The sequence below is a fragment of the Nelusetta ayraudi genome, unplaced genomic scaffold (genome assembly GCF_046127955.1).
Source record: "Nelusetta ayraudi isolate G7.1 ecotype Tasmania unplaced genomic scaffold, CSIRO-AGI_Nayr_v1 ptg000089l, whole genome shotgun sequence".
Lineage (NCBI taxonomy): Eukaryota > Metazoa > Chordata > Actinopteri > Tetraodontiformes > Monacanthidae > Nelusetta > Nelusetta ayraudi.
The window spans coordinates 17,501-132,898 of record NW_027466139.1 but is presented as its reverse complement, the minus strand read 5'-3'; the positions used below and the strand labels follow the sequence as shown (position 1 = coordinate 132,898).

Here is a 115,398-nt window from a genome sequence, read left to right as displayed (position 1 = left end):
TACACAAACAAGAGGAAGTCAAGAGCAGCACAACGTTTGGACCATCAGCGCTCAGTCCAAACTGCAGACGCTGCACACAACTCGTCTTCACTCCGGCTGCTGCTGCTGCTGCTGCTTTGAAAGGGTTGCTTTTATTATTCCAAGTGGGCAGATGAGACAGTTTGCATACAGGACAAGCATTCAAAGTTGGTAATGTTTGAGTTTTCTGATAGACGAACGCTCGGGTCAACCGACAGCAGGACACTTTGACTCCTGATCCACTTCTGGCTGCTGCTGCTGCTGCTGCTGCTGCTGCTGGCCTTCACACTCTTCACACTGTTCACACTGACACTGAGGACAACTGCTGTGCTTCTCCACCAACGTGCAGCTCGAAAATAAGACAAAACATTTTTGGCGGGGAAACGTGAGAAAAATGGGCCGTCACACACGCAGTGGAGTGTGAGCTGCCTCACTGAAAGCAGATTAAAAAAAACAAAAAAAAAACATGATTGTGTGTATGAATATGTGTAGCAGGTATTGACAATAACAACAACATGATTCCATTGAAAACAAAGCCACGGCAGTCAGAGTGATAAAGTGTTCTTGAAGTCAGTGTTTGTAACAGGAACAGAGAGAGAATTCACTGCCTTGTTTCAACAGGACCGGTGTGTATTGGACTTCTGCCTCGGTGGCAGATCCAAACTGGGGTGTGAGTCACATGACGGCGGTGGGTTAACTGGTCCATATCATCCTGATTCTTCCGAGGACGGTCGGAGACATGGAAACAACCTTTTAATTTCCATCCGTGCAGTTCCTCTCGGGGCCTTTGGAGGCTGAGCGCTGAGGCTCCTCCCCCAACCCCCCCCCAGTGGAGATCAGAGCGACTGCTGCCGCAGGCCCGCGCCCAGCTCCTGGAGCTCGGCGATCACACGCTCCACGGAGGCAACTTCACCCTGCAGGTCGGCGTGGATCTGACCCGTGGCCACGTCGGTGTGCAGTTGCTGCGCAGACAAAGGAGATCAAAGATCAAACATTCAAACAGAGCAGAGGTTCCAAGCTGGTGGGTGACAGCCGACTGTGAGGGAGAAGCCTCGTTCTGCAAGGCTTCCTCCAGGCGTATCATCACACTCCACCAAAGTACTCAGCAGTGACGGGCCGGTGCTACCTTGGCTTTGGTCACCAGGCTCCTGAGGCTGAGCCTGGTGGCCGACGCCGTCTGCAGAGCTTCTGCCGGGTTGCTCTTCTTCTGACTGCAGCTGACGGTCACTGAAAAAAAAAAAAAAACAGGAGGAGGTTCAGGAGTCCTGCATGGCCAGAGAGCCAGCCAGCCAGTCACCACACACACACACACACACACACACACACACACACACACACACACACACACACACACACACACACACACACACACACACACACACACACACACACACACACACACACACACACACACACACACACACACACACACACACACAGTGAGTCACACCAGCAAAGCCTCCCAGAGCCTCGTCTCCTTTTTCCGAGAGGAGGAAGCGGGAAGATAAACCCCCCCCCCCCACGGACGCCTCAGCCACAGTTTATTATTTCACCGCTCCAGCGAAGGAAGCATGGAGATAAAGGAGCGCCGTCATCACCATCACCATCATCATCATCATCAGTTGGCTGGGACACCGGGTGCTTGTCGTACCTTCACCCATGTCCAGGGCCTTCTTGAGCACCTCCTTGAAGAGAGCAGGGTCCTTCTCCCAGCCTCCAGCCTGCACCAGGCAGCGGTGGGCCTTGGACAGGAACTGCAGCGCCTGGACAACACAGTTGAAAGGGAAGCAGCTGCTGGGTTCAACCAAGCAGGCAGCAGGGTTCAAACGCACTCGGCCCAACAATCAGCGGTTAACGTTGGACTTTTGTGGCTGTTTCAGTCTAATTGTTTGTCTCAGTGTCCAGACTGGAGCAGGCAGCGCTGGCTTCAGTCTAAACAGTCTTATCAGCTGCACACAGATCAGAAGGAATCGGGCTTTAATTGAGCGTCTCAGGCAGAACTCACCGACGGCAGACGGAGGTTTGGCTGAGAAAGCTCCACTGATAACCAATAACTAATAACAGTGTTCCCACTGACAACTTGTTTGAATGAAGGTCAATCTCAACCTCAAGACTTGGTGATCGTCTTAAACACTGCTCCAATTTGAAGGGAAAACGCTCACAGTGCCCCTCTAGTGGACTCTCCAAGTACTGCTCTAACTCCAACGTCATCTTTCAGTCATCGGACGACGACCTCTCTCAGACACAACACGACCTCAGCATTAAGGCAACAGCTTCAACAACGGCCCTGCAGGCCTGCAGGAGGTGACTGGCTGCTCGTCCGCTGACCTTGTCGTTGTCCTCGGGGTTGTCGCTGCGTCCGTCTCCGTAGAGCTTTGCGTACTGCTGCCATATCTCTGCATCGCTGCTGTGGCGGGAAGTGACCCTCCCAAACAGCTCCCTCAGCTTGGACTGCAGGCGCCGAGCTGCGTCGCCGTGGCTGTCGCTCAGGTCCTCCACCACGGCGTGGACCAGAATCTGCAGGATCTACACACACACAGTGAGAACACGGAGCAAGGCGGATTAGAAACAGGAAGAGTGACGGCTCTGTGTGTGTGTGTGTGTGTGTGTGTGTGTAGGATGCACATAAAAGCAAGGAGAAAAGAGAAGAACTGCTTCTTAGCTTGAGGGTGATGAATGTAATGAAATGAAAATCTTTATTTTGAACTTCAAAATAAAACAAAACGCCACAATTCATGAAAGCCACAGTAAATAACACAAAAAAAAACACAACAATGACAAAAGAATGCAATCGTTGATCCTCTCAATAGTGTTGAAAAAGGAGCAGGAAGCAGAAAATACTTAAAATATTAAACACTAAGAACTCATGTCAGAACCGGGCCCGTTTGTTTGTTCCCTGCTACACTTTGCATCCACTTGAACTCCACACACTAACAAGTTGAGTCACATGACGCTCAGCCCCTCTGAAGTCCACCCGGCTGCCCTGAGCTCATTAGTCCCAGTAGTCCCAGTGGGTCCAGTAGTCCCAGTGGGTCCAGTCCCTGCAGACTCCCATGAGACTGGAATTCACCGTGACCCTTCTGACTGACACACCAGGCTGCTGTGTTGACGGCAACCACTGACAAAGTGGAACCATTGATGCTAAATGCTACCTCGCTATTCTGAGGACTGTGGGAAGATTTCAATGGGATCTGCTGGCTCCTGCTTTCACAGAGAATTCCCATTAAAGGCTCTGAAAGTAAAGTTGTGGGATTTCTGAACTGAGCTTGCTGAGGTATTCAACAGTGTCAACAGCAACTACAATAATACCAATACCAACAATAATATAATGGTAACTATATCACTCTCAGGCTGTGTTCAGGTAAGCGGATGTCATTCACAAAAGGTAAAAAAACAAATGAATGAATAAATTCTGTGCGTTTGTTTTCCTCCCAAACACCTGAACATAGACAAACACTGTTTACCTGGACGTCTTTGTAGTTTTCCCTGAGGTCGAGGAGACGATGGTAGGCTCTCATGGCCTCGGAAAACTCTCCAATGTCAACGCACACCACGATGAAGTTCTCCCAGATCTGCCACTGCTCAAAGTTACACCTGAGGGCTTCCTGCAGGGTCCGGAAGCCCTTCTCCCTGCCGACACAAGACACCAGGTTGGTACACGACTGACTCTGTCTGTCAATGCAACCTCTGTGAAGGGTCAGGGTCAGACACACCGCTGCCAGACACACAGCTCTCACACTTACTTCTGCTTCAGACGAATGTGGGCTGTGGCCAGGTTGCTCCAGGCCTCTGCATTCTGAGAGGAGGGCAGCAGAGGCAGCAGAGTCAGTGGAGGAGGGACATGCTTATGTACATGTCTGTCTGTCTGTCTGTCTGTCTGTCTGTCTGTCTGAGGGCAGGTGAATGTAGCTATAGAGGTTATATTCATTTTGCCTACTTATATTTCCTTTCTATATCATTTTATGTGAAGCAATCGTTTAAATGTTAAAGCAATTTTTAAAAAAAAAAACGTGTCAAATTTGCATGTTTGAAAGAAAAGAAAAAAAAAATCATCTCCATCCAACGGCATTTTTTTTTTTTTTTTTTTAAGGTTGATGTTTCAGTGGTGGACACTCCTGGCACTCACATCTGGCTCCAGGGTGACGCAGCGCCGGAAAGCCTTGGCGGCCCCCTCGTAGCCCTCCAGAGCAAAGTAGGCACAACCCAGGGAGAACCACACACCGATCTAAACACACACACACACACACACACACACACACACACACACACACACACACACACACACACACACACACACACACACACACACACACACACGATTCCAAGTTAAACTGAGACCATAACATCTGTCCCACTTCCTGTCTCCTCAGCCTACTGTAAAGAACCTGCTACAAGCCTTCTGATTGGCCCTGCTACAAGCCTTCTGATTGGCCCTGCTACGAGCCTTCTGATGTTAAGACATATTGGCCCATTATTCCAGTGTGCCTACTACCTGCATGGCGTTGATGTGCAGGGACTTCTCAAAGCAGTCGACGCCCTCCTGGAACTCCTTCTTGTGGAGGTGCAGCAGGGCCTTGGAGCGCATGGCCCTGGCACTGCGCTGGCCCGACAGCGCCCACGCCTGGTCGTAGTACCGCTGCTCCCTCAGGATGTCTCCCAGCAGGCAGTACAGAGTGGGCGTCTCCTTCTTCTGCAGCTCCCTGCGCACGATCTCCTCCGCCTGGGGTTGAAGGAGGGAGGGGAGAAAGGACGGAAGGAGGGAGGGAAGGAGTCAAGGAGCCACACTGAGGGACAGCGACCAGCTGCTGTGAGGCAGACGCAGCTGCTTCTGGTGGCTGGAATCACAAATTCATATTCGTCTTTCAAGTCTGATGACAGCTGATGCCGATGGAGGTGTGGAGAAAGCCTGGCAAGCAACCAGGGAGCCATGAGGCCGACTGTGGAATTACACTTTGAACAAAGTGATTCACATTGAACGCATCGGTTATGAAATAAGGCTTCAAAGCTAAAGAAATAGAAGGGCTAAAGTTTCAGAGGTTAAAGGTTAAAGTTCACTATTGTGTTTGTTACAACAAAGCAGCAGTCACTGCGTCTGAACTGGAGTCACTGAAATGTCAGAAAATGTGAAAGTGTGAAAGCAATTTGTTTTGTACCTGCATTGATTTTGGCAAAAAAAAAAAAAAATTCTTTGCATTGCACTATTTTACACAAGGGTGCCAGAAGAAATTGTGTTATGACAACAAGTGCATGGGCTGCTGGGAGGCGGAGCCACAGCTCCGTGTGCAGACTGACCTTGCCGTGCTGGCCCAGCCGCTCCAGGCAGACGACTGCGTCCTCCCACAGCTCCAGCTGCTCATAGATGAGCAGAGCTGAACTCACACAGCCCAGGCTGATCATGATGGCGGCCAGCTGTTTCTGTTAGGGGGCAGGGGGGGGTGTCAGCATGGCATCTGGTTCATTCAATAAAGAGGATTTGAAGGCGGCGTCTCGTTGACTCAGTGTTTGTCGTCACCTGCACAATCCACCTGGTGGGGGCGCCGCTGCAGTAGAAGAGCTTGAGGCGCTCTGACACCGAACACTTCTGAGAGTCAAAGTGGTCGACGATGGTCTGGAGGAGGAAGAGGAGGAAGAGAAGGGAGATGAAGAGCCTGGAAGCACCACCACCATGAAGATGGAGTCCCTCCACCTCCAGGCCTCCTCCACCTGCAGGTGGAGGGACTCCAGGTCTCCTCCACCTCAGAAGGTGAGAGTGAGCCTCACAATCATCTCACCTGCATTTGCATCATGGCTCTTTCCACCCGGCGGAAGCTGCCCTTCTCCAGCTTGGTTCTCAGGCACAGCGCTGCCACGTGCACACCCCAGAACTTGGGCTGCGACAGCAGACACTGCAAGACAACGTGGTGATGGTTACTCAAGGTCATCTGAGGTATTTTCAATATGAATGAGATTGATTTCCCCCACTTTGATCCCACTGACATCACACCACTGGTTGAAAAACCCCAGCAACTCACACAGGTGAAGGCCAGAAGCTCCTCCTCTGTCAGCTTGTGAACAGGGTTGTTCTTTCGGAAGTCGGTGCTGCAAGACATCAGTCAGTCAGTCAGAGTTGCACCGCACGAGATCAAAGGAGACACCTGACACCTCAACACTGACTGCTGACACCAACAAGACTGAAATATTTGACAGAGTTCTGGTTTGGTTGCTCCTCACTCAGCTTACCTTCAAAAACCCTGCGTCAACCTCACGATCTCAATTTTAGTTTCAAAGGTCCGAGTGCTCGGTCTCCTTCATGCACTTTCCCTTGTTAGCCACTAGATGGCATGATTTATTTCCAGTGGGTGGAAACTTTACTATTTACTGTAACCACCTGGATTATATTTTCATACCAATCCAAACATTTAGTTCTTAAGCATCACTATCATCATTCATTGTTTTTGCCATCAATGGAGCAACTGTATATGATTGTTTTTTTTAAAAAAAAAAGATATTTCTATCAACTAACTAACAACTAACCCTAACCCTACCAGATGCCGAGGATGAGGGCCTGCTCCTCTGCCCTGAGGTCTGGCAGCTGGTACTCCTCTGGATCGGCCAGGTTGATCCGATCCAGCACGGTGTCGTCGCTCAGGTTGTGGTCCTGCGTCGGAGACCAGGAGTCAGCAATCACACTGCGGCAGTGAACCAATGAAAACAGAGAACCAACCAGCAGCAGAGTGCACCTTGGGTAGGCTGGCAGCAGGTGTTGCTGTGGGACTGTCCTCCTCACTGCTGCTCTCCTCCTTCTTCTCCTTCTCCTCCTCCTCCGTCCTGGGCTCCCTCTTCACCTCCAGGAGGAGCTGAGGCAGGTAGTTCTGCTGGAAGCGGGTCCGCTTCCCCAGAGCACCTGGAGTACAAGCAGAGTTCAGCCCACACGCACAGACACTGGCAGCCAACTACCAGTTCTCATCCATCCTTTCACTGACAAACACAGCAATGTAACACATTTGTTTGAGGGGGAAGAGAGAGAGAGAGAGAGAGACAGAGAGAGAGACAGAGACAGAGACAGAGACGGAGAGAGACAGAGAGACTGAGACAGAGAGAAAGAGAGAGAGGGAGAGAGAGAGAGAGAGAGAGAGACAGAAAGAGAGACTGAGACAGAGAGAAAGAGAGAAACTTTTTATTTCTCATCCCTCCTCACTCCTCCCTCCCTCCATCCTCCCTCTCTCTCTCTCCTCCCCCTCCCTCCACCCACCAGTCATGTTGATGTTGAGGCCACACAGCTTCTGGGCCCTCTGGATGTGCTCCTTGGCAGGCTGGTAGTCATAGTACTCCAGGCTGATGTAGGTGCACTCCAGGTGGAAGTGAACACCGAGGCTCCTCTGCGCTGACAGGACGGGGTGGCTTTGCACTGGGTTGGGGGGGGGGAGAGAGAAAGATTGATTCATGAATGAATAAACACCCACAATGCAGTTCCCAAGGCAAACGAGAGACATTTCAACCGTGCAAACGTCATTCATCGTCTGCATCTATCCTGGGCTGTTCAGAAATCAAAGGCAAATATCAATGGAGAACACAACAGAACAATACGATGAGAACAAACACGTGCTCCACATAGTGGTGCCGACGGACCTTTGTCTATGCTGCTGCGCGCTAAAGCGAGGAGCTGGGAAGAGCAGGCCTCCAGGATCTGCTGGTGGAGGCTGATGTAGCGGAGGGTCCACCAGGGCAGCAACTGCAGCAGTGGCAAAGACAGGTACAATAAGAAAACTGTTTGATATTCAACAAGATCCAGAATTCTCACACCACACTGTCACGTCTCAAGATACATATTAGCATGAGGCAAGACAGCCATACATGGGGGAGGAGGGGCATCATTCTTTATACAGACAGTAGTTGGAAAAAAAAAAAATGCATGCAAAATATTCCGTGTGCGTACACACACAGCATCTATTTGGCAACGCTGCCACCAACAGGTGGGAACTGACGAGGTCCTGCCAGCTGCACCACACCAGTGCTCTGGTTGAAAAGGACCTTTCTTCCAGTATGGACGGCCCAGGTGTGAAGACGCTGCCTCACCTGCAGGTCGCTCATGTGGTCGCAGCACTGGGCTAGAATGACCCTGGCCAGCAGCAGCAGCAGAGGGTTGGACACCAGGCTGTACACCGACTCCCCATCCAGCAGCAGGCTGCCGTGCACCGCCTCCAGCTCCCCCTTCAAAATAAAACACACACTCACCTTCTACAGGCAGCAATGCAAACATCTCTCAGGGTTTTTAAACATCTTTTAATGTGAAGGTTTTTTTTGACAGCCTTTTTGCTTAGTCCCAATTATTGTCAGAGAGTTTTTCTTCTCCTTTTTCCCCCAACACTGTATCTATATGCACATACATGTACATACATCCATACATACATACATACATACACATATAGCACCTCATGTCTTTTTGAGTTTACTTGCTTTAAAAAAAAAATCCCTGAGTGTTTGTTTTCAAACCATGCTATGGAATAATGGCGTGACATGAATAAGTTCAAATAAATAAAATAACATTTATTTATGACAATACCGTATTTATGATAATATCACATAAAAAAAAGCTCTGTGGAGTTCCTGCGATGCACGACGAGCGGAGATCAAAGCAGGTGCCAGTGAGGTGCATGACTGCACTGCAACACTGCGCGGTCATGTTTTTAACGCATGCGCAGACACTGCACGTGCACACAATGAATAAATGGAGGGGACAACATAAAGTGGTGGAACCTGTGAGGAGAGCAGAGCCGCAGGAAGGAGGTCAGAGTGGAGGATCTGCAGCGAAGGACCGGTCCAGTTACTCTGAGCAAAGAGGTGGAGGCAAGCAGCAGCCAGCGCCATCACAACCAGCTGCCTGTGGGGTGGGATGGTGAGGGGGGGGTAGGGAGAGGGAGAGACAGATTTGTGATTTTCATTTTCCATAAAATCTTGATATACTGCCATAAATGCATTAATAAAAGTGTATATTTGCAGTACAATAGAAGTTATTTGGTTTTCCTACCCTTAAAATACAACATATGCAATATATATGAGAATATATGTAGACCAATAAGGGTCTTGTGCTAAAATACAGGGCTTCCTTCAAAAATCTTTACAAACTGGACCTTTCAATAATTCCATGCATGTCTCCATCCATTAAAAATAACCAGCAGGTGGCGACGACATGCTTTGCTGCCTCTCTGTTATTCTGAGGAAGAAAGTGATGGGAGGACTGGGATTGAAAAAGAGCCAATCATAACGAAGAGACTGGAGGAGGAGGAGGAGGAGGAGCAATAACGGCTGTCTTCATCGTTGACTCCTGGAAGTTCTCCCCCGGGAGCAGAAGTGTGATGTTAAGCTGTCCTTATTAAAATTAATAATTCATGTCATAGTGAGGTGGTAAATGGAGGAAGCTGTTGAGGAATCTCTGCTGAAGCCACCACATCTGTAATAATAATAATAATAATAATAATGCTGCATACAATTTCAAATAAAAAAATATTGAAATGGGCCAAATTTAAGGACACTGTGGCCCAGATTTGGCCTGCGGGCCAGAGTTTGATACCTACGACCTACGAGTATCCGACTCGTGATGTCTCACCTGTTAGTTTGGTCAGCAGCAGTTCCCTCCGTCAGGTAGAGGCGGAGCCTCCTCTCCAGGTAAGCCTCGATGTGCTCCCCTTGCTGGCAGCTGCCATCACCTCTCAGCAGCTCCAACACGGTGGGGTTGTGCAGGACTGCAGTATAGTCTCCCTCCAGCAGGGACACCAGCAAGGAGCAGGCCTCTGGAGACACACACACACACATCAGAAACAGCTGATCAACACATTGACAGGAGATGTGGGCCCCGGGCTGTAGTTTGCCCATGCGTGCTCTAGGCCTAGGGACTCCGTACCCTCCCTCTCCTGAGCTTGCCAGTGAACTACAGTGCCCTGCAGAACCTAAACCTGGATACCTCGTTCACTTTCTTCTTTGTTGGTTTATTTGAAGATACAAGCGTCAGGCAGCTGGATTGCCCACACCAGGTTTCCTTAGAAATATGCTGGTGCAAGATGTCAGCTAACTGGGAGCACTGGGACCATTATTGATCTATGGATTCTCATACCAATCTATGTGTAGGAAAACCAAACTACTTTTATTGTACTGCGAGTATCCACTTTTGTTTATTTATGGGCTATATATGGAGCTTTTACCAATATAAAAATAATAAATTCAACCAAATTTACACAGTGGACCTTTAAATGTACACATTTCAGTATGTTACTATTTCACACACGCTGCTTTCTGTGTACCTTGTAACTGCAATAGTAAAAAATATATATACATATACATATACATATATATATGTATATATATATATATATATATATATATATATATATATATATATATATACATATACATATATATGTATATATATATATATATATATATATATATATATATATATATATATATATATATATATATATATATATATTATTTTTAATAATATCACATCACAAGTTCATTCTCATCAAATCACACAAACATCACCTCAACATGAACAGAGAGCCTCTGGTTCAACCAGGTTATAGTGACTCAACTGCCAGGTTAGTCACATGTTGCCTTAACAGCACCAATCAGAATGTTGTTGCGTTACTGGAGAGCTAAATAGAGCGGAGTTGAACTTTAGCTTGTCCATGTGAAGTATATACATCCTTTAAGAAACTCTCCCTCCCTCCCTCTCTCTCTCTCTCTCTCTCTCTTCCTCTCTCTCTCTCTCTCTTTCTCTTCCAGGCGCCAGGTGGCTGTATGACTCCCCGCTGCTCACCTGCGGTGCTATCGATGCTCTGCCTCCAGGTGTTCTCCTCGCTGGCAGTGAGGAACCCTCGCAGGACGGCGACCTCCACCTCCAGCGTCATGACGGAGAACCTCTGGCTTCTGTCAACCAACCGACTTTAACCCAAGAAGATGAAGAGTCGCGACACGACGAGCTGCCTCTAGTTCTTCAATCCACACATGCGTGCAAGTTAGCATCAGCGCGCTGCCATGACACACGAGCGTTGCATTATGGGAAACCGACCAGCCGCTACTGCGCAAACACGGAAGCAACTTTTTTACCCACTCGTCAGCGTCAGTGAAAAGTTGAGCCTTTCGTGATTAATTTGACTTTAAAGATTTTTTTAAAATTATTTTATTTTTATTTTTGCAACTTTGTTCTTAAAACGTTATTTTACGTATACGTATTTTGTCTATGATTTCATATGATTCGTGTAAATAAATTAAAAGGAAAACTTTATTGACACAACTGGTTTACAAGTGGTTTACTACCTTTCAGTTCCCTGAGATGAATTTGATATGATCTGGCTTACTGTATACATACATTTGATCGGATGTATTTTTTTAATGTGGAGTTGACAGTTTCCATTTCTCATATAAATGTAATTTCCATTGCATACAAGAATAATATAATAAATTAATCTTTCCACCTTCCGCAACTCTATAGAGACAATGTTCACAGTTAAAAACAAAACAAACATAAACCATATTATACATTAGTTGGTCAGTAGCCTCACCCAAACGCATTGTTGAATACTCTCTGACTGCCCATTGCTCCTCAGAAGGCCAGATACACAGTAGTCATACTCGTAGTTTGAATTGGGTACATATGAGCATTAAAACATGAACAAAGTCTTCATTCATTTCTAGATCAGCTTCTTCACAACATCAGACTCTGCAACGCAACCGAAGATCCAAAGGCAAAGTGCTTGACCAGGCCTGTGCCTCGTGGCTACTGTTGTGACCCATGCACTTTATATATTTCTAAAACACTTCATGGTTGCACAAAGAGCTGCACAGTTTGAGTGTGTGTTTTGTGTTCGGCTCCTCCTATTCTGACAAACTGCTCCTGGTGCTTCCTCTCTCCTCGTGAATCAAGCGGAGTAGTTACTAAAAGCCTCGAGTAATTACCCACTCGATCGTCAGCCCCAACCAATTAACTGGATTTAGTTGATAAATGTGGCCAATTTCTTGCCTCTAAAGCCCGATTTTTCAAAGCACCTCAAAGTCGGCTCAGCCTCTTTGGAAGTTTCCTGGGCTTTTTTCCCCGCTCAAACCATGTTGTGTTTAGTTTCCACAAGGTTCTCACTTTGAGTTTTGTTTGTTCGCCTGGCCTGGAAAACCTCACCTTACCCCTCAACACTGCACATTTGCAATGTAAACACAAATCATCTTTACTGTTGGAATAATCTTAAAACACAAAAATCGTTCAAATAAATATAGATTTGCAGTATTCTGTGCAACCAGAAGTACAGATTCAGACATTGGCGTCTTATTTGTGCAACATTTGTTGTGTGTTTGTGCTTAACCCACCTTGCATTGGTGCATCACATTTTAAAACCCCATCCATTTTCTGTCCAGTTACTCCTGCACCGAGGAGCAGGGCTGCTGCAGCCGATCCCAGCTGCTGTCTAGAAGTGATGGCAGGTTACATCCTGGACATGTGGCCAGTTCAAGCAGGGCCACATATGGACAAACAACCAGCACTCACACCAAGGGCCAATGCACGTCCTGCCCATTAGCCTCATGTGAATGTCTTGTCTTCATACAAGATTCCAATGGTCCAGTAACTGCCAATAATTTGGCCAAGACAGGAATTCAGGAAAGGTAGAAAACCAGGAAATCCAAGACCGACCTGACAGCAAAGTGTGTTTAGCACACCAGAGTCCCACAACCAAGACCTGCACAGTGTGTCCCGCGTTTCACAACTGCCAAAAGGTCCATTCATGCAAACAGAAAAGGTTAAAAAATGCTGCGTCTCTTTTCTTGAATTGAATTAGAAATATCTGTAAAATGTAAATATGAAGGAACTACTTTTACAGAAAGGACGTCCTAATTAACTCAATGTTTTATTCCCTCTATTGCATTCCCAGCTGGAAACATCAGTCTTTGTTATTGCACCAGTCATTCCAAAGAAAAATCTCCTTTCATTTGCTCCGGCCACAAAGCAGAAATAAAACATTCGCACAATCACACCATATTTTCAAGCTCCATTTAATGTCCTAGCAAAAAAAAAAAAAAAAAAAAAAAAGGAAAAAAAAAAGAAGAAATTTGTGACTGTTCTAAGGAGTGAGTAAAATAGAAAGTGCATTTATTCTTCACTTAAGTTCAACATATTAAAAAAAAAAGAGATCAAAGCAGTTTTTCTTTTTAAATGTCAGGAGCAGAATTCTGAATTTTTATAGAAACACCAAAGAAACCAGTAAAGGTACTCGATCTCGAGTATTTGGTGGTGTGGTGTCGGTCGAAGGCACATCACAGCTTTGTATGTCATCACTGGGGAATGTTGCACGCACACATAAAACACACATACACATGCACAAGCCTTCCAAAGTTCATCTCCCACGGGGGACTGACGCACAGTCTTACAATCTACAGTCGTGTCTGTGGAGAACAGTCGTGGAGAAGTTGTGGGAGGCAACACATGTTTAGCCAGAGCATGGTGACGTTTAATTTGAAGCCTGTAAAAGGGGGGATAGAACATAGCAGTAGAGAACGCCCGTGTCATTGCTTTATTCATCCAATAGAACCCCAGAGAAATGAGAAGACGCAAACAGATGAGCAGAGGCGCGTTAAACTCGGCTTCCATTATGTAGGATTTTAAAACAGTAATCCGTGCAGGCTGACCGACGCGTCCTCGCTGACGACGGTCCTCTCACTAGCGGTCAGGAGACGAGGAATGAAAAAAAAAAGAAAACTTAAAAAAAAAAGGGGAAAAACATTCAGTAAACATTCTTGTCTAAAGGTAGTTTCCCTTATATAATCTGTCATTTCCTCTTCCATTATGTATACATAAACAAGTTTAATAACATACCAATCAGTGGTTATTTCACAATTGGAAAAAAAAAAAAGAAAAAAAAAGAAGAAGCACAAAATGTTTACACTCTTCCAGTAAATAAAAGGTTTTATGACTGTTTTTCGATTAGAGCGTAGCATAGTTCAGAGTTCGTCTCGTCGCCGGCGCCACCTTCTGGTTCCTCGTGTCCCCCTCCTTCTCTCATATTCCATCTTTACATACAAATATTGACAAAGTGGAGGCTTGTGCTCAAAAGCCGTCGAGTCTTTTTTTTTTTTTTTTTTCTTTGAAGGAAAGATTGATTAGGGGCGATGGAAGTCGGACGTGTGGGGGGACGGGAGGGGAGGGAGGGGGAGGGTTGGCGGGGGAGGGAGGGGGGGATCGTAATAATTATAGCTGTCCCTCGCTGCAGTGGTTGTCCTGGCTGCCGCCCGCCTTCTCCGCCTCCTGGCCGGGCTCCTTGAGGAGCAGCAGCGACTGGCTGCGCTCAGAGAACTCCTCGCAGTCGGGCTCCAGGCCGTCGGGACACGGCAGCTTCAGCAGCTCTTCCCTCAGCTGAGCCGTGTGTCTCTGCAGGAGCAACAGCAGCAGATGGAGGCTGTTACTATTGACACCAGACTCGACTACAAGGCCTTTATCCATCCCACAGAGGGGAAACAGCGCCCACAAATATTTTTATTGTCTCATTTCTATTAATTGATCTAATTTTCCATCTTTCTAAACTATGCAGTTGCTGTAATCATGTAAATCCCCCCCCCTCCACAAGAGGCTTTCCATTCTATTCTAAGAGGAAGGAGAAGAAAAATCATGCAAATTCCCCCCCACTAGAGGCTTTCCATTCCATTCCATTCTATTGTATGGTTGCATCATCTCTGAAGCCACTGTACCTTTAATGCAGCGGCGTGGTGGGACATGGTGCGGCCCACCCTCTTGTCGCTGCTGTACTGCTGGATGTCTGCGATCCACTCCTCGCACTGACACATGATCTCCGTCCGCTTCAGGTAGAAGTGTTTGTGGATCACCTGGCAGGACGGGAAGGGTTGGAAAATCATCAGAGGTGGACGTTGACCAGAGCGGGGGAGAAGAATTCATACAGCTAAAACCATGGGCCACAACCCCCCCCCCCACCCCCCCGTCAACTCCATCAGTCCTTTAAAACGCTGACGGCAGAACACTACAGTGGAACCACAATGGAACACGCAGATAAAACCATCAGGCCTTTGTTTTCATCATCACCATCATGTGCTGCAGAAACAGACTCTTGCTGTGTGGCTGACACCCCCCCCCCCCCCCCCAGTCCACTTCCTAGCAACAGTTGCCAAGGCTGAGGCATCAGTATGCAGCCAACACTGTGGTGTCAGTGTGTGTGTGTGTGTGTGTGTGTGTAAGAAGTAGATTAGTTATTATAGAGGCTGCTGATCTGCTGTTTACTAGGAGGAGAGCAGGCTGCTGATAGTGTGTGTGTGTGTGTGTGTGTGTGTGTGTGTGTGTGTGTGTGTGTGTGTTGGGTTTAATCAGTCTTCCCTCAACATCTCCCTCCGCTCTCTTTATCTTCATTTCATCTTCGCTGCTACTTTATTTCTCTCCCTCTTCACCTATTGTTCCTCGGACCCCCCCTCCTCCTCTCCCCCCAACCTCCACCTGCCTCGGTTACAACCGCTGAGGTGGGATAGGGGGAGGGAATAGAGGGAAGGGGGGGAAGGTGGGGGGGCTCTTCAAGGTCACGGATGTGCGATAAACACGGCAGCATCAGCGGCTGCTGCTGCTGGAATCAATACGCAAAAACTCACAATGCTGCACGCAACCTTTACAGCGCTGTGTGTGTGTGTGTGTGTGTGTGTGTGTGTGTGTGTGTGTGTGTGTGTGTGTGTGTGTGTGTGGACACACACACACACACTGACATGTGGATGGACGTGGCTGATCATAGAGCAGCAGCGACGGACCTTCAACTTTTTGGCATTTGTAGCAAAGCCTGCTTAATATTAATAATATTAATAATAATAATAATGATAATAATAATAATAACAATAATAACAACAACAATAATATTAATAATAATATTTCGCTTATAAAGTGTCTTTGAGGACTTTAAAAAGCAGTTAAAAGGTTAATAATAAAGGTTAAATATAAATGTGCAATGACTTCAAACACTTGAAAATACAGCAACAGCTCGACGGGAGCAGAGGAGAGGAAACAGGGAGGTGAGCTGAAGGAAATGAAGCGGCGAGCGGCACGCTGATCACGGTGGAAACGCCGGCTGTCTTGACAAATGACCTTTCAGGAAACACACGTGGACACACACACACACACACACACACACACACACACACACACACACACACACACACACACACACACACACACACACACACACACACACGTGGACACACACACAGAGTGTGTAAAGTGGGGGCCGGTGTGTGCAGCCAGAGAGGCGGCTGCCTGATGGAGAGCACCTTGTGCCAAGATAAACTCAGTGACCTTTGAGGTAATGTTGTCCACTCATTATTCTAGAGGGCATCTGGAGGGAGATGGAGAAGAGCAGGAGGAGCGGACGCGAGCAGTCAACACACAGCAACACACAGATGGGCCGGGATGAATCACCGCCCTGGCGCTCAAGTGACTTTTTCTCCATTTATGAAATAAATGAAAAAGAAATCTGTCAGAGTGGTCAGCTGAGGCCTGACGTGGCTCGTGATGATCAACTAATCAAACCACGATAGTCATGATTAACCCCCTCCCCCCTCCCTCCCCAAACCCACTGCATTCTGAAAGTCATCTGATCGTCGTCTCATAACCATCTCTCTCTACACTTTGTTGTTGTTTGTTGTTGTCTTTAACGTCACAAAAATCAAAGCCATATTTCTAAAATTTCCACAAAGTAAAATTGTGATTTGTGTTTCCAATGAATGGTGTTGCTTTTGTTTGCCGTCCACAATGGTTGCTGAAAAATATTCCGTCCCCTTCGTCCGTCCAACCGTAACGCTCCAGTTTCACTGCTCAGTGAACTGGTCACGTGACTCCGTACGTCGTCCGCTGACGCGTCAATGCCAAAGAAGTGTTTCCATGACACTTTAGCGACTTTCCTCTCTATGGAGCCGTGTGGAAAACCACCTGATGAGAGCCTCAAAACCTTTGAGCCACATTGAGAGGTTTTTCCAAGCTGGCCTTTAGTTTCCATCACCAGGTTTTATTACGGCCATATTGAGGTTCTGCTCAGTTCTAGGGGTCATAGGAACGTGTCCTCCCCTCAGCGAGATGCCTCCTCAGATGGATGGATGGATGGACAGGTGAGGGCTTGGGGCTGCTGAATGATTGACGGTGGAGGGAGTCCCTACCTCTTTGAAGCACGGTGAGGGGTTGCGGATCTGCTCCAGCATGGCCCACTTGACCGAGGCCTGGCGGATGTTGCCGTCGTATTCCCGGGAGCTCTGGGTGCCGCTGGGCGTCCCCCGGGAACGCTCGTACCCGGGCTCGTTGAAGTAGGGCTCGGCCACCAGAATGAGGGACTGCACAGATACTAGCACCTGCAGGGAGGTGGAGGGGGAGGAGTCAGGAGGGAGGGCACAGGGAAGTCAGGAAGAAGAAGGAGGAGAAGGAGAAGGAGAAGAAGAAGGAGAAGGAGAAGGAGAAGGACGAGAAGGAGAAGAAGAAGAAGGAAAAGAAGGAGAAGGAGAAGGACGAGAAGGAGAAGAAGGAGAAGGAAAAGGAGAAGGAGAAGGAGAAGGAGAAGAAGAAGAAGAAGGAGAAGGACGAGAAGGAGAAGAAGAAGAAGAAGAAGGAAAAGAAGGAGAAGGAGAAGGAGAAGGAGAAGGAGAAGGACGAGAAGGAGAAGGAAAAGAAGGAGAAGGACGAGAAGGAGAAGAAGAAAGCAAGAAGAAAGGATTAACCAAGGGAGGAATCTCTTCCAAACAGGCCGTCGGCTCCTCTGCTGCTGGATCAATATGCATCTTAACAAACAACGTGATCAAATCAGCATCATGTGTCCTCCATTCTCCAGAGGTTCACAAGGCTCTGATACATGGAACTATTTTTTTTTTTAATTATTTATCCAAGTTTTGAATAATTAAACTATTACGAGTACATGTGACGGATTGAGTGTAAATGTTGTTACATGGACAGGAGAGCAACCAGCTCAACTCTGTCACCACAGTCAGTCCACTGGTCTCCTGGTCTCACCTGTAAAAAGCTTGAGGTCTGTGGGTTCCATTTCTCCTCAGGTCTCCCGTGCCACGTGTTGAGGATGCTTAAACACACCTGGTGGACACAGAGGGAGAAGTGAACAGAGCTCCTTCACAGCAGAGAGAGAGAGGTACCACTTGAGCTGCAGGTCTGGCCAATGTTCTATTTCCTTCCTCCAGTCTGTCCATCTATTGGTCAGTCACACACATCCCTGAAGCGACTCCTGGAGACACACTCAGCCAATTGGAAAGCAATGCATTTGGATTCCACCAGCCGGCTCCTCGTCTACAGCCTGGAGAGTCTGAAGCCATCGTTTGAGTTCACTGATGACAGCGGGCTAAAAATCCAACTGCAACGCTTTCCTCTGGCTGGGCCGTCACATGCAAGCAGTGAACTGCAGGACGTGGAGAAGATTCTTCCATCACCCGTGCTCTCTTATCAAAGGTCAAGGTCAGCTTTATTCTGGGGGGCAAACCGCAGCATAGCATGCAGCCAGGACACAACAACACACACAGCCGCTGCACTCAGACTCTATTCAGTCCATTCCCCTTGGACTGCTTGTGATGGCGAACGCACAGAACTGCATGAATACATTTTTATTATTCATCATTTATCATTTTTGTCATCAATTATTGTCAGTAAATATTTACCAGGATTTTCTTTGTTTCCCCAAAGATTTGGCCTCATCAGAGGCACCAAAACAAATGGAAAATACTTTGTTGTTTACCGTCAATAAAATACATTGATAATAAAACCTCTTGCACTGCGAATGGGATCTGAGTGAAACCTCCACTTCTGAGCTCCACAGCACAGTGCAGCGCATACAGCACGTGGGTGAATGTTGGTGGAGACTAAAGACGGAGTCTCACTTCAGCTCATGACCCCACAAATGCAAGAGGCGTCCAAAAACTTTCTTCCACCACAGCGTCGACGACCCCGACACTTTCAAACTTACTTTGCCGTCGTTGTAGAGGTTGGGATTGAAGCGCACGCTGTGTCCGCCTGTGGTCTCCAGGTTGACCAGAGGGGGCGAGTTGGGGTAGTCCTGGGGAAAGTACACGTCGAACTCAAAGCAGCCGTTGGCGTACGGGGTGTCCGCCGGGCCCGTGATCAGGACCTGGTGGAGAGAACACAGGGAGAGGCTTCACTATACTTGAAAAAAAAAAAACCCAGACTGAAAAAAAAAAAAAAAACAGCACGCGGTTCAATCAGAGCAGATCGAGAAAGAAAGTAGACCAGCGGAGGGTAAACTGTCTGACTGGTGGGGCCCGATGGCTGCCACAGGTATTCAACCACAGAGTGAAGTCACGATCAGCAGGTCCCAGCAGGTTTACCTTCATGATGTCCAGTCGTTCCTCATCGCAGCGGACGAAGACGCTGGATGAGGAGGACAGCGGCAGGGAGGTGGACAGGGTGACCGCCTCCTGCGCCAGGCGGCGGGACCGAGCCGCGCTGTTGGTGTCGTTGGCGTTCTTCACCTGAGACATGTAGTGGTAGTTCACCTTGAACATCACCTTCCCATCCTCGTCCTCTGAGACCATCTCAAAGGTGTCTGCAGGGGGGGCGGGGGGACAACAGGATTTCTTCAACTCATCGACCCGTTTTAAGAAAAAAAGAGATTTGAACATCTAAAAGGAAAAGAATGTACTGACCAAACTGTAGCTTCTTCATGGCTGCAACATATTTCTCCTCCAGCGAGCGTAGAATGGATAATGGCTTGGGACGGCTGGAGACCTTCCTGGAAGACTCCACCAGTTTCCTCTCTGGAGGGAGGAGGAGGAGGGGGGGGGGGAAGAAAAAACACAAAGACAGACTTTAAAATTCAGAAAAACTTGGAGAAAAAAAGGGGCAAGAAGTGGGAAAAGACAACTTCATTCTGTCTCCTCCTCCTCCGCTCAACTTGAACGAAATGAGTCCAAACAGCTGCATTGTCCCCACCAGGCTTCCTTAGAAATATGGTGGCGCAAGAAGGAAGCTAACTGGGAGCACAGGGACTCTTACTGGTCTATGGAGATTCTCATCTATAAATAAGAACCGTTCCAAAGGAAAGGAAAAATAAACTACTTTTATTGTACCGAGTATACAATGTTATTCATATAGCCAAGGGCAGTCAGTATATTACGCTTTTACCAATATAGAAATCACAAATCGGGGCCAAATTACACACTGGACCTTGAAACGGAGAGCTGGTCGAGTGCCTGTGTGGAGGCAGAACTTCTAATTATCAGGCAAATCTTGCAATTTTGATCCAAGTCATTCAAAGACAGAGCAGCAACATCACCACCATCACCACCATCATCATCATGTATGAAGATGCTACAACCACACAAGTTCATCCTCTTTATGTTTGCTTTGAACCCAACAAAATGTCAAGTGTAAAATCAATATCCATACGGTCCGACAGCTGATTGTGGACATAAGGCAACGAGGCCGCCCCCCCGCCCCCCTCCCACCGCCGTCCAGGCACATATCAGTTTTTATGACGCAGCCTGACACGACATTGATCTTTATCTCCAGCATCTACCCTAACATTAGTGTCCCAGTGCAGCAGCTGCCAATGTTACCCCGAGCACTCGTTCAAGCACCGGCTCATCCAGCAGCGCCTGGGGAACCCGCAGAGGAAATGCGTATGTATATGGCGCACGCATTAAATAATGGGCGAGCTGGTAGTATTCTGGAAGAGGACTATAGGTGGGGAACGGAGGGGGGAAAAAGAAAAAAGGAAAAGAAAAAAAGAGCCGATGGAAATTGCATCTGAATCATCGATGTCTGAATGACTTTTTTTCTGCTCCCTTGGCAGCCTTTAACTCTAATGGATGAGTTAATGACAACACATACCGCAGGTTTAACATTACATTAACATTGAACATCATGTTTAGTCCTGGTCTGGAGGAACTGGAGGAATTCCAGTTGAAATTCTCTATTTTCCTAAAGCAGGGCAGTCAAAGCTGAAAGGCCGCTTGGTTGTGGTGATGTTTCCGTCTTTGATGAACAAACAGTCCGACATCAAGCTCCGGCCAATCGTGCTGCAGTGTGAGCGCCTACCCTGGTTGGCCTGCCGCAGGCTGGTGGTGGCAGCGTAGACGATCTCAGCCGTCTTCTGGATGTCTGGCACCAGCAGAGTCAAACCCTCTGGTTCTGGATCAGAACTGTCTGGCTTCATCACCCCTTTACTCTTGTCCTTCTTTGACCTGGAAAACACACATAAAATATTAATATTAGCCACGCGAGCTCAAAGTTAAATGTATGCAAACTACTGGTGGCGCCCGTAAACACATGATGAAAAAGATGCATGGAATAAATATGAAATAATATAAAAACACACCGGCAGTCAACAGTTGGACACACCGGTTTCCTCTTCATCTTGACTACACTCTAGATACACACTGAAGGATTATGTGATCTGATATATCAATAAGTGTCAATATAAGGGAGTTGTATTTCTGTTGTGGTGTGACAGTGTGTGTGTGTGTTGTTCTACACACAGCAGAGATGGACGTGCATGCAGACAAAGGCAAACTTGAAATATGAAAAGGAGAAAATAAAGACAACAATCTGAAAAAGCAGAGTTTTGTATTTTTGGTTCCAATAGAGGCGACTTTTAGTTACAACACGTCTAATGTTTGTTGGTGGCAGCTATTCAATGGCGTTGGCTTTGCCTTTCACCTCCACAGAGGTCTCTAAACACCAAAGCACTGCAGCATAACAGAGGCACTGAGACTGCACAATGAACATCCGATGATAAATATATGAAAACAAAGTCTCACCTGAGGCGACTGGTGTACGTGTCCACGCAAGTCTTCATCTTTGCCAGCAGCATGCCGACAGACGTGTGTCCCTCCGCCTGCTCGTCCTCCTCCTCCTGCTCGCAGCCCGGGTCCCCGGACAGAGGCAGCAGCAGAGGGACCAGCGAGGTGCAGGTGGAGATGGCTCTCAGGAGCTCCAGCAGGGCCCGGTACAGGGGGACGTGTCGCGCCATGTCCAGAACTGCAGTGAAGCAGAGGCACAAAGAGGTGAGAACAAAGGCTGCTTCATTTTGTTCCTTTGGAGGAGGAGGAGGAGGAGGAGGAGATCAAAGACAACCACTGCATGCATGTCTATGATGAATAATTGAACTGAAAATATAAACCAGCTGGGAGTTATAATTGGAAAAACAGTTACACATTGAAAAGAGCCGTGCACAGTCTCCAGTGCCACTGCTGCACACGGCGCTCGATTGAAATGAGCGCCGCCTTCTCAGAGATGACAGAAAAACAGGGAGCCACAAACTGATTGCCTCCAGATGAAAGCGAGTGCAGGGAGGGCAGGCGCCATTAAAACATGACGAATGGAGCGCTGAGGGAGTCGTCTGAAGGGAAGGCGACGCCCAAGATGATCAGATTTCCAGCCATGAATAAAAAGACATGCGGCGTGTCAAGGGCAACCAACAGGAAATGGTCAAAGCCGCTCCAGGCCACGCAGTCAATTTCGTTTTTTCAAAAACCAGGGGGAGGCAAGACAATTTTTTTTTCTCCTAAAGACAGAAGGAGCAATGTACAGTGTACTGGAAGACCTGCAGTGACCGTGTCATGTGTTGACTGGCAGTGAGCTTTGCATCAACCTGTGTGTGTTTGCCTTGGGAGTGTGGACTGGAGATGAATGAAGAGCTCTGCGCTCTGCTCCTCCTGCTGCTGCTGCCAGGCTGCTTTACATTTAAATTGAAAGTCCCTGCTTGGCTCCACGGCATCCTCGCAGCATCTGCTCAACGCTAACCTCTAATCTCACATCATTTGACCAGCGGCTCCTCCTGACTGGAACCCCGGTCCACACGCAACACCAGTAATACATTATTCTTCAGGTTATTTGTGTGTGTGTTGGGGGTTGGGGGGGCGGGGCATCACCATTTAATTTGTTAGAAAACCAAGTCAACTGTTAACACTGCGTTGCTGAACTACGGCCACCTGCTGCGAAACCAGGAAGACTTTTTCCACTGCGTGTGGCTGCGTCCGTCCAGCTTTGAGCTTTTTTCTTCGGCCGCCGAGAACAAAAACGTCTGCAGCTCTTTGTTGGCCATGGTTCAGTTTCATAAGCATTTCAGTTTTTAAATACGAGAAAATGTAAAAATCCACACGTGAGGCATTTGTAAAAATGGTGGTATTGGTTTTTCGTGAAAGACTGCCGCTCGGCTTTGGCCCAAACTCTGAGCCAATCAGTGCCCTGCTCTCTGCTGGGTCACCATTATGGTCCCTGGTCCAGTCCACACGCTGGGAACCCCAAGGAAGCAGGAAGCACTCAGTGTCTTGTAAGTGATCCATCAAAAGTTCAGCACCTACTGAATCAATACAGGTGCAGCACCTTCAAAGACACTCGACAATAGCAGTGTAAATAGATTTCTTAACTTTGTGACGACTCATCACCTTCAGTGGCTGGTGAGCAGAGTCTGATCTCCAGCGGCAGCGCCCAGGCTGGACATCCATCACCACTATGACTGTGTGTTAAGTGCTGACCAGCAGTCGTTAGAGCGCTGTGGGCAGAAAGCCTCCATTCTCTGTGATTGAGGGTCTTCTGGGGGCCCTACAGAGACGTGTTCTTTGTCAAGGCAGCTTGGATGCTTGAGCTGATTCATCGTGAACAAGGGGCTCCGCAGCGCCGACGCACGTATTGACTTGCATGGCACTGAAAAGAGCTTTTTTGGACCAGGAAGAAGATGGCGCTGTCCACACACCCTGTGGCGGCCTCGCAGGTGCATTATTTGGCAGAAAGACAGAAGTCTGCTTGAGAATTTCTGGCAAAACGATGTGTTTAAATCTCACGACCATCTAGTTTGGTTTAGGTTCTGTCTTGTGACTTGAAAAAAACCCAAACTCATCCATCAGTAGAATCCATGGCTTCCATACTGTATTCATTAACTGTGTACAATTCAAGAAAACAACGGCACATTTTCACTTTGAACAATCTGCAAAAAGCAGAAATAATAAAAACATAATAATAAAAACAGTTGAAGTCAACTTAAAGTTAAAGTAAATTTAGGTCCTCATGAAAAATCGCCTCTTATCAATCAATCATTAATGGATTGGTAATGTCAATCAACTAACGATGAATGAATGAACTGATCATTTGCCTCCCGAGTCCAAATGCAAATGCCCAAGTGAATAAATACGTTCCTCTCCCATCAACCCCTGAAAGGTCAGTTCTTTGCAGCATACGCACACTGTCACACATTGTCCACACTAAGGAAAAAATAAATGCATGTATTCAAGCAAAAAGCAGCGTCTCACTGTGCCAGGTTAACCCAGCGTCACCCTGTGAATATCGGAGGGTGGGCGTACGAGTCTGGCCGCCCGCTGATGGGTGTCTGTTGAATTCAAGGGAAAAGGGCATTGAGCATGCGGGTCACACTGTGTGGGTGGCCAATCCTGTGAGTCAGGCTCAAAGCTGGACAGTGTCAGGTCTGCCTGACCCCTGGGGGGCAACACAACAGAGGGAAGGAGTCGCTGAAATAGTCGAGCTGTGACACACACACACACACACACACACACAATAGCCAAGATGATGTGCATCAAAGCCAGGCTATGTGCAAACAACCAAAGAGAGTGCGCCTGCAGCTCTGCACCATTTGAGGAAAGGCAGCGCTGCCTGTGTGCACACAGTGAACCCTTTCATGAACCACTGGGTTTGGTCAGAGCTGCTCCATGTGAACACTAACGAGGTCAGAATCATTTGGGAACACTTTGGGCTCCTCCTCCTCAAAAAAAAAAAAACCTGCCTCTTGAAATTGGACTCAAGTAACTTCTTCCAAAGCTGGGAAAGTATAGATATTATGAACACGTGAAACCAGCGACTTCAGTGTAGCCGTCATCTTCACCTTCACAACTCAAACTCTACAATCAACCATCTAGCGCTGAGTGTTCTGCTGATCTTCAGCCTGAGCTGAAAGCCGGAACCATCTCTTGGTTTCTGTGTCGTCCTTACAATAAACGATGATGATGCTTCCATAAAGAGCGCTGTCTCAGTGCTGAAGTCCAGCTGAAACTATGACTGTTGGTGCAGGAAAGAGCAGCAGCGGCAGGCAACAGGCAGGTGTGCAGCTGTGGTGTCGCTCATCCAGAGGACTCACCGTGGAGAGCAACTCACTGACTGGCTGTGAGTGTGTGAACGGGTCCACACATCTTTCCAAGAGCGCCCCCTAATTGTCATAACCACCACCACCACCACCACCCCTCCACCCATTGTTAAGAGTGCTTTATTTCCCAAACGCAACCGAATGTTTCCTCCTGCCTTCACTCTTCCTCCTCATCGCTTTTATTTTGGTAACATGTGCCATGGACTTGCAGCTGGAGAGACGTCAAGGTTGGAATCACCGGACGCACGCCTGCGTTGTAGGTGTGGCACTGGAGCGGTCCACGCGGTGGTGGTTGAGGAGGAGAGGACAATAGAACGCGAGCGGTGTTGTTTTTCCCTCCCTTCTCCCATCCCTCCCTCCCTCCCAGCTCTCATTCTCATGCTCCTCCTTCCTCGCCGTGGTCATCACGATGGCTCCTCTCTTTCTCTCTCTCACTGCCGCCACTCTGCTCTGCTTGCTTATGCGATGCACAGCGCTGCTGCTGCTGCTGCTGCTGCCGCCACAGAGTGGAGCTGCTGTTGGAGACTAATGTAACAGACCTCCACCGCCGGGTTCCAGCCACCTCCGCCACCCACTCTCTGGAATGACGGCGCTCTCTGCTCCTCTCCTGGAATTCTCAACCAAAGCCACGCTCCACTAATTTGGGGAACCTGTGTCTTCTGGGACTTCTGCGACAGGGGGAGGCATTTTTCATTGGCGCTGTTCAGTAGCAGAGACACATGGGGAGGAGGAGGTGGTGGTGCGTGTGGACGTAGTGAAGGGAAACAAACTGTGGAGGAAGTGCGAGGAGGAGTTTGGCCATGACGGAGATCTGAGAGCCCAAGAAGACGGGAATGACGGTAGAAGTGGCAGGAACGAAGGATGAAGGGAGGGAGAAGGATGGACGGATGGACGGATGAGCTTCTCCTCGCTTCGCCAGCAGGCGCCTGCAGCTGCTCCAGCAGCTTTGAGCTGACAAAACTCTGACTGGTGTCATCCAAACAGGAGCTCGGGGCGGACGAGGGGATTTGAAATTGACGGATTGAGCTGGAAAGTCACAGTGGGGTCTGGACTTGATGAGTCTGTGAGGGGAGGAGGACGAAGAGGAGGAGGAGGAGGAGGAGGGGGAGGGGTTGGCGAGATGTGACACTGACGCCTCCACACCTTTCTACACCCATCTCATTGTTGCTCGGGGGCACCTGGACTGTGGATTAAAAGAAAAGGAAAAAAAAAAAAATCCATTCCCGCCCTCTGTCAAAAGGTGGCGATCTCCAGCAACACCTTCTGAAAATCCCACCTTCTCATAGAGGAGCCGTCAAGCACTGCAGATGTTCTTGTTCTACCGATCAGGGTAAGCAAATGCATCCTTTCCCCCTCATTTTCATCTCCACGTGCTTCTCAGAATAGCGCACGCTGTCCTGCAGTCAAGGCTGAGGTGCTGCTGCTCCTCACCAGTGAAGAGCCAGAGCCAGGTTACCTTCATGAACACACACTGCTGCCAGACATCTCAGCGCCTTCGGTCTCATGCTCTCAACCTTGAGATCTCCACAGCGGGCTGGACGCTAGTCGTCTTCACAGCCTTACCAAAAGAGTGGAGGGGGAGGGGAGTTTAAATAGTTACAGCGTAGATACAGTTCCGGGTGTGTGCTGTGAAACGCCAACCGTGGCATAATTTCAAGTCATTAAAAAAAAACAATGAGGCAATCAAGTATTCATCAAGACTGATGTCTACCCTCCTTCCTGTGACTGCCGTTTCCATGTAGTTCCTGTCAGAGGACAAGAGGATTGGAAGGAGTGTGTGGGGAGGTGAGGGGGGGGGAGTGTTGTAGTCAAGACAGCACCAACCCAGACCAAGACATTATCAAGACAAGAGAGTATGGAGATCCAGACCAAGACTGTAGATATCAAAAACAGAAAAAAAAAAAAAAAAAAAAAAAAAAAAAAAATGACCAGCATTGCTCCTAAATCAAACAGCGACATCTCTTCTCAGCAAAGTGTCTTTTAATCATTTTCTTTGACATTTTGTTGCTTTGCCAACTACTTTGGACCACTTTCAAATAAACTAAAAAACAACAACTTTGCTTCATCAAATTATAAGGGGGCAGGGTGTCACTCTGGTTGTCACCACCAGAGAGTAAAATGGCAGCGGCTGGATTACTTTCTGTTATTATCGTGTTATTACAGTGTTGGCTGAGTCTCCACTGGTCTGGATAAAAAAAAAATTGTTAAAACGCACTTTAATTTCTTCTTGCTCAGGTAACTTTCCTGTGGTGAGGAGAACGTCAGGACCATGGCCCCCACAATCATCACCTTTGAAGATGTGCGGGCGCTGGAGGCCAAGGAAGAGCAAGAGGAGTCCATTCTGGCCATGTTGGGAATCATCGGTACGTTCCTCAACCTGTTTGTCATTGTGTTTGTCTACATCTACACCACTGTGTGAAGTGGCCAGACAACATCAGTTGTCCAAAAAAAACGACTTCCGCAAGATAAAGAGCGAGGGACAAGTGGATAGAATCCAGGGGACAAGATGACGAACTGAGGCACTCATGTTTGGGAGAAGCATTTTCCACCAGTGGAGGTGGAAGACGCTCCAACTGCTTCCTGGTGTGAACAGATCCCACAGTCACAGCCACCAGCCGGGAAGATAGCGAAGGGCTTCAAGATGAGCTGGAGACGGTCACGTTCAAGCCCCGACGCCACCGAGCCTAAACCTTCTGTGGCCTGAGAGCAGCGCTCAAGCCAAGCTGGTCTTCTCTGACGGACTCTGACTCATGAACCCAGCACGACGGACCAGGAGACCAATGAGACGTTTCTGTTTGGTGGGCCTGTTTGTTCTTTTATACACTAAATGTGATGTTTGTGGAACTGAACGCGCTCGTTGAAAGTGAGCTCCAGTGACAGCTAAAAGGCAGAGGAGATGGTTTTATGTGACCCATAAAAACACAGCTGACTCCCAGCAGCATTCAGGGCAAAGAAACGACCACTTTCAGGACAACGCTGCTCCAGACAACTCAGTTGCATTCTTTTTTTTTTTGTCTTCCAAGTTATAGACCCTCTGAAAGGTGTCCTCAGTAGAACAATGATCCTCAGCAACCAGGATATACTCTCTGATGTGCTACTTGCAGGTCCTGCAGATTACCAGAGATTATCTCAGTAATTACTGAGCTGATTCTCTGCAAACACACCTGCTGAGAAAAACACATTTGCTTGTGTTTCACAATGTAACTACAAAAGCAAAAGCTTCTCATTTCTTTATTATTATTTCTAATTATTTTCATTGATGTGGCTTTGGTCTCTTACTCCTCAAACCTCCTGTGTTTAAGACATTAAGCGACAGGGGAAAATCATAAGAAGAATCCTGCGTCTCCAACACATCAAGAGTGTATATTTACTATACAGCAAGCCATTGGTTACAACTTTAGGAGGAAATTCCAATATATTGAGCTTTTCACTTTTCACAAAATCTTGTGTCGTTTAATTCCAAAAAAAAAAAAAAATGCAGACCTTGAAATTCAATCTGAGGGTTAAAGAAGCAGGATTTGATTAATGTTGCTCGGTGGACTTCATAATGATGTGAATGACACATGTCCAGCATTAAATAGGCATTAAATACGCTTTTTAAATTGTTTGAAAACAGCCTCCTCTATTGTCTGCATTCACACACACACGCACGCACGCACACACGCAGCGTCTCTGTGTGCTGCGTGGCTGAAGTTGGGAGTTTACGGCTTGACGGCGGCCAGACCACAGAGGGTCAGCAGAGCGCTAATAACCAGCACAGTCCCCGAGGAGCAGTGGCAGGACAGGAACAATGAACTGCCCTGACCTGGAAAGTGCTGAAGCCCACTGTGTGCTGAGACGGAGGCTCATTGCTCAAAGCCAAGGTCTAAAGCGAGCGCGGCCGAGACTGATGGAGCGAGACGCTAGCGGCTCAATGAAGCCGGCCGCAGCTCCGACCACAGTCAGGGAAAACACACCCCCGTGCATGTAACCTGAGTCTGAGTCACACCTTAGAATCAACATCACCATCACCTCACCAGGTAGGCAAGAAGCAGTGATGGACTCAGGTGGAGTGAACTCCCTTCTTTGAGTTTTATTCTGGCTGACTATGAGCTATTCAAGCATCCATAGCTAGGGGTTGGTCCATGTGAGTGAATTCACAAATATACAAGTGTGTGCGTTCGATCATCCAGCCTAGTCAGCAACTTTAAGGAAGGCAGTTGCACAGTTGAAGGAAACTAAAAAGTCTTTCCATCAAAACCCATGAAATGAAATCAAGAGGTGCGACCAGGGCCTGGTTAGCACAGGGCCAGCCAGCCAGTACACACACCAGTACAACCAACACTTCACTCATTGACAACATGAATGTGAGTGCGTGAGGGCACTGAGTGCGACGGTCATTTCCTATATCGAAATGCACCGTGATATTTAGCACTGGAATATCAGTGTCTTTTCTAATAACCCCACCATGGCACCAAAGAGTCGCCCGGAGCTCTGGCAGCTGATTCTCTTGTCATGCGTGTCACTCGTAAAGAGCGGGAGGCTCACCTGAGTCATTGCGTAGGTAGGAGGACATGGCCGGGATGAGACAGGACTGGCTAAGCAGCTCCTGCAGCACTGCTGGCAAGGCCGAGCTATTCTGGGTCCGGTTGTCTGCTGAAGAAGCATCGGCGCCGTGGCAACTGCTGGAGCCCGCTGGGTTGATGTAGCTGGCCAAGACCTTCCAGAGTCACAGGAGAGCAGGGATTTAATCAGCAATATAGATAGACAGGTCCCACCCAGAACATTAGAATATCCTGAACAGGTTTGCAGTATTTCTGCAATTCAACTTCAAAGGTGAATGTGACATATTATATAAAGGAATAATATGCAAATCAATATATTTCAGGTTTTTATTTCTTTGGATTTTGCTGATCAGGTCTTGCAGCTTAAAAAAACCCTCAAATTTTATAATAATTTTCTGAGTTTGTGGTTTTAATAAGCTGAAAATCTTAAACAGCAAAGTTAGAATTTTGTTTTACAGGAGATGTAGACAGATTAACATCGTGTCATCATGGAGATTGAACATTTCCTCTGGAAACTGGGATTCTGATTCCAGCTTCCAGATTCCCTTCTCCTCCAGATGCAAATCACAAGAGTTTCAGTTTGCAGTGTGTCCTGCCATGGGGTACAAGGTGCAAGGGAAGGGATGTGTAGACTGACACATCAGCATTCAAGCCAAACTCTGCTAGGTGACACATCTAAAAAGGTACGTCTACAGTGTAGTAACACAGTATTAAGCCTTGTGTACAGCTGCAGCATCGTGTAAATCCAGTGTTTACCACCCACAACTCCTGTTTAGGATTCTTGGGATAAGAGCCGATTTGGTCACTTAAAATAAGCAACTCACTGCAGTAACACAGAGCTTCAAGTGGCTTCAAAGGTTCATGTGAAATCCACATAGCATTAACACATCTCTACATCTTACTAATCCATGTTGTGCTCGACCCACTTCACTGCTTCACCTCAAGATCTCTGCCTCTCTGTTCTCTCTACAATAATGCAGTTCAAGGCTGTTAGAGAATTGAGTTGCTTCTCTTGAGGGATGGATGCTGCACACACACACACACACGCAGTCATCCCACACTAGAGACCCACCTGCAGTAAACAGGTGACATGCTCCTCCTCAAGGCGCTGCTTGGTGAGGGCCTGCTCCACATCCCAGCCTGAAGCCGTGGAGCCGGTTCCAAAACCAGTTCCTTTGGCCCAGTAGAGCTGCTGCTCCTCACTGGTGCCACCACCGTGGCAGTTGGACATCTGTGGCTGTGGACACACACACACACACACACACACACAGAGAAAACACACAAACACAAGCTTATAGAGATCAATCCAGTTGAGGTATTAATTTCTCAAATCAAACAGGGTAAATAAACATGTAGTTCTGATAACTGCATCTACACTGGCACATATTGAAGCTATGTTTTCTTATTGTTAAATTCCACTTTGAAAAAAAAAAAAGTGTTTCTCTGTGCTGGTAAGTATTTTTTTTTCCCGTAAACTTTATTTCGGACAATTTCGGATACAAACGAGCAAGTTATTAAAATAAATAAAACAATAATATATATATATATATATATTTTTTTTTTAAAATAGGAAATGGGAGAGGAGGAAGCAGAGCTTATCTAGTCCTAGCCTAAACAATAATAAATGAATGAACAAAAATGTAAAGCCTGCACCCAGTTTTTAATCTCAACCTAACTTTAAGTTCACAAATAAACTGGATTTCTTCTGGTCTATATTTCACTAAACATTGTTGATTGGCTACAAAAATTTAGAGTTGGACCTCCAAGATAAAATAAATAGACGCAGCGATTTACTTTGACATGCATCAGCATCTGCTACAAACAGTCAAAGTCACTTCTTTAGCATTGAGAACTTGGAATTCTTGGGCTGGTCTTAGACAGAGTGGCCATAGGAAGTCTGAAGCTCATCCACCCAGCCTACAGCTGGCTGGAGTCTGCCTCAGCATTCCCAAACAATACTGGGAGTAGAGGTCCAATAATGCAAGGTTACACTGTGTGTTCATAGAGGTGCTCACTGGGAACAGCAGATTGTTTGATACGGTGTTCAGTTCACCACGCAGCTGAAAGCATTTCTCCAGGGGTGGAGGTGTCTCCACCTTTTATCTGCCACTTCAAGCAGCATTAGTCTCTGTGTCTTATCACATGGAAACACTGATACTCCCACTGCAGCCACACACACACACACACACACACACACAGTGATAATCTTTGGTGCACATTCTAGTAATGGGCTGCTCCATGATCTATTCCCAGCTTTGACAACTCCATAAATCTCCATTCAGCCAGGAGGGGGCAGCGGTGGAGGAGGAGGAGGAGCCGTGCTATTGCACTGTACAGCGCAGGGCACCAAACTGAAGACATTCACCAATACATTGAAGATTGGAGAATTTTTACCTATACATCTACAAGTATTTTAAGATCAAATACTGGGCCTGATGATGGGAAATGCAGCTGTGTGTCCCCTTCTTTGAAATGAGATTACCGTAATGAAACTATTACGATGGAACACATTGACAAAATAAAACGTCTTTTAACTTCCGAGTCTGCTTTGACTGGCGGACAAAAATTAAATAGTTTCAAATGAAGCAATATTTGCTAAAGATGTGCAAAAAAAACCAAAGCAAACGTCAATTAGAAAATGTTGCGTGCGTGCGCTACCTCCGACACACTGCTGCTGGCGTTGGGGTTGCGGGGTGCGTGGTGGCTGAGGGCCGACAGGCAGGCCAGGATGAGGTGGATGGCGCCGATCTCCAGAGCCATGCGGCGCAGCAGCACGCCGTCGTCGGTGGTCAGCGGCGTGCTGCTGAACAGAGCTCGCAGCACGTGGAAGGGCAGCGTGGGCAAGACGTTGGCCGACGGAGACTGCAGGATGTGACCTGCAAGGGGGGGGGGGGGGGGGTGGACGCAGCAGAGGCCAGAAAGAATCAGAACTCACGAGGTCCATTACTGTTGCAACTGGTCGAAGATACAGTGGTGGAAAAAAAAGTTTTTGGACACCACCTGCATGCATTTGTCATGAATTGTAAAAGAAAATCAGTCTCCAGTTTATTTCAGTGCAATCCATCAATCAATCAATCAAACTTTATTTGTATAGCTGAGGTGCAACCATAATAATAAACTATATGAAAGTCAATCTCAGGAAACGGCCTCACAAAGAAATGAAACGTGCCATCTATGACAGGCGTGGGCAAACTATGGCCCGGGGGCCATATGCGGCCCGTTAAGCTTTTTAATCTGGCCCTACGGTGAACTTGAAGAAATGATGTCAATAGCCAGTCAGTCATCAAACAGCTGCATCTCCTCCATGTTTGCAGTGTTTCCAGAGTCATTTCAATAAAGACGGGGGGGCGGGGCTTCAAACACACTGATTTGGTTGCAACCTTGCTTCATTTTTTCATTGACATCAAAGCAACATGTTTATCCCACGTCCTCCCTGTACTACGAGCCACAGTTTCAGGGATGGCCGGTGACAAAAGCAGACAGACGTCCACCGGAGTCAAACAATGCAACACTGGCGCCCCCCCCCCGTCGACCCGCAGCGAACGCCCTCGGCAGCAGAAATGCAAAGTGTGAACTTACTGCCCTCGCCGTCGTCCGTGACGCCCAGCACCAGGCGCAGCAGGCACTGGGCGTGCTTCCTCTCCTTCAGCAGCACCTCGGCGTAGCCCGGCAGGCGCAGGAAGAGGCCGAAGGCGGCCAGGGAGTGGGCGGGGATGGGCGACATGGTCTGCACCGAGGACGTGGGCGACGACGACGACTGCGACTGCTGCTTGTTGATGGGCGGCGGCTCGGCCGCGATGGACTCGGGCGCCTCGTACACCAGCTCGCCCGACTGCTCGATGGTCACCCACTCAAACTGGTCGCTGTCCTTGGGCTTCTCCTGCGCGGTGGAAGGGACCACGGGGGCGCTGACCTGCTGGCGAGGTGCAGGAGCGGCGGGGTTGAGAAATGATTTGTCAAAGCAGCGGGTTCTTCTCAGTGAAGATGCAAAGCTGGTACCAGACTGAGATATTTTGCACAACGCCATGAGCTGCGCCATCATTTGGTAAGAGAGACAAATGTCTCCCAGCGTTAACCAGCTCAGCTTTTATTCACGCTTGTGCGCAGAGCGCTGAGCTTTGACCGATATAGAAATCAGAAATCAGGCCAAATTTTCCACACCGGACCTTGAAGGCATGTGAGACAAGAGAGCAGGCTGATTGGCTCGTGCGCTGCCTCCACTGGACTAACGCGCGTCATTGCGCTTCTGATCAACGAGCGGCCAGTCACCTGCTGCATGACGTCGGGGTACAGCATGGGCAGCCTCTCGGCGATGAGGGCCAGGCCTCCCATGCCGGCAAAGACCTGCAGCGGCGACTGGATGGGGTTGGTCTCCAGCAGGCTCTCGTCGGTGGCGGCGTCCACGCACTCTTCGCCGGGCGTCATGGGCTCGTCCTCGGGGCAGCTGTTCATCAGGTCGCAGTGGTCCACTGCGAGGACGACAAACACGGCACCTATTTCATGTTCATCGCTGTCGGCGGCTGCTGGCGGGCGTCTCTCACAGGCCACAGTGAGAGAGTGGGAGGGGCTCCCCGTCCACAGTGGTGATGTTTGGTTCAATGAAAGAGGGACTGAACTGATATATTTCAATGCTAATTCATTACCTGGACATTCTTTATTATCATGTGTGCACTCCCGCCTTGCCGAGCTCTGCTCTGCTCTGCAGTGTTTCTATGACCTCACAAAGGGCACGCCCACCGCCCCCCCCCAACCAAAGCACACGCTTGCTACGGTGGCTGCACTACGTCTGGAAGATCCCCAGTGCTGCTGGAGGCGGGCGAGGGTCGGTACCTCTCTCGGTGCGCAGCCTCTTGAAGGAGTCGGTCTTGGACAGGCCCGGGTCGGAGATGACCTTGGAGCCCAGTTTGACCGTAAGGTTAATGGACTGGTAGCCCTGTGGAAGCTTGCGGTCGTACAGCAGCGTCAGCAGTTGGGCCAGAGTCATCTCAGGGGGGAGGGGTTGACCTGGCACACACACACACACACACACACACACACACACACACACGAGTGAATGCTTGTTCCATTGTTCCAGACGCTGACAGCAGATGCACTGAAACTCTACAGCACTTCTCCAGTCACCCCAGTGGGAAGTACCTGGAAGCAGCTTGTGGTAGAGGTGGAAAACGGGCACGCTGATGGTTTTGGCGGAGGGGTCGACGCCGGACGACGCGGTGAACTTGTCGCTCATCACGCGACCTCTGCGTGAGGGTGGCCTGGGCGGCGTGGACAGAGCTCGCTTGGACTGGGACTTCAAGCCTGGAGGGAGACATGGGAGAGTGCAGACACATCACAGCAAGTCTTCAACAATACATCAGTCTCAATTAGAAAATAAAGAAGCCCAAGTAAAAGAGCACGTGGATTGATCGCAGATCATCAGTGAAGCGTTTTTTTTTTTACATTTCTAACTGTAACTGGCGTAACGTGATGCGGAAGGCAAAAATGAAGTCACTAGCTAACAGCTCTAATGATCAAATCAAGTCATCCACATTGTTGGAAACAATTTAGAGCGCAACACATCGAAAACATTGTTGTTGTTCATAGGCGAGAGAGGGGAGGCACCATGGCAGTACAACAGCTGACTGCAAGGAAACAATCCATCACATTTAACTGAAGTCACTTCTCCAACAGAGACATGATGATGGTCATCTTTTAAAGGGTGTTGCACACAAACAAACCAAAACATTTTTCAATCAACGCGTGCACGCTCAAGGCCTGCCAACCTTGGCACAATATGTGGAGTTGCACTCGTGTAAAAAAAACAAATAGAGAGGGGTGGGGGTGTGGGGGTAGGAGGAGGAGGAGGAGGGTGCAGGGATGCTGTGTTGTGGGTTTGCAGGACGCTTTGTTCTCTGCTACACTACAATAACTGGTTGGCAGTGCTTCACCACGCTGCTGGTGTCAGGGTGGCGAGTCGCACCAGCACAGTCAAGTGTCCAATTGAGAAGCCGCTGCGCAAAATGCTACACGCGGGTTGCCAGGTTGGCAGGTTGGCAGGTCTGCGTGCAGCTAGCCCACATCTGACAAACATGCTTGCCCTGAGCGTGCACTCAACCAGTTCAGAGCTGCATTTAAGTAAGTTACACAAAGATGATAGAAAAAGTCAACGACAAAAATAAAAACAAAAAACAAAATAGTCAAAACAAAATATAAATCTCTGCTTTTGCCCTGAAACTCTGGTTTGAAAAGAGTCATTTAGCGTTTTTGAAAGGCGCTTCTCAATAAAAAAATGCATGATCATTATTACGAGCAAACTCTGACATAAGGTAAATCAGGTGTGGTAAAAGCAAGGTGTGTGTGAGCGCGCTGGCTTGTGGAAGCTGCTAGCCTGTCACTGGACATCAGAGTGGGGGAAGAGTGGGGAGCGGATGAAGTACCTGAAGCTACAACAACACTATAGTTGTCCTGAAAGCCGCTGTCTGCCTTCATCTTCTCCTTTTCCTCATGATTTTTCTTCTCTTTGTCCTCCTTCTGCTCATTAATCAGCTTTGCTGTAATGCTGGGAGTGTCTGTTTGAACGGACAGAATACAGAAATCAATCAGGATATATATGCAAAAGCTCTGGGGGGGGGGGAAGTTCTGCAGCAGCAGAGGAAGGAGAGACTCTGTCTCTGCTGGATCAGATTTCTATCAGCTGCTGCCGCTGGGTGGCTCAAGAGGAGAGCAATTGAGCCATTCATCACGGACAAACGCAAGGAAAAGCAAAAAAAAACAAAAAAAAAACGGGCGGGACGGCGGCAGCAGCAGCAGCAGCACCGCGCTTTTGACCTTCGTCGTCACTACAGCACCATCGTGCCGCGTGGCTACACCTAAATCACTGGGCTTGGGAGAAGATTTTAGATAGTGGGGCTACAGTTAACAATCACATATTATGTCAAATATAGTTTGCCTAGTTTTTTTTTTTTTTGTTTTTTTTTTAATGTGGAGAGTTTCAAAGAAATTTCTATTTTTGTTTTTTGCTTCTTTCGCTCGCTCTAAAAAGAAAACAAAAAAAACACACTAGTTTGCAAAGAAAGACACGACAGGATTAACAGAGAGACAACCCCCCCCTATGCCTCGTTCATCTCCTCTGGAGGTGACATACCGGACACCCGGTCCAGGACCTCAGCCAAGGTGGTGGAGATGGGGAGGTGCAGCGTGCGGTACTTGTGGCCGGCGCCGTACATGGGATGCTGGATGAGGTGACTGGTAGCGTTGATGCGTCCTTTGTACAACTGCAAAGTAAAGGGCAAAGGTCGCCTCAGAAAATGACGATGACAGCACGTACGGTATAAATGCACTGATTGTTGTGGGAGTTCTACGCTGTAGAAGGACAGTCGCATTATAGTAAGACAAAAAAAGCTCTTCAGTCACTGAAGAGTGAAAAGTCGGTCTGAGCAACTTTAGAAATGCGACACTGGAAATCAAATCCCAGGACAAAACCAAGTTGGATCAGGAGGCCTGTGCTGCGTGAGGCTAAGTTGCCCTCTTGTGGTCACAGTTAACATGACACCACATTGCTATTGCTTATTTTCTTTTTAGATAACGTTTGGTTGTGCTGATTGGGCCGGAACTCGATTTCCCAACAGTCGCATCACAGCCACGACACTCACTGGACAGGGAGACTGCAGGAAGACCGAGACCTTCTCATCCTCCAACATCAGCTGCAGGAAAAGCCTTCGAATGAAGCCTGAGATGTTACCAGAGATTGGCACATTGCCTCGCTGGGGGGCCGACTGGAAGAGCTCACAGAGGACCTGCAGTCACAAACACAGAGTTGAAATCACAACGAGGACAAAGCATCTCTGTTTCCAAAGAGTCTGCAAAAAGCTATGGAACTTTTTCGTGGTTGGCATACAGATAAAAATTCATGAGCAAATCATTTCTTTGATTGAAGGTAAATCTAATTAGGTTTTTTTTATTGCCAGGTTTAGGTTTTGCACAATTCTAGGGATCATGGAAACGTAGCTCGTGACGAGGTGAATAACGCAGATACAAAGACATCGATCCTCACTGTGAGGCGAGCGAAAGAGTCGAGACCAACAGCCAGCACTGACCTGCGCCATGAGCCGCTGGTTGTTGGGGTGACAGGAGATACACTGAAGGAAGAAGGCCACGGTGGCGTTCTCCAGCGCCGTCCTCTGCTGAGTGGTCAGTCCTCCCGCGGGCCCTGAACTCACCAGGGAGAAGCGCGAGCCCAGAGGCTGCGGCTGGGCCGGAGGAGGAGGGGGGGGGCTGTGCGTCGCTGCGGAGCCTGACGCTTGACTGCCACTACCGCTGCCACTAGCACTAGCATTAGCACTAGCACTAGCACTAGCACTAGCGCTGGAATGACACAGCAAGAAGAGCAGTGCTGTCCACAGCGGGTTGACCTCGGCTCCTCCCAGCCAGTCCTTCATGGTGTGGCTGTTGCCCACCTCCGTCAGGAAGCGCAGCACCGGTGCCGCCAGCTCCGCCGCCAGCGGGGGCGGGCCGTGCGCCGCCGAGTGCGGCGGGTGGTAGTGGTGCGGGTTGTGCCTCCTGTCGGCCTGCGCCGCCGGCAGCGGCAGGTCGGCGCTGGCCAGCAGGCCCACGCAGAAGTGCGTGAGGCCGCGGACGAGCAGTGAGGGCAGGCCCGAGTCCAGCAGCTGCTGGATGGCGCGGGGAGACTGCGAGGCGGCCGCCAGCGTGCTCAGCTGACACTCCGACAGCTGGACGGGCAGCCGCGCGTGCTTGGAGTCGTCGGTGAGCCCGGCCGTGGCGGCGGCAGCGGCGGCGCTGGTGTTGGCGTCGTGCTGCTTCTTGCCGTCGTCGGTGATGGCCAGGTGGTGGTGCTGGTGGGCCTGCGGGTGGCTGGCGCTGGGCACGGAGACGATGCCCATCCAGGACATGAGCAGGGAGAAGTAGCTGGGGTGCACGTGGCACATTGAGCACAGCAGGCTGTCCACGGCCTTCTTCAGCACGATGTTGGACGGCAGCGACATGGACCACTTGTACAGCAACCTGGAGGACGAGGAAGACGATTCGGCACAAAATCAACCACGCTGCCCATCGCAGACCAGCCAACATGCACCAAAACATTCCCAGCTGAACTGAATTTGAAAGTTCAGAGTCTCAGCACTAACTGCAAAACAGGCAGCTGCCCACCAACAATTTGGAACACTGTAAAAGCCATCGTGTCTGAACTATAATGACCTCTTAATGTTCTGGCTTACTGACAATTTGAATTGAAATGTCTTCAACTTTTCTGGTCATTTACAACCAAGACACTGACACACCCACTGCTGCTGATTGGTTTTTTTTTTTCAAGCAATCGATTTGAGTGAAAGAAATACATGCTTCTGCATCAGTGTTTCTCAACTGGTGGGTCCTGACCCAAAAGTGGGTCACAGAGCTGATTTGATTGGGTCACGGCTCTGTAGGCAGTTTCCCATGTTTTGTTATTTTTTAAGGGATTTTAAAATATATATATTAATAGAGAAAATGCTGGGTATTTATTTTGCAGGACAATTCAGTTTAATAATTTAAATAATTGTTTTTACTCAGCATGATAGAAACTGGTGTTTATTTTTGTTGAATCATTCTGACTCGTGACTTTAGTCCATGGGAACAGAATGTGGCTGCTGAGACTCCAGCAGCTGGAGAACCACTGTCCTGTCCTGTCCTGTCCTGTACCTGACAGTGTCACTAACACCCCCGACTCATCGCTGGACTGCGTCAGCAGTGCTTCAGCCTGACAAAGGAGAGTAAAGAAGCGTTGCTCACTCAAAGAGGTCTCGGCTGAGAAGCGCGTGCAGGTCGTAGTCCACCGGCAGCTCGTAGCTGTGCCACAGGATGGCGGCCACGCAGTGCAGGTGGGACGGCGAGGGCATGAGGAGGCCGTACTCCCGCGACGAGGCCGACAGCGAGTAGCAGCCGGCGTAGCCCACCGGCCCGGGGCTCATCTTGTGCGCTGCCACCTGCGACGAATCGTGAACCCACTGGAGGAGAGCCTGGATCCTGGAGGGACGACGTGGCAAAGAAAAGAAAGAAAGAAAAAAACGCTAAATAAGTGCCGAAGCCGTTGCCGTTCATCACTCCGCTCCTCAATAGGATCCGCAAGATGTACATGAGTCCGATATTTTATTTACAGAGGAAAACATTGGACAGTAAAAATGACAAGGAGAGTGCAAGGACACTGTTGAGTATCAGCGCGTGTGGGAAATAAGTGTGATAGGACAGCATTTGTATATCGTATACCTGTCTTTGGTCCCACTGTCCTGTGTGGTTCCCATCTGGTAGAGAATGTCGATGGTGGAGTCTGAGGAGAGGCCATTCAGCCGCCCAAACAGCAGCGGACTGTTCAAATCTACAAACACAACGAGAGAGAGAGTCACCAAAGTGAAGGTCAAGAAAGGACACACACACACACACACAAATTGTTTGGAGGTCAAAAGGTCACAGCTGTACTAACTTTGTCAACACCCACCAACAATTATTTCATCTTTTGCTTTTTAATTTTGCTTCGGTCTGTTGCCGAAAGGCTTCAGTCTATTTTGATGTTGACGTGGGTAAAATGTCATTGAAAACTGCGCAGTTCACAGATGGGATTTGACAATGAGACAAAAAAAATCCTTTAGCACTCCTGTTCAGATCTTGAGACAAACTGTTGCAGTGACCTTATTGTTAAATAGCATGTTTCCTAAACAGTTGTTTGGTTACCAGAATGTCTTGAAGAGGACGCTTGAAGTTAAAAGAGGAACATTAGTGAAGATTTCCTGTGTGATTCTGAAGCTCCTCCACCTTCACTGCCAGGTTGCGGTGTGCGACACTCACTTGCTGGGTCGGTGCCTGAGGCGGCGCAGTTCCTCAGCAGAATGTCGATGAGTTTGAGTCCGATGCGAGTGGACTGCAGGCCGATTTTCACCAGCACGGCCTCGATGTTGGGCGAGTGCATGCCGCAGTAGGGCGACATGAGCAGGGCGGCGCAGGTCTGCAGCAGGTTGGCGGTGGGCGCGGCGGCGCTGGCCATCATGGCCTCCAGGTCGCTGACGTGCGTCAGGCAGTGGTGGAGGAGGCGCAGCCAGCCGATGCTGTGAGAGGAGACGGCCAGAGTTAGAAGAGCGACAGCACCGACAGACTCTGCGCCGCCAGCGAGAGACGGAGATCCCCTACCTGGTTTTGGACACCTGGTCCTCAGACGGCAGGAAGGGATTGTTGACGGTTGCCGAGGACGTGTTTCCGAAGGCCGTGAGTCCCAGAAGCTTGATCTGAGACAGGCCCAGCGTGCTGGCGTCGCGGGGCCGGTGGAGCCTCAGGCACACGGCCGAGGCCACCTCGGCCTTCACCAGCTGGATCTTGATGTACGTCAGGCCGCTGGTGATGACCGGCGTGGAGAGCGGCAGCATGTTGACGCCGTCGGCGCTGATCTCCACCGAGACCGAAGACGGGCAGGCTGGGTGAGGACAAGATCAGCGTCAGCGCTGGTTGCACGTGAAGATTTCATGCGTGTTCTCAAAAAAAAAAAAAAAAAAAAAAAAAGTGTTCGAGGGGCCCAGATGGCAGCCCACAGTTCTTGTCATACATGCGTGGGTGTGACCACGACGGAGGACAGGAACCGTGGTATTTAAAGACGCCCGCCTGACAGTGGCCTAAATATAAAGCACGCTGTCAGGCGGCTTCCTTAAATACCGGGCATCCGTAAAAGTTTTACACAATGGACCTTTGAAAGATATTTGGTGTGAAAATGAATGCAACAGCTCTTGTTAGGCTTGTGAGCTCCTTACTGGCGAGGGAGGCGAGGTGCGGCTGGATGTGGAGCTCTTTGAGCAGCACGGCAGCAGGGAGGTGGATGGTCAGATCGCACCAGGCCTCCTCCGGCAGGAAGATGTAGGACCAGGCGGCTGAGCGAGCTCGGCGGTGCGGGGGCGTGGCCTGGAGAAGCACCTCGGCCGGCTGCGCCGTCGGGCTGCTGGAGGTGATGGTACCTGTGAAGATGGACAGGGAAAAGACAGAGTCACGATCAACTCATCCTGAGGTCTGTTGAATCATCACTCCTCAGTGATGGACTATTATTATCGTATCCACCCAGAGGAGCAAAGTTGTGAAGTCCCTCTGCGTTGTCCGGCTCTGATGTCATCACTCGGGCCTTCAGGCTGCCTTCAGTGGCCTTTCCCGGCCCGGAATCCAGGAACTTCATGATGGTGGACACCATGCTGCGAGCCGTGTTCACGATGGCCCGCGTGCTGGTCACCATGTTGTTGCAAATCAACTGGACGCCACCTGATGAAACACACACACACAGTGTTAGTTTAACATCATAACATCTTGCTGTACAAATTAAATACGATTCTATCCTTTTCTATCGAAGGGTCTTCCCTTTCATTTTCACCAAGTTCACTGCGGCTGCTGCGGTCCACAAAGTTAAAACAGGCCAAGCATTTGAAACTAATGGGAGCATCTTAGAATGACATAAAGGTTGCTTTCCCCTTTTAAGAATAAAAATAAAAAGTTAACAACTGTAACATAGAAGATTTCGCTCTACCAAGTCTTGTGTTGGAAGGAGTACAAGCGAGGCGTAATTTCAGCAGGAAAATAAAATAAGTCTGCTTATCAGTCAAATTCCAACGTCTACCCACCCATGTCGTGGAAGGCTTTCAGAGCCTCGCTGGTGTCTAAAACTCGCAGGATGAACCACAGCAGCGGCTCGGACAGCTGGCAGGTTGAGAGGGAACCCTGAGAAATGAGAAGACGTCGACCGTCAGACCGTTTCAGACAAAACAAACCACTATATTGTTAATATCTCGCCATGCACCACAGTGCATGTGCCCTTTCTCCCAATAGGAACGCTAGCCCACCTGTCTGCCCATGTAGCCACAGGCCATGTACGTGAGGATGGGCTGCAGCATGACCTGGACGGAGGTGGCCCTCTTGCTCAGTGTGGTCAGGATGGTGAAGAGGCCGTCGCCCACTGAGATGGCATCCAGACCCCCGTGGAAGTTCTCATGCTTGGTCAGGTGAAGACCGCTGGCGCCTGGAACATTCACACTTCTTATTATAGAGGCATAATATTATACGTATTACTATAGAAGAGGTTTTCACCATTTATAGCCTCATCTACAACGGTGTGATATCTTCTGGAAGATGATATGCAGTTGCACCACCCTGCAGTTATCCAAAATTCCCCAATGTAGGATTAATAAAGGAATTTTATTCCATTCTATACTTTTGCTAGATGCGTAAGATGGTTCTACACAACAAATATGAAGGTGTTACACAAATCATGCATTGAAAAAAAAAAAAAAATTTAAAAAAGGAAAAAAGCTGCTTATATTCTGAGCTGTTTTCTTGCCGGTGCTCTCACCTATGATCATCGCCATGGCGCTGCTGTTGCACTGGCCCAGCGCCGACAAGATCTGGCTCATGATTTGCTGGTTGGCCAGCACCAGGTCGGCGACGCCGGCGGGCGGACCCTGGCTGGACCCGGCGGCGCCGGCGCCGCTCTCCTTGCTGCCGCAGACCTTCTCCTCGTCCGAAGCGCTGCTGTCGGCGGCGCTGGTGCCAGGCAGCGGCATCCTGCCGCTGAACTCTCGGTCCCCGGAGAGGGGCAGCTGCACCAGCACGTTGACCACCTTGATGAGGTCGAACATCAGCTGGTCGCGCGTGGTCTCGCCGCACACGGCCTTGGCGTCGCCGGGCCGGATGATGTTGGCGAAGAGGCCGCCGAAACAAGCCCGCGCCCCCACCGAGCTGTCGGAGCCGCTGCGGGAGACCAGCTTGTCGGAGCAAGTGATGTAGTGGTGGACCAGGAAGGTGATGGACTCTATGACGGAGGAGATGGTGGCCACGGAGACCATGCCAAAGCTCTGCTCCAGGGTGATGTCTAGCAACTTGACCTGAGCGTCCAGCGGGCCCTGGCCTGACTGGAATGGACCCCTTCAGAGTTACAATCAAAGCAACAGGTTAAACACTGGCGCTGGAGCAGCATGGCACATCAGGAGATTTCCTGAATTGAAATGGACAAAATGGATTGAGGGAATACTTTGTCCCGCCGTACCTCTCAGAGGAGAGAATGTGAATAAGTTTGAGCAGAAACTCGCTGAACATCTGCGGACAGGTGGAGGACAGATGGACCTGCAGCCGGCCCAGAAACTCATGCATGGCCTGCGTGGCGGTCGGCCCCACCTGAGAGCTGTGTTGACTCGTCCCATTGGTGCTGCTCCCAGACAGGAAGCGCACCAGGACGTGCACCAGGGTCGGGTCAGACACCATCTGCTGCGCTGTGCTCTCATGGCTACTCAGGCCGTTGTTGGAGGCTGCAAGTTCAAACGCAGTTTGTTTCCATTTGATACAAAAGAAGAAGGCATCTGGCAACCATCACGTGAAGCACGAGTAAACCGAGTACAGATGTTAGCCGATGAAAGTACAGTTTTCCATTTTAGATTTTGAAAATGAGCAGCTAGCCTTCCTGGGGTCAATGTGATTTCCAGACTTGACAACTCAACAATTCAGCAACCACATACAACAGGTGAATGAAAACGTCTATGAAAAACAATAATGAAAAATTGTGATCAATACAAAAACTCTTTGAATGCTTACAGCAGAGCCTTGCAGCTGTCTCGGTTCACAATACAATCTATAGTATCCTGTTGCTTTGGCTCTACTTTCTAGCATGTAACTTGAGTTCTAATACTTTGAATCCAAAAGCAGGTAGAGTGGACTGACCAGAGGGCGGCATGTTGGTCATCAAGGCAAGAGAGTGCAGCACCAGACACCAGGTTCTCAGGGAGGTATTGGGGTACCACGCCAACACCGTCAGGAAGCTGCTGATGGATGCTGAAAATTGAAGTATACGACAAATGAATAAATGCACATTAATATATTGGCCAGAAATATGACTGATCCTGCAGTTTGACTGGAGCTGCAGAGAAACACAATGAAACGGACCTTGGTTGAGAGGGATGGTGGGCACACGGCTGGCATTAAACAGAAAGATGTCTGAGCCACTCTCTTCACTGGCGCCAGTGCACGTGTTGAGACTGAGTGTTAACCAGAGCTGAAGCAGCGACTCCAGCTGTGAGAGAGAGAGAGAGAGGGAGAGAAACATCTTGATTCAATTTATGCTTTCAGATCTGACTAAAATAAACCAGTGGCTGTGACTGGTGGTCCTCTGTGTTCTGACCAGGGCTTTATTCCAGTGTGTTTGCTGCATGGCGCTCACCTGCACATGGTGGACCTGCAGCATTGAGAAGAGCTTGTTGAAGCAAGCACTCAGCATGGGGATGGATGATGGCTGCAGCAGCAGGCTGCTGCCTGGCGGGGAGCCTCCTCCATGAAGTGCCCTCAGCAGCGAGTCATCCGTCCCGTTTGAGGCCTGGCTCACTGAAACCCGGAGGAGAAGCAGCATTCACCGGGACTGTACATCACTGTCAGTTCATCAACAGCAGTGAGTTCAAAGCCAACGAGGCGGCTGCTTGGGCCAAACGCTGTTACCTGTGGATGAGTTTGAGGTGAGGGCCTGCAGAATAGAGTCGGCCTGCAGAGTTGCCATCATCTTCAGCATCAACTCAGCCTGCTGCTCCAGGCCAACCTCCAGCCGCGCATCCAAAGCTGTTTAATCATCATTAAAAAAACAAAACAACGTCAGGCCATGTTGTTGTAACATTATGAAAATAAAATCATGATTTTACAGTTGAAAATCAGACTATGTAGACGGTATAGTAGGGTTGGCAGTAGGTTGTATTATTAAATGTATTACAAGACAGAATGAGCAGTCTGCTGCCTGCGTCAACATGACGATTGTTGAGCAGTAGAAATCTAGTTTACTGTCGTCTTCTTATGACGAGTCTTAAGATCGTGTTTGTAATTTGTTTTACACAACAGCCGCCAGACTTTTTTCCTCACCTTTGAAAATTTTCTTATCATTTTTTTTTTTTTTTTTTACAACTTTAACGAAAGAAAAGAAACAGGAAGTGACCGTGCCATCCTATTTTATGGCAGTGACGGAGTGACACGTGACAGAATGCGTTGCATGCAGTCTGCTGAGGGCTCCTGAAGCTGCCGGGGCCTCGACTCACCCTGTGACACAGACACTGAGAGACCCTGCGAGCCAGGCTTCTCTGCAGCCACTGGAGGCTTGGCCACTGGGATTCCAACCCCTCCAATGTACGGGTTGTACCCGTAGGTGCCATAGTCGGCACCCCAGTAGTCATACCAGGTGCTGCTAATAGGCTGAGAACACACACAAATGGGACTTTCAGTTAGCAATACATTTGGACAAAGTAGTAGAAGCACCCCAGTATAAAACATATTCCACAACTACACACATTCAATGTTATAAGTAAAAAAAAATATGTGTCCCTTGGGATCCTGCCCACCCCCCCCTCCCACAACACCGATCCGGATCAACGAAAGATGGCGAATCGGGAAGCAATTACGTGGAATCAATATGAATACACATTTCAAAGAGAGAATAATAATTTAAAGAAATCGCCGTACCTTAAAGACTTTGGCTGCGAGCGGATCTTTTTCCAAATCAATATCTAAAGGATCAATATCAACATCCATCAGGTCTTGTAGCAAGTCAAAGTCAATGTCTTTATCTTTTTCCAAAGAGGAAAGAGGTGGAGCACCTTTGGATAATAAAAACACTGTGAATACTGCTATGCAAGAAAACTAAAAAACAACAACAACAACAACAACACACAAACACAATAAAAGGAATTGTTTTGCATCACAGGCCAGTAGTTTGACAACAATCAATGACATCAGGTAGTTTTTGCATTGGATGCCTTTCAGTGCAACTCAGATATTGATCTTCCACAGACAGCTGGTCATAAAGGTCATTGTCCATCATGCTGACTGTTGATGTGATGCAATGAAATGCGAGTTGCATCAGTTTTTAATGCAGAAAAACACGCTACGATCAAATGTCACTCGCGGTGAATATATTATACATTTTACAATTTATCCTTCAGCAACTACCGGATTGGGACGTGAGTTCAACTACCCAGCTGGGGTGAGACTTTACATTATACTAATACCTTCACTTTTGTCATTAAAAAAACCTCCTAGACAGGCAGAGATATTGATTCATATTCAATTACTTGTAGCATGACTACTTTTTTTGGATCCAGAGCCAAAACAGCTGGAAACTTTAAACCCTTGCAACACGACTGTGTACACTATCCAGTCATTGCATACCAGCTGAAAGTGGGGAGGAAAAATGCAACGTGGGTAAAACAAAACCATGACATTTGTAAAACCGTCAGAGACAATCGTGAGAAACATAATACTGGTCATCAATAAGCAAAACGTGTCAAGGTTGAATGAATGAAGAGGTCTACCCACGCACTTTGGAAAACAGAGGAAGTCCCGGCAGTACCTGCGATGATATCGGGCACCAGGCCCTCATCGATGCTCTCTACCAGCGGGATGGTGGGCGGCTGGGGCAGCGAGTCGTCCGAATCCGCTCCCACAGCGGAGGACGACGCGCCCGCCTCTTCAGCAGCCACCACCTCATCCAATCCATCCAGGGAGACCGGAGACAGCAGCTCGCCTGCAAACATCTCACTTCATTATACGCACTTGGAATGGTTGGAGCCGCGAGCGCCCCGCCACTGACTCTCCGAGACGACAGCACAGACTTTTAGCAGGAAATGGACTCGACTGTCATGTGTTTTTGCACTTTAAAAAAAAAAAAATGTCAAAACCAAGAAACCAAAAGAATGTCGACATGGATAATTTGTCACTTGCCGTTTGATCTTTGAATAATTATTAAGAACATTCAAATAAGATTTTCAGGCGAATCCCAAAATGTAACGTGGAAACTTGGTTCAACAAAATGTGAAGTTTGTGAGTTCATCAAGACTTTCTTTTTGCTTAAAACTGCAGGTTTGTCACTTTATTTGTCACTACAAAACCCAATAAAAGCAACAAATGTGAATTTTTCTGAGCTCGCAGTGCCACTGGCCAGAAATAAAGCTGGGCAGCTTCTTTAAGGACCCACAATACTGCTGGCGCGATCGCTTTATTAAATGTCAAAGATTGAGGGGTTTTGAAAGGAATGGGTTGCCGCTGCCTGACTAAACAACCAGGACTCACCTGCCAGGATGTCTTGCAGCATGCAGGTGAGGGAATACTGCGCCCACGCGCCTCCCCAGGAAATGTCGCCGCGGTTGAAATCTGTGCCCACCAGCAAGAGCAAGAGACGCTCGAGCTGGTGTTCTGAAACCACCTCGCACAGGTGGATTGTGGGTCTGGTGGCGTTGGCTATCCTAGCCAGGACCTGAAGGGGGAAAAAAAACACAGTTAGTGTTAAAGTTGAAGGAAAATTAGCAAAATGAAAGAGTGGGAATAAGATGATGAGATACCTTGCAGACGAAAAGCAGCAGGTCGGCGTGGCAGGTGAAGTCCATGGAGAGGAGGAACAGGGCCAGCTTTTGCACCACAGAGATGCAACATTCATGCGACAGGGTGAAAGGCAGAGGCTCGATTTCTGGCGCTTCTTTGGTGGCGCTGGACTCGGCGTCCATGGTGGAGCGCGGCCACTCGGCCGTGCGCCGCAGACGGATCAGGTCTTTGATGTGCTGGAAGGAGGAGCGTCGGGGATCAAAAGAGCGGAAGATTCAGACGTCGGTTGTGAAAGTGGTTGGGTGCTCACCTTGGACGTGGCCTGCTTGAGTTTGGCGTGCTCCACCAGCAGCTTGTAAGAGGAGCCCTTGTTGCTCTGGATCTTCTCCTTCTCAATCTGCTCCACCAAAGCTTTCTGTTTGGCTTTCAGCAGATTTAACTGCTAAAATTAAACAAAACATTAGCAATAAAATAGAAGCGCCGACGAAACATTTGCATCAAGACTTGAGACCGCGTTACGTAAGGAAAGAAAAGCATGACTGAGAGATGAGGGAAACTATGGAGGAGGTCTTGGCTGCGAGAGGGTCGGAGGCCACGTACCTGCTTGTGGTGCACCAGCTGTTTGCGGATCTTGCGGGAGTAGAGCCGATCCAGGCTACTGTTGCCTTTAGCCGTCCTGCTGTAGTTCTGCGACTGAAGGCTGTTGTTGATGAAGCTCCACTGGATACCTGCGCGACACCACCCGTCATCCATGAATTCACCATTAACCGACAATAAAATAAACAACATGAACCCTTTAAGGACTTGAGACTGAAGTGAAACTGCCAAGGTGAATGAAAGTCTGCACCTGACTCACCTGACAACGGCCTTTCCCGCTCTTTCCCTCCCAGGTGTTTCTTTGCACCTGAAGCCTCGTCTTCCACGCTGGCTACATAGTCCAACAACCTGGAGACCAGCATCACTACCCAGCTGATCATGGGGATGTCCAAAACACCTGGAACACACAGACAAGACAATTGAAAGGCATCTGACACAGAACACAACAGGGATGCGACGTCAGATAAAGCGAGGTTCATCTTGTGTCAACCGCCGCTGATACCTTCAGTCCTGCAGTGGGCGGAAGCTTGCGGTTGCTGCAGTGGTGACAGCAGGTTGTCCAGGAGGTTCAGCAGGCCCTCCAACACTCCACTGTTGCTCAGAGATCTTTGGCCAATGCAAGATAGGAGAATAAACACCCTGGGGAAGAGAGACGAGGAAAGAAAAAATGTGATTATTACAGATTATTACACCGTGGCACAAAAGACAACTGTTTACAGGAGGTCCACTGGCATCGAATTGTTTGTAATAACACATCTATAAACAGTGGTGGAAAACCGTTTTTGGCCAGTTTCAACATTTTAACCAAACTTTAATTGTTATTATTGAATATTTGTCAGAACATTTTCTTTGTGTTTCAAAAGGTTCCGGTGCATCAGAGACACAAAAACAAATGGAAATTATTATGTTGTTTATTGTTAATAAGACAAAATAAGAGAATCTTACATTTTGGAATAATAATTTCCTTCAATGAACGTCCTGTACTGATCAATGTCCCAAACTATCAGCAGAGCATTGTGGGTTTTGTAGCATTAGCACACATATAATAGCGGCGTGGCCAGCACCTCTACTAGTGATTTAATATTGGCCTCATGGGCCAAATATAATTACACTGCAGGCCAGAGTTTGACACCTCTGTAATCTAGAGCAATACAGTCCAGCACAAACGCAAACGGTGTCCCAAAACTTCTGTCTAGAGCCAGTGTAGCTGTGATTAACCTACCTGTCCTGAGGGAAAATGAGCAGCTGCTCAGAATTGTAGAGCTCCTGCAGCACGTTGGAGAGGAACTGTCCCCACCAGCGCTCGCCTCCACACAGCTGCACCAACAGCAGACCAGCATGCAGACGGATCTTTGGCGTCCCACTGATGCACAGGTGTTTGAACAGCTCCTCGCAGGCCTGAGCGTGGAATGTACTCTGCAGCACGGAGGGCACGGTGTGGCCTTCGGGGTGCACACAGGAAAATTAGGTCTTTATCACAGCTGTGCCGTTGCGGGAAATTTAATTCTTGCATTTTAAAGCCTCCTGTGTCCTGTGACTTCCCCCCAGCTGAATTCTTACCATTATTGGAGTGCAGCAGGCTCAGCAGTGTGTCCAGCAGGTATCGAATGATGGTCCTCAGCTGCTCCGTAGAAGAGTTGTGCACCAGCTCCTGGCACTCGGGAGCGCTGCCTGTGGGCAGCGACTTGCGGTTGGCGCCCAGCGACACGCGCAGCCGCTGCACGGCGTGGTGAGCCAGGTTGAGCTGCAGCTGCAGCTGGATGCAGTCCTGGTAGGCCGAGAAGACTCGCTGGTCCTCCTCCACCACCTTGTCGGGTTTTCTTAGAAAGTACTGGGCGTTGTTGGCGCTGTTGAGGGGCGGCAGGTCGATGTTCTGCAGAAGCGTCTCCAGCCGGTGGCAGGCCAGATTGTACCTGGTAGGGAGAGAAGGACAACAGAGGAAAAACATGTCAAACATGCAGCTTTCAGTCAAGTTTTCATCATTGTGGTCTTTTATCCTCAAATTTAAGAGTTTGCTCGCTAATAAAAGTGAATCTTTTTGTCTGCATCTAATGAGTAGGATTTTTTTTGTCTGTATATGTGAATTGTGAAAATAGTCTTACTGTCAGATGTATGTATTTTTAAAAACATATAATATATATTCATTATTATTTTTTTTTAAATATATCAAAGCCTTTATTAATCCCACATTGGATGCATTTGCATAATTACAGCAATAATATGGTGCAAAAGAAGGAAAAATTATATTCATTAAAAAGGAACAAAGAAATAAAATAAAGTCTCTATAGTGTAAGAAAGGAAAAAAATCTAATGTATTCAATATATTATGCACATTTACATGAAAGTTATGTTTTTAGAAAAGAAAACAGCCAACAGGAATAAAAAATAAAAACCTCAACCTTTGGCAGCAGCCTGGCTTATTCACGTTTCAATGTTTTCAGCAATATCTGATTAACTTGCATGGTCCCCATAGTAAAGCAATCGCACATCACAGTCAGCAAGCACAGTAACAAACAGGTGTAAATCCAGCTGACGAGCTGTGGCGCTACCTGCACTGGATGTCCTCCTGCAGCGCCACCATCATGGCCAGATGCTGCTCCACGTCTGGCTGCCGGGCGGGTTCGCTCTCTCCCCTCAGAGGGTTGTGCATCAGCTTGAGGTCACTCTCCCACGGGAGAATGTAGGTGTGGCCGTAGTAGAAGCCCAGAGGGATCTTGGCCCGAGCGTTGGTGCTGCCGTAGCGGCCGATCACAGTGATCTGAAAGACACCGACAGAACCGAGCCATGAAGATAAAATGACAAACTAGCTCTGCGAGCAGCACGAGTCCGAGCAGAACAGACCTTCATGAACCTGCACACAGGCGGTGGCAGCAGGTCGTGCAGAATGAGGGAGTGGGTGCTGATGTCAGTCGCGACCACCAGCCTGCGGCCGTCCACTTCCTCCCCCAGAGTCCAGATGTCTATGGACAGGGAGGCCAGGTCGCTGCAGGTCGGGATGAGCGCGTCAGTCAGCAGGACGGGTCGGCCAAAGTCCAGCGTGACAAATCGACGGGCTCCTGTGCAGAGACGCAGATGAGAATAAATCATTTTTATTTTGTTTGAAATGATGTAGACAAAAACAAGATGATGATACATTTTTGCAGAAGCGCATTGCTGCAACACTATAAATAAAACATCACGTTATAGTATCACGTAAGAATGTGACAGTTTTCACGTTATGACGCGATACTGAGCCCTGTTTTTTTCCTCGTGTGGCATCAACGTGCTTCCGCAAAAATGGATCATCATCCTGGCCAGAAAGCGTCTGTTACGACCACAAATAGCGGCACCAGGACATACCAGAATGCATCCGCTCGATAATGATGGACTGGTGTGGAGGAGGCTGGAGGAAGTGAGATGCTTGGGAAATGGCCAAGGCCAAACCACTGCCCATCGGGCTCTGCAGCGGAGACACCGGAATCAGTTTCACACTCACAATTTCAATGCAAAGTGGTTGAAAATGCAACATTTGCGCTGGCTGGGAAGTCAGCACGCCTGCGTGATACTAACTGGCTTGGCTTTCTGCATGTTCTTGTGCGCGGCGAGGTTGACGGGCCCCGGGTCCATCATGGAGCCCGGGAACAAGTGGGCCAGCTCGGCGCTGAAGGCGGCCGACACGGCCTCGTTGGGCGGCGTGAGGGGAGGGGTCATGAAGAGGGGCGTGGTCTTGGGTGTGGGCGGGATCACGTCGGACGGGTGGATGAAGAAGCCGGGCGCCGAGGAGGAGTTGGAAGGCACTGAGTTGTGGATGGGCCCCACACCAGAGGCAGCTGCAGACGTGGTCTGGTGCAGTTTGGCTTCAAGCTTGGCCTTCTGTCAATGACGCAGGTGGTGGAAGAAGACAGAGCACACAGCTGAGTGCAAATACAACAGCACCAAAAGTCTTGCAGCAACACTGCAGGTTCACTTTATTCCTGCATTATTCCGATACTTGAGAACCACTGCTCTGTTTCAAACCATAAAACACAAATCTCTGCTTTGGCTTTGCTTGGTTGTGCTTAACAATTGTGTCGCTGGCCTGTTATTGTGTGTTTACTGCCTCGACCCAAGTTGCACCAGTTCTTTCCATAAACAACAATCCTGTCTTCCCAGCTGGTTTATTACCTGCTGCTGCAGCTTCAGCAACTGTTGCTGTTTCTCCTGCAGCACCTGCAGCTGCTGCTCTGCAGACACCATGGCATGAGACAGTGACTGCAGCGCCACCTGGGCGGCAGAGCTCAGGGCCGTCGAGGCTTCACCCACGGTTCCTGCGGGCAGGCCGCCCACCGCCGGCGTCACGCCGAAGGTGCTCACTGCAGTGGAAAGGTTGAGGTTTAGACAAGGCTCAGCTTGGAAGGGCAGGGAGTTAAAACCAAAGAAGAAGAAGGAGGAGAAGAAGAAGAAGAAGTGGTAACGACTTACCAGTGAACATGCTGGCATCATCGCGCTCCACCCGTGTTCCATCACTGGTGGAGATACAAGTGAAGTGCAGCGGCTCCACCTCCAGGAGGCCCGTCAGTGCGGTGAAGCTGCCTTCCGCTGCTGCACAGTTATTCACTTTGCCGTGACCTAAACACCACACACATTTTATGATTTTATTTCTTGAAGTAACTTGTTTGTTTGAATCTGGAATTGTCAGAAATTAAGTTTACAAAAAAAAAACTTCATTTTTGTAATTTTATTCTGCTGCTATTCTTTCAATTAAGTCTGGAGGGGTTTTGGTGTTTAATTCAAAAGTGCGTTCATGAAATGTAACGTTATCTGTGTTCAAAATGCAAACGAGAAATCAATAATATGTGTCTTTGATGAGTATCATTAATAATTATATCGGCTGTAACTAAAGGCAAACTGACAAAATTAGCTATTTTTGAAGATTGTAACAAACTGGTCGCCAACTGGTCAAAAAGTCTAGCGCCACCTCTGGTCAGAGCGTGCAGGTACCTGAGAGAATGTCGGAGAGGTCGATCTCGTCGGACTGGACCCCGATGCTGCTGTTGAAGGCGTTCTTACAGGAGGAGCCGCTGACCTCCAGGTCGAAGAGCACCGGGTCGAAGGGGGAGCTGTAGAGGCCGTACCTGAGGCAAAGCAGGACACAGACAATCAGCCTCTCTCAATCTCAGCACCAGCTGCGCTTCCAAAAAGCAATACTGAAACGCAGCCACAGTCAGTAAGGTCCCTTCACGAGGTCAGATCATTTTTGCACACTTGCGTTCTTGTGATATATTGACACCTCCTGACAGGAGCGTCTGAGAAGTCGTACCTGGTCTGCAGCAGTGCCTCCAGTGGAGTCAGGCGGTCCTGCAGCTGACGAGAGATGGCAGTCAGCAGGGACGCGCACGCTGTGCTGCAGCCTGCGAGGTCCTCCTCCTTCACATAGTTGAGCAGCACAAAGTACCAGAAGACCGATCCTGAGTGGAGGCAGGAGAAGAGAGAAAAAATTGAGGTTGGAGTTCTTTTTATTGGAAACAAAATGAGTCAAGCCGAGCGCCAGTCAGGAACATATACGTCTGTGAAGGTTCTCAGTTCGGTTACGTACCACCTGTCGCTGCTGCAGGTAAGTAAGGCATGTTGTCAAGCAGAGCCTTGAGGAGACTCACTCCGAAACCCTGTTGATTTGGATCCCCTTTCCCGTTGCTGCTCCAGGGAATTAAAACCATGTCAAGAAACAGAAAAAGATTAGCACTATTTTACTAGTTTCCTAACCTAACAACGTATTCAAATCAAACTTTATTCATATACCACGTTTCCTGCATAAGAATGTAACTCAAAGTGCTTTACAAAAAACATTCAAAGATGACAAGAATGAGGCATTTTTCAAAAGGCATCTAAAGTCACCCGCAGGTCCGTCTTACCTGATACAAAGTGCAAGAAAGCGAGCACACTTGTGCGCTATACTGCGGCCAGCTTCGAAGAAGCACATCTGTACAATTTCCGTTAGTCGCGTCCTGGTTTTTGCCAGCAGGCCTGCCCGTCCTTCTCTTAAACTACAGACAATTCATACATGCTGTGTTACAAAAACATCACAAAGGAGGACACACGCATTCCGATCTGCCGCTTTTTACCTCCAGGTGCCATTGGAGAAAACCCCAGCCAACCAGCACAGAATATCTAAGATGAGGCTCTGAGCGTGCTCAGAAGTGGGGTAGCCCTCAGTCTGCCGGCACAGAGCGTCCAGCAGCTTCTCGTGAAAGTCTAAGAACTGGAGCATCGCAAATCTTTGAACCCTGAAACAACAGAAAAGCCAACGTGAGGTCCGGTTCAACAGTTTACAGTGCATTTTCAGTTGGATTGGGAAAATATTGTGATACTGTTTTCATCGAGTTGCTTCTTCACAAAAAATTCAACAAACGTGGCCTGGTCTGAGCCGTCTTGTCTCAAATGACAAACATAAGTGACAACGTAAAAAGGTTGGTGGTGACTTTCTCTCATCACACCAATGAACTGATCTGACCTTTCTTTGGGGACTGACGTCTTCTTGAATCGTCTGATTGTGACTGAAACCTCCTGCAGCAGGTCGCAGCCTCGCAGGTTTTCTAGTTTCTTTGAAGGTGCTGTGTTCTCTGATTTGACTGCAGAGGCCTTCTCCTACACACAGAAATACACACGCGATACACGTTAAATATGCACATATGTGGAGACCATGACAACACTTTGTCTGCTAAAAAAACGACTTCAAAGCCATGGCACATGGTTAACGCGACGATTTTCGCAGTGGCAACACAATAGCAAGCAATACAGTGCCTGTTATGGCAACGCCTGAAGCACCTTGAGTAAAAACATAAAGCCTTTTAAAGAAGATGATCACACTTTTCATCTTAGGCAGAAAAAAACCCAGAGAGCAACAGGGTGTAGTGTGGAGTGGGTAGGAAGGCATTTATAGCAGAAACCATTGACCCTGCACTAGCCTAGCACCACTCTGCTAGAGAAGAAGAAGTCTACATGTCTGAAGCGCCTCGTTCACTTTTGTATCAATATTGTCCTCGTCACCAGTGTGAAGGCAAGAAGACACTTCAGTGTTATCAAGGGAAACAATGACATTGTCATCAATGTATTGGAGTGGTTGACATTGTACCTTTGAGGCCTGAGCCCTTTGGAGGAGGGTGGACAGTGAGTGAGCTTTGGTGCCTTGAGGCTTGGCGCTGGGCATCCTCAGCACGGGCCGGGGGCTCTCCTCCACACCCCGGTCACTGATGGCTTTGATGTGGACCAGGAAGGAGCGATACTTCCCTCCTGCCATGCCTGTTGTGGAGCAGAGCAGGGACAACAAGTCAGAGACGGTTCCTCCAGCACCACTTTGAAGATCGTTCCCGGAAAATAAAGAGTATTCCTCAAATCATCCAATAGCCTAATCCTGACAGTGAAGGTAAATATGGCCGTTACCTTTGACCAGCTTGGGGCTGGTTAGGCTGAGCATGCCGGCATGGCCAGAGAGGTCCAGCCCACTGGCCAGCCACACAGGACCACACAGAATATCCTCTTTATGGTCCTCCAGGAAAGGACACAGCACAGAGCCTGCAGGAAACACAGGACATTGCTCAGCTGGAGGGAAAACTGAGGTTTAAGAAGCTGAAGAGCAACATTCTGCACCAAAGATCAGGAAAACACACGAGAGCATTCAAAAGATCGTTGGTGGCAGACGAGAGTCTATCAGTAACATTCAAGTCCAAACATTTTAAAGTGAAATTAAACTTGTTAAAGGTGCCAACCTGACGAGTCCTCGATATCCATGAACTGAATGTCCTCGGTGAAGTCGTGCAGCAGGGGCTGGCCGTTCTTTTCCCCATTGACATGCAGGGCACTGGAAAGAGGGAATGGGATTTGTCTGTCCACCGCCGTCTCTGTTGAAGACAAGGAGCATTTAGACACAGAGCTTCTCTGTCAAAATAAGCCCGGTACAATACTGCACTTTCAAACTGAATCTTTCCAGCTTTGTGCACAGAATCCTGTGGCAGGCAATAATCATTCTGTTGTGTATTTTTGTGCAATGACAATAAAACACCATCTATCCATCCATCTTACAAGCATCTTGAAAGAAACAAAAGCTCACCAGTGACTTTGCCAAGCCCAGGTGCTTTGTTCTTGAGCAGAGTGACCTGGAGCTGAGGAATGTTGACGATGTTGGCATTCAGGACAAACTTGAAATCCACATGGCCCACCATGCAGGCCTTGGGCAGCACCAGCTCAAACACATGCTCGTCCCAGCTGGAACTGCACAAAGGACACGGTGTCATTCACACACATTGCGACAAAAACATGATATCGTCTTTATAATACAACTTATTTGCACTATGATTACATTTAGAATGTCTGTATCATCAAGGACTTAAAGACCTGTGTATTTTGTATAAGGAAATACTGATGCAAAATACTGATGAACGACAAGGGCCGTCTCCCCTAACTCTATGATAGCCACAGTGCTTGACGAGTTTGATTGCGCACCTGTCACTCTGAAGCTTCCAGGTGCGAGTGTGCTGGGCGGCGTCCCCGTGGTGCTGCTGGTGAAGGTGCTGCGGGTGGCGCCGCTGCTGCTGCTCCTGCTGCACCTCCACCCAGCAGGGGGGCACCGTCGCCGAGAAGCGAGGGGTCAACGTCTCAAAGCAGGTCAGCTCCACCAGGGACATCAGGCTTTCTGTGGTGAGCGGCTGGTCTACGAGGAGGTCCACTCCTGGACAAAGCCAAGGCAGGAGCACCAGTCAACACTGGGAATGGAATCCACTGTCATTTCAAAACAGAAACGGAACCTTTGTGGGTTCTACCTGAGATCCCGGGGCTGGAGGGGTTGGAGGAGGGCTTGGCCCCCTCCTGGAGCAGCTCCACCCCCTTAGAAAGGGGGGCGTCGATAAACATGTCGCCATCATCAAGGTCTTCACAAACACCTCCAATTTGAAGGAAATGAAGTTCTCCACCTTTGGAATTGGAAAGAAAGCATTGCATTTCATTTGATTGCTGGTCACAGTTCATTTATGATCCAGGGATGGAAGAACGGCTGCCAGCACCGTCAACGCAACACGTGCTTCAGAAATAAAACTGCCACCAGACAAACCGAAAGACTTTCAAAGCAAGAAGAAAGAAATGAATACAGTCGTCTGAAATAATAACTGATAAAGATCTTTGTCCTTTGCAATAATCTGTCGTCATCACTTCTTCCTTGTTTCAAACAGGCTTTTAAATATTCTTATGTGATTTTTTTTTCTTGTTGTATCCTGTATGCATACATGTTCATTCAAATCAAGGTTAAGAATTCTTTGCCAACTCTTTAATGTGATATCAAGATGACTTTAAAGTCACTAAGTTTGTAAACATTTTACTCTTTTTTTTGGTAAAATTAAAAAGCAATTGTTCAATTCCGTAGCATGAATGTGTACATTAAATTACACGTTAATAACCGAGGATATTACACTGGTTGAAGTCCCATCATTACTGTCACACACACCAGCACCTTCACCTTCCTTTGTGAACTTCCCCCAGGAGATGAATTATCTACACACCCATCAATCAATCAATCTGCTGGTAGAGCACAGCTCCTCAAAAGAAGAATCATCACTAGTAATCTAAGTTTTGAGAAAATCCCAACTCGAGCGTCAGTCACCAGACCTGACCAGAAACAATGCAGACTGCAGACTCACACATTCACACTGTCGACCGTGACCTTTCGATTCAGCTTCACGGTGATCATGGTGAACAAGTCACTGAAGGGTCAAACCAACTACAGTGTCCATCCAGACCAACGCTGCATCACTCACCTTCTGTACAGGCACAAAGGCGGTCGGTCCCAGAGCAAAAAGTCACTGAGACGAAGGGGTCCGTCTCCTCCACCGAGCCCTCCTTTCTCGGCGGCTCCACCTTGGCCAGGACTTCGAATGTGGATAAATCCATGATCATGATGTAGCCCGCCCGCGTGGTCACCACCAGGTGGCCCAGACCCGACACGTCCAGCGGCTTGACCTCCTTGTGGCCGGCGGTAGACGGGCTGGTTGTGTTGCCGCTGCTGCTGCTGGTTGCGGCTGCTCCACCTGCAGTCCCTGCGGCAGCAGCAGCAGAGCAGCTCGCCAGGCCAAACCTGGACGAGCTGCTTTTGGAGGCGGCGGGCAGGGCCTCCTCCGGAGCCTCTTCGCTGTCGTCCTCCCGGGTGTCGAGCACGTCGGGGGGCAGCAGGATGAGCGAGGTGATGGCGTCGCAGGGGTCCCTGATCTGCTGAACCTTGACGGGTTCCTCGTCCAGGGTGACGATCCGGGTGGAGTAGTTGAGCTTGTACAGCGCCAGGTAGCCTCCGCTGCCGCCGCTGGAGGCCTTCGGCTGCTGCTGCTGCTGCTGCTGCTGGTGGTCGGCCGGAGGTAGGATGAGGGGCGTCTGCGGCGCCGGCCCACTCTGGTGGTGGCCCTCCACCCCGTTGGCCACCTGCGGCGGCGGGGCGTCCCCTTTGCGCTGGCTGCAGAGCGCCGAGTGCAGTCGGTTGAGGTTGTTGAGCGCCTCCACCTGGTTGGTGGCGCTGGGGGGTTCGGCGCCGCACGGCTGCAGGCACACCAGCAGGTGCACGCCGTCCCAGCACGGCGTGATGGAGTCCACGTAGAGGTTCTCCTCCTCCAGCTGCTTGGGGAGCCTCAGGCACTGGACCAGCGCGCCGGGCCGAGGCGGGGCCGAGATGGTGGCAGCGGCCAGCGTGCTCCACTTGTCCACGTGGCCGTCCAAGCCGGCCAAGTTTGTCGCCGCGTCGGCAAACTGCTGAATGTAAGTGATCGGTGGATCCTGCAGCAGGAGCTGCTCGTGAGTGTCGAACTCCATTTCGATGATCTGCGGCACGGTGAAACCCTCCTCGTGAAGCCCCTTGCTCATCAAATTGTTCATCTGAGCAAAGACCTGCCCCGACGACTTGTCGTCCACCTCCTTCACACTGTACAGCAGGAGGACCGGTATAGTCCTGCGAGAAGCTACGAGAGCCGAGGGGCTTTGCGGTTGGGATCCTGCCAAGGTTGGAAAGCCCTGCTGCTCTTGGCCCACGTTCTGGCTACAGCTCTCTATCTCCATGGGGCCTTGGTCCAGCTGAGACCCTGGGTAGTAAGGCTCAGGGCCCTGAGTCCTCGGGGGAGCGTCTGTAGTCCTGCACGCTGTGGCCGCGGCGGCCAACGGTCCCGCCGCGGGGGCGCCGGAGGCCGAGCAGTAGCTGAGCAGGCCTCCTGCCAGCAGGCAGGGGAAGGGAATGGTGTGGTGGTCGCCAACCTTGTCCTTGGCCTTGACCTGGCTGTTGGCCTTGGCCTGGTTCAGCGAGGGGTTGGCACCCAGCTCCTCCAGGTCCTTGACCGTGTCCTCCAGCACGCTGGCCACCACTTCCCACTGGAGCTTCTCTGGCTGCTGGAGCAGACTGAGGGCCGTGACCCCCAGGTTCAGATCCATGCTCTCCCACTGGGACTGCTGGCCTGGAAGACACAAACAGCAAACAAACCAATGTCTCAGCTCAGTGGTAATCAATTCTATTTAATCCAACGGAACCTGAGGAGATGGTGCGTGTTTGGATTGGGCTGAGCCAGAGGAAAAGCCTCACACCTCAGAAGGGGACAGCTCATACCTGTGACCGACTCGGATCGGGAATGCTCATCGCTGTCGGAATCCTCCAACTGGTCGTCACTGGAGGACAAAAACCATTTGAAACACAGAGTAATAGTAGAGGATTGAACTCAAAGTCAAACTAATTTCAGGTGAAACGGTGCCTCGGCCAATCTCCCTTTCTTTCAGAGTGTTTTTTTCCTGAACACGATGGAGCTCTCGTTTCCAAAGTGACAGTAAGAAGGAATTGATGCAGAAGAGTCACAGGATTTTTTTTTTTGGTATTTAAACGTTTTTTATTCGGCACCTGTCCATTAAATGCACACGTTCAGCTTTCTGCATGTAAGTTTGAATCATACCTGTCTCCCTCAAGCTTTGGCAGGTCAGAGCAAGATGATGACTCCTCCAGCCAAGCAAGAGTTGGTCTCCTGGACTCAGTCAGCGTCGGCTGGTTCTGCTCACCCCCAGAGAGGATTAGCTGCCTCAGGATGGCCGGGTCGTACGGATTGATGTCAAACCTCAGGTGAACCTGTCCGCCAAACAGGTGAATTGAAGCTCGTTAATCTGGAGTTTGAGAGCAACGTCCGCCGGGCCACTCGAGAAGCACAGTCAGATCTTCTGACCTTCATCATTTTGGAGACGTCCCAGATGCAGATCTTCCCCCTCTTGGTGGCCGCTGCCAGAAACTGTGGACAGCTGCCAAAACCGTAGCAGGCGATCTTGTCGGAGCCGTCGGCGCTGCTGGGGAACTGGGCGGGGCTGGTGGCCAGCGTCACCGACAGCGGCACGTTCTGCGTGTGCTCGCCCTTCACGAAGGGACAGTTGGGAGAATGTCGCTCGTGCTCAGACCTGAGGAACCGCGGAGAAAGAGCAGCCGTGAGACAGAGCTTCAGGCCGGCAGCTCAGCCGTCGAGGGCTAGGGTTAGAGTCAGGGTAATCAAAGACAGTGTTGAGGGAAATATCTTGACTGACCAAGGCTCATCTGTAGGTTCCCAGCAGACCAGGCAGACACTGCAGGTGAAGCACATGGCTCTGTCGTCCCCTGTTGACGCAGGCTGTGGAAGCACCAGCAGGGGTTTAATGGGGAATTTGAAAGAAATACATTCAAAACGCTCCATCCATCTGCTGCTGCTGCTGCTGCTGCTGCTGCTGCTGCTGCTCCGGCCCCTCAGCCACATTTTACAACCCACTGTGGCCCCACCAGTCAAACAGTTTGCCCTCCTCTGACCAACTTTTAGACTTTCATGGAGCTAAATATTTTTCTAAAGCCACTAGGCCTTTTTTTCTGTCCTTTAAATTCACTGACAGAAAGGAACAACATCCTCTCCGCACTGATATTAAATGTGCAGTAAAATTGTTAAAAAAAAAATAAAACTGTACCGTACAATTTACAATGTTCATGTTTGGAGCAATCTAACACTGGAACGCGTGCAATTATTTTGACACCCCTGTGCGTTGCTTTGCCAAGCGACTCACCTGGTGGTAGAACCCTGCTTGAGCCATTGGGTCCGGCTGAGCCCATCTGTAACCTGCATGAGGCCACGATGTAAATGTTTCCCTCCGGTTGGCTTCACTGTACATCAAAGACCTGAGGGCACCAAACATTACATCGTTATTCTGCAAACTGACAAAGCGCACTGCAGGGGACAGCCAGAAAGATGTGACGTGCAATCGCAGACCAGTCAAAGTAAGAAAGAAAGAAAGAAAGAAAGAAAGAAAGAAAATGCCTGATATCAGGACTTTATTAGAAATTTTATTTCAAACAAAAATAACGGCATAAAGTCGAGACGAGACTCGATGGATGCAGGACCTGAGCTTGCACACTTGACTGTTCAGTTTTTCTACCTATGCTCGTTATTAAAGCATTTGTATTTGATGCATATACTATATTTACAAATCAGATATGACTCCCATCATGCCTGGGCCCGCTGATTCTACCAAACCAAGTCTCTGCTTGGCACTCACCTGTCGACCGAACGCCCAGGACCCACCCCCAGCTCTGGCCTGGCGCTTGACAAGAGGTAGGAGAGCCTGTCCATGATGGAGGAGGCCACCGACAGGGCAGCTACGTTCTGGTTGACCTTCTTCAGCTCACTCACTATAGCGCTGGCCACCAACTTCAGCACGTGATGGGGAAGATGGAAGGTGACTGTTGCCCACTGAAAGAGGGAGCGAGGTGATCGATGAGAGAGAGGCGACGGAAGGATACATTAAAAAAAAAAAAAAAGTAAAGAAAATAAAAGTCAATCAATAATTTCAAGGGCAGAATTCAAAGAACCTTTGCCACTTTGTGATTGGCCGCCGTCTCGTGCGAGGTATTCTTCAGGCCTTCCTTCAGCTGGCTGAGAAAGAGTTCAAAGCCCTCTGTGTTGGACACGTCAATCTTTTCCTGACAGGCTGACAGCAACTGCTGGGCCTGCAATAAGAAAGCGAGAACCGGCTGAACGGCAGCTCCAGACCAAGTATCGCGACTAGCATCGTGATCCAGCATCGTGATCCAGCATCGTCCCGTACGATCAGACGGCAGCTTAGTGGAGCAGAACAGTCACAAGCAACCTGGCCTCAACTGATAGCTTCACAAGATTTGTATTAGTGCAATGTTAAAGTAGCCAATGAGTATGATTTCTTTCATACGTTCACCATTGTGTGTGCCTTTTTTTTTTCTTTAAACTGACGGAAATCCGCCGTCACAACCGATAACAAAGTGTGCGTACAGCAGCAATGGAATCACCAAGGCAGAGAATATCCACAAGTTATTGTCATCATGTGCAACGCACACACAGAATACAAAGTGTCGATTCTGATTTACCATTTCAGCAGTTTATACTCCGTGTGCTAATGTCTTCAGCCAATCAGCCACTGTTGCTGATGCTTGGTTAAAAGTGGGTTTATAGTCAGTGTGGCGGCTCCAGCAGGAGGCTTTCTCAATAAAACCACTTGACTGGGAAGGAAATAAGGATTCCTTTCAGTCAGTGCCTACATGCTGGACTTCACATCGAGCAACAAACCAAAGCAAACAGCCACTGACACTTTGTCGTGCTGAAATCACATAAGGAGGAGCTTTTTCTCGTGGACGCTGGCTTTTAAGGTTAGAACCAGTGCAGCTTTGTGCCTCTGGTGCCTGCAGCATAATGGACATATGATGCTTCTATCAGCACAACTACCATCATTTTTCCCCTTTTCTCAGCTTTCCTTGTATACATTAGGACACAGCAAAGGGAGAACACCCCTCACATTATCAGACAATAAAGAACATTCTCCATGTTCTCCTTCTTCTCTTACCTCTGTGACTGGCAGCTCCAGCTGGACCACATCCTCAGGCTTGGCCACGGGAGGCTGGAGCGCCGTGTCCAGGAGCAGGATGCCGTTCAGGTCCTTCCTGCATCCCACTGCGTAGTCGTCCACAAACAGCACCTTGTCCACTGCAGGGAAGTACTGGCATCTGATGCGACCGCCGGGTTTGGCTGCGGCACAGACAGAGCGACCACAAAGTGCAGGGACGTTATAGAACAAGCAACAAGTACAGTGTCAACCGGAGACCGGGTGAAGCGGCTGTTTAGTTGCTTCAGTGTGGAAGAGCCTCAGAGCGAACAGTCCTGCCGTGTGTAGCAGTCATTCAGAGCCATTGTTGGAGTTCTCATTGATGTCTGACGCATAGAGAACACACTGTCATTTATACACCTGCTCACTGCAGTTTGGCTCTCATAGGCACAAACTGATGGCACATTATATATTATTATTATATATATATAATATATTATCATACTACAGAGACGAGTTGTTGTCTGATTGGGGGCTCATTTGTGCAACAGGCATTCAAACAGTCCTAACCCGTTGGCACCAGTTATAACTGATACAGATAAATAAATAACTTATGAGGGCAACACTTTGCAGTGGACTGCAGCTCTTGCACTTTACTCCACTTTGCAAGAAGTGTCGTGAAGTGAAGTGTAACACCATCCTCTGAGGTCTCATCCTGCCCGTTCCACCTGTCGTCCAGCTACAAGGAATTACTTGTCCATTAGATTTTTAGTTTGTGACGGCAGACTGTTGGATTCCTCTCGCACACGGTGCATATTGTTGTCTCTCACCTCCCCATTTCTGTATTTATTCAATAGCCTACAAACACCTTGGCAAGACAGCTTTGAAATTAAACTTATATTATTTCACATTCATCAAAAAACAGAAACATGTACGCAGTTTGGGATTGCAGTGAAACTTCTGAATATAAATTCAAATACATTTTCTGAGTTACCGACAAAACTCACGATAATACTGCGGATTTCTGGATGCAGATGACTTGCATTCATGCATGTTACTTTGGTCATGCACTTCCGATTTAGTTTATTTGTCTTGAGAGGACAGTCTGCAGTACTGAGATGACCAACCAGCACTAACGTAACAACAACTAAGTAATGCTGTGCAATGATAATTAGCACTTCTTGCTGTAAAAGCCACGGTGAAGATCAGAGTTAAACACAGACGCATCAGCTGATGACCCGTTTCACGTTCACTGATCACAAATCAATGTTGCATCTCCCGCTTCTTTTGCTGTCCCTCCATCTTGCTGGTCATGGTTGCTTTCCCTCTTTTCATTTTGCATCTTTTCTTCCACTGCAGCGTCAAAACAAAACACACTTGCACTTCCTCTTATGGCTGTCATGCGAGTGACGCCAGCGTGCTGTCACACTGAAAACAACCCTGGGGCATAAACGAGGAATCAAGGCAGGAAAATTTGCCTTGCGGAATTGTTTCAGCCCCGGCGGCAGAGGCGGCAGCGGCAGCAGCAGCGGCAGCAGCAGCAGCAGCAGCAGCAGCAGCAGCAGACACAAACCAGGATGTGTTTCCTCGCAGCGAGAACAGACCCTCTAACTCAAGATGCGCAGTCAGCTGTTGCTTTGTGAATGGTGAAAAACCCATTTCTCAACCACAACTCAGTTTTCCCTCAATTGGCCACATGCATGTGATGGAGTGCACCAACTAACATTTAGTCACACAGGAAAAATTCCAGTCCTCTTCATCCTCGCACCTGTCTTTCCTCTGAAAGCATTTTCAGTTATTAGTCCCAATTGTGCGACGATTTGCCCCAAACACATCACTTCTCTCTTATGTAACATTCTGAATGTGCCCAAGTCTTTATTTTTCCTTGATATAAAACCAAACACCATGGACAAACCCACTCACTCTGTTGTATGTCCTCCTTTTAATTTCTCACATTGCTTTGTGTTTTCATTGTGCCTTTGTATTGCTTTAAACAGGGTTTGCGCGTCATTCTTCTAACCTCTTGTCTACTTGTCCATCTTGAGTATGAGCTGTCTGTTTGTCAAACACTTTGGCCAATAATCTGTGTCTTAAATGAGTCCAAAAAAAAATCAAACTTGGCAATGTCAAAGTCTGGTTTATTTGTGGACTAGCATTAATCTCAACTGCTTGAGTTGAAGCTGCACATCACCGCCAGGTGTGACTGTATGTTACATTAAATCTTGACTTGAGCGACGCAGCTGCACCTGACTCGATGCTTCTGAAGGTTGCCGTGTATGTGCTACCTCAGAGAGAGACATTAGCTGCGTTCCCATGACAGTTTTTCGCAAAATAAAAGCAACATTTCTAAAAAGAAAATCGTACAACTGCGATTTGCATTGAATGGTGTGAAGCGCATAAGCCGTAATTCTAGTAAAATCTCTTGTCACGTGACCCCGACGTCACGTGAATGTGAAGAAAGCGTTTCCATGACACTCTTTACGATATACCTCTGTGTGGTTACTTTGGAAAAAGCACCTCACGACAGCGTCAAAACCGTTCAGCCACATTGGAGAGCTTTTTCCAAGTTGAGCTGTTTCCACCACCAGTTTTTTTTTTTTATTGCCATATTTAGGTTCTGTCCAATTCTAGGGGTGATGGAAACGCAGCTATTGACTCTGCTGAAGAGCGCTACAAAACACAGTCATCATCAAAAAATATTGTAAGGTTTCTACAGTAATGGTGTACACAGCACCTGGCAAGAACGCTACAGCGGGTAGCACGGCTAAACACAGTGTTGACGTCACTCTAGCAAGACAAATCCGGCTCCCAGTTATTCTGGAGAACTGGTGAGAAAGGAACCGTTTGGACAAATGTTGTGTATTTATTATTCTGTGAATCTTTTTGTTGTTGTTGTTGTTGTTTTAATTTGAAGGATGTGGCCATCCGTTAGGTAGCATTCTAGCTATTTGGTAATCTCCATGACAGTTCTGTCGAGTTGAAAATGTCAGATAAGAGATACGCTGGCAAAGTATAAATTGCAAATTGGTACCAATTTCGATTTTGTGCGTGTAAGAATGTCCATTTTTCACTGCTTGACACACACTCGATATCATGTTCAACCCACCGAGCTCGACTACAGCAAGTATTCGACGTACGAACGTAATGTGGCACCAATATGGTATGATTACGGTACAAATCGTCATAATAAAAGCTGTTTGGCTTGCTGTGCAGTACCCACTCGTCGCGACCTGGCTGCTAGACTACGATTGATTAAACAAAGTTGTCCAACAATCGCCCGCTTTGACACGATGTCAATGTAGCAGACGCCGAAATTTACACACACCACCAATAAACGTCGTGGGATTTCGCGATTGTCCCATGACTATGCGGCGTTAGTGCAGCGTTTAAATATGACACATTACACCGACACTGCAGTGTCGTGTCAGTTTACTCGGGCCACCACACCGCGTACGCAACGCATGCTATGTTGTGGGGGCTTTAACAGCTCCACACCTGCTAGCGGCTTCAGCGTCCATCGCCTTTGATTAAACCTCAAATCAACAATAATTCCACGCAAATTCTGATATACTCGGAAACATGACAGCCGTTTCTCCAACTGGCTCGCTGTAAAGTGACCACAAGGAAGTGTGACACTGACAGCCAGGGCTCACCGCTAACGTTGCACTAGCGCCGTGCTAACTGAACCGGTGTTGTGTCCCTACTGGTTTCCGATATAACTGGTTTCCTTGCCGAACAGCAGCAGATGTGCTGCGCCGCCGTCAGCAGATTCGGCAGGAATTCACAAACGGGCACAACATATTAGCGGCGATTTAAAAGTCGCAGCCCACATCTACCACAGCGAATATGCTTCTGTAAATGAGCGCTACGTACCAGTGACGTGAACATGAAAATGGGAAAATATAAATTACACAAGTTAATACGTTGTGCATGTTTCTGAATGTGTGTCGAATCTGTTGACGGCGGCGAGGAAACTGTTAAATCGGAAACCAGTAGGGACACAACACCGGCTAGCATGTTAGCATGCTGTCATTTGTCATGTCACAAATGTGGACGCAAAACAAACGTTTAGCGGTTGACGTTGACGGCTGACAAACCAACCCGGGTGTGTTGTGTGGTCTGTGTGAATCGAGAGGGCTTAACGGGCGAGATGAAAACCATGTTTAAACCGGTGCCAAGTTGCCGCAAGGCCCAAACACGGCTGCTGATGCGGTTAGCTCCCGGACGCTTAAGCTCAGCCCCACCAAGTGCAAGTTCACAAGCAGCATTCGGTAAAATCACAACCGACACCGGGTGTCATGACCGGGGGAGAGTGTAGGCCACCGGCTCGCCCTACCGTGCAGCGCCGAAGCCTGGAGAATGGCCCCCGAAGTGCCGTCGATGACTTTGATGCTGCCTCGGCTGGTGACGGCCAGGATGGCGTTGAGGGCCGGGTGGTAGGAGAGGCTCCGCAGGCCCTGCTCGTCGCAGCGCAGGCAGCCGTCTCTCAGCACAATCCAGTCTGAGGAGGTGGTGGACGAGCCGGAGCCGGGCGAGGCCGCGGCCGCCATCTTTCTACCTTTTCCTTCCCCTTCAGATGTTTGGGAGGATCTGCTTATACACGGAGTACTGAGAAATATTGAAAATAAAAAAAACAAAAACAAAAAAAAAAAACTCCCAAGTGTGGCTCCGGGGCCACTGCGGTCCTTTCTGCGGCTTGCTCTCCTCCTCCTCCGCTCCTCCGCTCCCGCAGCAGCAGTGGCTATTCACTATCAGCAGGCAGCGCAGAGCAGCGACTCAGTCCGGGCCGGGGAGGGAGGGAGGGACTCGGGGAGGATTTCTGTCACATTCACCAAAAGGTAAGCGCAGCTAGCGTATGCGTGTGGCTCCTCCCGCGATAACGCGAGTTGCGAACGAGCGTTGACGCCAATGTCCAATAAGAAAACAAAGTTAAATCTCGCAGCTCCTTTGCAAATATTTGCTAATGTTTATTTAGTTATTACGTTCGATTTCCTAAAAACAGCTCTGCTCGTGACAAACCGTAGCAATACATTCCGGCATCGTGATACAGCATTATTATTATTATTATTATTATTATTATTATTATTATTATTATTATTATTATTATTATTTATGACCTAAATTCTACACAAGAGCTTTTAAGCTGGATCTCTGTACTGGCGAAGTGGATTTAATATTAGAACCTTGTTCATTACAGCTTTATAAGCCTTTCGGTTCTGCCCGGTTTGACATTTACGCTCCACTCACCCACACGCCTACCAACTTGGCTCGAACGACCCTCTTTTCCCAGGGACCTGTGCGCAATCGTGGATTTCACAACCTCGCAGTATGAACGGACCTCGGTCTTAAGTATGTCGTTCCTTTTGAACATTTTCACCTCTTAATTTTTTTTCAAACGAATGCTTCCTCATATGCTAACTAGGTTATCCTTTATTTGTGTCCGCTGGTTGCACTCCCCCCCCCCCCATCCGATCCTTTATATATCCTTTGATGTCCACGCTGATTGGTGACTGACAGAATTGTGTTCTCTCCCATATTCTATGAAGTCTTCCAATAGGCTGCGACCAATTCCTGGTACTCGTCTGGGGAACTGGACGTAAAAGTGTTGCAAGGGTGCACAACCTGTGACCGTTATGAAACTTATTTCATGTGATGTACTAGAGCGCGACTAGAATGGTGCATGACTGTTTTGAAAATGCAGACAGGTTCGGTCCATCTGCTTTTTTTCATTGTCCACGAGTTTACTTTTCTTTAACAAGCACACTTGCCCCTGATTCCAGCTTAAATCATGTGGAGTGACTCCCATCAAATTTGATACTATGAGAAAACTCGAACTATATCATTTTAATGGATAGTCCCTTTAAAAAAAGAAAAGAAAATCATCATCTTCAGTTTAAAATAAATCTGTCTTTCACATTTTCTTTTTTTATTTTTATGCTTGTCTCTTTGTGAAGATATTTTCCATATTTGTATTCATGTTGTGTTATCGGTCTACCATTAACAACTTTTACTGAGTGTGCAGAATTCCTTTTCTAACATCTCATTTTTTATTTTTTATTTAAAAAACAAACAAACCAAGAAGTCTTAACTAATTTCTGTTTTTGATGGTTCACAAAAACAACATCAGTTCCAGTGCATCCACAATGTGGACCAAAGCCCAAAAAATGTCTCAGAACTTCAGCCAGCTGTTTTCTCTGGAACCAGTTGGGAGTACATGGTACAATACAAAAACTCTTTCTTAGGGTATAAATGTATTGGGATGTCAGGTCACGCTGCTTCTTCTGGTTTCATCTCGTTTGGGAACGTCATAACGTTTGCTTTAAGCACACACACACACACACACACACACACACACACACACACACACACACACCCCAAAATACCAAAAATAGATTCTATAGACATTGACAGGACACATTTCATGAATGAACTCGATTCACCATACTCAAGGCAGAAAGTCCTGAAGAGATGGCTTTATACTTACTTTATTGGTGCAATGTGCATTTGAACAAAAAATATGTTCACACCTTCATCATGTAAACATAGAACTGTATTAGTTTTTAAGAGGTGAGTCCCGCTGTGGTCCCGTGTGGCTTGATCTTTGCTCAGACAGCCAAATTAGACAGAATGATACAAAATAATTTAGGTATTTACAAGTTATTATTTGGAGATCCCTCACCTTGAATTTCCAGAATTGTCTAACGATGCCACCAGATAAGGATTGAACCAAAATGTGGCCAAGTTGTTCTACAAGACGGCACACATTCACAGTTGGTGTCAAAAACGTTGATTTTTTTTTTTTTTTTTTTACAATAACGTTATTGGGGTTCATGTATTTCAGAATGCAACGCAACTTCATTTGACCTACTTGAAATTTTTTGAATGCACATGGGCAACTGCTGAACATTTCAGTACTAATTGCATACCATGCTGGTTTCTATCAAGATGATTAACAGCAAAACCCTTCAACACAAGTGACTAATCCACCAATCAACCACCACCAGATGTTCTGGTTCAATGCCAATTTGTATCCAAACTCTCCTCAACATCATGCTGCTCACATGTTGACGCCAGACACTGCAGTCGATATTATATTTACAGAAGCCCTAAGTGGTCATGTATTCACATTTTCTTTTCCTCAGTTTTCCCGAGAATTCTTCGTAGTTTTCTCAAAATCTCAAATTGCTGATCTTGTCATCACAGAAAAAAGAGGAAAGAAATGATGAATACTGTACATGACCACTTATGGCTTCCACAATGACCAAACAAAAAGGTGACAAGTTATTGTAACAGTGACAATGTCTGTTTCGGTTTCAATAAATGGTTTCAGATGAAAAAGATATCGTATGATTCTTCTTAAATGTCCTACTCTGGTGATGTTCCATACATTTCACCTAAAAGTCAAAAACCACCCACTTTCTGTGACTAGTGTGTCTGAAAAAGTGAAAACTGTTGCTGCAAAAGCAAGAAAATATCGCTGCACTGCTCTGAAATAACTCCTGTCGAGTGTCTTTCTAACTTGTAGCCATCACAACTTATTATTTATATGATTAGTCAGCAAGTCAAGGAAATACCAAAACTTTAATTGGCAACTAACCACTAAACTGATGGGAATTATTTGGGGGTTTAATCAAACCTTTGATAAACAGAACAAAATGAGAGTTAAAGGCACCGTATTCTGTCACCATCGTTAGTGTACTCTCCCGACCAGCATGTTTCTGTTGATCTAATTTTTTAATTTAGACCGTGAACATTTCATACTACATTCCGCATTTATACAAAAAATAATGACCATTGCACGAGAAAATCCTTTCCTTGATTTCAATCTGAAATTCCTCCTTTAAAACGTGTACGTACGCAGTTGACAAGTTCTTGTTCAAGATGCTTCCCGTCTCCAATCTTTACAAGTAGGAACACAACTGTAAAGGATGAGTACTTCTTTTTTTAAATAGGAAAACATACGCAGAGGACATGGAGGGACAGCGCCATATTCAATAATATATTATAATATATTTCCGACATTCCCTGTTCCCCGGAATTTACAGACTGGAAAAAAAGCAAATGTTTTTAAAAACAGATTCCATAGTTCGGCCACAGATTTAACCCCACTGGTCAGAGGTATATTGTCCATGTAAAGGTCCAAGATTCAAGCTCCTTCGGTCACACACCAGTATAAAGTGACAGAAAGTAAATATACAAGAGGAAGATGGGGTATATGAGAAGGGGCTTCTTTGTTTTGAATTCATCTCCAACAAGCAGCGAAGCAGCACTGTAGGCAGCCCAGAACACTCCAAACAGCTGGGAAATGAGAAGAAAAAAAAAAACAATATTTGAGTGAAGCTTTAATATTGTATTACTAAGAAGTACCAGGTGATTTGTTGGTGAGTATTCATTGCAAATAGCGATATTCTGTACGGTGAAAACAGACGCGTAGACAATTGCAATAACTGCAACGACAGTAGCAATTGGCGAGTAATCGAATCGTTTCACCCTGAATCATAATTGCACAATTGCATGGCACACCCCTCATTGCAAACAACATCGCTTTATTTAACAAATAGATGCAAGCAGTAGACTGAAGAAACAGAGCATTCGCTCATTTGAGAAAAACAACAACACTGACAAACTAATAACTTCAGCTTATTGATAATTTCTAGTAATGAGTATTAATCAGCTCTCCACTTCTCTTGCTCCAAACTACTGTCACAATATCAGCGTTAAAAACACAGCTGGGGCACAACTTTGGTTAATGGCGTTGGGAAAATATGCACTCTTAATAACATTCTAATTTTATAATAATGATTTGATTGTGTGGTAAATGGCTTACTTTGATTAGTGTTGAAACAACGTCAAAGCCTCCGATGACTAAGAGCAGCGGAGCGATAACGATGAGTGGAAGAAGGGAATAGCCAATCACTCCAAGGACCTGTCCAAAGGAAACCTAGGCAAAACAACAACAAAAAACTGAGATAATAATAATAATAATAATAATAATAATAATAATAATAATAATAATAATAATAATAATAATAATAATAATGATTAAAAAATAATGCATGTCTGGTGCCTTGATTAACTTACCTCACCGCCTAGAACACGAGCCAGCAGGAAGATTGTCAGGGATCCAAATATCCAGATGGTGATAATCCAAGACACAACCTACACACAATCTGACATTAGTTTGGAAAATAAGAGCAGTAAATAGTAAACAACCTCCTCAACTTTTTTTTAAAATTTGATTTTAGATTGACTTGTCCAAGGTGTCACCCTGCCTTCACCCTATGACAGTTAGTAGAGGCTCCAACAGACCCACAAAAACCCTTAGTGCAGGAGGAAACAGGTATTGAAAATGGATGGAGGGATGGAGGGAGGGATGGATGGATGGATGGATGAGTGGGTGGATGGATGGATGGATTTTAGATAGTGAAAGTCCACCTCAGACAGCTGGGGTCACTTTCTAAAGTAAGAACTAAACAAAGGTCCCAAGATGATGTATCTATTGTAAATTCATCCTTTTACGCTTTCCTTGCAAATCAACAGGATAGTTTGTGTGGCTCACTGCGCTTTAACTGCAGCTCAATCAAACTGGCAGAGAACATGAAGAAAGATGGCCACAGCCACAGCGCAGGTTTACTGACACCAACGCTGAAAAAAAATCTCACTCAAATCTCTGGTATCTTTCACTCCTTCAGCTCCCAGCAGACTCCATGTGCTGTCTTGACTGAAGCTACCATGACATATTTTTTTCTATTTTTCTGTTTACACAACTGGGAGGTGCCCTTATATGATCTGATCTCACTGGGCTTGTTGTCATGACTTGTATTGTAGCCTAAGCCGTCTGTGTATGAATGCAGAGTGAGCTACAAATGAATCGCCCCTTGTGGGACCAATAAAGTTTTCTGAACCGGAATCTGGTATTCGTCTCATCCAACAAACCTTTTCTTCTGCCTTCTCAACAAATGATGCATTTGAGGAATTCTTGTGAAAGGTAGTTTTACACTAAATTAAGGTCCAGCTGCCACACTGCTACCAACTACTGAACAATTCAACAAGTGTGAAGAGGGCAAAGACAATGAAGGGCCGAGGCACAGTAGTGTTGGTAGTGAGATACTCACCCTGAACTGTCCATAGATGGAGAACATGGAGAAGAGCAGCACCATGGCCAGCGGGCCCCAGAAGTCGGGGTTGTCTCTGACCACCTGCCGATTATATCCCAGCGATGGCATTGGCATCAGCACACAGCGGATCTTGTAATAAATGTCCTTCAGGTCGATGTCCAGCTCTTCCCTGCGCAGAGACAACGTGACATAATCACTGTGCTGAAAGTGCTCATTTAGGAGAAGATCGTCGAAACAAATAAGACATGCACTCACAGGAGAGGTTTACTTTCTTCGCCATCATCCTCCTCCACCTCCAGCAGCCAACCGTACCCCCGCTGCCTGAGGAAGGTAGTTGCATAGGGGTCTTTACTGCTCTCAGTGCCCATGTTCAGCTTAATGTCCTGGGTGCTGATGGTGCCACTGAGCTCTGGAGAGAAAACATATGTTTGTTAATCCATACAGAAAACAAAATAAAGTGTCATGAGCGATCTATCGGCAGAAGACCTTCACTCTCCAAGATTTACAAGCTCTGACATCCATTCCATGCACAACCAAACACAGTAATGGTGTGTTTTCATTTCATTAGGTATATAAAAATACTTTTTTTTTTTTTTTTTTTTAATTGACTAACGCTGACAGTGATTCCAGGAATATACAATTTGATGTCAGAACAGAAGAGGTACTCTTAACCTCAATACATAGTGGGGTTTTGGAGTCTTGGGGGAGGGATGGTCAAAATAGAATAGAAAGCAGATGGTCAAATGTTACTGGTGTGCAAATATATGACGTTCTCAAACGTTACCGCGCACTTCATCTGCCCGAACATCACAAGATTGTCAACGTTAAAATATTTCGAATTGACCGTCACATCCGTCTCTCTGTCAACTACCTGGACGTTCTTAGCCTGCAATAGCATCCCGTGCTTGGAATTAGCAGCTACACTGTGCAATCTCTGCGGCGTGACATACGTCTTTATTATGTTTGACTAACACACTGATACTATTGCAGCTAGGTTTGCAGTTCAGTTGCACTCCCGATAACTACGCGTATCGAGCGCAGCTTGTAAAAACAGCTACGTGGTTGAAGTTCGCTTCGCGTGGGGCCTGCTAGCCTCGAAGCTAGGCGGCTACGGTCCTTACCTTCAGCTTCTGTCGATGACACGAACGTGAAATCTCCATTGGTGGGAGAGAACTGCATCGTTGTTTTTCGTACGTGTCACAACGGGACGTTACATGGAAATAAATAGCAATTAAATAGGTTTTCAGCGGAATGTCCCCAGGAGCGTTGGTAACGCTGGAACTAGAGCGAGCTCTTCGCTCATCTATCGCATTCTGTGTTCGTGTATCACTTTGTGCATAGTGGAAGCCGAGGAGGAGGAAGTGAGGAAATACAGGAGGAGACACGTTTCACAAACAACACAGGAGCTGTTCAAGTGGCCCCGGAAAAACAACACTCCTCATACTTAACGGAAGAAGTAGCCGCTGCAATAGAAAGATACAGTAAGTGTGTAAGTATTGTTATTGACCCCCAAAATACTTTTGATTCAATGGATCTCACTCCTTTGTTACTTCTTAACAGACTTAGTAAATGTGGAATCGGAGGGACGTGACATTAATGGGGTTCTCGCTACTTGGAAAGCAGAAAGCAGTTTGTGCAGATAAATAATAATAAAAAAAAAAGTCTGAATGAATGAATGAATGAATGGATGGATGGATGAATGTGTCGTGCCTCAGTAGTCAGGGGTCGGTCCTCAAAGCTAAACCTGTTTATGCATCCGAACTTCATTGAATAGAAACTTTAAAAACAGGGTAAAATGCACCTGATGAGGGGACATTGCAACTACACATTTTCACGTCTACATCTTGCCTTGCTAAAATCGCAGTCAAGCCTTTCGGTCACGCCAGTCATGCTTCTGGAATCAACTTCTAATGACGTTACTTTTTTTATTTTATTTTATTTTATTTTATTTTTAACTCTCCCAAACGGAATGACCTCAGATCAGACACCAGTCTCCACATCCACGTCTGACCGCTGTCAAACCGCGAGGACTCAGGGTGAATTCATTATAGATACACACTTGTACTAGAAGTAGACTTTGGTCTCAGGACGCTTTATTGATGTCCCTGCACCAAACCACCAGTACCCTGCTGTTGTTGTTTGGCCAGTGTGACAACTCGTGGGCAAGTAACTTCTTTGCCTTTACCGTCTACAAACGAAGATTCGGGCAACAGAGTTTGCACGGCGACTAACCTTCCCGCTGTTTGCTGTCCCTCAGCTGCTGCTGGATATACCACACTTGCACTAATATTATGACAACAACGTTTAATTGGCTACTCGCTGCATCGCGGTGAAGCAACCCGTGGCTCGCGAACTTCAACCTCAGGCAAAGGGAGAACGAAGGAAGCGAGCCAACGCCAGAATCCACCAACTTGCTCTGCGTTGCTTCAAAAGTAAGTGACACTGCATATGGAGACACTGGGTTCGCTATAAGCTAACGACGAATACGCCAAATGTCGCTTTAATACGCGTTGACAGAACGTTTTGGTTCACGCCAGTCAGTTAGACGGGATCGACTTCCCTCAAACCTTTATTTATTTATTTATTTATTTATTGTTCGTCGATGCGAATGATAGCGCTTGCGCGTCGTTTGGGGAGGTGTCTGGTACGTTAAAGTGTGCATTTTTTAAAAAAAATATATATATTAAGTATAGTGTTGGTAAAGACAACACAATGCCAGCTTGTTATTGTTGTTTTTTGGAGCAAAGTACACTTTTTGGACGATATCGGGCAAAGGACACTCGGGTAGGTCTAATATTGCTGCTGCGTGCTTTGAGGATAAACTCCGCCCACTTCCGGGTTGCGTCATTTCCCCCAAAACAACAGACGGACGCTAACTACAATTTTGGAAGAAATTAAAAAGATTGAAAAGGAATCATCTTCATAATTTCTAGGCATGTAAACAGTAAACAATGAGCAGAGCACAACGAGGGGTTCAACTGAAATGTGTAAATAAATAAACAGTTGAGAAAATAATTGGACTTTATTCAATTCCATTTTTCTTTTCAAATCAAATAAGACTAACTCAATCAATCATCACCTTTTAACACTTTTTGTCTTTCAACACTTCTTCTTGAAGGTCCAGTATGACCCAAGTGAGCCATCAGCAGTGGGGAGAGGTTCCAGGACAGGGCAGAGTGGACCTCTGGCTTCTACAAACCTCTCAGGTTCAGGTGGAGATTCTAACCCTGGGTGCTACAATCAAATCTTTGAGTAGCAGAGGAAAGGATGGACAGATGGCAGATGTAGTCCTGGGCTATGATAATCTAGAAGGTAAGAAGAACAGAAAATGGTCACGTTGACAAATCAGGTTCAAAAGTGATGCGATGTTTGTATGTACTGCCTTTGAATTGTGGATATTTCTTCAGAGCAGAGCAGCCTTGCCTCAGTTTTAGATCAAATATTTCAGAGGTGTTAAGAGTAGAAATTCACTGTAGATTGACAGAAATGTATGTTGAGTAACAGATTTACTCTCCACTCCACTGTATTCCAAAAGAAAACAGAGGTGATAAATTGTCTCACTATATTACATTTAAATGCCGTTGTTCTTTAATTAAATGGTAGATAAATAAAGCACTCCATCATTTAGTTTGGGAAACTTTTGCTTGCGTCTGCTTATTTATTTTGTCTTCTGTCCCTGTGTTTGCATGAGTCCCTCAGGGTACTCCAGCTTTCTCCTACAGACCAGAGACACACAGGTTAAGTTCACTGGTGACTCCAAGTTGTCCAGAGAGTGTGCTTGTGCACGCGTGTGCTTGTGTGTGCGTGCCTATATACATCACCTGAGATTAGAGCTTCCCGATGAGGCCCCATTTGCACTCTGATGGATGGCTTGAAATTAAAATGATGGGCAAACATTATGTTGTTTTTGTTTTTTTGTGGGGATGGAAATAAACTGTAAATGTGATTATCGGTCTAAGTGCATTAGAAGCTTTAGTTTCACAGTATTTCTGTTGAGGCCATAGGAATCCTAAATTGTGTTCTGTTGTGTTTTTCAGGCTACCTGTGTGATAAGCGTTACTTGGGGGCTACAGTGGGCCGGGTGGCCAACAGAATTGCAAAGGGCCATTTCATCCTGGATGGAAAACAGTACCAACTCGATATCAACAATGGACCAAATGCTCTTCATGGGGGCCTGCGTGGCTTTAATAAGGTAAATGCTGATCTTGTTTCTTCTGTTGACCAAACAAATGACTGTACAAATGTAAATTAATGTTTGGTGGTAGAATCAAGTGGAATAGAATAGATTTTGTCAATATATCTTTAACGCAGCATGATGTCCACAAACTCAAAATTTCAAAATGGTACTTTACCACTAAATGTTTTCCCAAAACAACTGCATTTTGCCAAAATGCAGTTGCCAGAATCAATTTCTTTGTATTTTTTCTATTTACATTTACTACTGCGTCGCATAACAGATGTTTGCTCGCCATACTGTGTTGCAATACAGTCCGTTGTATTTAATAGATGTGTGTAACGATCTCTTCAGGTTATTTGGTTTGCAACAGCATTAGAAGATGGTGTGCAGCTGAGCCTCACCAGTCCAGATGGAGACCAGGGTTACCCTGGGGAGGTCCACGTCTCCGTCTCATACACTTTAAGGGTAAAGGACTCTTTACAGGGACAGATGCGTCAAAAACAGGCCATTGTCACCTAGAACCAAGGAAGAAGCTGCTCAAAAGTGTTTTACATATAAATGTTGCTGTTTTTTTGGTTGTTTTTTCAGGCCGATACACTGACTGTTGAATATCAAGCCAAGTCTAATAAAACCACTCCCATCAACCTCACCAATCACTCCTACTTCAATCTTGCAGGACAGGTGAGCTGCACACCCACTGGACACTTTGCCTTGTACACCTTGCTAGTTGTGGCTTGATCCTTCATTCCTTGTGGCATGAATTCAACAAGGATCTTGAAAGATTGCTTGGAAATTGTGCTCCATATTGTCAATAAGCTATTACGGCAGATTTGTTAGCTGCACATCCACGAAACCAGCAGCCTCCTGTCCAGCATCAACATTTTCATTTGTAGTTTAAGCCAAATTTTGACCTTATTATCATCTAAAATTTCAGAGAAAAAATGGCTCATCAAACAGGAATTATTATCTGTTATTTTCCAATCTTCTGTTGTCCAGTTTTTGTGAGCCTGTAGAAACTGTAACTCTGAGTCTCTGAGTAAACTGGTTTAAGTTAAACAACTATGCTGGAACAGCAGGTCTTCTTAACTGTGCAGAGTTAAGCCTTAAAGCAACTATAGCCACTAAAACCTTGAAGATAAGGCTTGTGTGTGTGTGTGTGTGTGTGTGTGTGTGTGTGTGTGTGTGTGTGTGTGTGTGTGTGTGTGTGTGTTCGTTCTAGGATGCAACAGACATCTATGACCATCAGGTGTGTATCAGCGCTCAGTCCTACCTACCTGTGGATTCCACCTCAATTCCGACAGGTGAGAAAAACAAAGAAAGGATCCTCGGCCAGAATTCCTTATCTCTTAATTTATCCTTGACCATCAAGTAATGCTGTCCATCAGCGTCGGCAGTGGCAGGTAGAAAGAAAGACAAAATGCACAAGTATGAATAATGATTGAAAGAATTGACTGAGCAGGTTGGTGAGAATAATACAGCCACAGCTGGATTTCAGCCCACAAACCACTTCGGTCTGACTTGTGAAGAAGTCTTGAAAGGATTGAGATACACGTTGCAAAACTTCATGCTATTCAGCACGACACCTACAGAGGGCGCTGTCCGTACATACGTCGCTGAAATAAAGCAATTCAAGTTGCACCGTTGGTTTTAGCTGAACCCCGTTTAGTTTTTCCAAACACAAAGTGACCACAAAAATATGTTGCTTGGTGTGTAAATGAAAGATTTCATTTGTTTATGAGTTTTTTTCTCACGCACTGTATGTGCTGTACTGATTACATTCAACTTAAATAGGTTCTAAGTAATGGGATTGAAATGCTTGATAGTGTTTCCATAGACTAAGAGATGAATAAGCCCCTCCCACAAACCTGTGCTTCTCTGCTTGGGAATCTATTTCAGTCCAGGCCCTCAGCATAAAATGAATAAAACAGCTCATCACACCACTTGTACTGTGATGGCAGTCTAAGTTCTGCTAGATCCTGGCACTATGTACTGGGTCCCAGGACATGCCACCAACTGGTGCAAGCATTCTACCCCCGCCCTCCAAAAAAAACCAATGAAAAAATAAAAATGCATGACACTTACCACAATGAATGCGTTGTGTTATCTTTCTCTATGACAGATGGAGATCAAGGCTTGGGGTGATTTCCTTCATATTTTTATTTTTATTTCCAGGGGAGAGCCGAGGAGTGGAGGGCACCCCTTTTGACCTCCGAAAGCCAGTTCTGATTGGCCCGCGACTGCAGCAGGTCCCGAGCCCAGGCTTTGACCACAACTTCTGCCTGTCCTTCCCGGGAGACCCCTGGAAGATGAGGCTCGCTGCCAGGTGAGGTGGCCAGCTCGCTGCAGTCACAACACACAGCAGGGACTTGATTGTCTTACGACACACTTCAGATGCAAACACATGACTGTGAAGCTGAAAATCCAACTTTGCTTGCCTCAGAGTGTGCCATCCCGACAGTGGGCGTGTCCTGGAGGTTCGCACCAGCCAACCAGGGGTCCAGTTCTACACCGCCAACTACCTGGATGGCTCTTTCGTAGGGAAGGATGGGGCGAGGTATGGAAAACACAGCTCGTTCTGTCTGGAGACACAGAACTGGCCCGATGCCGTCAACCAGGTAGGTTCATCATCACGGATGCAGTACAAGAATAATAATAATGATAATAATAATTGTAATAATTCCTGCATTGTAAGGGACTAACTGGTGTGGTCTACAAACTAGATTCAAATTGTATGTATATATATATATATACAATTATTTGCTTATGAAGATGCCATAAACGGCTCCTGATTTCCAGTCAGTGGTCCAATTTTAATTCATGAAAGGAAGCGTAAAATGTTCTGTACATACTGGCTTCAAATCAGAAGGAACTAACGTGTGTGTGCGTGTGTGTCAGGTTTCATTTCCTGATTGTCTGCTGCGTCGTGGTGAGGACTACCGACATGTGACTTCTTTCACCTTAACAACTCAGTGACATTGTGACCCTTTTCACAAGCCAAACTGAAGAACTCTCACCCACGGCCTGGTTTGAGTGGTTGCAAATGTGGATTTTGCCCTGCCCAGTTCTAGAGCTGCAATTGTTGGTTGTTGTTGGTTCTCTCGACATAGATTGTTGTGTTCTTCGCGAGGATTATGTAATGTTTAATTCAAGAAAATTAAAATAATTTTTGTAATGGAAAAAAAAAAAAGATCCAGTAATGTGCTTTTGTTAGAGAATCATTTCTGTCAAAACAAAACAAAGCAGCATCTTGTCATACTGTTATCCTCACCCACATTTTCCTCAATAAAACAAAAGTAATCAAGTTTTCTTTTCATCTTGTTGCCTTTTTCTTTCCTTTCTGTCTATTTGCTGATTGAAACACATCTACTGAAAACTTCACTGGAAACATTTCCACTGACAAGCGATACAAAGTCTTCTCACATGCAAGTGACACTATCACTGAAACAATTGACTGTAACATTGACTTGAAATTAATTAGAATTTATCATTTTTTGGGGGGGGGATTATGAAGGATGATGAGCTTCAACATAAACATGAAGACAATACCAATCTATTTATAGCTGAATGCAATACAATTCAGTAAACTCTTTAGCTAATGTTAGCTTGTCATTTCCAGCCAATATCATTGCAGAGAATGAATGTGTGGTCTTTGACGGCTGTGACTGGTGATGGCTCTTCTCAAACGACACGTCTGATTAAAGAGAGGCCGGTTTAGTCCAAAGAAAGAGTGCTGTGAGGTAAGCTGAGGTGAAAAGAATTTTCAAAGGATGTGCACATATTTCTTTGTGCTTCTTGCTTTTGAAAAGAACATCATGCAGGAGATGTGAGTGCAGCGACAGCCTGCAGCAGTGCACAGAAAGCTGCTGAGGTGGTGAGTGGGAGGAAGAGCTGCATGGCTTTCACACAGTCAGGGGGGGAGGTGTTGTACAGAAATCAGTCCGAAGTCTGTTGGTTTCAAGTCCTAGGTTGTTTCTCTGCTTTTATCTTATATCACAGGTACTACAGGCCTACAAATACCTCACCTGGACAGCAAAATACTATGAATGATGAGACCAGTAGATGCTGTTAAGATAATGAAAAAAAATGAAAAGCTAACAAATGAAACTGCAGTTTGGCGTTTTTAATTTTTGCAGAAGTGGTTTGAGATGTCGCAGGTCTCCAAGAACAATGACCCTCCACAGCGAGTCCTGGCTGAAGAACCAAATGTGTCTGAGTGCGCAGCTCAACCTAACCAGTCTTCTTTTGTCAGGAGCATGCTTCTTTTTTTTTTTTTTAAACTGACATCAAATACCTCACTAGCGTTCTTCTGTTGCTGCTGACAGGATTCTGTGTAGCAGCTTTCTCAAAAAGTTTTACAGCATAATCACAAAAAACACACACTGAGTCCAGACGGCATCTGCAGTCTTTCAGCTCTTCTTGAAACACACTTTTCAATGTGATTGAAAAGTGTGTTTCGCCTGCTATCATTTCAGATGAATGCACGAGCTAAATCAAGTCACAAATACTAGACACAGAACAAAACTATAGCAAAGTATATTAACACATGGACTCTAATGTCATTAATCAATTTAAACCCTATCTGCCCCCTGACGTATATATAACTGACGATGAAATGTGCGTTTGAACACACTTATCAGAGGTTGACTGGAAGAATCATTTCTAATGTCTTTAACCTTCAGCCTCGTGTCCGGCTGTGTCTAACTGCCAATCAGACGCTCCCAATCACACCATCAGCAGATGCACATTGCTACGTGGGGGAGAGCGAGTACGCAGGAAGACTGGATGCTTGCTGGGTCAACAGTGCCACAACAGGAAATGACTCTGCTGTATTGGAAACTTTAGTTGGGCCATAGAAACATGCATGCAGACGCAGACTCTCCTACCACAACACTACGGGCTCGTGATAAAGTGACACACCGAGGCAGGCTGGCAGGCTGGCTGGCTGGCTGGCGTCAGACTGTGGCAGCTGAGGCTGCTTCAAAGGAGGAACAGGTTCAAATTCCACTGATGGACAATATTAAATGTGTTTAGGTAATAGCACTAGTTCCTGTTTTGGTAAATCATAACAGTCCTTTCATGATCACATGTAATTATAACTAAATAATCATGCAAAACTGTCATTGTTATTGAGAACATATTCCAGGTTTAGTACATTACAAGTCTTAATTCTCACTTTCTCTGCTCCCTCTCACACTCAGGAAGACTTTTGACAGTCCTGCTTTATCGTCACAATGCCAGCTGATCAATACCGTTAATATGTTTTGTAGCTGTTCGTCCAAACAGTTGGAGCAGCTCAATCTACCCAGTAGGAACTCGGTGTCCAATGTTTTCCGTGATATTTGGGCCCCTTGCAGCCACGGTGTGCACACATTTAGCCCCCAGTGATTGGCTGATTATTTTGTACGCCTTTGTATATAAAAAAAAATTAGACAAGAAAAATAAGACAAAAACTCTTCGTCTCTCACCATGCATCTCAAGACTGTCTTCATTTGTTTTGTTTTGTTTTGTTTTGTTGTTGTTGTTGTTTTGGCCTCCTATTCCTTCTCTTTCGCCAACCATTCCTCTCTTTCTTTCTTTTTTTTTTTTCCTTTTCTTTTCTTCCTTCCACAAATCTCTCCCCTCCTCTCCTCCTCTGCAGTGTGCGCTGAAGAGCTCCTGTTGTTGACGTTTCTCCACGCCGACCCACCAATCAGGCGCCGTTTCTCACAGGCGCAGGAGCCCGGCTTGACCAATGAGACGGCAGGACGGGGCGGGCCGTGTTCCGTGCACTCCCAACCAACGACACACTCGGAAAAAACAATCACTGGGCGCTGGACGCACGCGCCGCGGTGATGATGGCAATTCCGGCTCTTTTCAGAGAACCGCTTCTTTTGGCTCGGCTCACTAAAAAAAGAGCCGGTGGTTCTTTTGGCTCACAAGATTTATTTTGTTGTTGTTGCTTTTAGTGTTTCGTTACCAAAAGATGTGCTAAAATAAATGACTAATGTTCATGATATCAACAATATGAAATTTATATTATTTATACACTCAACACAATGCTGTCAAAAATAAATATAAATTCCAAAACAAACACTATGTACAAGTGAAAGAACACATCAACAAAACATCACTACAAGATTAAAACAAAAATTTGCAAAACAAACAAAAATCATCATTTCATCATTCATCTAAAAATGTTCATTTTCGCCAAGATTGACGTTAAAAACAAAACTAGATGCCTCCTCGGCCTTGAGGGATCGATCCTCCATTCAGCCATAAAAAAAATAAATAAAAAAAAAATAAAAAAAAAACGGCTCTGCTGGTTCACTTCAAAGAGTCGGTTCTTTGAACCGGTTCATTCGTGAACGACCCATCACTTGGCACTAGACCGACGCACAGGAGGAGGAGGAGGAGGAGGAGGAGGAGGCAGCAGCAGTCAGACACCCAGCGGAGACGTGACAGGTTCCAGACGCAGGAGACATGGTCGCGTCTGACTGAGCCGCTCCGCACCGACCAGCTCTTCAAGCAGCGACCGCAGGTTCGAGCATGTCAGCGGCAGCAGCAGCAGCGGCGGCGGCGGCGGCGGTGGCGGTGGCGGAGGGAGCCGGTGCCCAGGGTGAGGAAGAGGAGGAGGAGGAAGAGGAAGAGGAGGAGGAAGAGGAGTACGGCAGGGCGGCCAAGCGGCTGAAGACGACGGACGAGGAGGAAGAGGAGGTGGAGGAGGAGGAGGAGGAGGAGGACAGGGAGAAGGAGGAGCGGGAGGAGGGCGAGGAAGAGGAGCTGGAGGAAGGGGAGGACTCGGACACCGGCTCGCTGCCGGGCTACGGAGAGCCTCAGCCGGCTGCGGAGAGCAGCCGAGGCCGCTGGAGCAGCAGGGAGTACCAGGCAGGACGGAAGGTAAGCAGAGGAGGATGGATGGAGCGCCGGAGGAGCGAGACACTCTGCGGCGGTTACAGCATCACCACACACACACACACACACACACACACACACACACACACACACACACACACACACACAGGCGCAGGCGCGCACACGCACACATGCATGCGCCTCTGGCGGTTGCGGCGCATATGCATCGCACCGGTAAAACATCACCCCCCACCCCCCACCCCCATCATCATCATCGAAACGCAAGCCAACGACGAAATCCGCACAGCGATGTTTGAAAGTTTGCTCCTTCTCACTGTAAATCCACGCTGTTAGACGTCATAAAGGGAATGTGTACATTTCTGCAAACAGACTACAATAGAGAGTCATGGCAGCTGTACTGAAGCCTCCTCTTTATGAATCCAGTGCGAGTGCTGATAGTTTCCCTTCCAAACATGTCCGATAACGCAGCGGCTTTAGGAAGTTAAACTTGACTGTGTGGAGAGACGAAGATCTCAGGGATGACTTCAATGTGGGACCTGCAATACACAGGGGAAGTCTTCATTAAGGAAAACCCTCTTGTCACCAAAGCCTTCCCACTGACATTTGGGTGGCCCACCGTATTTGATCTATTACTGATTGGTTATGGTGCTGACTGCTGGTGTTAGCAACGCAGGGAGGAGCCTACCTGCAGGGAGGAGCCTGCAGGGAGGAGGAGCCTACCTGCAGGCAGCTCCCTCTGCTGCTGGACAGTTGGGCTCAGTCCCACAAATGTTGGCAATGCACAAGGGCATGACTACCAATCTCTGGTGGTGTCAAAACGTTGCTGTGATCATTAAGATTTCAACAACAGGAAGAGCAGCTGTCACTCCTCTCTGCCTTGAGTGGGTTTCACAGCCACAGACGGCTCATGGTTAACGCGTCACTCTCCTGACAGAGCTGAGGAGCCTCCCTCGCTCGTCTTAATGCCACAGTAGCGTGATGGCTAATTTCAACTCTTCCAACCGCTGATACAATGGTGACGACGGCCTTCCTCACTGCTCCCATGACGCGCTAACTGTGACGGGTGACTCACGAGACAACGTCCTGAAGCTTGAAGCTGAGACTGTTATCAGACGTGTTAAAATGGTGTTAATTAGTTAACAGCAAGTTGCACCTGTTTCTCTCGTCAGGGAACGAGGGGTTTTTGTTGCACGCTAGAAATGGCCGACGCAAAGCCGCACAGTCCAGTATCCAAGCTGCTGAACCCAAGTTGATCAATCAAACTCTCCTTTGTTCTTTGTCTGACAAAAAGATCTACAATTGAAATCATTCCTGACAGCTGGTGATGACGCTCGAGTCACCCAGTTGTCTATTGTGAGAAACAACACAGCAAAAAAAATAAATAAATAAATAAAACGGCAGATTTTGACAAGATGAAAATATTCTGTAATATTCTAAACCCTAAAAATGTTTCTTTAATTCCCTGCTAACTTTTTTTTGTGACTCAATACTTTTTTTCTTTTCACTTAATGACAAGTTAAAGTAATTGTATTAGCAGTTGTTTTCAATGGAGACATCTAACATTCTGATCATCATCATTGATTAGGAGAATTCCATCCATCCATCCATTTTATATACCTGCTTCCTCCTGCCCTGTGGAGTTAGACACGATAATAGCAAGGGAAGTCATTATGTATGAAGTGCGTTGAGCATATTTGACAGCGGCGACAGCTTTGGAACTCTTGTCCAGGTCATTTCTGACCTGACTTCTGATTTCAAACTCGCAATTGAGGAATTTCAGGACATAAACTGCACACTTAAAAAGTCTGGTCCGTCTCTCAGCATGACTGCAGTATTAGTATTTACCACGCATCTTGTTGGGTTCTCTTTTATATACTCAATTTCAGTTTTGTGGCCCTGATAACATTTGTCGTCCATCCATCCATCCATCCATCCATCCATCCATCCATCCATCCAGCCATCCATTTTCAACACCCGCTTGCACCCTGAGCTCAGGGTCTTGGGGGTCTGCTGGAGCCTCTCCCAGCTGTCATTCAGCAAAAAAAAAAAATAATAATAATTTCATTGTAACTGAATTTGAAGTAGAAAATCACCCCTTTTTTTTCAAAGCTCTTCTTTACACATTGCCACATCTTGTCGGCAAGGCAAAGGCCAAACAGGAAAAATAACTGACAGGGCGTTCCACCGGTTCCACTGAGAAAAAAAAAAGGAAGCTGAAATGTGAAACTGGCCGAATAGGAAGCTGACGAGCATTACCTCATGCACCCCAGAGCTGTGAAAGACTGCGAGAAAAGCCTCAACATCCTCACACCTGAGCGTGAAGAGAGGGACTCTGTTTCACACAGGACAGACTTGCCCGTCGAGTATCGTCGGTGCTAATGCATTCTTGGGGGTTCAGACTGCTGCACTATGGCACGCGAGGGCTTCCTGTGTCTTTTTTTTTTTTTTTTTTTTTTAAACTTTGTTGCCAAGAGGCTGGTTTATTTTAGGCGAAAGACAGAAATCACTCCTCTGTCTACTGCAGTCACACCTCGATCTCGATTGGTGGAGGCGTTGGCACAGCTCAGGTTTAAACCGACTTTAGCTAGCATCGTGCACCTTTTAGCACTCAGCGCTGGAGCTGAAGTGGGGAGTTGTTTGTGTGCAGTGTGCATCTGCACCGTCAGTGGAAGAGCCGAAAGTGCGATGGCTCCCCTTTCAAACGCAGCTTCCCGGAGCCCTGAAGACGCTTCTGAATCTAAACCGGGGCGACTTTGTGTTGCCAAGGAAATCGGTGCGAGCAATTTTTGCTCATGTGCGCGCTGATGACTAAGAGCGTGACTTCACAGTAGGCTGAGAGCGTTGAGAGGATGGAAGCCGTCCAATCAGCACGTGCATACTGCAGTGCAGAGAGGCTGAGGTGAGGGAGGAGGAGAGGAGGGGGAGGAAGAGGAAGAGGAGGAGGAGGAGGAGGAGGAGGAAGAGGAGATAGGTTTTACGCTACGCTGCTGGCTGCAACAACGGGATTGTAAAAAAAAAAAAAAACTGTTGTGTCAGAGACAAGAAGTTGATTCCCGTCCTTTACGTTCCGTCACATCCGACACTTTTACATTCACTCACCGACATGCAGCAGTCATGAGAATTCGGATTAGCAGGATGAAAATTCCTCGTGTGAGATTACATTTTAGTCTGAAATACACGTTAATATATGATTAATGTATGGGAACTGTAATTTGCCAGATCGGTTAAGAAGTTCTTAGCATTAAGAGCTTCTATCATTAGCATTATCGAGCTCTTCCAATCTTCCTTAAGAAGCCTCTGAAAGACTCGATTCGCTTTCAGGGGTCAGAGCGGATCGGATCGTTCAGGCAGGAAGTCAGTCACTGGAAAACATAGTGGATTTGGTTGATTTTCACAATAATATACAATGTGCTCTATTTTTTATTTCGAATATATGCTGTATTTTACTGTGAAACATCACAGTTAGCATATTGAATTGAACACTGTTCAGTTTGTATGTTAAATATATAAAGTGGATTTAACTTTCAATCTTTAACTCGAATGAACAAAGGGCAGGTATAGCTTCAATAGCTTAGCTTAGCTTAGCGCTGCTTCCTAGCGGAACCCTTCTTAAGAGCCTTCTTTAGTTGGGTCTGGGAAACCCAGCCAGCGACTGTCGTTGCTGCAGCGTCGCAGTGAAATGACAGACACTGCCACTTGAAGTCGCCTTTTAAGCCTCTGCAGAAGCAGTTGGGGTTACGACTCAGAGTGAGACGAGCTTCCCTTTTATCCAGGAGAACGCTGGATAAAAAGAGAAGTACTCTTTCCCTCGCCTTGTCAGCTCGGGAAACAAGATGCAAGAAGCAGGCACGACGCCGCAGCAGCGCAGGAACCGCGACATTTTCACTTCCGGATCCATCTGCAGCGCAGCTGCTTTTACACTCGTGAAAGTTGTGCTACTTTTCAAAACACGTTAACTGTGGAACCATTTTCCTTTCAGTTGGTTGATTTTTTTTTTTTTGTGAAAGGTCACAGGAAATGAAGACGTCCTCACTCTGCAACTGCTGTCAACCTGCTGTGTGTTTTTCAGGACAACGGAGAAGACTCCCATCGCATCTCCCCCAGCCCCGTGGTTCATGTCAGAGGTCTGTGTGAAGCTGTGGTGGAGGCCGACCTCATAGATGCCCTGGAAAAATTTGGACCAATATGGTACACTTCTTACTTCTGCTGTTGTGTGTGTGTGTGTGTGTGTGTGTGTGTGTGTGTGTGTGTGTGTGTGTGTGTGTGTGTGTGTGTGTGTGTGAAAGAGAGAGGAAGTGCAGTTCTTCTTGTAAGAGTCCATTCTTTATGCTTCTATCTGCCTGTTGATGTCGGGATTCCGGAATCTTTTTTTTCTCCGTTTTTTTTCAAAAGTCTTGGTGTGCAATGCGCTGCCGGTGCTCACCTGAGGAGTCCAGATTCAGTTTATATGTGAACTAGTAGAGAGTGGCTTTAGCAGCTGCAGCATTTAAGGAAATTATTATTCAAGGACTATTGAAGGATTTATTTTGAAGCAATGAAGAAGCTTCAAGGCCAGCTGATGGGACTGGTGATGATGAGAAGCTTATTGACGAGCAGTCGCTCAGCACCTGATGGAGCAAAGCTCGCACACACCTGCTGAAAAAAACACATCTCCTGCTCATAAAGCACAGATGTGATTTGCGCCCACGAGCGCCAGCCTCACGTTCCGCCACTCTTAACTGTGGAGTGCCGAGCACGTGGTGAGTGTTAAATGTTAATGCAGCAGGGCCCCGACCCCACAGGAGGCTAGCGTGAATCATAGCGCAGGAGAAGGAGAGCAGCGAGATGAACTGGAAGGTAGAGCGGTAGTGTTGCTAGTGGCTCCAGCAACGTGCAAACAAACAATCAAAAATAGAGCAGCGTTGAGCGATGCGACACGGTGGAATATTACTGGAATATGTTTTTAGCAACGGAGCGAAACAATGCTAATCTAAAGATATTTCGAGATATTCACATTTCAATGTTTTCTCCTCATCAGTGGCACAGGTTTGTGCAGGACTTCAGTGTCTGCCGCGTTTCCCCGAGACATTTTCTGATCAAACGCTGAACATTGTCTCCGCATGAATAAATGAAACTGTCACTGTAAACTACATTGTGCTCCAATAACTCAAGTGTAAAGATACTTTCATTTGCTGAATAATTGAGAGAAACATTTTGTGATACTGCAGTTTCCACTCTAAATGTCCCCTCCATTATTTACACATCCTGCTGGCTGCAGTATTCATGAGTGTCTCACTCACCTGAACACAGCTGTGAGGGAAAGCATTCTTTAATGTGCACGTTCATGAGTGCACTCACAGACAATCATACATAATCCATGCAACACGCAGGAGTTCTCCCATTGGAGCGTTCACGTCTTCTTGAAATTATCCTACAGTCTTTCCAGACTGTGAACGCAGCCTTTTTCGACTCTTTTCTCCTGAACTAAAGTTTTCTGGTGAGTGCATCGCTGGTTCTTAGTGCTAGTTGGTACTTCTGGGCTGCCTTGTGGGCTCCTGCATCGACTCAGGGTAGGTGTGTGAGATGTGTGGAGAATGGAAAGGCCCTTTCAGGGAACTTGCATTTGCTAACTTAGTCGGATTGATTGATGCCATTGTTCACTCTGGTGCTAACTAAAGTCAATTAGCGAGGAATGTCAGAGGGTAATGATTAGCTGCTGTCGTGAATGAACAGTAGCCAAGTACTGCGTTAATGATTTCCTATGGACTTCTGTCAAAGATCTGTTGTTTCATAACCTGACAATGATAAAAAAAAAAAAAAAAATGTGGTCCAAAGATAAATGATGTGTCTACTATGGACCAGAACCAGAGAGAATTCCATGAAAAGCTCTGAGAGGACACAGGGCTAAGAAACTTTAGACGAGGCCTGAGAGCCATCGGTCACTTCGATGGCCACGCCTTCAACCCCTCTCGAACCTCAGTCCAAGATCCACCGTGTTCTCTCTAGCGCAGTTGGATCACTGAGAGCTGATGCGACGGGCCGCAAGGATCCGGTGGTCCTCTTCGGTTCATCCTAGGGTTCTGTGTGGGAAGGTGAAGACCACAGAGGAGCGGCGCTGGCAGAGAGTGATGAGCGTTGTGAAGCTACCAGGTGGGACTGATGGTGGACATGTTGCTTGTCTTCTCACCCCCCCCCCCCCCCAGTTATGTCATGATGATGCCCTTCAAGCGGCAGGCTCTGGTGGAGTTCTCTGCAGTGGAGAGTGCTGACCGCTGTGTTTCCTGTGGAACCAAGGAGCCCGTCTACATCGCAGGTTGGATCCTCTTCACTGTCATATCGCATGTCGTCACAGTGGTGACCTTGTGACCTTGTGCTTAGCCGCACATAAAGCCAGGATTTCCCAGTTGTGTGTTCGGGCACTGGTCTGAAAAAAAACAGCTTTTGAATTTGCAACTGGGGAAGAGTTGTGCAATTGTGTTTGTATATTCACCGTTTATTCTTCGCTATGAACAGTTTTGATTCAAATTTAATTGAGGTTTTGAAAAAAATGTTCCATCGTAAACTGCCAGTCACATGTGCAACCTGGTGCACTGCTACTGCAGCTTTGCAGTTTCACCACAGCTGTGCACCACTGGTGTGGACCTCTGATAACACTGGCTGTGTGTGACAATACGTACACGTGACAACAGTTGATGTGTTGATTAGGCCAACAGGCCTACTTTAATTACTCCACTTCCAAGAGGATCACCAGGCCCACGAATGCTGACAACCCCAACAGTGGCAACAAGGTCCTTCTCCTGTCCATACAGAATCCCCTCTACCCAATCACTACGGTAACGCACTGAGGCTTCTTATCCTTCACGTTACTGTGTGGCTGAATTTAATTTGAAGGCATTTTTTGAAGAGAAGATTGAAAATGTGTGCAAATGTCAAATCCACAGCTGTAAGAATTCGTTTTTCGGCCACACCCCCACGATTCCTCCTGCCAACTCTGTCATCTTCACGCTGTCGCCAAACTGTGCAGGACAAGACCTTCATTTGGCCGCTTCAAGCAGAGTCTTTTCAAATTCTGATCTCCCTCTTTGTTCCAGGATGTTTTGTACACCGTTTGCAACCCCATCGGCAGCGTCCTGCGGATCGTCATCTTCAAACGCAATGGGATCCAGGCGATGGTGGAGTATCCTTCCCGAGCGCTGAGCACTGCCTGTATTCCAGAGTCTGTCCTACGTGCGGTTCTCCTGTATTCCAGAGTCTGTCCTACACGTGCGGTTCTCCTGTATTCCAGCGTCTGTCCTACACGTGCGGTTCTCCTGTATTCCAGCGTCTGTCCTACACGTGCGGTTCTCCTCTATTCCAGCGTCTGTCCTACACGTGCGGTTCTCCTGTATTCCAGCGTCTGTCCTACACGTGCGGTTCTCCTGTATTCCAGAGTCTGTCCTACACGTGCGGTTCTCCTGTATTCCAGAGTCTGTCCTACACGTGCGGTTCTCCTGTATTCCAGAGTCTGTCCTACACGTGCGGTTCTCCTGTATTCCAGAGTCTGTCCTACACGTGCGGTTCTCCTGTATTCCAGAGTCTGTCCTACACGTGCGGTTCTCCCGTATTCCAGCCTCTGTCCTACGTGCGGTTCTCCTGTATTCCAGACTCTGTCCTACACCTACACTTGCGGTTCTCCTGTATTCCAGACTCTGTCCTACACCTACACTTGCGGTTCTCCTGTATTCCAGACTCTGTCCTACACGTGCGGTTCTCCCGTATTCCAGCGTCTGTCCTACACGTGCGGTTCTCCTGTATTCCAGAGTCTGTCCTACACGTGCGGTTCTCCTGTATTCCAGCGTCTGTCCTACACGTGCGGTTCTCCTCTATTCCAGCGTCTGTCCTACACGTGTGGTTCTCCTCTATTCCAGCGTCTGTCCTACACGTGCGGTTCTCCTGTATTCCAGCGTCTGTCCTACACGTGCGGTTCTCCTGTATTCCAGAGTCTGTCCTACACGTGCGGTTCTCCTGTATTCCAGAGTCTGTCCTACACGTGCGGTTCTCCTGTATTCCAGAGTCTGTCCTACGTGCGGTTCTCCTCTATTCCAGCGTCTGTCCTACACGTGTGGTTCTCCTCTATTCCAGCGTCTGTCCTACACGTGCGGTTCTCCTGTATTCCAGCGTCTGTCCTACACGTGCGGTTCTCCTGTATTCCAGAGTCTGTCCTACACGTGCGGTTCTCCTGTATTCCAGAGTCTGTCCTACACGTGCGGTTCTCCTGTATTCCAGAGTCTGTCCTACGTGCGGTTCTCCTGTATTCCAGAGTCTGTCCTACACGTGTGGTTCTCCTCTATTCCAGCCTCTGTCCTACACGTGTGGTTCTCCTGTATTCCAGAGTCTGTCCTACACGTGCGGTTCTCCTGTATTCCAGAGTCTGTCCTACACGTGCGGTTCTCCTGTATTCCAGAGTCTGTCCTACACGTGCGGTTCTCCTGTATTCCAGAGTCTGTCCTACACGTGCGGTTCTCCTGTATTCCAGAGTCTGTCCTACACGTGCGGTTCTCCCGTATTCCAGCCTCTGTCCTACGTGCGGTTCTCCTGTATTCCAGACTCTGTCCTACACCTACACTTGCGGTTCTCCTGTATTCCAGACTCTGTCCTACACCTACACTTGCGGTTCTCCTGTATTCCAGACTCTGTCCTACACGTGCGGTTCTCCCGTATTCCAGCGTCTGTCCTACACGTGCGGTTCTCCCGTATTCCAGCGTCTGTCCTACGTGCGGTTCTCCTGTATTCCAGACTCTGTCCTACACGTGCGGTTCTCCTGTATTCCAGACTCTGTCCTACGTGCGGTTCTCCTGTATTCCAGCCTCTGTCCTACACTTGCGGTTCTCCTGTATTCCAGACTCTGTCCTACGTGCGGTTCTCCTGTATTCCAGCCTCTGTCCTACACTTGCGGTTCTCCTGTATTCCAGCCTCTGTCCTACACGTACGGTTCTCCTGTATTCCAGCGTCTGTCCTACGTGCGGTTCTCCTGTATTCCAGCGTCTGTCCTACGTGCGGTTCTCCTGTATTCCAGACTCTGTCCTACACCTACACTTGCGGTTCTCCTGTATTCCAGACTCTGTCCTACACCTACACTTGCGGTTCTCCTGTATTCCAGCGTCTGTCCTACACCTACACTTGCGGTTCTCCTTGACCTCGCTCCTCCAGGTTCGAGTCTGTGCAGTGTGCACAGAAGGCCAAAGCTGCTTTGAACGGAGCCGACATCTACGCCGGTTGCTGTACTCTTAAAATTGAATATGCGAGGGTAAGACACTCTGGAGCCCAGACAGCAGCGGGAGCCCTGTGCTCTCTCCCAGGATGAGTGCTGAGGTTTCCTCAGGGCTCGTACTGGCAGCCAGCTGCCTCTCCTCAGTTCTCCTCTTTAAAGCAGAGTGTTGTACTTTATGATATTTACACGCGCTTCAATGATAATACACTGGACGTCCTCTGTTAGCGTAGCTTATCTATGTGGCTAATGAAATGACAACAGAATTCTGGCCCGTCTGTGTTCCAACAGCCGACACGTCTGAATGTGATTAAGAACGACAACGAGAGCTGGGACTACACCAAACCGTACTGGGTGAGAAGAGGTAAGACTTCTGCTCAGTTCCCTCACTAACGTCCAACCTTAAGCGGAAGGATTTGTTTTTTACAATGGAGGAGATCCAATGTCTGTGAAGGTTCTCCGTCATCCAGGTTCTTCTCACGGTAGAAGGTCGAGTCGGGTCAACTGGACCTGTTCTCCTGATCTTGAAGACGTTTCGCCTCCCATCCGAAAGGCTTCTTCAGTTCTGAAAAGGGGTCGGAGAGTCCCAGGTATTTAACCAACCCGGGAGGTGTGGGCGGGGCTAAGGCTGATCAGAACGGAAGAAGCCTTTTGGATGAGAAAGGCGAAATAAACGAATGAATCAAGATCACAAGAACAAGTCCAGTTGCCTGGACTCAAAGCTTCTAGTGAGAAGATCCAAACTTTCCAAAAAATCAGGTAGGACAGCAACTAGAATCACTTCTCATGAAAACCCCACACCCACTGCACCCACTGCACCCACTGCACCCACTGCAGCCACTGCAGCCACTCTTCAAACTAAACAGCTAGTTACACACAGGTTGGTGAATTTCTGTGCAGCTCTGCACTCATTCAGTCCAAGGTCAGTCTGTGGAACTGGACTAAGAGTTTAGGACCTTCACCACAAGGCTCTTCCTGCTCCTGCTCAGAAGAAGGGGAGGAAATTAAGGGACAGAGAGAAAAGAGAGAAAAATGGACGTCAGGCTGACCATGCACGGCAACTTTCTTTCATCATCACCCGCTGCAACTCAACAAAAAGAGAGGGAGAGAGAGAGAAAAGAGATGGATCTCACTCCTGCTGACCGCCATGCAGCTGCTGCTTCAACATGCCCAGGATGCCTCAGCTCTCCCTGACCGCAGGACTCCACTAGCCCTTTGCTCCGATGTCTTGCTCTGGTTTTTACACACACACAGTCTTGCATGGCCTCGTGTCTGGTCGACTCCCAAAGGTTTCAAACTCAATGGCTTCCAGATTTCAGCCGTTTCTTCCTATGTTGAACCTCAATGTTCTGATTGGAATCCCCCGTGTGTCATGCGCAGACACGCAACACCGGCCGTGCAAGACTGCGTTGGAACAGTCTGGACCTGTGTTCACAAAGCACCTCAGCTCCCCACGTGGCTCTGAACCCACGCGTTTTGGGACAAACAGTGTTGGAGTGACGGACCTCCGAGCTTCTGAAGACCAGGCTGTTGTTGGTGTGGCGTGTCGCAAACCAGTAGACATCTTGAAGACATGCACGCAGGCACGGGTAATAAATGAAGCTACCTCAACACTCAGGCTGCTTTGACTATTGATGAGTTGATGAGAAGATGCTGACTCAACAGTGAAAGCCCTTGATGAGCTGCCAGACAGCTTTGTTCATAGCGATTACGCTAACGTTCACAATATATTTTAGCATTCTCCCGAACAAAGTATAATGAAGGCCTTCGCAATGAATCAAACTCCAATGTCAGGTGTGACCTTGGTTTCCCACGATCAGAAAAAACAAAACGATGATCTGAAATCAAATGTTTTTCATAACACAGAGCCACAACCGTGTCGCCCCCAAAACAATCATTCCTTAAAGTAAAGTTAGCCAGCTGGTACAGTTTAATGGCTCAGTGAGCAAATCATTTCAAACTCCTGATGATTACGATATGATGATGGAAAACAAGCGTTAAGTGGTTTTCTATTGGCTCAGGCAGTGAATTGGTCCCCTATGTTTTTTTTTTCTGGACTGGTGAACTCCACCTTGAGCTCTGCTGGTCCCTCCAAGATTTCCAACCGAGCGCAGCCTCAGAGGGGAGGTGGCTCACAGGAAGAGGAGGTGGCTCACAGGAAGAGGAGGTGCTTTGTGAATACAGGCCCTGTCATCTGTCACCTGTCGTTCAGGCTGGATTTTCACAACGGATCTCGATGCCCAATTCCCGTTTGTTGGTACTGTGTCCCTGTGAACGTGATGGGTGCACAAGCTCTGCTTATGCAAGCATAGACACATCTTGACCACCAAACTGGGAAACAGCAATAAACTGGTTGACTGCTCATGCACACAGGTGCACCTGCACATGGCTCATCGCCTGTATATTCACGTATGAATGAGGACTGACTCCTGATCCGAGGTCACAGGTACTTGGAAAAAACAGACACATCAAACTGGAATTGAGGCACTTTTATCGTGATTCATGTTGTGCAAATCTATCCTCGTCGTTGTTGTGAATTCGATCTGGAAATGTTCTCAATAGAGCTCTCGTGTCACACGTGGAGGTTTTCTCTGAAAGGACTGTGAGAAATGAATCTGAGCTCCCTTCATTCTTCGTCAATCATTTTAGGAATTCTTACTCTCTGTTTCATTGACGACTGATGCTTGTCAATGTGCAGTCGATCCATTTTGTATGAGTGCAGCTGCGTCAATTTGGAGCCCCAGTGTCTTACGGTCATTTTTCACTTTTAAACGACAGAATTCCCCCTCGCTAGGCTGTACCAACGTGTTTACCGCCAACACGATTTCATAGTTATTATGAGACTCATGAAAATCCACTTGCAGAGTTTTTTTTCGAAATTGAAAAGTCTAAAAAAAACCTTTCAAATCATAAATGTTGAGCAGCATGAAATTTCTTTCCCTCGCAGTCATTGGCTTGGTTTTGTGTTACGGCCCAATTATGATTCCAAACTCACCGACTCAACACAGCGCTGTTGTGAATCCTAAATGTCCTGAAATGATTGAGTGTTCAATGAAGTGGCTCTGACTGTTTTTTTGTTTTTGTTTTTGTTTGTTTGTTTATTTTTGATTGGACTCATTTTTACAAAGTGGCTGCGAACGGCTGTTGCTCTGCTGCGGCTCTTTGCAAGGACACCGAGAGGCTGAACACGGGATTGTGTAAACATTGACTCGCCTCTCTCCTTTAAAAACAGCAACACTTTACCATGACGCTCTCTGTTATGAACTGTCATGTTGCCGTGACAAATGTTGGGCGGCTGATTGTAATCGCAGAGTAAAAGCTCACTGGAGGTACTAGAGACACACACCTGGATCTGGTGTCTGAGGACACACACCAGTGTGAACTGGTGACGGAGGAAACTGTGTGAGAGATGATGATTACAGATGGTGCACTTCCCTTTTAGCTTGCTGCAAGCACCGCGCCACATCAGTGTGTGAGCGGGTCATGCAACCTGTTACAACAAGGGTAACACCCTGCTTAGCTGCTAGCTACAGCTGTGCACAGCTGGTCTGCTTCAGAGGAAAATACAAGTGTCATATTAATGTTATGTAAGTGTTGTATAGTTTTAATGCCAGTCCAGGAGGAATATCTCTCTGATCAAGGACTTTGAAATGCATATTTTCACCGCCATGCTTCTCTTCGGTCATCTGCTGGCAATGCAACTTGGCAGCGCTGACGTGCAGAGTGTGTCTGATACTGCAGAATGCACTCAACCCCAGTTCTATTATATTGTTTTTATTTGATGCAAGTCAGCCTCTTTCATTTTCTTAACGTGTGCTATAAGAGGACACTGCCACTCCTCCAACCCCATCCTGCTTCTACACAGTTAGAATGTTTCCTGAGGAGCCCACAGTATAACATAGAGTAAAGTAAATGCCCAATACATAATAATAATAATAATAATAATAATAATAATAATAAATATTATAATAATGGGAATAATCGAATAAGAGTGAGCATAAAATAAATACATAAATAACTAAAGGGGAGGGTGTGCCATACGAGGTGTCATTGTAGCAGAGTGTTGGTCGACCTCATGGTGAGTCCTCAGTCAGTCAGTCAGTCAGTCAGTCAGTCAGTCAGTCAGTGTGCCTGTCAGTGTCATTGCAGTGTGCCTGCAGTGCAGCACAGTGACTGCAGCACCTCCAGCCATCAGCCACAACACTGAAATCCTTTGCAGTTCCCATGAGTAAAATGAGTCCAGTCTACGAGCACTCACAGTTTTAATATGTATCCAATACGTGATGTCTTTATTTGTACTGCAGATGGTTCCCACTGACCGGATGCATCTGTAACCACATGTTTTTATCGTTATGATGGCAATGTAATGCAGGTTGATGTTCTTCCGTGCTCTGGGAGAAAAAAAGGGGAAAAGTTGATGCTTCACAGGTACTGTGTCTCATACCTCTGGTCACATGACTTTCTCTGTATCGCTCTGCCGACCTCTGACCCAATAAAGCCACCTTCAAGCTGTTTAGATCTTATTCTTCACCTCCATTATTGTGAATGATTTTTTTTTTTTTTTCTCCTGCTTTTTCCAAACCATTAGTGGAGAAAGTGGTTGTTTGACCTGGACGTAGTTTGAAACGATCACTCAGCAGCAGAGAGCAGAGGCAGAAGTGCTTCGTGTGAAGGACTTTCATGTGTATTATTTATTTCTTCCTTTGTTTCCACGAGATCGTGCACAAAGTAAGAGCCAGGAACTAAATCCCAAAGCAGCTCCTTTGTTTCACAGTGTTTTTCTTTTTTATGACCAAAATGTTGCCTTTGTTTTACTTTTTTTTTTTTTTTTTTATATATATATATTCTTGGATGTCATTTTCTCTGCATACTTTGTAAAATACAGGCTTTTGGCTGCTGGAATCCATAATGACAAATGTTTACGTGGTTAATATGTCCTTAAGAATTTCTCATACAATTATGAATTTGCATTTTGTCCTGGTGTTAACTACTCAGCGGGAGCGCAAGGTGCATCGCTGCTTTAGTCTTAAGCCATCAAATCTCACGACGCAGTCACAAGTACTTTCACATCCAAGTCACAGTCTGTCATCTTCAGTATTCATACACGCTTGTGTTTATTTCTTAACAGAAAGATGTGCTTTAAAAATTCTTTTTTTTTTAAGTCCCTCTTAAGTGCAATTTTTTTTGTTCAAGCTTTACATTTATAAGTGGACATTGCAAAATGTTCCAGCCAACTACAGTCTTGCATTGCATGGCAACAAAAACAAACAAACAACAGCAGCAGCACTGAACCCAGCAGAGTTTCACCGTTGACGTTTAATGTCACCGACTGCTATTTATATATGATTATGAATTGCCATCATCTTTCATGATGTTTCAAAAGTGCTTGTTATGCCGGTCTGTCCTAACACCTACTGTGCACACGTCATAGAGATTTCCACATTTACAAAGAGGCGCCGTTTGTATTGAGAAAGAAACTCCCATTGAAACGGTGGTTGGAGTGGGCAGAGACAAGCCTGGACTCATAGGCTACAGAAAGAGTGAGAGAAGGAGTGAGAGAAGGAGTGCACACAGTCAGACACCAGATCCAGGCTGGAGGTGGCTGCAGCTCATGTTCTAGTGTTGTGTTGTGCTGGTAGGGGAAGTGAGGCTGAAAGAAGAAGCATCAGTTGATGGTTTCTCAGCACCAGGTGTGGACCTCATATAGAAAGCTGTTGAAAGCTGTCGGGGACAGCGGGAGCCAGGCATACAGGCAATAAGCTTGAGCGCAAAACAGAATTCTGCCGTCTCTCCTTGAAGTTCAATAAGAAAAGATCGGAATTCCAGCATTACAAACTCTAAAATAACATTTAAAAAAAAAAAAAAAAAAGGTGCACGATGACGGACATTTACTTGACCGGTGAATTTTAAATTGTGTTGCTGTGTCACTGAATACCAACCTTTCATTTATTCATTTATTTATCTGTAATGACAATAGCCTGATTCATTCGCCGATGACGTAAACATTGCCAACCATGGGACTTGAAATGCCACCCGTGCTCGATGCCTCTCGCACCACATCTCATCCTCACGCTGTGCACTCGTGTGTGTGTTCCAGATCGTGGGAAGGGCCGGCAGAGACAGGCCATCTTAGGAGAGCACCCGTCATCATTCAGTGAGAACGACTACGGTGAGACACACACGGCCAAGCGAGCGTAAGCTGAGGCCGTCACTGTAGCTGCCAGGTGCAACTGGACACGCTCCTCCGGACCAGGACACTTTAACTCAGCGTACACGAGGCTTAAGTTGTGTTGGATCGTGTATCTGCTCCACTTGATGACAGGCTTTTCAACACACCCAGCCGCCTCTTCCTGTTGTCCACCCAGTAGAGCTCCGCCCCCCCCCCCCCCCCGCTCCTCCTCTTCTCCTGTGACAAACTAAGCAATGCCGCTGTTACATCAAGGAACTCTCGGAAGTGATTCCACCTTAAAGTTCCAGATTGTCAAGGGTTTTCTTTCTTTTTCTTTTTACTACAGTTCATTGAGTTGGAATGGTGCGAGAGGCACGTCTGCCGTTGACACTGTGCAGGTGTTTATTCAGTGTAACTGGGGCCTGTCAGGACCGGACCAGCAGGCTCTCATCATCACAGAGGTCCAGGCAGCCACCTGGACTTATACACAGTCATAGCACAGTCATGTCCAGTCAGTGACTGCACTGGAGAGCCCAGCCTCCATTTCCTCCACACCCTTCTCCTTCTTAAAACAGAAAAGTGCACAAATAGAATTAAAGAGACTTTATTGTGTTGCCATCCAACTCATTTAATACCCTCAGTCAAATAAAGCGTCGTAAGGCAAAGCATTGTCTTCCAACGCAAGACAAATAAAAGTCGATTCAATAAAAAAAATAACATTCAAATTCTCGTTTCGGTTCGTGCTGTGAGTGAAACGCTCCTTTGTTCATTTATTTTGTTGCTGTTGCCTTCCAGGTCCGCCCTGCCCCCTGCTGCCTCTGCCCGGCAACAACAGGTACAAGCTGGCCTCCGTCGACGTGCCGGACATGGTGTCGTATCCTCTGCCGCAGTCCTCAGCCTCGTACACTGGCCACGCCCCCAGCTCCGTGGCCATGGTCAGTGGCCTTCATCCATCCAAGATGAACTGCACCCGCATCTTCAACCTCTTCTGCCTGTATGGAAACATTGAGAAGGTGCGTCTATGAGTGAATTCCACTATAAATGACCGTGGCAGTGCAGATGCATATTGCGTCTCCTTGAGCAAACAAAGGTTCTCCACCTACACCTGCAGACACCTGCTGTTTACGCATGATTTTTTTTTTTTTTTTTTCTTGATCAGCATGGAACATTTGCAGAATCCTGATGATTATCCTGCTGCTAAATTCTCTACTTACACAGTCTGAACAACTCGTCAGGGTCCAGTGTGTAATATTTGGCTTGATTTGTGATTTTTATATTGGTAAAAGTTTAACATACTGGCTATAAATACAATAATAAAAGTATATAGTAGCGGTACAATAAAAGTCATTTGGTTTTCTTACCTTTTGAACGGCTCTCATTCATGTATGGGAATATCCATAGCGCAATAAGAGTCTTGCTCCTCCCATTTAGCGGTCATCTTGCTCCAACGTATTTCTGTTAGGCTGACTGCTTGCGTCTTCAAATAAACCATCCAGGAAGAAGCTGGATGAGGTATCCAGGTTTGGGTGCGCAGTCCACTGTAGTTCGCTGGCAAGCTCTGGATGGGGGGAGGGAGGGAGAGTGAAAGATGGTGCAGTCTGAAATGTCAGCGTTTCTTCTCTGAGAGCTCCAAATATGACACACTTGAGCTTTAACTGTGAGTGTTGATGTGACCGAAGGTGAAGTTCATGAAGAGTGTTCCTGGTACGGCGCTGGTTGAGATGGGCGACGAGTACGCGGTGGACAGAGCCATCACACACCTCAACAGCATCAAGGTGTTTGGCAAGAGGCTCAACGTCTGGTAAGAAGTCAACACAAGCAACCTGGTCCTGCTCACTAAAGACCCCTGAACTGACCTCGTGTGGCCCACCTTCCTCGTGTGCGGTGTGCAGTGTGTCCAAGCAGCACGCCGTCATCCCCAGCCAGGTGTTTGAGTTGGAGGACGGCAGCAGCAGCTACAAGGACTTTGCCATGACCAGAAACAACCGCTTCAGCAGCGCCGGACAGGCCTCCAAAAACATCATCCAGCCTCCCTCTGCAGTGCTGCACTACTACAATGTTCCTCCGTGTGTGTCACAAGACCATTTACTCAGGGTGAGGTCACTCTACCTGGTGATACCATCAGACTGAAGTGTTTTGTTTTTTTTTTGTCACCAAACAAAATAAATGATGAAAAATGGCCAGCAAACCAGGTGGGTTCTCTCTGATCAGCTGGGAAATGACATCATCAGATGGTCTTTCTACTTAGACACAGGTGTAATAATCCAGCCCAACGTCACAGGAACATGTGTACGCTTAATATCATAACACAACTGAAGATCTGACACAAACGTGTTGTCTTGTGTGTATCTTGGCAGCTATGTACAGAGCATGACGTGCCTGGCTTTGTCAAATTCAAGATGTTTGATGCCAAACGTAAGTAGAACCTTTGGGCATCACCGTCCTGCAGGGAGGGCCACCAGCTGTGGACTTCATAGTGCTGGAAATAATTCTTCTTAATGTTCTTTTTTTTTTTTGAATAATTCCATGATATTTGTCATGTCCTGCTACACTCGTGTCTTCCACAGCTTCCTCAAAGACCATTTCTGGCTTGTTGGAGTTTGACAGCAAGACCGAGGCCGTGGAGGTTCTCACCGTTCTCAACCACTACCAGATCAGGATACCGAGTAAGTCCTCCTCAGATGTCTTCTGATGATTACAGGCTCATACACGGTCATACAGGCTCTCCCAGGCTTATTTCCTCCATGTCCTGGATGACAATGAAACACCGGGGCTTTTTCCATGTGTGTTCTGTTCCAGATGGGTCCAATCCATACACCCTGAAGCTGTGCTTTTCCACCTCATCTCATCTATAAAAAGCCACTCAGTCTACTGGTGGCTGGCGTCTGGAGTGGCGGAGGGGAGAAGAGAGTAGAAGAGGCTCCGCCGTGGACTCGCTGCTGCGCTGAAAGACGATGGAAAAAGGAGGGAATAAAGAAAAGAGAGAGCACTGAATGGAATGACAATAGCCACCCATCCCCAGCTTTCAACAATAGCTCAGGCAGCTGACTGACAAGTAGCTGTGTGAAATACTTGTGTGTGTGTGTGTGTGTGTGTGTGTGTGTGTCCCAGGGGAAAGTGAGACCGGATGGCAAAAGATGTTCTCCTGACATATTAAGTGGGGTTCTGAGCCTTTTGGATCTCTGAATATACCCTCCAGTGGACGACTGAGTGGAAACGACAGGCTTTGTGGTTTGAAAAGAGAGAAATTTAGAGGTTTTGTTGAGTTGAGCAGGGACAAATTTAACCCGAGTTTGTTTTTTTTTTGTTTTTTTTAAATGGTCTTTACTGCAGTGGTCCAGTCACAGCTCAGGATGAAGGTGTTTGAGTTGAGGTCAAGCACCGACTGTAACTGACAAGAAAAACAAATCAACGACTGAGCAGACAGCGGCTCGCTGTAAATGTCACCGTCGCTGAAATTTTTAGGATCTTTCCAAGAGAAGGAATTCCAAAGGGTTCGCTTGTCTTGCGTTCCGCTTCTGTGCACCTGAACTGGACCTTCTGAGCGGTTGCAGCAATAAGTTGATGTGGCTGATTTTTAACTGTAATGAAACAAATTGGAAACTGAATATACAAAATGCATTAGATATTTCTTCTCAGACTGATGCACTGACATAGAGTACTGTATTGTTTCGGATATTCCAATGTGTTAGAATCAGGCCTCGGACTTTCAGAAGAAGCCAATGAGATGGCTGGCAAAGCACCTCTGTGGAAAGGCTACTGTCCTTCAGACAACTGTGCCTCAGAGTCACGGCAGTGCGATCTCAGACTGAAGGCGTTGTTGCGAGACAGCCTGCTGACTGTTTGTGCACACAGGAGCCCGCTTACCTCTCATCTGGTACCTAATGGAACCTTGTTTGACATCTGCGGTTCGGCTCTGAGGATAGCAGTTGTTCTCGCGTTTGCTCGGTCGGCTCGTAGATCTCGTGAGGCCGGTGAGTTGTTGGGCCGAGCCAATACACAACACTGTAAAGTACAAAATATTCATGCGCTGGTTTTGGGGATTTTTCCAGCACACAACCCAAGTTTACATCGACAGCCAGCCAACATCAGTTCCTCTGGCCTGGTTACCAGGTTTTCACTTTTTTGGGTCTAGTTCAGTTTTCAGTTTTATTTGTGAGATTTCTTGACGACTTGTAGGTTCACGGTTTCAGTTGAGCGTGTGAAGCTGCTGGTGGACGTTGCTCGGTTTCAGTGCAGAAGTAAAAGTGTTCTCGGTGGCAATGGGTGGTGTCACACACTCGTGGACACTATGTGAATGTGTGAGGCGCTTTCACTGGAAGCATGGAGCTAATACATCATCAGCCTGTCATCACATGAAATTGATCTTTAAGGGCTCAATATTCAGGCCTCTAAACGTGATATTGTATCGTTAAATCAAACGTTGGCTCTCTGAATGATCCTGTGTAGAGCTGTGGTGTGGTTGTCTGCGGAGACTCCGCCCTCTGCCAGCACTGCTGTTGCTTCAAGTCGCACTGGGCATCAGTAACATCAGTAACGTGGAAAAACTAAACCCAGATATTTAGTCCCAATTTATCAATTTCCTATTTTATTTGGACTTCAAGTTCAATACATTGGCTCGGTTATAAAGTGTTTGTTTTTAATTATTGCTAAATATTATTCCTATGTAATGCGTTGTTTTCTTCTTAGAAACCGGTGTGGCTGAACACAGTCCTAGAGTTATGAATTGGTAAATCTGAATGTCTGCTTTTTGCAGTGGTGTGCGCACAACTATTGTTAGAGCAATCCTAAAACACACCTCTCTCTCGTGTGTTTCCTGCTTTTACTTTTAGGCTTATTTTCTTGCATTTTCGGCTCTGGATTCGCTTTGCGTCAATAGTTTCAATGCATTTCGTGACACATGTATAAATGATAATAAACCACGGTAGAATTGTTAGTAAGTGAGTACCTTATGGGTTTTTTTTTCATGTTAATTGGCATTTGGGTACTACTGTTGCATTGTTGTTGTTTTTTTTTATAATATATTGCTTGTTGCACAAAAATGTATTTATATTTTGGTTTTCATTTGTAAATACACAGGCTACCTAAAATCTAAAGAAAAAAAATGCGCAGATTCCTTTGATGCACAAAGACAGAATCCATGTTTCAGCGCACTGAACTTTTCAGTTTATATTTTAGTGCTCAAGGATCAATCACGCTTGTTTTATATCAATATAATGTAGATAAGGTCAAGATGTAAAACGTTCTGACAGATTAAGTTAATTTACGGTGTAATTAGATATTGTCTGTACATCTCTGCCATCACTTGAATCTTACAGTATTTTAAGAACTTTTAATTATCCTTTGCAAATGTTCGGTCCGTTCAGAAGCCTTGTAAAGGCTGTGAATCATACTGTACAATACTTTAATAGTTTAGTGTTGTTAAAATTCTGTGATTGCCAGACACACGGACGGTAAGAGAAACTGTATTGTTCTATTCATCAAGAAGTTCTGTGGTTGTAACAGCTGTGTACATGATCGAGTCAAATAAATTCAGGTCTGAGGCTGTGAGGTCCGCTCGGCTCTTTCTGCTCCGGCTTTATTTATTGCCAGTTTAAACGACCAGTTTTCGCATATGCCAACATTTCCCCCTCATTTTCATTCACAATAAAGTCATTCCTAGCAAAGCAAACTATGATACTTTGGGCCATTTACACACACACACACAACTGCACATTCTTGCACAGTTTTCATTATGAATTTGGCACCATTGTGTTTTCTGTCCTGACAATAATATATATTTATTTTTTAGCCAAGTCATTTATAGGTGCATTTGAAGGTATAATTACCGCTGGCCAGTCAGTAGGTCCATGCGTCTTGCTGATGTCAAAAGGTGCCTTGATTACGCAGTTCAATGAAGCGCCATTAAACACCATGAAACCTAGAAAACAAAAATAAAGGTTTCAATTAGTACTTCTTAAAAACAACAACATTCATATTCAATATACATTAATTAATAACGATAAATAGCTACTTTTAATTCAAATAAATAAATCACACGTTTAAAGTTCATACAAAATTCATCAATAAAATTAATATATATATACACACACACAAACAATACAAAAACTTCTCCAGCAGCGCAAATTAACATTGACGTAACTCAGGTGTGCAGGTGACAATGGGCTACGGCGAGCTGCAAACACATTGACAAACGCGAGTGCACATCGTCATACAAAAGAATGTTAACATTCAGTCGCTATTGTTGACCACATAAGAAAGGTTACTACGGAACAAAGGAAGATTTTATGTACCGTGTGCGCATTTGACCAGTGATAGTTTTTAAACGTTGCTCTGCGCCGTCAATTCTTCTTCGCTGTCTCTCTCTCTCCCTCGCGCTGCCCCTTCTCTACTCCATTTGCGTTTGGCGCTCTACACTGCTTCCACCTAGCGCACATCAACATCCTGGTGTCAAAATAAAAGTCACCGGAAAAACATAAATGCAATCGTTTACAGTGGGTAAAACCTTCAGTCTGATAGAAGAAAATAAAACTATACTATTATTATTTAAATACTATTGTGGAATTTTTATTAATTTGATAATTTCAACATAAAAATATCAGCCAACGATAAAATAAAAATGTTTTTAGTTTTGTAGTTTTTTTTTTTTGTTTGTTTTGATGGAATACCTTTCAATAGATTTTGTGTCTTATGTTGTGACAGACGGCTGAAAAACACTCCAGCTCAACTACAATCCTGAGTGCAGGAGAAGCACAGGTCTATTTATTTATTTCAGGCTGGAGTACTTTATTTTATTTTATTTCACAATAGTATGCTCTTTTATATAGCCTTAAGAAAATATTCATCAGGTTTTTTGTAAGAGTAATATAGTGACGTTTTCCATTTAATGTTTTGAAGTCTGGGTTTGATAAATTTTGATTTTGTTTATTCTATTAACGATTTGTTTGAATTTCTTTAAACCTGGAGTCCCCTGCTGGTTATAAAAATGAATGCAGTAAAGAAACCAGTAGTTTACTATGCAGATTTTGAAGAGCGCCGGTGATTTATTTATTTTATATTATATTATTTATTCATTTTAACTATCATTATTATTTATTTGAGCACGTGACAAATGCGACCCTTGCTCTATATTTGCATAAAACCATGATGGAACAAACGTAAATAAAAAAAGTTTTCTTCTTCGCGTCCTGCATTTTGTGAAACTGGTGTTCGGCGCCCGTTCTCCCGCCCAGGCCACGTGATACATTGTCGTTGCCTGGTTGGCGGCTTTTGAACAACTAAACTGAACGCCATTGGTCAGTTTGTAAACTGCTCCCAAACTGCGCTCGATTCAAAAGTGTTCTCAGCCGCAGCAACAGAAGCAGCAGCCATCCCAGTTGTTCGCGACGTCCACTGCGCAGCACAAGCCACGACACGACCAGGTATTAATGCCTTTATTTTGCGTTAGCATGATAGAAATTGATGTCAATTGAAACCTACTTTCGCATCATACTGCCACAAAGTTGTGTTGCCAGTAGAAACTATGTTGACGGGTTCCCTCTAACCGTTAACACTGAGGCTAATGGTGACCTTGCGCTTTTAGCATAGCATGATTTTTTTTTTTTTTTTAATTTAAAAAAAAAAAAAGACCACCCAACGGCTGGTTGTTGTTGTATTTTAACGTTACAACCTTGGACACAAGTGTCCACAAAGAGCCAGCAGATTGATTTTTCTTTCTTTTTTCTTTTTTTTTTTGTCGTTGCCCATATAACTGAGTTTAAACCATCGCCTTGTGTTAAGCGTCAATCGACGTTTTCGATTGTCGTTTTTTTTTTGTTTTTTTTTAAAAAAGAGAAAAAAGTGATGAGGTATTTTTTTGTTTTGTTTTTTTAAATTGTATTTTCTTTATGAGACTGTTAACAACCGGAACTGGTAGAGAGAACACAGTCGATCTTTATGCTGATCCACCGCCCTAGTGTAACTACTCATAGGTTTTCTAGTGCAGTGCCACTCAACACCAAACCTCGTTCACTCGATGTATGTTAGTCAAGAAAGAAAGAACTCACCATGTGACTTTGAATAAGCCCTCTGTAATGATCATCAACAGGATATAATGGAGGACTACTTGAAAATAGAGAAGATCGGAGAAGGTTTGTGTTGTTTTCCTTTCCTTTCCTTCTTTAAGTGATGAAACTAATGTGGTGGCTGTGGAGATAAACTATACCCGTCCCTGCAGTACAACATTGGCATTAAAAGCATCTGACCTGAGCGGGCGGCGGTCTCCACTGTTCTCCCAGGTACCTACGGAGTGGTGTACAAGGGCCGGCACAAGGCCACGGGCCAGGTGGTGGCCATGAAGAAGATCCGTCTGGAAAGCGAAGAGGAAGGCGTGCCGAGCACGGCCATCCGAGAGGTCACGCTGCTGCAGGAGCTCAAACATCCCAACGTTGTCAGGTGGGTTCAGCAAGTGAAGCCGGGTCGTCTGGTGGTGGGCTCTGCACGGCCGCAACAACAACAACAAAAGTTCTGAGGGAAAATTTGCACTCGGTTTACTACCACGAAATAAGAATATTTCTGGGGACAAAGTTGTTGGTAGAGTGGAACATTGGTCTTCCTCTGGATGGGAACGGTGTTGTTTTTACTGTTTTCAATACAGCCGTTTAAAGGGTTAAAGAGTTTCCTGGTACCTGCCCCAGATGATACCATGTTTTTCACCTTGTACTGCAGAGGAATGGCCTCTCATGAAGAAGGAGAGGAATTAAACACATCTCCAGAGAAGTGGTTGGTGCTTTGTTCTACATGTTTGAAGGGGCTGCAGCTGAGATGGTTGATGGCTGCTCACAGACCCAGGACGAGGATGCTGTGACTAAACCTCCGAGAGGTGTTGGTGTCCTTTGTGATGCATCGTTCCAGTGGCTCAGCAGGATCTGGCGTCACCGCCCCCTGCTGTCAGTTTGAGCTCTGTGTCACTCACCTCACTCACTTGGCTTTGGTTACGCCATACAAGACTTTTCTTATTTTGGCGGGAGCTCACTGACGGCTTGGATGAATGTTGTTTATCAAACATTTGAGTTGAGTTTGCTTGGTTTTAGTTTTCGTCCTCTTGAGCGCTGGAAGACGATGATTTCATCATCAAGGGTTGAAGGACTAATGAGTTTTGATCCTTTGGCTCACTGACGGAGGTGAAACATCAAGACCAGGTGGAAACTCTACTGGTGGCGACTCTGTTCAATGATGAACGCAGGAGCTTGAAGGATGTTCTCGCCTCCGTACCTGCTTGTCTGTGGAATTCACTGTTTTGTGTCTCCTGTCGACTCGGGAAGCTCTACAAGTTGTGGTCATCAAGCGTTCACCAGGTCTCCTTTGCTTGAATGATATTCATGCAATCATCTTGCATTGTACACCCGTCCATCTGGGATCGATTGTTTTTCTGCTTGCATTAATTACTACCACCGTCCACCATGTTGCATCGAAACCTTGTGTTTGTGTCCAGACTGCTGGATGTCCTGATGCAGGAGTCTCGTCTCTACCTCATCTTCGAGTTCCTGTCCATGGACCTGAAGAAGTACCTGGACTCCATCCCCTCTGGACAGTTCATGGACCCGATGCTGGTGAAGGTATCCGCTCTTTGCCATCCAATGCTCCCACATTCCACTCGTGTTGTACATCCTATCTTTTACATCGTTTCATCCTGGTCTTCAGTGAAGCCGTGCCTCCTGCCATTAATCCGGGGGGGGGGGGGGGGGGGAGGGATTAAGTTGATCTCCAGGAACCGACATGTTTAGCGTCAATGTCAGAGTTGCAGGTTCCAGTTAGAACTGAGGTCGTAGATCGGACCATGCAAATGATTGATGCCGCCTCTTTCCGTCCCTCTTTGTGCCATGTAGAGCTACCTGTACCAGATCCTGGAGGGAATATACTTCTGTCACAGCCGGCGCGTCCTGCACCGGGACCTCAAGCCCCAAAACCTCCTCATCGACAACAAAGGCGTCATCAAGCTGGCAGATTTTGGCCTGGCGCGAGCCTTTGGCATTCCAGTCAGGGTCTACACCCACGAGGTGAGGACGCCGAGCTCGCCAGGCGCGGCCTCGTTGTTGCTTTGAAGTGTGTGAGACTCGGGTGTCTCCAGTGGGTTTGGCATCGCCTCTCTCCGACGCTCTCCGCTGGCCCGCCTGGTGCTGACTGACTGGACTCGGTGTGTTCCAGGTGGTGACCCTGTGGTACCGAGCTCCAGAGGTCCTCCTGGGTTCGTCTCGTTACTCCACCCCGGTTGACGTTTGGAGCACCGGCACCATCTTTGCTGAACTTGCCACCAAGAAGCCTCTGTTCCATGGCGACTCGGAGATCGACCAGCTCTTCAGGATCTTCAGGTAGACTCCAGCATCCTTCAACCTTCAACCCTGCTAATTTTGAGTTTTATCCGTGAAATGTACTTTGCACGAGACGCACCTGGTTTTGTGGTTGAGTGAGTTTTTCATTCCACCACAGATTCTCTCTGTCCTCACACAGACTCTCTCTCCTTGTCTTCTCAGGACTCTGGGAACTCCAAACAACGATGTTTGGCCTGATGTGGAGAGCCTGCCCGACTACAAGAACACCTTCCCTAAGTGGAAGTCTGGCAACCTGTCGTCCATGGTGAAGAACCTGGACAAGAATGGCCTGGACCTGCTGGCGGTAAGAAAGATGCAACGGGTCACGGTGGTGCATTCTCCAGCTTGACTGCCACAACACACAACACACACACACACAACCTAACGCAGTTACTGCTTGTTACCAGCAGGCTGTTGGACTTCTGCTCCGTCAGTCGATGCTCTTGAATTCTTTATTGTCGTTACGCAGGAGTACAACGGAATTTAAAAGTGCCTTCTTTTGGTGCATCGTATATAAAAAAAAGGAGCAATAAAAACTAAAAACCAAACTACAAAAAAGACACACATGCCACACAACACTCAACACAGTCACATTCTGCAGTGACTGCACTGTTGCCCTTTATTGCGCAGGTCATGCCCCTGGGGTTCTGGACTATTCACTGCAATTATGGCCTTTAAAAAAAAAACAGTTTTTCATTCAGTTTGTCCTTGCCGTTCTCCTTGACTTCCTCGTGATGCGTTTGACCCTCGTGCATCACAGGTTCAAAGTCACGCAGCATAACACGCAGCCCTCTGAATTGGCTGCTTTATCCGTCTGTGAAATAAATGTGACCTCCAGCCTGGAGGTTTTCCAGGCAGTTGGAAAAAAGTGTAGAAGCAGCGTTGAAACCAGACGGCAGCCAAAGTGACCATGTTCCCTCTGTGTTCCCTCTGTGTTCCCTCTGTGTTTTCCCCCGGCATAGAAAATGTTGACCTACAACCCCCCAAAGAGGATCTCTGCACGCGTGGCCTTGACTCACCCCTACTTTGACGACTTGGACAAATCCAGCCTGCCTGCAGCCAACATTATCTGACTCTAATATGTGTATGAACAACGCAATGTCAAACTTTGTCACTTTGTAAATACTTTTGTGTGAAAATTGTTGTAGGCTCTATGTAGTATTGTCTTCCAACAATGTCCTTTCAATAAAAGTGTACTTTTTATGATCTTAAAAGCTCATTTATTAAATTCAGACCTATTTTCCTATATTGAAAAACAGAAAAAAAAAAAAAGAATTGAGATGAATGTAATGAAGAGGTTTCCCCTGTACATACTGAGCAGATGAGATTAAACGTTCAGAAAGCTTCAGTGTTACATGTATCTTCCCTACCAGGCCTCCGTCAGCGCTTGCTCTCCTGCTACAGTGGAGCCATGGACTGCGTAGTGTTAACGTGCCTCTGTGTTGTGTACACGGTTTCTTTAGAATGACGACAAGGCACGAATCAGCTGTACTTTGGTAGTTTATATTTACAATATTGTCACAATGCTAAACAGTCACACAATCTCTTCATCAGTCGTGAAGCGATTCCAAATAAATCAGTCGTGACGCCACAAGCACCGAGCCAAAACATATCTATATCATCTCCACTTACACATTCAATGTTTAGCCCCACCCCCACCAGCACGGAAGTGAACGTCATGGCATTGCATCCAAAAATAGTGAAGATCAGCTCGGCCTCAACACACACAAGGACAGCCTGTGGTTCTCTCTTGCATAACTGGCAGTGGATTTGATTTGATAGATGAAGTCCTCCTGGTGTGTCGTTGACAGAACGTGCTTTTATTTCCTCCTCTGGTCCATAAATCCACACAACCTGCTGTCATCTTCCAAAAAAAAACTCCAACAATAATCTAGAGTGATGGAGCAATGCAAAGCCTGCAGGGAAACTACTGATTAAGAAAGTTAACCAAGGCTTCTTCAGGCATCTCAGTCACATTAAGATACTAAGTGATAGACTCGGGCTGAGTTGTGTTGAGGTTGCTGATCTCATCCCTGCAGTGCTAAACTCAACACATCATAAGACACATTGCCTGGCGCTACACCTCAACAGATCCCCCGCTCATTTTAACACCTGTCAGTGGTGGAGTGGCCGAGTCAACGCTACAGCACAAACAGCCTCTTTCTTTGTGTACGTCCATAAAACCCTTTATTGTACATTAAAAATAAATTTGCATGAAACTTTTCAGGGTTTGAGGAAACACGCTAGTGATTGACGTGCACGGCGTCTTGTACTTGTGCTTCAGAAAGAATTACAGACTATCAAATATAGTGTGTAGGACATTGACATTGCATCACTGGCTCTGCTCGAGACCAATGAATAATGCACACTTTCTTGCTTATGGCGAGGCTTTAGCATCTGAGAACCTGCTCCCTGTGTGTTTCTGCTGTTTTATCTTTTTTCAATAGAACACTGAACCGGCTCGGGAAGTGCTGAGAGGAGACATGGACACTGACTGATAGCTAAGATATCAATTATCTGCTGCACAATGGGATACCGTTAAGAAGCCTAGTGGTTGTGCTGTTTAAATACTTTTAAATAAAATACACCATTGCATATTGTGGATAAATCCACAGAGTAGTAGAGGTCCATCATATATACATATATAAATATCCATCATAAATATATGAAAATTTGTTGCGCTGCAGGTAAAAGCATGGAATTTGTCTCACACGTCTTGGGGTGATCCCAGGACATCCTAGAAAGAAAATATTTCTGGAGCACACTGTGGCTCTCCATCTACAACGTTGAAAAAAAGTGTTTATGGGTTACTTTGTCCAAATCCTTTCCTATTAGTCTGTCTATGAAACCTGTTGAAGCCATAATTACCACAATCAGCGCTGAACACCTTTCAGGAATTATGATTGGATGGATGGATTTCTGATGGATTGATTTTTTCCCCTTTAAAAAGCAACGTAATGGCTCTGAATCCTCAGTGCCCCCTTCTGAGATGGTGAGACAGATCCTTCACTAAGTGCGTTTGCTGCTTTTATCCACTGCGTAACAACAAATATCATCTTTTACTGAGCTTGATCGCCCCCTACTGTCGGTCCTTCAGAGGGTTTCAGCTGGATTCCTCCAGGATGGCCAGGATGGAAGTGGCCTGCGACGCAACCTTTGCACTCTTATCATCTGCCAGTTTGTGGAGGCTTTCCTTGATGTTGCAAGACTTCAACTCCTCCGCCATCCCTGCGCAGGGCACATGAGGAGGGAGAGAAAAGTTCTGAAAACCTGCCGCGGAACCAACCAGCACCTTTTTTCCCTCCACCCAAAGTGACAAGACGTTGGCACTCTGACGAACAGAGTGCCAATAAGAAGAGGGCAGTATCTTGCCAGTGGCTCTACCTGACTGTGCCAGGCTGCAGATGAGGCCCAGCGCACTGAACTTGACTTCCACTGCTGCCACTGGATCCTCCAGCATCTTCTGCAGCATGGGCAGCAGCTCTGCTTCTTTGAAAGGAGCCTTCATGGACTCTGAGCGGTCGCATCCAGACAATAAACACATGGAAAAAGAGGAGACACGTGTGTGTGTGCGTGTGTGTGTGTGTGTGTGTGTGTGTGTGTGTGTGTGTGTGTGTGTGTGTTACCTGGTTCAAGCAGACCTACAGTCGGTCCATGTTGCTTAGAATTACTGTCTTTTGTTCTCTAATTTGAGATCCAGTGCAAACCTGTCAAACATGCTCAGGTGTTGTGTATGTGCAGGCATGTGATGATTACATACATGCAGTTCTAGTCTGATGAGTATGTTTTTTTTATTATTATTATTATTATTATTATTATTATTATTATTATTTTTCATTATTTTTGTTGTTGTTAAGCACTGTGGGTTGCATCTCTTTTGCATGAACAGCGCTATACAAATAAAGTTTATTATTATTATTATTATTATATTCTTCTTCTAAATGTTGGCCAGAACAAACAGAAACAAAGGAAGGAAGGAAGACGTCGTTACCAACATCCACAGCAGATGCGATGGCCAAGGCAACCAGGGCCTCGTTCTGCATGATGACGTGCTCGCTGGTGGCCATGGAGATCAGGTGCTGAACTCCACCCGCCTTTGCAACAGCACCAACCACTTCCTGTTTGGTGTCAATGAGACAAAGACAAAAAAGAAAAAACCCCAAACTAGATCACTGGCTGAACAGAAGGAGCCCAGTGTGTCTCAGGCAGGCGGTGTGGGGGCACCTACTGGGCTGCGGCTGTGTCTGATGAGAGCGGCCAGCAGGCGACTGGCTTCTCCCTTCACTCCTCCGTGCTCCTTGGTTTCACACCAGTCCATGATCTGAGTCAGCAGCTCAGCGTCCCTGCCCAGCACCAGCGCCGCCTCCTCTGCCGAGAACACACAAGAGCTCCGCGTCAACACAGCTGGCCACTGAAGTGAGGGTCCGACGGTGGCCAAATCAATGAGAGAAAGGAGGTGAATGAAAGCCAACTGAAAACCAAACATTTTTCCATGTGTTTCAACACACTGTGACTTCTCCCCAGAGCCACTTGTGCATCTTAAACAACAGCAGAAAGAGACTTGGTGGAAATGTTTGCAGCCAGATGGAGAAAAACCTCTGTTGGAACTTATTGCCCTGCCTTCCAATAACCAACCTACTGAAACTGTATAGACTGAAGTCATATTATCCATCAAGTATAAACAGGCACATTTGCAAATCAAGCAACAAAACATTCAAATCTAATAAAAGCCCTGCACTCATTACAAGCTGTACAATGCCCAGGCAGAAATAGCACAGAAATCCATTATGAATAAATTGTTCCAATTAGAATTCGACCCTCCCATATTTGTGGGTGTATAAAGTCACGTGGCAATCACCTTGTCCGTCCACCAACATGCGCAGCGTCCCCAGGAGTTTGAACTGGACGGGTGGCATGTCTGAGCGCAGGAGGGTCTTGATCCGTTCAGCCACTCCGTCCTCCAGCATCCGCACCTTGTTGGAAGCTGAGCCGCACCAAAGTCACGCACATATATATATATATGTATATATATTACTATACGCCATAGACGTACACTAAAGGGCTCAATTGAAACGTTGCTCAAATCCAGCTAAAG

The 115,398-nt window shown here is 47.0% G+C and overlaps 7 protein-coding genes and 1 long non-coding RNA gene across 18 annotated transcripts in view; 3 read left to right on the top strand and 5 right to left on the bottom strand.

Annotated features, from left to right (window-relative positions):
- Nucleotides 1-492: 492 nt before the first annotated feature.
- ttc27 (tetratricopeptide repeat domain 27) lies at nucleotides 493-11,055 on the bottom strand. Its single transcript, XM_076046146.1, has 20 exons — nucleotides 10,817-11,055; nucleotides 9,605-9,788; nucleotides 8,755-8,878; nucleotides 8,074-8,208; nucleotides 7,627-7,729; nucleotides 7,250-7,405; nucleotides 6,738-6,901; nucleotides 6,543-6,655; nucleotides 6,030-6,096; nucleotides 5,790-5,903; nucleotides 5,531-5,626; nucleotides 5,311-5,433; nucleotides 4,511-4,738; nucleotides 4,145-4,243; nucleotides 3,762-3,814; nucleotides 3,483-3,648; nucleotides 2,347-2,544; nucleotides 1,670-1,781; nucleotides 1,145-1,245; nucleotides 493-980 (listed from the first exon to the last, which is right to left on the bottom strand). Exons 1-20 carry the CDS (start codon nucleotides 10,905-10,907, stop codon nucleotides 855-857), a joined length of 2,553 nt encoding a protein of 850 aa, XP_075902261.1. The 5' UTR covers nucleotides 10,908-11,055; the 3' UTR covers nucleotides 493-854.
- A 1,967-nt stretch (nucleotides 11,056-13,022) lies between these two features.
- birc6 (baculoviral IAP repeat containing 6) lies at nucleotides 13,023-68,396 on the bottom strand. 9 transcript variants are annotated; one of them, XM_076046193.1, is made up of 73 exons: nucleotides 67,749-68,396; nucleotides 63,434-63,615; nucleotides 62,430-62,567; nucleotides 62,117-62,310; nucleotides 61,628-61,739; nucleotides 61,124-61,206; nucleotides 60,775-61,000; nucleotides 60,511-60,680; nucleotides 60,174-60,232; nucleotides 58,354-60,024; nucleotides 57,367-57,516; nucleotides 57,050-57,275; nucleotides 56,658-56,818; nucleotides 56,317-56,448; nucleotides 55,991-56,122; nucleotides 55,683-55,849; nucleotides 55,062-55,195; nucleotides 54,673-54,834; nucleotides 54,463-54,594; nucleotides 54,147-54,244; nucleotides 53,871-54,018; nucleotides 53,552-53,685; nucleotides 53,033-53,179; nucleotides 52,736-52,923; nucleotides 52,142-52,444; nucleotides 51,932-52,031; nucleotides 51,434-51,648; nucleotides 51,142-51,350; nucleotides 50,153-50,505; nucleotides 49,815-50,034; nucleotides 49,095-49,231; nucleotides 48,852-48,989; nucleotides 48,596-48,723; nucleotides 48,306-48,437; nucleotides 48,016-48,231; nucleotides 47,747-47,930; nucleotides 47,028-47,201; nucleotides 46,142-46,275; nucleotides 45,721-45,874; nucleotides 45,137-45,253; nucleotides 44,865-45,025; nucleotides 44,591-44,717; nucleotides 44,369-44,479; nucleotides 43,701-43,959; nucleotides 43,008-43,579; nucleotides 42,502-42,677; nucleotides 42,283-42,379; nucleotides 41,732-41,926; nucleotides 41,431-41,631; nucleotides 40,820-41,099; nucleotides 40,481-40,737; nucleotides 39,905-40,013; nucleotides 39,431-39,664; nucleotides 37,744-38,668; nucleotides 37,300-37,443; nucleotides 36,792-36,921; nucleotides 36,085-36,216; nucleotides 34,805-34,966; nucleotides 34,499-34,672; nucleotides 33,938-34,161; nucleotides 33,248-33,584; nucleotides 32,327-32,544; nucleotides 30,741-30,905; nucleotides 29,652-29,823; nucleotides 21,790-22,009; nucleotides 21,068-21,213; nucleotides 19,675-19,785; nucleotides 19,357-19,574; nucleotides 18,978-19,139; nucleotides 18,020-18,097; nucleotides 17,179-17,367; nucleotides 14,728-14,862; nucleotides 13,023-14,410 (listed from the first exon to the last, which is right to left on the bottom strand). In XM_076046193.1, exons 1-73 carry the CDS (start codon nucleotides 67,960-67,962, stop codon nucleotides 14,231-14,233), a joined length of 15,075 nt encoding a protein of 5,024 aa, XP_075902308.1. In that variant the 5' UTR covers nucleotides 67,963-68,396; the 3' UTR covers nucleotides 13,023-14,230. The 9 variants fall into 9 exon arrangements, with proteins under 9 accessions (XP_075902308.1, XP_075902309.1, XP_075902310.1 ...); XM_076046194.1 differs by having other exon boundaries at nucleotides 46,998-47,201; nucleotides 48,900-48,989; XM_076046195.1 differs by having other exon boundaries at nucleotides 46,998-47,201; nucleotides 48,306-48,434; nucleotides 48,900-48,989.
- A 1,485-nt stretch (nucleotides 68,397-69,881) lies between these two features.
- yipf4 (Yip1 domain family, member 4) lies at nucleotides 69,882-74,890 on the bottom strand. Its single transcript, XM_076046038.1, has 6 exons — nucleotides 74,652-74,890; nucleotides 73,786-73,939; nucleotides 73,528-73,699; nucleotides 72,494-72,571; nucleotides 72,240-72,353; nucleotides 69,882-71,710 (listed from the first exon to the last, which is right to left on the bottom strand). The coding sequence occupies exons 1-6, from the start codon at nucleotides 74,707-74,709 to the stop codon at nucleotides 71,573-71,575; spliced, it is 714 nt and encodes a 237-aa protein (XP_075902153.1). The 5' UTR covers nucleotides 74,710-74,890; the 3' UTR covers nucleotides 69,882-71,572.
- Nucleotides 74,891-75,536: 646 nt separating this feature from the next.
- Nucleotides 75,537-81,009, top strand: galm (galactose mutarotase). Of its 2 annotated transcripts, none has more exons than XM_076046036.1 (9): nucleotides 75,537-75,962; nucleotides 76,649-76,842; nucleotides 77,568-77,722; nucleotides 78,059-78,172; nucleotides 78,296-78,388; nucleotides 78,927-79,008; nucleotides 79,880-80,030; nucleotides 80,148-80,322; nucleotides 80,603-81,009. In XM_076046036.1, the coding sequence occupies exons 2-9, from the start codon at nucleotides 76,656-76,658 to the stop codon at nucleotides 80,678-80,680; spliced, it is 1,035 nt and encodes a 344-aa protein (XP_075902151.1). In that variant the 5' UTR covers nucleotides 75,537-75,962; nucleotides 76,649-76,655; the 3' UTR covers nucleotides 80,681-81,009. The 2 variants fall into 2 exon arrangements, with proteins under 2 accessions (XP_075902151.1, XP_075902152.1); XM_076046037.1 differs by lacking the exon at nucleotides 75,537-75,962 and adding an exon at nucleotides 76,414-76,474.
- A 3,101-nt stretch (nucleotides 81,010-84,110) lies between these two features.
- Nucleotides 84,111-105,508, top strand: LOC142901522 (heterogeneous nuclear ribonucleoprotein L-like). Its single transcript, XM_076046069.1, has 14 exons — nucleotides 84,111-84,583; nucleotides 88,629-88,747; nucleotides 90,742-90,851; nucleotides 91,244-91,371; nucleotides 91,630-91,715; nucleotides 93,728-93,824; nucleotides 94,077-94,149; nucleotides 99,883-99,954; nucleotides 100,750-100,967; nucleotides 101,634-101,755; nucleotides 101,847-102,048; nucleotides 102,312-102,369; nucleotides 102,522-102,620; nucleotides 102,754-105,508. Exons 1-14 carry the CDS (start codon nucleotides 84,233-84,235, stop codon nucleotides 102,807-102,809), a joined length of 1,791 nt encoding a protein of 596 aa, XP_075902184.1. The 5' UTR covers nucleotides 84,111-84,232; the 3' UTR covers nucleotides 102,810-105,508.
- Nucleotides 100,808-106,341, bottom strand: LOC142901523 (uncharacterized). 2 transcript variants are annotated; one of them, XR_012928992.1, is made up of 4 exons: nucleotides 106,248-106,341; nucleotides 105,783-105,830; nucleotides 101,316-101,512; nucleotides 100,808-100,946 (listed from the first exon to the last, which is right to left on the bottom strand). It is a non-coding gene; the product is annotated as an uncharacterized LOC142901523 (long non-coding RNA). The 2 variants fall into 2 exon arrangements; XR_012928991.1 differs by lacking the exon at nucleotides 106,248-106,341 and having other exon boundaries at nucleotides 105,783-105,839.
- Nucleotides 106,342-107,251: 910 nt separating this feature from the next.
- On the top strand, nucleotides 107,252-111,657 carry cdk1 (cyclin dependent kinase 1). Its single transcript, XM_076046148.1, has 8 exons — nucleotides 107,252-107,375; nucleotides 108,041-108,083; nucleotides 108,231-108,387; nucleotides 109,427-109,550; nucleotides 109,821-109,991; nucleotides 110,140-110,303; nucleotides 110,466-110,607; nucleotides 111,266-111,657. Exons 2-8 carry the CDS (start codon nucleotides 108,047-108,049, stop codon nucleotides 111,374-111,376), a joined length of 906 nt encoding a protein of 301 aa, XP_075902263.1. The 5' UTR covers nucleotides 107,252-107,375; nucleotides 108,041-108,046; the 3' UTR covers nucleotides 111,377-111,657.
- Nucleotides 111,658-113,291: 1,634 nt separating this feature from the next.
- The window catches only part of LOC142901532 (rap1 GTPase-GDP dissociation stimulator 1), a 9,559-nt gene continuing 7,452 nt past the window's right edge, over nucleotides 113,292-115,398 (bottom strand). Inside the window, exons 10-14 of the mRNA XM_076046079.1 lie at nucleotides 115,162-115,287; nucleotides 114,532-114,671; nucleotides 114,295-114,421; nucleotides 113,688-113,816; nucleotides 113,292-113,531 (exon numbers count right to left, since the gene is read on the bottom strand). Of these exons, the coding sequence (XP_075902194.1) occupies nucleotides 113,407-113,531; nucleotides 113,688-113,816; nucleotides 114,295-114,421; nucleotides 114,532-114,671; nucleotides 115,162-115,287 (647 nt within the window). The 3' untranslated portion in view covers nucleotides 113,292-113,406. The remainder of the gene's footprint in view (nucleotides 113,532-113,687; nucleotides 113,817-114,294; nucleotides 114,422-114,531; nucleotides 114,672-115,161; nucleotides 115,288-115,398) is intronic.

Excerpts from the sequence above, each read along its gene's own strand:
- ttc27 (XM_076046146.1), bottom strand. The coding sequence starts at position 10,907 with ATGACGCTGGAGGTGGAGGTCGCCGTCCTGCGAGGGTTCCTCACTGCC. Across the intron at positions 4,244-4,510 it reads TGCACATCAACGCCATGCAG|ATCGGTGTGTGGTTCTCCCT; the intron begins GTAGTAGGCACA and ends GTGTGTGTTTAG. Across the intron at positions 981-1,144 it reads GCCTGGTGACCAAAGCCAAG|CAACTGCACACCGACGTGGC; the intron begins GTAGCACCGGCC and ends TTGTCTGCGCAG.
- birc6 (XM_076046188.1), bottom strand. The coding sequence starts at position 67,962 with ATGGCGGCCGCGGCCTCGCCCGGCTCCGGCTCGTCCACCACCTCCTCA. Across the intron at positions 53,180-53,551 it reads CCTCTCCGACATTCTCTCAG|GTCACGGCAAAGTGAATAAC; the intron begins GTACCTGCACGC and ends TGTGGTGTTTAG. Across the intron at positions 34,673-34,804 it reads CTACCACAAGCTGCTTCCAG|GTCAACCCCTCCCCCCTGAG; the intron begins GTACTTCCCACT and ends TGTGTGTGCCAG.
- yipf4 (XM_076046038.1), bottom strand. The coding sequence starts at position 74,709 with ATGCAGTTCTCTCCCACCAATGGAGATTTCACGTTCGTGTCATCGACA. Across the intron at positions 73,940-74,651 it reads GTCATCGACAGAAGCTGAAG|AGCTCAGTGGCACCATCAGC; the intron begins GTAAGGACCGTA and ends TTTTCTCTCCAG. Across the intron at positions 72,354-72,493 it reads CTCGTGTTCTAGGCGGTGAG|GTTTCCTTTGGACAGGTCCT; the intron begins GTAAGTTAATCA and ends TGTTTTGCCTAG.
- galm (XM_076046036.1), top strand. The coding sequence starts at position 76,656 with ATGACCCAAGTGAGCCATCAGCAGTGGGGAGAGGTTCCAGGACAGGGC. Across the intron at positions 78,389-78,926 it reads ACTTCAATCTTGCAGGACAG|GATGCAACAGACATCTATGA; the intron begins GTGAGCTGCACA and ends TGTTCGTTCTAG. Across the intron at positions 80,031-80,147 it reads AAGATGAGGCTCGCTGCCAG|AGTGTGCCATCCCGACAGTG; the intron begins GTGAGGTGGCCA and ends TGCTTGCCTCAG.
- LOC142901522 (XM_076046069.1), top strand. The coding sequence starts at position 84,233 with ATGTCAGCGGCAGCAGCAGCAGCGGCGGCGGCGGCGGCGGTGGCGGTG. Across the intron at positions 93,825-94,076 it reads TTAAAATTGAATATGCGAGG|CCGACACGTCTGAATGTGAT; the intron begins GTAAGACACTCT and ends GTGTTCCAACAG. Across the intron at positions 101,756-101,846 it reads GGCAAGAGGCTCAACGTCTG|TGTGTCCAAGCAGCACGCCG; the intron begins GTAAGAAGTCAA and ends TGCGGTGTGCAG.
- cdk1 (XM_076046148.1), top strand. The coding sequence starts at position 108,047 with ATGGAGGACTACTTGAAAATAGAGAAGATCGGAGAAG. Across the intron at positions 108,084-108,230 it reads AATAGAGAAGATCGGAGAAG|GTACCTACGGAGTGGTGTAC; the intron begins GTTTGTGTTGTT and ends CTGTTCTCCCAG. Across the intron at positions 109,551-109,820 it reads TGGACCCGATGCTGGTGAAG|AGCTACCTGTACCAGATCCT; the intron begins GTATCCGCTCTT and ends TGTGCCATGTAG.